Source organism: Hyla sarda, chromosome 2 (genome assembly GCF_029499605.1).
Source record: "Hyla sarda isolate aHylSar1 chromosome 2, aHylSar1.hap1, whole genome shotgun sequence".
NCBI lineage: Eukaryota > Metazoa > Chordata > Amphibia > Anura > Hylidae > Hyla > Hyla sarda.
In genome coordinates, this window is record NC_079190.1 from 86,661,173 (window position 1) to 86,783,068 (window position 121,896).

General features: G+C 44.5%; 2 protein-coding genes and 1 pseudogene across 51 annotated transcripts; all 3 read right to left on the reverse strand.

The window, feature by feature from the left end:
- Positions 1–31,715: 31,715 nt before the first annotated feature.
- Positions 31,716–72,455, reverse strand: NACA (nascent polypeptide associated complex subunit alpha). 50 transcript variants are annotated; one of them, XM_056562444.1, is made up of 34 exons: positions 68,904–68,941; positions 68,518–68,586; positions 66,725–66,775; positions 66,485–66,550; positions 66,345–66,407; positions 65,767–65,829; positions 65,474–65,536; positions 64,330–64,401; positions 63,754–63,825; positions 63,043–63,105; positions 62,500–62,556; positions 61,041–61,100; positions 60,376–60,441; positions 60,221–60,283; positions 59,445–59,510; positions 59,086–59,178; positions 58,701–58,766; positions 58,015–58,077; positions 57,493–57,552; positions 56,272–56,337; positions 56,116–56,178; positions 54,191–54,256; positions 53,803–53,925; positions 53,510–53,575; positions 52,820–52,885; positions 52,387–52,449; positions 50,641–50,703; positions 47,572–49,269; positions 45,152–45,231; positions 44,960–45,037; positions 35,180–35,326; positions 34,959–35,087; positions 33,335–33,457; positions 31,716–31,839 (listed from the first exon to the last, which is right to left on the reverse strand). In XM_056562444.1, the coding sequence occupies exons 27-34, from the start codon at positions 50,690–50,692 to the stop codon at positions 31,825–31,827; spliced, it is 2,322 nt and encodes a 773-aa protein (XP_056418419.1). In that variant the 5' UTR covers positions 50,693–50,703; positions 52,387–52,449; positions 52,820–52,885; positions 53,510–53,575; positions 53,803–53,925; positions 54,191–54,256; positions 56,116–56,178; positions 56,272–56,337; positions 57,493–57,552; positions 58,015–58,077; positions 58,701–58,766; positions 59,086–59,178; positions 59,445–59,510; positions 60,221–60,283; positions 60,376–60,441; positions 61,041–61,100; positions 62,500–62,556; positions 63,043–63,105; positions 63,754–63,825; positions 64,330–64,401; positions 65,474–65,536; positions 65,767–65,829; positions 66,345–66,407; positions 66,485–66,550; positions 66,725–66,775; positions 68,518–68,586; positions 68,904–68,941; the 3' UTR covers positions 31,716–31,824. The 50 variants fall into 50 exon arrangements, with proteins under 50 accessions (XP_056418419.1, XP_056418421.1, XP_056418424.1 ...); XM_056562446.1 differs by lacking the exon at positions 65,474–65,536; XM_056562449.1 differs by lacking the exons at positions 66,345–66,407; positions 66,485–66,550.
- Positions 72,456–81,681: 9,226 nt separating this feature from the next.
- On the reverse strand, positions 81,682–82,379 carry LOC130358744 (40S ribosomal protein S8-like; annotated as a pseudogene).
- Positions 82,380–83,312: 933 nt separating this feature from the next.
- Positions 83,313–114,553, reverse strand: PRIM1 (DNA primase subunit 1). The gene is made up of 13 exons (XM_056562470.1): positions 114,356–114,553; positions 112,398–112,555; positions 109,479–109,585; positions 106,806–106,879; positions 104,197–104,333; positions 102,012–102,070; positions 101,313–101,422; positions 99,562–99,650; positions 89,311–89,440; positions 88,510–88,579; positions 86,666–86,760; positions 84,778–84,876; positions 83,313–83,698 (listed from the first exon to the last, which is right to left on the reverse strand). The coding sequence occupies exons 1-13, from the start codon at positions 114,462–114,464 to the stop codon at positions 83,679–83,681; spliced, it is 1,257 nt and encodes a 418-aa protein (XP_056418445.1). The 5' UTR covers positions 114,465–114,553; the 3' UTR covers positions 83,313–83,678.
- Between the last annotated feature and the right edge of the window lie 7,343 nt (positions 114,554–121,896).

Sequence of the window (121,896 nt, forward strand, 5' to 3'; positions counted from 1 at the left end):
GTATCTCTCAAATACGTGGGGATGTGTTTCAACAGGGGAGCGATGAGCCATTCAATGTAGCAGATATTCTGTTGGAGGGGGGGGGGGGGGCAAAATAAGGGGTGTCAGTATTTTTATTAATTTTTGTGGTTTGCATAGTGGAGAAGAATTTTTTCAGATTGATCTTCCTGATCGATTTATATAAGTCCTCTTCGAATGAGACATAGGCGAAGGATTCGTTAGGTCCATAGTTCAGACCTTTATTCAAGGCTGAAATACAGTCTTTGCTCAATTCCACATCAGTTAAATTCACCACCAAATTCTCTATCACCACGTTACTTTCTTCCTTTTGGGGGTAGCTCTCCTGGTATTACCCCTAAAGGGCGGTGGTTGTCATTGGCAACGGTTGAGTTCAGTTCGGGGAAATCCGGATCATCTGAAGGGCTTGATTCAGACTCTGTGGTCAGATAGTCTGTCAATTTTATATTCTTTTTCTTTGCATTACCTTTCTTTTTTGGAGTATAAGGATTTTGTTTTCTTTGGGAACGTTCTCTCGCCCATGTAAAGACTTGATTACTTTCAAAGTCTCTCTTGTCCCGCAAAAATTTGTCTCTTAACATCCTTTATTGTGGTTTGTAAAACAGTCAGTTTTTTCTCAAGGTTCGAATTAAATATGGCATATTGCTGTTCTGTAAGAGGTGATCTTAGCTCGATACGGGCTTTGCATAGGTTCGTAGTGATTTTCTCGTACTCCGATCTGTTAGTTTCTAATATTAATTTCTGCAAATTAAAAGAATGTTGTAGATGTAATTCATCCCATGCATTGACAAATGCAGGATTATCTGTAAACAGAGACGGGCTTTTATAGAATCTCAGACCTCGGGGGGTCCGGTTCTTATCATTATAGGCTTCTAGTGAATTGATTGTCCAATAAAATCTCATTTCTTTTTCTGCAGGATTCTGGATTTTAAATTATAAATTTTTAGTGCTAAGCACTTGGAGGTCCTCCTGTTGCTCACACGCCTTTACCAAAAGTTCATAATGGTATTTCCCCCCCCCCCCCCCCCAGGGAGACCGATCATAGCCGGTATAGGATCTCCAACAGAATATCTGTCCAGCTACATTGAATGGCTCATCTCTCCCCTGTTGTAACACATTTCCACGTATGTGAGAGATACTGGGGATGTGATCTCAACGCTCGAACAATTTGTTTGGCAACCAGGTTTTTCCCTGGCATCCTTTGATGTGGAGAGCCTGTATACCCGCATCCCCCAGGATGCGGGTATACAGGCTCTCGGAGAGTTCCTAAGGAGTACCAATAAATCTGAGAAGTTCATAGAGGTCGTTACAGAGTCCACAAGATTTGTCTTGTCCCACAACAATTTCCAGTTTGATTTACAGTGGTTTAATAAAAAATCAAGAACTGCGATGGGAACTCCGGTCTCCTGTTCTTTCGCAAATATTTTTTTTTATCTATTTTTGAGAGAAACTATATTTTTACGCCACTTAATCCATTCAACCGACATATCAAACTACTACTGTGTTTTGTTGACGATTTATTAGTCGTCTGGGATGGCTCTGACAGAGTTCCAGGAATTCATATCATACCTGAATTATGTCAATGACGTCAATATTAAATTTACATATACATTCGGTGGTGACTCCCTGGAATTCCTCGATATCAGAGTCGATATAGTGGAGGGACAAATAGTCACGTCAGGTTTCCGTAAGTCCATTTCTAAAAATTCCTTACTCCATTACGGATCTTATCCCCCTAAAGTTAGGGACAGTATCCTTTACAGACAATTGGTCCTGTTAAAACAAATAAATAATACAGAGAATAAATTTGAAGAACAAGCTAGCGAATTAATGGCTAGACTTCATAAAAGAAGGTACCCGAAAACCATCTGTGATTAGGCTAAGAAGAAGATTGACAAAATATCTAGAACTGATCTGCTAAAGGGAGTGAATAGGAGAAGGGAAGAAAATAAGGAGAGAGAGCAGTTTTTTCCTTTAACCACTTAAGGACCTAGGGCGTATGGATACGCCTTGACGTCCTGGTACTTAAGGACCCAGGGCGTATCCATACGCCCGTGGGAATTTCGGTCCCCGCCGCGCGCCGGGTGGGGACCGGACCAGGGTGACTGCTGATATCAATCAGCAGACACCCAGCGCAAATGCCCAGAGGGGTCATCGGACTAACCCCCCCCCCCCCCCCCGTCGGCGATCGGCACAAATCGCAAGTGAATTCACACTTGCGATTTGCGCCGATTCCGGGTCATATGGGTCTATGGTGACCCGGTGACCCGGAATATAAGGGGGATCGTGGTTGTCTAAGACACCCACGATCCCCCTGAAGGCATAGGAGTGAGGTGGCAGAGGTGCCACCCCTCCTATCCCTGCTATTGCTCTGCTATTGATCGTCAGAGGCGACGATCAATAGCAGATCGGGGGCGGGGGGGGGTTAACTTTCGTTTTCCCCGTCCTGCCCACCCACAATAGGCGGGGCAGAACGGGGAACCGAAGAGGAACGAGCGCCGACGTCCACTTACCGATCCGGAGGCTGCGGTGACGGTGATCGGCGGGCGGCGTGACGTGCGTCAGAAGAGGACGGCTCCGGGGATCCTACGGAAGCAGGTAAGTTGATCTGGAGGGCCACAGTCTGAGACTGTGGTCTCTAAACTCTAGCCCTCCAGATGTTGCAAAACTACAACTCCCAGCATGCTCAGATAGCTGTTTAGGCATGCTGTAATATGTAGTTTTGCAACAGCTGGAGGGCTGCAGTTTGAAACCACTATACAGTGGTCTCTAAACTATATCCCTCCAGATATTGCAAAACTACAACTCCCAGCATGCCCACATAGCTGTTTGCTGTCTGGGCATGCTGGGATTTGTAGTTTTGCAACATCTGCAGGGTCACAGTTTGGAGATCACAGTGCAGTGGTCTCTATCTGTAGCCCTCCAGATGTTGCAAAACTGCAAATCCCAGCATGCCCAGACAGCAAACAGCTGTCTCGGCATGCTGGGAGTTGTAGTTGGGTACCTCCAGCTGTTGCATAACTACATCTCCCAGCATTCCCTTCGGTGATTAGTACATGCTGGGAGTTGCAGTTTTGCAACAGCTGGAGGCACACTGGTTGGAAAATACTGAGTTAGGTAACAGAGCCTAACTAAAGGTTTTCCAACCAGTGTGCCTCCAGCTGTTGCAAAAGTACAACTCCCAGCATGCACGGTCTGTCAGTGCATGCTGGGAGTTGTAGTTTTGAAACAGCTGGAGGTTTGCCCCCCCATGTGAATGTACAGGGTACATTCACACGGACAGGTTTACAGTAAATTTCCTGCTTCAAGTTTGGGCTGTGGCAAATTTTTCGCCGCAGCGCAAACTTCTAGCGGGAAACTCACAGTAACCCGACAGTGCGAAGGTACCCTAAAAACACTACACTACACTAACACATAATAAAGGGTGAAACACAACATATACACCCCTGTACACTGTCCCCCCCAATAAAAATTAAAAACGTCTTGTAGGGCAGTGTTTCCAAAACGGAGCCTCCAGCTGCTGCAAAACAACAACTCCCAGCATTTCTGGACAGCCACTGACTGTCCAGGCATGCTGGGAGTTTAGCAACAGCTGGAGGCACCCTGTTTGGGAATCACTGGCGTAGAATACCCCTATGTCCACCCCTATGCAATCCCTAATTTAGTCCTCAAATGCGCATGGCGCTCTCTTACTTCAGAGCCCTGTAGTATTTCAAGGAAACAGTTTAGGGTCACATATGGGGTATTACCGTACTCGGGAGAAATTACACTACAAATTTTGTGGGGGGCTACACCAGCCTGTTAGTGTAAAAAAAATAAAAAAATTTACACTAACATGCTGGTGTTGCCCCATACTTTTTATTTTCACAAGCAGTAAAAGGAAAAAAAGACCCACAAAATCTCTAACGCATTTTCTCCTGAGTACGGAAATACCCCATATGTAAGCGTAAAATGCTCTGTGGGCAAACAACAAGGCTCAGGAGGAGAGCGCACCATGTACATTTGAGGCCTAAATTGGTGATTTGCACAGGGGTGGCTGATTTTACAGCAGTTCTGACATAAACGCAAAAAATAAATACCCACATGTGACCCACTTTTGGAAGCTACACCCCTCACGGAACGTGACACGGGGTATAATGAGCTTTAACACCCCACAGGTGTTTGACGAATTTTCATTAAAGTTGGATGGGAAAATGAAAAAAAAAATGTTTTCACTAAAATGCTGGTTTTACCCTAAATTGTTCATTTTCACAAGGGAAAATAGGAAAAAAGCCCCCCAAAATTTGTAACCCCATCACTTCTGAGTAAGAACATACCCCATATGTGAATGTAAAGTGCTCTGCGGCGAACTACAATGCTCAGGAGAGAAGGAGGGCCATTGGGATTTTGAAGATAAAATTTGTCCAGAATTGAAGGCCATGTGTGTTTACAAAGCCCCCATAGTGCCAGAACAATGGACCCCCAACACATGTGACCCCATTTTGGAAACTACACCCCTCGTGTAATGTAATAAGGGGTACAGTGAGAATTTACGTCCCACAGGTGTCTGACAGATTTTTGGAACAGTGGTCCGTAAAAATGAAAAATTTTATTTTTCATTTGCACACCCCACTGTTCCAAAGATCTGTCAAACGTCAGTGGGGTGCAAGTACTCACTGCACCCCTTATTAAATTCTGTGAGGGGTGTAGTTTCCAAAATGGGGTCACATGTGGGGGGGGGTCCACAGTTCTGGCACCACGGGTGGCTTTGTAAACGCACATTGCCCCTGACTACCATTCCAAACGAATTCTCTTTCCAAAAGCTCAATGGCGCTCCTGCTCTTCTGAGCATTGTAGTTCGCCAGCAAAGCACTTGACGTCCACACATGGGGTATTTCCATACTCAGAAGATATGGGGTTACAAATTTTGGGGGTCATTTTCTCCAATTACCCCTTTTAAAAATGTTAAATTTTGGGGAAAAAATGCATTTTTGTAAAAAAAAAATTTTTTTTTTCATTTACACATCCAAATTTAACAAAAAGTCGTCAAACACTTGTGGATAGTTAAGGCTCACTGTATGCCTTGTTACGTTCCTTGAGGGGTGTAGTTTCCAAAATAGTATGCCATGTGTGTATTTTTTGCTGTTCTGGCACCACAGGGGCTTCCTAAATGCGACATGCCCCCAAAAAACCATTTCAGCAAAAGTTGCTTTCAAAAAGCCAAATGTGGCTCCTTCTCTTCTGAGCATTGTAGTTCGCCAGCAGAGCATTTTACGTCCTAACATGGGGTATTTCCATACTCAGAAGAGATGGGGTTACAGATTTGGGGGGGCATTTTCTCCCATTACCCTTTGTAAAAATGGTAAATTTTGGAAAAAAAACTGCACTTTAATTTAAAACATTTTTTTTTTCATTTACACATCCGATTTTAAAGCAAAGTTGTCAAACACCTGTGGAGTGTTTAGGCTAACTGGACCCCTTGTTACGTGCCTTGTGGGGTGTAGTTTCCAAAATGGTATGCCCTGTGGGGTTTTCTGCTGTTCTGGCATTGTTGCTCCTTCCCTTCTGAGCCCTCTACTGCGCCCGCCGAATACTTGACATACACATATGAGGTATTTCCTTACTCGAGAGAAATTGGGTTACAAATTTTGGGGGCTTTTTCTCCTATTACCACTTGTAAAAATTCAAAACTGGGTCTACAAGAACATGCGAGTGTAAAAAATGAAGATTTAGAATTTTCTCCTTCACTTTGCTGCTATTCCTGTGAAACACCTAAAGGGTTAACACACTTACTGAATGTGATTTTGGATACTTTGAGGGGTGCAGTTTTTATAATTGGGTCATTTGTGGGGTATTTCTAATATAAAGGCCCTTCAAATCCACTTCAAAACTGTACTGGTCCCTGAAAAATTCTGATTTTGAAAATTTTGAGAAAAATTGGAAAATTGCTACTGAACTTTGAAGCCCTCTGATATCTTCCAAAAGTAAAAACTGTCAGGATTCGGCAGGCTGGAGGTGGATCCTCTGTGTAAGAGAGGGATTGGCGTGGACCGTGTCAGTGAACCGGTTCTAAGTTGCTACTGGTTTTCACCAGAGCCCGCCGCAAAGCGGGATGGACTTGCAGCGGCGGTAGCAACCAGGTCGTATCCACCGGCAACGGCTCAACCTCTCTGACTGCTGAGATAGGCACGGTACAAGGGATTAGACAAGAGCAGGGTCGGACGTAGCAGAAGGTCAGGGCAGGCAGCAAGGATCGTAGTCAGGGGCAACGGCAACAGGTCTGGAACACAGGCTAGGAACACACAAGGAACGCTTTCACTGGCACAATGGCAACAAGATCCGGCAAGAAAGTGCAGGGGAAGTGAGGTAATATAGGTGAAGACACTAATTAAAACCCATGCGCCAATCAGTGGCACACCGGCCCTTTAAATCGCAAAGACCCGGCGCGCGCGCGCCCTAGGGAGCGGGGCCGCACACGCCGGGGCAGCACAGACGGGGAGCGAGTCTGGTAAGCGGGTCGGGATGCGCACCGCGAGCGGGCGCGTCCCGCATCGTGAATCGCATCCCGGCTAGAGACATTATCGCAGCACACCCGGTCAGCGGGTCTGACCGGGGCGCTGCGAACAGGAGAACACTGTGAGCGCTCCGGGGAGGAGCGGGGACCCGGAGCGCTCGGCGTAACAGTACCCCCCCCCCCACCTTGGGTCTCCCCCTCTTTTTAGAACCTGAGAATTTGTGGATAAGGTCCTTTTCAAGGATGTTGTCCTCGGGTTCCCATGACCTCTCCTCCGGGCTGCAATTCTCCCAATCTACAAGAATTTTTTTTTTACCTCTGACCGTCTTGGATGCCAGTATTTCTTTAACCGAGAAGATGTCAGAGGACCCGGAGACAAGAGTAGGAGCAACAACCTTAGGAGAGAAGCAGTTAAGGATGAGTGGTTTAAGGAGAGAGACATGAAAAGCATTAGGAATACGGAGAGAAGGAGGAAGAAGGAGTTTGTAGGAGACAGGGTTGATTTGGCATTTGATTTTAAAAGGACCAAGATAACGTGGTCCCAGTTTATAACTGGGGACACGAAAGCGGACATACTTGGCGGAGAGCCACACTTTGTCTCCAGGAGAAAAGACAGGAACAGATTGCAGCGGACCAGAGAAGAGAGGAGCCGGGGAGAGAAACCGCCTCGTGCGAACAAAGTCCATATCCTGGCGGAGCTCCTGACGCCTTTCGGAAAAACGCATGTCAATGCGGGTGGTCAGATGAATAAGTTCATGCAGGTTAGCAGGGATTTCTCGTGCGGCCAGGACATCTTTGATGTTACTGGATAGGCCTTTTTTGAAGGTCGCGCAGAGGGCCTCGTTATTCCAGGACAATTCGGAGGCGAGAGTACGGAATTGGATGGCGTACTCGCCAACGGAAGAATTACCCTGGACCAGGTTCAGCAGGGCAGTCTCGGCAGAAGAGGCTCGGACTGGTTCCTCGAAGACACTTCGAATCTCCGCAAAGAAAGAGTGTACAGAGGCAGTGACAGGATCATTGCGGTCCCAGAGCGGTGTGGCCCATGACAGGGCTTTCCCAGACAGAAGGCTGACCACGAAAGCCACCTTTGACCTTTCAGTTGGAAATTGGTCCGACATCATCTCCAAATGCAGGGAACATTGCGAGAGAAAACCACGGCAAAGTTTAGAGTCCCCATCAAACTTGTCCGGCAATGATAAACGGAGGCTGGATGCGGCCACTCGCTGCGGAGGAGGTGCAGGAGCTGGCGAAGGAGATGGTTGCTGAAGCTGTGGTAGAAGCTGTTGTAGCATCACAGTCAGTTGAGACAGCTGGTGGCCTTGTTGCGCTATCTGTTGCGACTGCTGGGCGACCACCGTGGTAACGTCAGCGACAACTGGCAGCGGGACCTCAGCGGGATCCATGGCCGGATCTACTGTCAGGATTCGGCAGGCTGGAGGTGGATCCTCTGTGTCAGAGAGGGATTGGCGTGGACCGTGTCGGTGGACCGGTTCTAAGTTGCTACTGGTTTTCACCAGAGCCCGCCGCAAAGCGGGATGGACTTGCAGCGGCGGTAGCAACCAGGTCCTATCCACCTGCAACGGCTCAACCTCTCTGACTGCTGAGATAGGCGCGGTAAAAGGGATTAGACAAGAGCAGGGTCGGACGTAGCAGAAGGTCAGGGCAGGCAGCAAGGATCGTAGTCAGGGGCAACGGCAAGAGGTCTGGAACACAGGCTAGGAACACACAAGGAAGGCTTTCACTGGCACAATGGCAACAAGATCCGGCAAGGAAGTGCAGGGGAAGTGAGGTAATATAGGGAAGTGCACAGGTGAAGACACTAATTAAAACCATGCGCCAATCAGTGGCGCACCGGCCCTTTAAATCGCAAAGACCCGGCGCACGCGTGCCCTAGGGAGCAGGGCCGCGCACGCCGGGGCAGCACAGACGGGGAGCGAGTCTGGTAAGCGGGTCGGGATGCGCACCGTGAGCGGGCGCGTCCCGCATCGCGAATCGCATCCTGGCTAGAGACATTATCGCAGCGCACTCGGTCAGCGGGCCTGACCGGGGCGCTGCGAACAGGAGAACGCTGTGAGCGCTCCGGGGAGGAGCGGTGACCCGGAGCGCTCAGCGTAACAAAAACATTTCAACTTTATGATGCAGTCATAAAGTAGACATATTGTATATGTGAATCAATGTATAATTTATTTGGAATATCCATTTTCCTTATAAGCAGTGAGCTTCAATTTTTTCATCAAATTTTGGAATTTTTCACCAAGAAATGATACAAGTATCGACAAAATTTTACCACTAACATAAAGTAGAATATGTCATGAAAAAACAATCTCGGAATCAGAATGATAGGTAAAAGCATCCCAGAGTTATTAATGCTTGAAGTGACAGTGGTCAGATGTTAAAAAAATGGCCGGGTCCTTAAGGTATATTTGGGCTGGGTCCTTAAGGGGTTAAAAACACTAACATGAATGACACAATTAAAAATGCCATACACAGGGGGGGCGTGGCTTGGCGCCGACGGTGATGGCCGCACATTAGAAGGGCTCCTGCTCTGCTGGCCGTAAAGGAGCTTTAATTCCACAAAGGTGACCCTGCTTTCAGATGGGGAAGAATTCCCGACGTGCATGAAACCCCTCCGCACCCGCCCGACTGACTTTATCTACCTCCGGAGGCATACCACGCTACTTTCAGCCGTCCCCGGCCTCAGCTTCTTCCTCACTCTCCGCCATTATGGGACCTGCGCTGGGCCTGCGCTACCGTTCCGGCGCTCACCCAGTGCTACCCACGGAGGATCTCTCTGCTTACCGCCTGCTGAAGACACCAGGGACGCCTGCGCTCCTACTGCCGGTGACTGCAGCTGCTGTGACAGTGCCTGTGACCTCGCCTCAGCCGTCGGTGAGCAGCGCTACTGACCCTGCTCCGGATCTCTTGCCTGCTGCTGCGCCCCTGTTGTGGGCTCTTCTCCTGCTCCGGAACTGTTGCCTGTGTTAACGGCAGATTCCCCCCCTAACCCCGCTCTGCAGCTGTCCCTGGTGGGCTCCTCTCCCTTATCGTTGGGTGGACCTGCTGGGGCTCCATCTTGGGCCTCCTTGGTGGGGGGCCGGCCTTCTCCAGCAAGTTCTCTGCCGTACTCAGCTACTCACTACTGCTCGGCCTCCCACTCCCCTACATCCCCGGTTAAGGGTTCTGTGCCTTCCACTGCTGGACAGCTTCTACAAGTGGGACCTGCCTCTGTTCCCCCAGCTCATTCTCATACTGCCCCTCTGGACCCTCTAGCTGCCTGCTATACCCCCTCTCGTTCCCCTAAGCCACAGAGGTACAGGCAGGCTGCCATGCAGACCTCCATACCAGCTTCTGGGGCACTCCATATGTCTCCTAAGGGGACTCCTCGCTCTCAACCTGGGCCGATAGCACCACCGGGGCCGGCCCCAGCCCTCCTGTCCTGGGACTTGGCATCTGAATCTTATTTACCCTGCTCGGGCCTGTCTGTGCATTCTTCTGCTCTCCCTGATTTGAGCCAGCTCCTTTCCCAAATTCCTACTAAGGAGGACTTCCGCTCTCTTATTGCCGATGTTAAGGAAGCCTGTCGAGCGGAGATCTCCTCTATGCGACAGGACCTCCAGCATGTCTCTGACCGAGTGGATGGATTGGAAGATGCTCATGATCACACCAGAGAGTATATTGCCCAGCTCCACTCTACCATTGCTTCCCAGAAGGACTTCCTTGGGGATCTCCATGCCCATGTTGAGGATCTGGACAATAGAGGGAGGCGTAACAACATTAGGGTGCGAGGGCTGCCGGAGGCTGCACGTGAGGAGGACCTTTTTGCCACCCTGGAAACCATTTTTAACCTGATACTTGGCGAACCCCCCTCCCATAAGATCAAACTGGACAGAGCTCACAGGGCGCTTCGTCCTAAATCTGCCACGGGCGCTCCACGGGATGTTATTTGCTGTGTGCATGATTTCCAAGTTAAAGAAGCTATAATGGCTAAGGCTAGGTCCCTGAGACATTTTGACTTTGATGGGGCTCCTCTTCAACTTTTTCAGGACTTGTCCTGGTTAACCCTCAGGAAGCGACGACTGCTTCAACCCCTCCTGGAGGTCCTACGCTCTCATCGGGTGCCGTATAGGTGGAATTTTCCATTTGGGCTCCATGCCCGCAGAGATGGACGCTCCGCTGTTTTACGCTCCTTTTCTGGCCTTCTGCTCCACCTTGGAATTGCCCGTGCCTCAGTTGGAAGATTGGGACCTGATGTCTCCCCCTCCACCTTTGCCTCCTGTGTGGCAACCAGTCCGGGCTCGCCGGTCTGGTTCACAGCGGAAGTCTTCGCCACCCGCCCTGGGGGCCCCGACTCGAGCTCCACCCTGAGTTTCTGACTGGGACGTTGTATTTTTTCCTCAATACTTTTTGCTCGGGGGTTCTTGCTGGACTCTGACTGTTCCCTGATTGGCAGAGATTATCTCCTCCGAGCGGTTGACATTTGTTCTAGTTTTATATTGTCCCCATCATTATAGTACAGTCGCATTTTTTGGTCACCTGTGGTTCTTATTCATATGTGTTTTTTTTTTTGCAATGGCCTCAGAGTTGGGTTCCTGCCTTTTTGGTGGTGGTTTTCCAGTTGGCTCCTTCCATTTCCCCTCCTGAGGCCATAGTTATGGACCGCCCATGCTTTGGTTCATGGTCCACATTGATGGTCCTGGTCCCCGCATTGGCTTCCTGGTCAATGGTTTATTTTACTACTGTTTGTTGTACTTTATTTGTTTGTTTATCTGGTATCTGTTTGGTCTTTCGTCTGTTTGTTTGTCTTTGTGTTTTCTCTTGATTTGGTGTTGTTTTCTGTTGGTCTTCTGTTGTCTTGTGTGTCCTTTTCCCTTTTTTTTCTCCCGCCTTAGGTTGCCTTCTCCTGTCAGTACAGTTGCTGGTCCCTGCTCTTTCCCAGTCCCCATTGAGGGTTTGGTGCTGCCCGGTGTATCCTACCAGGTTGTTCTTGTGAGTATGCTTCTTCTTGGCTGTTTCTTTTTCTTCACTCACCCGCCATGGTCAGGTGTGTCTCCCTGAATGTTAAGGGGCTTAATTCCCCCACTAAGCGACGCCTACTTCAAAGGGAGTTGGTTGGTTTACATGCTGATATAATTTTCCTTCAGGAGACGCACTTCGACCATTCTGGGTCCTTCCAATTTCTTCAACACCTGTTCCCCCAGTCTTACTCAGCTACCACGAGTAGGAAAACAGCGGGGGTGGCTATCCTGCTCGCTTCAAGTTTCTTCCTCTCTCTCTGACCCTATGGGACGATACGTAATCTTAGAAGGTACTCTGGGAGGGGTCCCCCTTTTGCTCTGTAATGTCTATGTGCCTAACACTTCGCAAATCCCTTTCCTGCGTAGGGTTTTTGCTAAACTCCAGAGGTATCCCCCATCTGCATGGTTAGTGGGCGGTGACTTCAACCTCATTTTTTCCCCGTCCTTGGACCGCCATTCTGTTACTAGTGCTCCCCCTGCACCTGCGCAGCTGCGTCTGGCTTCGCTTTTTCGACGTCTCATACGTAACTCCTCGCTCTAGGATTTGTGGCGGATTGGCCATCCGACGGAGCGCTCTTTTAGTTTTTACTCACATCCCCACAATTTGCATACACGTATTGATTATTTTTTTGGGAATCTCCCAATGGTGCGCATGCTCTCTGATACTTCTCTAGATCCTATCTCCTGGTCTGACCACTGTCCAGTTCTCTCTTTTTCTTCTACCCCTTCCTCTCTGAGATCCTGTCATTGGAGGATGAACGACACTCTTCTTAAAACTTTACCTTCCCGTGAATCGATTCAGCAGTGTATTTCCGACTACTTTACCACTAATGAAGGCTCTGTGTCCTCTCAGGCTATCCTTTGGGAAGCTCACAAATCGGTGATCCGGGCCATTGCATTGCTCTGGGCGCCGGTCTCAAGCGGAACGCTCTGAGTCGATCTCGGGAACTTCGTATGGAGATTGCTCGACTGGAGGCTCTCTTGTTGTGTTCTCCTTCTGTTTCGACTCTGAGGGACTTGGTGGCGGCTCGGGCACGCTTAAGCGACCTGGCTCTCCATAAAGTTGAGAGGCAATTGCTTTATGCTAGGCAGCGTTTCTATGAGAAGGGGAACAAGGCCCACACTATGCTGGCGAGACGTTTGCGTGACCGGGCTGCTGCTCAATCCCCCTCTGCTTTGAAGGACCCTGCTGGGGGGCTTCATTACCACCCTGCTGATATCTCTCGTATGTTTGTTGACTATTACACTAATCTTTACTCACTTCCTTCCCAGTTGCCGTCCAACCCGGGGGAGAGAGTGGCAGCCTTAGATGCCTATCTTTCTCGGTGTGGATTGCCCTCTCTTTCGGGGGCAGACTGGGATGCTCTTAATGCTCCTATTACTGGAGAGGAGATCTCTGAGGTGCTTAAATCTCTCCCCTCTGGTCGCTTCCCTGGGCCGGATGGCTTCCCTTACCTGTACTATAAAACATTCTCGTCTTTGTTGGTGCCTAAACTTGTCCCTCTTTTCAATTGCTTTCTGGACGGGGAAACGATCCCGCAGTCTTTCTTGCATTCCCTTATCACCCTCATACCCAAGCCTGGTAAGGATCCTCATGATTGTTCCAGTTACCGGCCCATTGCCCTCCTTAACTCTGACCTTAAGCTTTTTTCTAAGGTTTTGGCAGTTAGACTATGCTCCTTCCTCCCGGGCCTTGTTCATAAGGACCAGGTTGGATTTATCCCTTGTCGCCAGGGTGGAGACAACACTAGGAGGGTAGTGGACCTGATTGATTTGATCAATCGGAGATCTGAACAGGCATTAATTCTTAGTCTTGATGCTGAGAAGGCTTTTGATAGGCTTGGGTGGCCGTTCCTTTTTGCTACCTTACAGAAATTTGGGATTTCGGGGAAGTTTTTGACTGCACTGCGGGGTCTCTACTCCTCCCCTACAGCTTCACTTAAACTTCCTCACTCGCCATCTCCTACTTTTTCTTTGTTTAATGGGACTCGTCAGGGTTGCCCGTCATCCCCGCTGATCTTTGCACTCTGTATTGAACCCTTGGCTGCCATGATCAGGGGTGATCCGGACATAACTGGTATTTCCTTACATGATAGGGAGTTCAAGGTTTGTTTATTTGCTGATGATGTTCTTCTTACGCTTTCTCGACCTCTACTGTCTCTTCCTTCTCTCTATAGGGTCCTGCATGACTATGGGGTGGTTTCTGGCTACAAGGTAAATCTTTCTAAGTCAGAGGCCCTTCCTCTTAACCTTCCCCCTCATCTTTCTACTCTTTTACGCTCTAACTTTTCTTTTCGGTGGTCTCCCTCTGCTATTAAATACCTTGGGGTCTGGATCTCCTCTCACTATTCCTCACTATACTCCACCAACTATCTCCCTCTATTCAGGGATCTCCGTGCCCTTATGGAAAAATGGCGCTCGCAATATATTTCTTTTTTTGGTCGCATTGCCGCGGTGAAAATGACTGTCCTTCCTACTTTTTTGAAACCCTGCCGGTTCGGGTCCCGCTGTCGGCCCTACAGGTGGCTATTTTTCGGTTCATTTGGGACGGGAAAAGACATCGGCTACCGATGTCCGTGATGTTGGCTGGGCGGGCGTTTGGGGGTCTGGCGGTCCTGGATGTGGTGAAGTATTACTGGGCTGCCCATTTGCGCCATCTCGCGGCGTGGTCCACCTATCATGCCTACAGCCGCTGGATGGAAATAGAGAAGTTGTGGTTAGCGCCTGTCCACCCTAACGCTCTCCTTTGGACTCTTCCTGCCTCTGCTCCTACTCTCTCCCCTCTCCTGGGTCCTATGGCATTTTCTAAATATGTGTGGAATTACTGTTCTGTCAAATTTAAACAGCTGTCTCCCTCTTCCCCTCTTCAATCTTTCCTTTATCATCCTTGCTTTCCCCCTGGCCGGACCTCTCTTATGGTGAGGGAATGGGGGTCTAGAGGCCTTTTTTGCTGGGCGGATGTAGTTGACTCTTTGTCGCGTACCCTCTTGCCTTTCTCTCAGTTACAGTCTCGTTGGGATCTCCCCTCGTCTGAGCGTTTTCATTATTCACAGCTACAACACTTTATGTCCTCCATGCTAGGTGCGCTAGTGGTGTCTTCCCCTACGGGCTTTGAACGGCTGTGTCGTGGTGGACCTCAGGCGAGGGGGCTTCTCTCCTATATTTATTCCTTGCTAATCCAACCTCAGGAGGGAGTCCAGGTATCTCATCGCTATATGTCTCGCTGGGAGGAGGCGCTTAATGCTACTATCACTCTCCCTCAATGGAAGATAATATGGGAGCGGGCCTCTAGGGCATCTATATGTACGGCTTATAAGGAGACTCAATATAAGCTACTTATTGTTACGCCTAGCGCTCCGGGTCCCCGCTCCTCCCCGGAGCGCTCACGGCGTCTTTCTCCCTGCAGCTCCCCGGTCAGTCCCGCTGACCGGGAGCGCTGCACTGTCATGGCCGTTGGGGATGCGATTCGCACAGCGGGACGCGCCCGCTCGCGAATCGCATCCCAGGTCACTTACCCGTTCCCGTCCCCTGCTGTCATGTGCTGGCGCGCGCGGCTCCGCTCTCTAGGGCGCGCGCGCGCCAGCTCCCTGAGACTTAAAGGGCCAGTGCACCAATGATTGGTGCCTGGCCCAATTAGTTTAATTGGCTTCCACCTGGTCCCTGACTATATCTGACCTCCTCCCATGCACTCCCTTGCCGGATCTTGTTGCCCTTGTGCCTAGTGAAAGCGTTTTGTGTGTCTAAAGCCTGTGTACCAGAACTTCTGCTATCCACCCTGACTACGAACCTTGCCGCCTGCCCCCGACCTTCTGCTACGTCCGACCTTGCTTCTGTCTACTCCCTTGTACCTCGCCTATCATCAGCAGTCAGAGAGGTGAGCCGTTGCTAGTGGATACGACCTGGTCACTACCGCCGCAGCAAGACCATCCCGCTTTGCGGCGGGCTCTGGTGAAAACCAGTAGTGACTTAGAACCGGTCCACTAGCGCGGTCCTCGCCAATCCCTCTCTGGCACAGAGGATCCACTACCTGCCAGCCGGCATCGTGACAGTAGATCCGGCCATGGATCCCGCTGAGGTCCCTCTGCCTTATATCTCTGATATCACCACGGTGGTCGCCCAGCAATCCCGACAGATCGCCCATCTAACCCACCAGCTGTCGGAAATGTCCACCATTGTGCACCAACTTCAGTCGCAACTTCAGCAGCAATCATCTCCTCCGCCAGCTCCTGCACCCCTTCCGCAGCGAGTGGCCACTCCTAGCCTCCGCCTGTCCTTGCCGGACAAATTTAATGGGGACTCTAAGTTTTGCCGTGGCTTCCTTTCGCAATGTTCCCTGCACATGGAGATGATGTCGGACCAGTTTCCTACTGAAAGGTCTAAGGTGGCTTTCGTAGTCAGCCTTCTGTCTGGAAAAGCCCTGTCATGGGCCACACCGCTCTGGGACCGCAATGACCCCGTCACTGCCTCTGTACACTCCTTCTTCTCGGAAATTCAAAGTGTCTTTGAGGAACCTGCCCGAGCCTCTTCTGCTGAAACTGCCCTGCTGAACCTGGTCCAGGGTAATTCTTCCGTTGGCGAGTACGCCATACAATTCCGTACTCTTGCTTCTGAACTATCCTGGAATAATGAGGCCCTCTGCGCGACCTTTAAAAAAGGCCTATCCAGCAACATTAAAGATGTTCTGGCCGCACGAGAAACTCCTGCTAACCTGCATGAACTCATTCATCTAGCCACTCGCATTGACATGCGTTTTTCTGAGAGACATCAAGAGCTCCGCCAGGAAAAAGACTTAGATCTCTGGACACCTCTCCCACAGTCTCCACTGCAATCTGCGCCTAGGCCTCCCGCCGAGGAAGCCATGCAAGTGGATCGGTCTCGCCTGACCCTGGAAGAGAGGAATCGCCCTAAGGAAGAGAATCTTTGTCTGTACTGTGCCAGTACCGAACATTTTTTGGTGGATTGCCCTATCCGTCCTCCACGTCTGGGAAACGCACGCTCGCACCCAGCTCTCGTGGGTGTGGCGTCTCTGGATGCTAAGTCGGCTTCTCCACGTCTCACGGTGCCTGTACGGATTTCTACTTCAGCCAGCTCTTCCCTCTCAGCCGTGGCCTGCCTGGACTCTGGTGCTTCTGGGAATTTTATTCGGGAGTCCTTGGTGAATAAATTCCGCATTCCGATGACCCGTCTTGTCAAGCCACTCCACATTTCCGCGGTCAACGGAGCCAGGTTGGATTGCACCGTGCGTTACCGCACGGAGCCCCTCCTAATGTGCATCGGACCTCATCACGAGAAAATTGAATTTTTGGTCCTTCCCAATTGCACTTCCGAAATTCTCCTTGGACTACCCTGGCTTCTACACCATTCCCCAACCCTGGACTGGTCCACTGGGGAGATCAAGAGTTGGGGTCCCTCTTGTTCCAAGGACTGCCTTAAACCGGTTCCCAATACTCCCTGCCGTGACCCTGTGGTTCCTCCTGTATCCGGTCCCCCTAAGGTCGTTAGGGACTCTGCCTGCCACAGAAAATGCCTCTCCCCCCCTCCCAGTCCCTTCAGGCAAGCCTCTGTGTCCCCTCATGGCTCCCGTCCTTGTGTCTCCCTGCCCCGTGCCAAGCTTCACCCTCTGCCCTCCCTCCCCATTCCTACTCCTGCTGTACTGCCTGCCATTGAGGAAACCATCCATTCCTTCCCGGTGTCCTCATCCCAGGGGAGGCAGTCACCGGACAAAAAAAAGGGGAGACCTAAGGGGGGGGGTACTGTTACGCCTAGCGCTCCGGGTCCCCGCTCCTCCCCGGAGCGCTCACGGCGTCTTTCTCCCTGCAGCTCCCCGGTCAGTCCCGCTGACCGGGAGCGCTGCACTGTCATGGCCGTTGGGGATGCGATTCGCACAGCGGGACGCGCCCGCTCGCGAATCGCATCCCAGGTCACTTACCCGTTCCCGTCCCCTGCTGTCATGTGCTGGCGCGCGCGGCTCCGCTCTCTAGGGCGCGCGCGCGCCAGCTCCCTGAGACTTAAAGGGCCAGTGCACCAATGATTGGTGCCTGGCCCAATTAGTTTAATTGGCTTCCACCTGGTCCCTGACTATATCTGACCTCCTCCCATGCACTCCCTTGCCGGATCTTGTTGCCCTTGTGCCTAGTGAAAGCGTTTTGTGTGTCTAAAGCCTGTGTACCAGAACTTCTGCTATCCACCCTGACTACGAACCTTGCCGCCTGCCCCCGACCTTCTGCTACGTCCGACCTTGCTTCTGTCTACTCCCTTGTACCTCGCCTATCATCAGCAGTCAGAGAGGTGAGCCGTTGCTAGTGGATACGACCTGGTCACTACCGCCGCAGCAAGACCATCCCGCTTTGCGGCGGGCTCTGGTGAAAACCAGTAGTGACTTAGAACCGGTCCACTAGCGCGGTCCTCGCCAATCCCTCTCTGGCACAGAGGATCCACTACCTGCCAGCCGGCATCGTGACACTTATGGATTGGTACCATACTCCAGAGTTATTGAATAGGCTGAATCCTGATATCCCCCCCCCAGTGCTGGCGTTGTGGGGTGGGTTTGGGTACACTTTCATGTTTTCTGGTCCTGCCCTCTTATCACGGGGTATTGGGAGTTAGTGAGTCATTTGGTATCAGATGTTCTTGGAGTATCGGTCCCTCCTGACCCTCAGGTCTACCTCTTGCACCTCTCACACTCTGCTCTGCCCAAGAAACTGTTTAAGCTAGCTATGCATATGTTCTTGGCAGCTAAGACACTTGTTGCTAAATGCTGGAAGAGGACTCTTCCTCCCTCTGAATCAGACCTGCTCTCCCGAATACGTGATATGCGCTCTTTAGAATATCTCACTGCCTCTTTGAATAATAATATCCCTGCCTTTCTCTTAGTTTGGGAACCATGGGACCGTTTCTCTGACAGGCAACCTCCCTGAGGCGGTACTGACATCTTCCTCCCCCCTTGTTCCCCCTTCCCCCCCTTTTGTTGTTTGTTTGTTTGTTTTTGTTTGTTGTTTGTTCGAGGTTTTGTTGTCCTTGTCTCTTTTTTGTCTTTGTTTATGTCTCCTCTCTTTGTCTTTGTGTTGAAGAGTTTTAGTTCTCTCTTTGAATATTTGGCTATATAACTATGTTCATTTACTACAGTCTTTATGGTTTATCTGAGGTTGGGGCTAGTTGTTTTGGACTACAACTGTTTCTGAATGCTCTGGTCTCTATCTTAGCTTGTCATTTGCCCTGATGCGATCGCACTGAGCACTGTCCCGGATTATGCTTTGATTGCGTTTTACTAACTTTCTGTTTTTTATGTGAAAATCTTTAATAAAAACTACAGTTAAAAAAAAAAAAAAAAATGCCATACACAGGCATTGGCTGCAATCTGATATATACTTAGTTTCTATTGTAGACAAACCACCCATAGTCTCGTACAGAAAAAACCATACTATCCACGATTACATTAAAAGATTTGCTAGAACTAATGCCCCCAGAAAAGATTGGTTAACAGACATAAGACCATTGGGCAACCACAAATGTGGAACATGTCCTTACTGTAGTCACAATATGGAAGCAAAAACCATGAACTTAGGTGGTTACACTATAGAAGTAAGACAATTGATTACTTGTAGAACCGATCATGTTGTTTATGCTTTAATCTGCGACTGTGGTCTGTTTTATATAGGCAAAACGATTCGTCCACTTTTTCACAGAGTTAGGGAACATCTTTATTCGTTTAAAACTAAAAAAGGATCCACTAAATTCATAGAACATGTATTAACTGTTTATAGTGGAGACCCCAAATCTGTGAAATTTGCAGGTTTAGAGAGAGTGGAACGAACGCATGCGGGAAGAAGCAAAGCTCAAATCTTATTGAATAAAGAAGCAAGGTGGATCATACGTTGTAATGCGACAGGTCCCCTCGGTCTGAATGACTCTAATGAATTAAACGCGATGCTATAAATATATTGTTCCTGCATGCATTGAGCTCTACCCTCTCATCATCATTTTTTGATTTTCTGGTTAAATTGATGTGGAATCTGTGAAGTCCTGTTGAACCATGTTCAGATTGGTTTTAAAGTCACTGATGATGTTTTTCTTTAGTTAGGCACTTATAGGGTTAAAATGTTCACTGGAGTCTCTGTCTTTGGTGTTTGACCCCTCCCTATGTTTTGTGTATAAACCTACCTGACACACACCTGCCGGAAGGGGCCTGACGAAGCGCAAGAGCGCGATAACGGACCGTCGCCCACCGGCTGAGCCCACCCGCTCCTGTACCATCTTGCCACCTCCCTGCTATGCACTTGTTCTCGTACTATGAATAAAGAAAAATTCGCAACATAACCAGTGTCCGAGGTGAGTGCTCCGAAAATACTTTTCTTGTCTTATAAGAATATCGTTTGCATACCTTATCTGGAGTAGAGTAGCACGACACTGAGACACGCACCGAGATACAAGCTGCCTGCTCCCTGTCTGCCGACAGGTGGGCATTCCATAATTGGACATTGTTCTGACTAGTGCCAGGTCATATTTCCTATGTGATATACATAATTTACAAATCTGTTTAACTTTCTGGAGCCAGTTGATTTAAAAAAAAAATAATCCCCACTGGAGTTCCTCTTTAACCCTTTAAGGACCCAGACAATTTTCACTGTAGGACCCGGCCATTTTTTGCACATCTGACCACTGTCACTTTAAGCATTAATAACTCTGGGATGCTTTTAACCTTTCATTCTGAGATTGTTTTTCCGTGACATATTCTACTTTAACATAGTGGTAAAATTTTGTGGTAACTTGCATCCTTTCTTGGTGAAAAATCCCAAAATTTGATGAAAAATGTGAAAATTTTGTATTTTTCTAACTTTGAAGCTCTCTGCTTGTAAGGAAAATGGATATTCCAAATAAAAAATTTTTTTGATACACATATACAATATGTGTACTTTATGTTTGCATCATAAAATTGATGTGTTTTTACTTTTGGAAGACACCAGAAGACTTCAAAGTTCAGCAGCAATTTTCCAATTTTTCACAAAATTTTCAAACTCACTATTTTTCAGGGACCAGTTCAGGTTTGAAGTGGATTTGAAGGGTCTTCATATTAGAAATACCCCACAAATTACCCCATTATAAAAACTGCACCCCCTAAAGTATTCATAATGACATTCAGTCAGCATTTTAACCCTTTAGGTATTTCACAGGAATAGCAGCAAAGTGAATGAGAAAATTCACAATCTTAATTTTTTACACTCGCATGTTCTTGTAGTCCCAATTTTTGAATTTTTACAAGGGGTAAAAGGAGAAAATTTATACTTATGTTTGTAGCCCAATTTCTCTCGAGTAAGCCCATACCTAATATGTCTATGTAAATTGTTCGGTGGGCGCAGTAGAGGGCTCAGAAGCGAAGGAGCGACAAGGGGATTTTGGAGAGTACGTTTTTCTGAAATGGTTTTTGGGGGGCATGTTGCATTTAGGAAGCCCCTATGGTGCCAGAACAGCAAAATAAAACCACATGCCATACCATTTTGGAAACTAGACCCCTTGAGGAACGTAACAAGCAATTAAGTGAGCCTTAATACCCCACAGGTGTTTCACGACTTTTGCATATGTAAAAAAAATAATTTTTTCACAAAAATGTGTGTTTCCCCCCAAATTTCACATTTTTGCAAGGGTTAATAGCAGAAAATACCCTCCAAAATTTGTAACCCCATCTCTTCTGAGTATGGAGGTACCCCATAAGTTGACCTGAAGTGCAATACGGGCGAACTACAATGCTCAGAAGAGGAGTCATATTTGGCTTTTTGAGAGCAAATTTTGCTCGGGGGGTATGTCGCATTTAGGAAGCCCCTATGGTGCCAGAACAGCAAAAAAAAAAAAACATGGCATACCATTTTGGAAACTAGACCCCCTGAGGAACGTAACAAGGAATAAAGTGAGCCTTAATACCCCACAGGGGTTTCACGACTTTTGCATATGTAAAAAAAATAAAATAAATTCACTAAAATGTGTGCTTCCCCCCAAATTTCACATTTTTGCAAGGGTTAATGGCAGAAAAGACCCCCCAAAATTTGTAACCCCATCTCTTCTGAGTATGAAAATACCCCATGTGTGGTCGTCAAGTGTTCTGCTGGTGCACTACAATGCTCAGAAGAGAAGGAGCGCCATTGAGCTTTTGGAAAAAAAATTGTTTGGAATGGAAGTTAGGGGCCATGTGCGTTTACAAAGCTCCCCGTGGTGCCTGAACAGTGGACCCCCCCACATGTGACCCTATTTTGGAAACTACACCCCTCACAGAATTTAATAAGGGGTGCAGTGAGTATTTACACCCCACTGGCGTTTGACAGAACTTTGGAACAGTGGGCTGTGCAAATGAAAAATTAAATTAAGTTCTATCTATGCAAAAATGCTACCACTATAAACTTCAGATCACGGTGCAAAAAATGAGCCCTCATACCGCCCCATATGTGGAAAAATAAAAAAGTTATAGAGGTCAGAAGATGACAATTTTAAACGTATAAATTTTCCTGCATGTAGTTTTGATTTTTTCCAGAAGTACGACAATATCCAACCTATATAAGTAGGGAATCATTTTAACCGTATGGACCTACAGAATAAAGCGGTATAATTTTTACAGAAAAATGTACTGTGTAGAAACTGAAGCCCCCAAAATTTACAAAATGGCGTTTTGTTTTCAATTTTGTCTCACAATGATTTTTTTTCCGTTTCACCGTAGATTTTTGGGTAAAATGACTGACGTCATTACAAAGTAGAATTGGTGGCGCAAAAAATAAGTCATTGTATGGATTTTTAGGTGAAAAATTTATGATTTTTTAAAGGTAAGAAGGAAAAAACAAAAATGCAAAAACGGAAAAACCCCGGGTCCTTAAGGGGTTAAAAGGGTACTCCGGCCCTGAGACATCTTATACCCTTTCCAAAGGATAGGGGATAAGATGTCTCACAGCGGGGGTCCCACCGCTGAGGACCGCAATCTTGTATTCGCCACCTGTTTGAGCTGCACGCCGCATAGCGGGGGGGGGGGGGGGAGGATGGTGACATCACGACTCCGCCCCATGTGATGTCACCCCCCGTCCCCGCTATGCAAGTCTATGGGAGGGGGCGTGATGGCTGTACTCAAGAAAAATTGTGTTACAAATTTTGGGGATTTTTTTTTTCCTTTTAGTGTAAGCCTATCTGGTTGTGTTTGTGCAAGGGGCTGGAGTATTCCACCCCCAGACTAATAGGTGGGGCTTATAGGCTTTGTTTGTCGCGGCAGGTGTATATAAACCCCTCCTCCCACTACCAGGGTGTGCGTGACGTTTTGCAGATGGACGTTTTAATCTCCTGCCGGCAATCCTGCGGCGTTTGTGTAGCTGCTCGTTGCAGGTCCAGCTCAGCTGCTGTGTAATTGCCTGTTCCCCGCTCGGTGTCTACAGCGATCAGAGAAGCTGCGGTTCCCAAGCAAGGTCGTGCTTTGTTACCCGCCGGTTCTGCCTGCAGCGCTGCAGGAGCCGGGCGGATGTGCGAAGGGGGCACAAGAAATAGGTGACCGAGCCGCAGTGCAGTGAGTTATTGGCACTGTAACACGCCCGTTTTTAAAGAGTGACGTGCGGCAGGCTCGGATATCGGTTTCCGAGCGGACCGGTGTCACACTGGCCGTCCCGGCTGTTTTCCACTCCTCTGACCATAGGAGGTTAGCTCCGCGGTTCGTTGGGGGTCACGGCATTGGCAGGTGAGATATTGGGTAGTGGGGGATATGTGGCGCAGAGGTTCAGCATTATTACTTCTACCCTTGTATAGGTTTGAGTTCTTACAGTGGTCAGGTGGGTATATGCTCTTAGCTTCATTAATAGGTTACACGCACTTGTGGTTATTCTTCAGGCGCTTATTTGGTGCATGCGCTAATAGTAATTATGCTATACATAAGCTGCAAATCATTGTACCAGTTATTTGCTAAGAATGGTTTTCCTGTGCATTTGCAAGTAGTTGTTACACTGGCCATACTTTAGTAGTTTCATAGATATATATATATATATATACACGTTGGTATCATTCATACGTCAATAGATATTACACTGTTATACGCTGTTAATCAGCATGCGCTCGTAGTCGCTGTACACAAGTTCATATATTCTGGTTCTTTCGGTTGTAGTCTTATCAGGGCACATATGCTTGTATCTTATCTCACATTCTATAGGTTAGGGCATACATTTATAGTTCATACACTTATAGCATTTCGTTTAGTTTCTCACATAGTATTTTAGTACAATCAGTTTGGCAGATACGTTGTAGGGTCTGCAGGGCATATATATTTATAACATTTGGGTATATACATTAGCAATCTTACGGCTGTTGCAGTAGAGGCGGTCAAGTTTCATAGCTTTGTTGATAGCGCTTGCAGTGGCTACACGTGTTGCCTACAATCCTGGTGCAAATGTGCTCGTTTCGCAGGTGGTCACAGTATTCTGTTGTTGCATTCAGGTCAATGCGGTTAAGGGCATTTGTTACTCCTGATACACTCATGGCATGCATATCATGCATACGCTTATGGCCTTATTCTGGTTCTGGGATGCTCACGATATTCATACTGTTTACACCCCCACAATGTTCATGTTAATTGGTTTTCACACCGTTCCTCGCCTGTGGTGTTGTTTATTTTCACATCTCATGGCACTCATAATTTTACATGCTCTGGGTAGGTGTACGTTATACTTTTTATAGCAGATACACTATATACACGCGCATAGTGTGTTCTGTTCTCACGATTATGGCATACGTGGTTATACGCTCATGGTATGGATACTATGCATGGGTTTCAGTACGTTTACACTGGTTATGCTCATAGTGTTGATTCTATGCATTCGCGCATCGCCTATATTGTTCATGCGCTTGTGGTTGGTTTATACTATTCTTAGGTCATGGCATTTATACTTTAATACGCTTATGGCGTGTTATACTTTCATATGCTCATAGTGTCATACTGTACATTAGACCACGGTAGTTACATTGTTTACCAGCTTAGGGCAGGGGTAATTTCATGCTCGTGACCTTGATGATGATTGGCCCATGGCTTTTTAGGTTATTCTGGTACTCATGGTACTGACACGAGTCATACACTTTTGATAGGCAGTTCATATGCCCATAATATTTATTCTGTTTCACACGTTTTCAAATTTCCACGGTCCATACGCTCAATGTATTTTACTGCCCTTGTGCTCTCGGCAGTTAGGCTGAGGGTACGCTCACGGCACCCATAATGTCATACGCTCACGGCATGCCTGTCGTTCACAAGATTGGGGCATCTGTACTGGTCATACACTCCTAGATTTAGATTGGTCACTCTCTGTACTCCCTGTATTGGTACCAGTTACGTTCATGGCAGTCAGGGTGCTTTCACTGTCCATACGCTCCCGTTGTTCATACTTTCATACGGTATGGGTACTTGTGGTGTTTTGTGTGGCACATACGCTTGGGTGTAAGGTGCAGGTACTCAGGGCATTCATATTGTGCATGACATTATGCAGTTGATATGTTAATAGTTTTGCAACGGTTTCCCATCATACCTGCCACATCTGCAGGTAGTTGTTATTGCTGGTACGTATTCAGAGCAACCGTTTTACGACTCATATGTGGGGGATGCCCTGCATATCTGCCACATCTGCAGGGAGATACATGGAACAGTTGTTGTTACTGACTCATCTTTAGATCAACAATAAGACTCACAGGCGGTGTATACCCGTTATACCAGCCACGTTTTGCAGGGGGTGCATTGCATAGCATGGATCGACCGATATCGTTTTTTAGGGCCGATAGCCGATAACTTGTACCGATATTCCGGTATAAGTTATCGGCTATTTATCCCCCCCGCGACACCGCTGCACATCATTGATTTAAAGCGGGCACTTTAAAACAATGAACTGCAGTGGCTCTTGTGGTGCCATAGACCGCCGCCGGCACCCGCTTCTCTCTCCCTGCCTGTCCGGGGGTCCCAAGTCCTATCACCGCCACCGCCCCCTTACCGCCGCACCGCGACCGCTCCCCCCCGACCCGCCGCTTCGCACCCCCCACCGCACCGCCCCGGCCCCATTGTCTCCCCCATCCCCAGTTTTATAATTAACTGTTCCCAGGGCCCGGGGTCCACTCTACATCTGGCTCCGGTGGCGTCCTCCTGAGCTGTCACTGTGCGCACTGACGGTGACGTCACGTGTCATTGCGCACAGCGTAACGCAGGATGCAGCAGGAGCCAGAAGTAGCGTGGACCCCGGGAACAGGTAATTATAAAACCGGGGATGGGGGAGGCAATGGGGCCGGGGTGGTGCGTGGGGGGGGGGGTGACGCGGTGCAGTGCGGCGGGCCGGGGGGGTGGGTGTGGTGATTGGCGGTCAAAGTGCGGGCAGTGCGGGGCATTATCGGCTTATTGGCAAGGTAATTGCCGATACCGATTATGCCCAAAATCGTGGTTATCAGCCAAACCGATAATCGGTCGATCCCTATTGCATAGTTCTTACGTCTTCAGAACAACAATAACACGACACATAGGTGGGGTATACCCATTATACCTGCCACCTCTGCAGGGGGATACATTGCATAGCTGTTGTTACTGACACGTTTTCAGAACAACAATAACATGACACATAGGTGGTGTATACCCATTATATCTGCCACGTCTGCAGGGGGATACATTGCATAGTTGTTGTTACTGACACGTTTTCAGAACAACAATAACAAGACACATAGGCGGTGTATACCCAATATACCTGCCACGTCTGCAGGGGGGTACATTGCATAGTGGTTGTTACTGACACGATTTTCAGAACAACTACACTACGACACATAGGCAGTGGATACCAGTTTTTACCTGCCATGTCTGCAGGGGGATGCATTGCATAGTTGTTGTTACTGACACGTTTTCAGAGCGACAATAACGACACAGGAGGTTGTATCCTTCATACCTGCCATGTCTGCAAGGGGATACATTGCATAGTTGTTGTTACTGACACGTTCTTTCAGAGCAGCAACATCACGACACATAGGCGGTTGTACACCCATTATACCTGCCACGTATACATGGGGATACATTGAATAGTTGTTGTTACTGACACGTCTTTCAGACCAACAACATCACGACACATAGGCGGTTGTATACCCATTATACCTGCCACGTCTGCGGGGGGATACATTGCATAGTTGTTGTTACTGACACGTTTTTCAGAGCAACAACATCACGACACATAGGCGGTTGTATGCACATTATGCCTGCCACGTCTGCAGGGGTTGCACTGCGCAGTTGTTGTTACTGACACGTCTTCAGAGCAACAACATCACGGCACATGGGCAGTGGTAAACCCATTATACCTTCCACGTCTGCAGGGGGTTACATTGCGCAGTTGTTGTTACGGACACGTTTTCAGAGCAACAACATCACGACACATAGGCGGTGCATGCACATTATACCTGCCACGTCTGCAGGGGGATGCACTGTGCAGTTGTTACTGACACGTTTCAGAGCAACAACATCACGTCACACTGTCGGTGGTATGCTCACTATACCTGTCGTGTCTACAGGGGGATACATGGCATTAGTTGTCATTATTGTTATGACAACATCAACGCACATAGGCTGTGGTATACCGACCTTATGCAGCATGTCTGAAGGAAATACTGCACAACTGTTGTTACGGTCCAGTTTTCAGAACAATAACAAAATTTTTCATGACACAGACGGTGGGATACCCAGCATACCTGCCACGTGTGCAGGGTAGTATGCTGGGCAGTTGTCACTGACACGCCTTCAGGGCAACAACTTGTTACACAGGTAGCTGTACACTCTTTATACCCAACACAGATGCAGGAAGAGGCACTGGGGACTTGGTGTTACTGACACGACTTCAAAGCAACAACAGCATGGCTTATAGGGGTCGTACTCCTTTCATACCTGCCACACCTGAAGTGGCATGCACGGCGTAGTTATTATTACTGATACGTTTTTTGCAGTTATAGTATATAATAAAAAAAAAAAATATATATATATATATGGTTATGCCAGACCTGTCACGTGTACAGGCACGAGGAGACCTGTCACCTCTTCTAGGCACGAGGCTCACAAAAAGACTTGGTGGAGCTGCAGTCATAACTATTCTGAAATAGGGTCACGAAAGGGACGTTTTTACAGGCACAGTGGCAATGAAGTTACCTGTCACTTACGGCAGGATGTCACCCAGGAGTTTCGTTTGAAGCATGTTCGGCAGTTTTAAGGTTGGGTCGTGTCCAGGAAGGGGTTGTTTCAAGTGTAGGCGTTGGTACATAGTACTTCTCAGGTGGATAGGCACAGTGTGTACGCTTACTCCTGGTCTGTCTGCAGGCATGACGGTTATGCAAGAATCAATCTCCCTAAACAGGCAATTTCTTCAAAGTACAGTTGGCAGGTAATTCACGCTTTCGCGGTCGGTATAATTTGGAAAGTCTTCAGGTAAGTTTTCCGAGCTTAGTCCGGGATACGGGTGAATAGGCAGATTAGGGTCAAGGGGTCAGGTTTCTTGTGGCTGGCAGTTTAGTGTTTTTCTTTTTGGCCTCTAATAAATAGGGATTGGATAGTACAGCTATCAGTTTATCTTGGCTGGATAACACTGGTCAGCATGTTTTATCTTGTATACTATCATGGTCTTGGGTCAGTGCTGGCTTATTCCGCAGGGTAGGCATAGTGGCTATAGCTATCCACTACCAGGTAAGACATTGTTTCACAACTAGTTGGTTTATCCCACTGTCAGAGGGTCTGTATCATGTAATTAGGGTGCACTATGGTTTTATGAGGTTTATACATTCTATTACTAACCTACTGGTTAATGTGTTTTGCCCTCTTAAGGCCTGCCCTCAGTCGCTGTTTATGGGCACACTTCAACTGCTGTTGTCAGGTTTAATATTTCACATACAGGTACGTAAACGTTGGTGATGCAGGTACGGTAAATGTTCGTGACACGAATACGAGTGGAAGCGCTGAGCACAAGTGTAAGCCTATCTGGTCACGATTTATGGGCACACTTCAACCGCTGTTGTCAGGTTTAATATTTCACATACAGGTACGTAAACGTTGGTGATGCAGGTACGGTAAATGTTCGTGACACAAATACGAGTGGAAGCCCTGAGCACCTCTTTTGAAGATGCTGATCAGTTTGATGCTTACTGTGCCCGGATCTGCCAGGCCGATATTTTTGTTCTCTATATGCTAATGAAGTGGTAAGTGGCTCAGGTGGTGTTAACTGGCACTGATGTTACCGCCGCCAGCCGCAGCACCGCCCAAGCTCATCAATATTCCTCCCCTCTTCATTACAGAGCGGGGAGAGGCGGAGGCATATTGATGAGCTGGGCAGCACTGCCGCCAGTTAACACTTCATTGGCATATAGGGAAAACAAGTATTGGCAGGGAGGATCCGGGAACAGTAAGCAAACTGATCAGCCAGTACCGCTGGTTAGTTCGGGGGGGGGGGGGGGGAAGGGAAGCAAGCTGAGTTTTCCTTTAAGAATGTCAAGGCAAATTTAGTAGGTGCCTGCCTTTTCTATCAAGCTCCATGTTTGATCAATATTCCCTGCAATACACACTTTAGTATCTCCTATTTCAGTTGAGGAGGGATCAGATGCATTACCTGTCAGATGCAGACTTTAAGCAATCTGTCATTTTCAAAGAGAAGACTTATTTCCCCAAATGAAGCTGGGCTTAGGCAGGGCGATACAAAAGACGGGCAAAATGGACACGACCCCAATATGTAATCAATCCTATTGTACAGCTTGTGTGTATAGACAGAACATTAGTCATGGTCCTGGTGGATGAAGAATGCAGCATGTATTTTTTATTTTAGCCAAGACCTCAAGCTTGTCTTTCTCCATTTTCCTTTATTTAGGCGTATGTACCCTAAATACCACTTCTAGAGCAGTGGTAATTTTGTTCTCCTCTCCTCACATTGGTGAAAGCTGGCTAATACACTGCAGTGAGGAAAGGGAAGCCAGCAGAAGAGAGAGAACCACAACCCCCTCATAAGTTTGGTCTAAATCGGTGAGTACCAAAGAGCCTTGAATACTAAGGATCATTTTCAAAATTAAAGAGACAGAGACCCCTAGTGGGCATATTTAAACATTTATTTCACATCTTTAGCAACATATTTTTTTTTTTAGTTAAGTATATTAAAAAATGCTTAGTATTTACGAAAGTATTAAATTAAAAAAGTTGTTTCTAACGACACTAACTTTCAATCATTATTGCATTCTACTATTATTCCTATGTAAAGTTTTATAAGCACTTGTAAATGAAAGGATGGGCCATCATTGTTGTTTCTGGAACATGTGCAGGTTGTATATTAGGAAAGTTTTTTTTTTTCTTACTAATCAGACATAGTATGGGAAAAATCTTCAGAGAAACTTAGTGTTTGTCAATTGGACATGTTTCCCTGTATTTATCGTTTAGAAGTGATAGCACTTGTGAGATTTAGACAAAGTAACTCAGTAAATCCTTTTATAACGTTTGACCTTGGAAACTTACCATTACTTCTAAAAGCATACAGGTTAAAGTGTTATTTACTAATGAGAATGCTGAAGTCCATTACTGAAGCATACCAAGATCCACAAATCTTGCTAATCTGCATTGCACAATGCTTATAAAGCCCTGCTAAGGCACTGTATTTCAGATATGTGTAATTACATTGGTTAAGCCATTACTGTACCAGAACTAAAAGGTCTTCATACAAAGCAGATGGGATGTTCACTTATAAATGGTCTCCACTTTCCAACTATAAGTGTTGATTCCCAACGTGCTTTGACTGAGCTAGGTGATCCTGGAATTATTTTAAACCAGCCACAGGTTGGATATGACTTTTCTAGATCACCTGACGTTTTTTATCCCATGTAGCTAATTTTTTTGGATCCAACTTTTCAGAATAGATCCTCAGAACAAAATCTTGAGCCTTATAAATACCTTTCAGTAATGTGTCGCATACACCTTCCTCTTCTGCTGCGTCACGCTCTCACAGTAAACTGCGCTGCATACTATACACTCTTCATCTGCTGTGGAAGGCTATGTTCACAGTGTAAATTTTGAGGAATAATCCATATATTGCAAGCAACGACTTTTCTGTGCTAGGATCATTCGGAAATGCACCGTTGTCTTAGACGCCAATGCATTTCCAAGTGGATTCAGCGGAAAGAACCGACATGTCAATTCTTTCTGTGGAGGCTGGAAATCGGAATTTCCACGGCAGATGTTCAGCAGAATTCTAGTGAGAACAATGGGCCTTTACTGCAATGGAATTTCTGAGCTGATTTTTTTTCTGCCAAATCCCAGTTGGAAATTTTGCCATGTGAAGGAGGCCTAAGGCTGGGTTCACACTGCAGAATTTCTGCCAGAGATCAAGCTGGCAGCGCTAGGACTGAGCAGATTTCATTGCTGCCCCCATAGATTGGAATGCATTTCTGGGTGGATCTTTTGGGAGATCTGCTCAGAAATGCATTGCCATCTATGGGGATCCTAGTGACGCCAGCGTGATCTCCAGCAGAAATTCTGCCCAGAAATTCCAGTGTGAACCTAGCCTAAGATTTACTTCTACACTGAGGCAGCCTAACAATGTCCACATTGTACTGTAAGGGTTCCTCCGTTCTCCTTGGCAATGAAAGTTTTCAGTCACTTCAACCTTCTGCATGACCAGAGGATGCAGGCCAAGATCCCTACATGGCTCATTACAGACAGAGGGCAAGAACACTGAAATAGCCGTCTACAGACCAGGAACTGTTCCTTTTAGAGAAAGTTTTAGTTTGGTTTATAATCCAGAGTCATGTTTTCAAGTTCTTTGTGTGTTAAACATTGGCTCACAGGGTAACTTGGCACTAGAGGAGTTTTATCCCTTATGGAGGACAGCATACAGGTTATACTACACATGCACTGAAAGTCTATAAAGATGTAAACAAATTTCAGTCTCAGGTTTGCATGAGTCATGTGTAATGTTCATGTAAGGCATGTATAACCATGAAATGTCCCTTATAAAGTATTTCTATACATGATACTGTGACACCTATTAAAAAGCTGCTGTTAGTACTCAAATGACTAAAGTAGATATTACAGCATGTTTTCTACTTACACAATTATTAATAAAATAAAGTGTTTGTGACCTGACTCTTAACTTGTCCAAGTTTTTTATATGCATAATCTAATTAAGGGAAATAAATACATTTCAAGTAAGTCACCAACAATAAGCCACAACTTTATTAAATCAATAGAAATAGTATAAATCTCAATTTCAGCTGCACCGACCCAAGAGCAAGACCAAATGAGTTCACTCTGAGGGACACTCACATCGTCAACTCCTACAAGGAAGAAAGGGGAAAATAGAATGGATGAGAGGACATAGCATATTAAGTAGGCAAAGCAATGTCTGTTCAGTATTTAGGTTTGCAATAATGCAAGACTGAAAGTGGTTTAAACAACATGCATTTTATTAGTGTCTAATAAGCTAAACAAAGGGCATCTGTTACATAAAATAGTAATAATACTCCAGCCATACAGTTTATGATAAATTAGGGTGCAGTAAAGCAATTACTTTATTTTTAACTTAACCCATTGGGCATTGTCCCAAATGGTTGGGAGGCAAGGTCTGGGGTCCACGATTATAAAACAATGTGCAGTGTGAGATGATGCCTGAATGGCTGAGGCACACTCCTCCCTCATCTACATGCACTGATCACTCACTGAAGGCTGCCCCTCCCTGCCGCTTACACAGGAAACAAGCGCAGAAGCTCATTGTTTGCGTGGTTTTTTTGCCATATATATCAAGTTTTTATTTTTAACACTTTTGGCTAGATATCTCCTTTGATGGTTCAGACAAGAAATTATCAGAAATTGTTTATAGTCAACTGCACTATGTTACATGACAAATTGAGTAATTGGGATCCGGCACTTGCAGGACTAGGGAAGTGTATAGAAGCGGAGACATGTGTGAATGCAGATAAGGCACAATGTGGACATCGGCGGTGCACCTCAGCATAAAGCAACGTAACAGGACAGAAAAGAATCCAAAACGAGATTGCTGAATACATTTTGTGGATGGTGAGTGCAATCTCGTTTTGGATTCTCTTCTGTTCTGCACTGTTACATATTACTACATCTATAGTACAAAAAAATAAAAATGAACAAGACTGAGTTCAAGTTAGGTCAGCAACTAGAAGACCCCCTTTTAGAATGAAGCCATCCTAGCAACATAACATTGTGGAGAAAACTGGGCTACCAGACATTACTGTTGCACGGAAATCTAGTGAGATCTATGGTTACCCAGCTCACCTGCTTAGCCAGACTCCTGTCGCACGGCACCGTGTGAACCAACACCAGAATAGCAATGAAGAAATTGAAGGTCCAGCGCAGGATAGCGTGCAATAAAAGCCAATATTTATTGTAGATTCAAGCCATAGGACAGCAGGACACAATGCAACGCTTTTCAGCTGGAAAAAAACAGCCTTACTCGTACTTACTCATGAGTAAGGCTGGTTTTTCTGGCTGAAACGCGTTACATTGTGTCCTGCTGTCCTATGGCTTGAATCTACAATAAATATTGGCTTTTATTGCACGTTATCCTGCACTGGACATTCAATTTCTTCAGGGAAATGTAGTAGTACATGACAGCTGTGAAAATGTTTAGGATCTATTCACATCTGTCCAAGGTTCCACAGTTCTCAATGTGAAAAATAACACTGCATGCAGTTAAAATGTGAACCGACTTATGTAAAATTACTACAACTTATTGGCTAAACCAATATGAAATCCCTAATGAAAACATCTGTAAACAAAGCTGTCTTGTTAGAAACTTACCATGATGGCGTTTACAATGTCGTTGCTGTTGTTCTTGAGAGCACGCACAGCCTTCGCCCTGGACACATTAGCTTGTGACATTACGAGTTCAATGTCCTTCACTTCTACTCCAGTCTCATCAACCTGAAAAAAAAAAAAAAGGAATAAAACGTTTAATTCTTCATGTAACACCTCACTATTTTTAAAAGTGCAAGACTTAGAGGTATTCCAGGATTTTTTTTATTTGACTATGCTACAGGGGCTGTAAAGTTAGTGTAGTTCATAATATAGTGTATGTACCTGTGTATACGGTTTTCTCACAATTCTTATGTGATTTTCCCCCCACTTTATTGATTTTTTATCACCATACAAAATGACGGTTGTCTCAGATTTTTCCCAGGATGCAAAGTGGCAGAGACCTGACTCACTAGTCAGCTGATGACAGGGAGCCTGTCTGCTTCAATGGGTGGAGCGATCACTTGGTGGGAGAGCGATCAATCTGCAACTAATGCAACAACTGTAGGCACCCTGATTGAAAACCACAGGTCTTTTGAATGGATGCAGCTCATTTATGTTTCAATGGGTGGGGTGGCTGATGTGTGGGAGGGAGGAAAATGGAATTATGGGATTTGTAGGCAAAAAAGGAAACACCAGTTCACAAAAAGCTAGCCACAGTGTTCTGGTATCTCACAATACAGCCATTTAGCGCCAAGACAAGCGCAGATCCTTCCTAAGCATGTCCATTACTGTCTGCCAGGTACGTACTAAAATCACTTTATGGTGGATAACCCCTTTACGTCAGTGTTCCCATAGGATATTGTCATGTCACAACACAGCATACTGTCTTGATCCTGCCATGCACTTTGCTATGTAATTTTTTTGCCACATATTAGCACTAGAGATGAGCGAAGTCACAGTAATTCGATTCGTCACAAACTTCTCGGCTCGGCAGTTGCTGATTTTAGCCTAAATAAATTAGTTCAGCTTTCAGGTGCTCCGGCGGCCTGGAAAAGGCGGATACAGTCCTAAGAGAGTATTCAGCCCACCGGAAAGCTGAACTAATTTATCCAGGCTAAAGTCAGCAACCGCCAAGCCGAGAAGTTTGTGACGAATCAAATCACTGTAACTTTGCTCATCTCTAATTAGCACCATTCACATATTGCACATGGTTTGCTATGCTATTTTGGTGCATAACTGGTGCAAAAATAAAAATTCCAGGAAAACTAAAAACATTTACATGGACGTGGGAATAGACAAAAAAAAAATATTGTAGAAAATTTGATGTTTCAATGAAGGTAATTAAAACCAAAAATAAATTGACTTTCCTTCTGCCGGCCCCCGATGCAGCTGGAATCTGTATCCTAATTGCTTCCGGCTTTTGGGGCCCAACATGTCACCGCACTCAGGTGATCACAGGCTGCAATGATGTCCTGTCTTGGCCAGTGATAGGCAGAGTGGCAGTGGGTTGTAACGGGACCAGGCCCAGCCTCCTTCCTGGTGCCCGGGCCTGTTATATCACACTGCTGATAAGCACATAACCACTGAGGCGGGACATAGCTGCAGCTAGGGATTAGTTAAGCACAGTGAAATATTGGGCCCCAAAAAACAGAAGACTAAGGCCTACTGGCTACTAAAATGCATTTACCTCTTCCTCTTCGCTTTCCTCCTGTACTGTGGGAGTCTGTGTGTTTTCCTGTATGTTTGAGACTGCTTCTCCTTGTACCTTGAACTTTTCTGCAGCAGCCAATTGGGCTTGTTGTGAGAGATCTTCAATCTAGAATGCAAAAAATGATATAATAAAATTACCTCACAATCACCAACAGGTAGTAGATTAGGATATAGTACAAAAATCCAAGGCTAGCATACCTTAGCTTCTCCAAAGACAATATAGGTATCTGATGCTGGGCTCTTGTATACGTCTGGCTTTGTTATGACAAACAAAATGTTCTTAGATTTTCGGATAGTGACTCGTGTAACTCCGGTGACCTGGCGAAGCCCCAACTTTGACATAGCCTGTTAAATACAAAAAAATATAACTATGAAAATGTAGTCCACACAATAGGTATTTAGGGAAATGGCACTGCTGCATAGGAGCGTCCGGCAGCACATTAAACCTTGCAGCTTGTATGATCTTTCGGTGGTGCTAAATCAGGCATACAATACTGTTCAAAGAATAAGGAACTCTGAGGCACTCACTAAATGACCAATTTTCTTTTGTTACCAAACCATTGGTCACAGAAGACAGAGTGGGGGCCCACACCGTCTCCGTTTTGGAAGAAAAAATAAATAAATTCCCTAAATTCTTTGTAAATTATGAAGATGCACAAACTGTATAAAATGTGAAAGTAAAACATTCTAATAAGCATCCTTTACATGAATTTACACCCCTTTGCGTCATCACATTAATGTAAACAGAAATGGCAGAAATCATTCTCAAATATACTTTGGGCCCCAAGTGTAATTAACCTTTCGAGGACCAAGGGATGTATTTGTCCAAGGTTTTTAATTGCCTGATATAAACATGGGACAAATACGCCCCTTGGTCCTCAAAGAAATTAAGGGTTTTCCAGGACTTTAACCCCTTAAGGACCGGAGGTTTTTCCGTTTTTGCATTTTCGTTTTTTGCTCCTTGCCTTTAAAAAATCATAACTCTTTCAAATTTACACCTAAAAATCCATATGATGGCTTATTTTTTGCGCCACCAATTCTACTTTGTAATGACGTCAGTCATTTTGCCCAAAAATCTATGGTGAAGCGGGAAAAAAAATCATTGTGCGACAAAATTGAAAAAAAAAACGCTGTTTTGTAACTTTTGGGGGCTTCCGTTTCTACGTAGTACATTTTTCGGTAAAAATGACACCTGATATGTATTCTGTAGGTCCATATGATTAAAATGATCCCCTACTTATATAGGTTTGATTTTGTCGCACTTCTGGAAAAAATCATAACTACATGCAGGAAAATTAATACGTTTAAAATTGTCATCTTCTGACCCCTATAACTTTTTTATTTTTCCGTGTATGGGGCGGTATGAGGGCTCATTTTTTGCGCCGTGATCTGAAGTTTTTAACGGTACCATTTTTGCATTGATAGGACTTATTGATCACTTTTTATTCATTTTTAAATGATATAAAAAGTGACCAAAAATGCACTATTTTGGACTTTGGAATTTTTTTGCGCGCACGCCATTGACCGAGCGGTTTAATTAATGATATATTTTTATAATTCGGACATTTCCGCACGCGGTGATACCACATATGTTTATTTTTATTTTTATTTACACTGTGTTTTTTTTTTTATTGGAAAAGGGGGGTGATTCAAACTTTTAATAGGGGAGGAGTTAAATGATGTTTATTCACTTTTTTTTTTCTCACTTTTTTTTTGCAGTGTTATAGGTCCCATAGGGACCTATAACACTGCACACACTGATCTTTCACATTGATCACTGGTTTCTCATAAGAAACCAGTGATCGATGATTCTGCCGCATGACTGCTCATGCCTGGATCTCAGGCACTGAGCAGTCATTCGGCGATCGGACAGCGAGGAGGCAGGTAGGGGCCCTCCCGCTGTCCTGTCAGCTGTTCGGGATGCCGCGATTTCACCGCGGCTATCCCGAACAGCCCACTGAGCTAGCCGGGATGCTTTCGGTTTCACTTTAGACGCGGCGTTCAACTTTGAACGCCGCGTCTAAAGGGTTAATAGCGCGCGGCACAGCGATCAATGCCGCGCGCTATTAGCCACGGGTCCCGGCCGTTGTTAGAGGCCGGGCCCGACCCGCTATGACGCGGGGCCACGCCGTGGCCCCGCGTTATAGATCGGGAGTGGACACATGACGTTCCAGTACGTCATGTGTCCTTAAGGGGTTAAATGTTGATCTATCCTGGCAATCCCAGCATCAACCCATTAACCCGTACAGGACCTAGGGCATATGGACACGTCTTCTGTACCTGGGTCTTAAGGACCCAGGGCGTACCTGTATGCCAGTGGGAATTTCGGTCCCCGCCGGGCGGGGACCGGACTGGGGTGACTGCTGATATCGATCATCAGACCCCCCCATGTTGGCGATCGGCGCAAATCGCAAGTGAATTCACACTTGCGATTTGCGCCGATTCCGGGTCATACGGGTCTATGGTGACCTGGAATATAAGGGGGATCGCAGATGTCTAAGACACCCACGATCCCCCTGTAGCGACAGGAGTGAGTCTAGACGCGACCACCAATAGCAGATCGGGGGCAGGGGGGTTACTTTCGTTTTCCCCGTTCTGCCCATGGGCTCCCTGGATCCGACGGAAGCCGGTAAGTTGCCTAGCAACATCTAGAGGGCTACAGTCCGAGACTGTAGCGTTCCAGATGTTGCAAAACTACAACTCCCAGCATGCCCAGACAACTGTTTGGGCATGCTGGGATTTGCAGTTTTGCAACAGCTGGAGGTCTACAGTTTAGAGACCACTGCACAGTGATCTCTATACTGTAGCACTCTAGATCTTGCAAAACTACAACTCCTAGCATGCCCACACAGCAGTTTGCTGTTTGTGCATGCTGGGATATGTAGTTTTGCAACATCTGGAGGTCCACAGTTTGGAGATCACAGTGCAGTGGTCTCTATCTGTAGCCCTCCAGATGTTGCAAAACTGTAAATCCCAGCATGCCCAAACAGCTGTCTCGGCATGCTGGGAGTTGTAGTTGTGTACCTCTAGCTGTTGCATAACTACATCTCTCAGCATGCCCTTCAGTACATGCTGGAAGTTGTTTTGCAACAGCTATAGGCACACTGGTTGGAAAATACCGAGTTAGGTAACAGAGCCTTACCGAAGGTTTTCCAACCAGTGTGCCTCCAGCTGTTGCAAAACTACAACTCCCAGCATGCACGGTCTGTCAGTACATGCTGGGAGTTTTAGTTTTGAAACAGCTGGAGGTTTGCCCTCCATGTGAACGTACAGGGTACATTCACACGGGCAGGTTTACAGTAAGTTTCCTGCTTCAAGTATGAGCTGCGGCAAATTTTTCGCCGCAGCGCATATTTCTAGCGGGAAGCTCACTGTAAACCTCTGCCCGTGTTAATGTACTCTAAAAACACTACACTACCACATAATAAAAGGTAAAACACTACATAAACACCCCCTTACACTGTCTCCCCCCCCCCCCCAATAAAAATGAAAAAGGTATTGTACAGCAGTGTTTCCAAAACTGAAATGCGCATGGCGCTCTCTCACTTCAGAGCCCTGTTGTACTTCAAGGAAACAGTTTAGGGCCACATAGGGGGTATCTCCGTACTCGGGAGAAATTGTGTTACAAATTTTGGGGGGCTTTTTCTCCTTTTACCCCTTATGAAAAGGAAAAGTTGGGGGCTACACCAGCCTGTTAATGTAAAAAAATAAAACATCTTACACTGACATGCTGGTGTTGCCCCATACTTTTTATTTTCAAAAGTGTTAAAAGGAATAAAAGACCCCCAAAATTTGTAACGCAATTTCTCCTGAGTACGGAAATACCCCATATGTGGGCGTAAAATGCTCTGCGGGCACACAAGGCTCAGGAGTGAGGGCGCACTATATACATTTGAAGCCTAAATTGGTGATTTGCACAGGGGTGGCTGATTTTACAGCGGTTCTGCCATGAACGCAAAAAAAGAAATACCCACACGTGACCCCATTTTGGAAACTACACCCCTCACTTAACATAACAAGGGGTATAGGGAGCCTTAACACCCCACAGGTGTTTGACGAATTTTCATTAAAGTTGGATGGGAAAATGGAAAAAAATAATTTTCATTAAAATGCTGGTGTTACCCAAAATTTCTCATTTTCACAGGGAAAAATAGGAAAAAAGCCCCCCAAAATTTGTAACCCCATTTCTTCTGAGTAAGAACATACCCCATATGTGGATGTAAAGTGCTCTGCTGGCGCACTACAATGCTCAGAAGAGAAGGAGCACCATTGGGATTTTTAAGAGAAAATTTGTCCAAATTGCAGGCTACGCGTGTTTACAAAGCCCCCATAGAGCCAGAACAATGGACCCCCCCCCACATATGATCTCATTTTGGAAACTACACCCCTCACGTGATGTAATAAGGGGTACAGTGGGCATTTACCCCCCACAGGTGTGTGGAACAGTGGACTGTGCAAATGAAAAATCTGTCAAACGCCAGTGGGGTGTAAATACTCACTGCACCCCTTATTAAATTCTGTGAGGGGTGTAGTTTCCAAAATGGGGTAACGTGGGGGCTTGGTAAACGCACATGGCCCCCGACTTCTATTCCAACCAAATTCTGTCTTCAAAAGCTCAATGGCGCTCCTCCTCTTCTGAGTATTGTAGTGCGCCAGCAGAGCACTTGAAGTCCACACATTGGGTATTTCCATACTCCGAAGAAATGGGTTTACAAAATTTGGGAGTCATTTTCTCCTATTACCCCTTGTAAAAATGTAAAATTTGTGGGAAAACCAGCATTTTAGTGAAATTTTTTTTTTCTTCATTTACACATCCGACTTTAGCAAAAAGTCATAAAACACCTGTGAGGTGTTAAGGCTCACTGTACCCCTTGTGTTCCTTGAGGGGTGTAGTTTCCAAAATAGTATGCCATCTGTTTTTTTTGCTGTTCTGGCACCATAGGGGCTTCCTAAATGCGACATGCCCTCCAAAAACCATTTCAGAAAAATGTGCTTTTCAAAAGCTAAATGCGACTACTCCTCCTCTGAGCATTGTAGTGCGCCAGCAGAGCACTTGACGTCCACACTTGGGGTATTTCCATACTCAGCCGAAGAAATGGGTTTACAAAATTTGGGAGTCATTTTCTCCTATTACCCCTTGTAAAAATGTAAAATTTGTGGGAAAACCAGCATTTTAGTGAAATTTTTTTTTTCTTCATTTACACATCCGACTTTAGCAAAAAGTCATAAAACACCTGTGAGGTGTTAAGGCTCACTGTACCCCTTGTGTTCCTTGAGGGGTGTAGTTTCCAAAATAGTATGCCATCTGTTTTTTTTGCTGTTCTGGCACCATAGGGGCTTCCTAAATGCGACATGCCCTCCAAAAACCATTTCAGAAAAATGTGCTTTTCAAAAGCTAAATGCGACTACTCCTCCTCTGAGCATTGTAGTGCGCCAGCAGAGCACTTGACGTCCACACTTGGGGTATTTCCATACTCAGAAGAAGAGATGGGGTTACAAATTTTGGGGGGCATTTTGTCCTATTATCCCTTGTAAAAATTTAAAATTTTGGGGAAAACTAGCATTTTAGTGGAAAAAAAAAATCAATCATTTACACATCCAACTTTAACAAAAAGTCGTGAAACACCTGTGGGGTGTTAAGGCTCACTAGACCCCTTGTTAAGTGCCTTGAGGGGTGTAGTTTCCAAAATAGTATGCCATAGCATGTTTTTTTGCTATTCTGGCACCATATGGGCTTCCTAAACGCAACATGCCCCACAAAAACCATTTCAGAAAAACTCACTCTCCAAAATCCCACTGTCTCTCCTTCTCTACTGCGCCCGCCAAACCCTTAACATACACATATGAGGTATTTCTTACTCGAGAGAAATTGGGTTACACATTTTAGGAAGATTTCTCTCCTATTACCCCTTGTAAAATTTCAAAAACTAGGTCTACAAGAACATGCCAGTGTACAAAATGAAGATTGTGAATTTTCTCCTTCAATTTGCTGCTATTCCTGTGAAACACCTAAAGGGTTAACAAACCTTTTGAATGTCCCTTTGAATACTTTGAGGGGTGCAGTTTTTATAATGGGGTCATTTATGGGTATTTCTAATATGAAGGCCCTTCAAATCCACTTAAAAACAGAACTGGTCCCTGTAAAAACATGTCAACTTTATGATGCAAACAAAGTAGACATATTGTATATCAATATATCATTTATTTGGAATATTCATTTTCCTTATTATGAGAGAGTTTCAAAGTAAAAAATAAAAAAAAATAAAAAAAAAAATGCTAATTTTTTTTTTCTCATCAAATTTTGGAATTTTTCACCAAGAAATTATGCAAGTATCGACAAAATTTTACCACTAACATAAAGTAGAATATGTCACGAAAAAACTCTCGAAATCAGAATGAAAGGTAAAAGCATCCCAGAGTTATTAATGCTTAAAGTGACAGTGGTCAGATGTTCAAAAAATGGCCGGGTCCCACAATGAAAATTGGCTGGGTCCTTAAAGGGTTAAAAGGACCGCAGCACTCTGAGCGTTGCAGCCTCTACATCAGTAGTCTCAAACTGTGGCCCTCCAGATGTTGCAAAACTTCAACTCCTAGCATGCCGGGACAGCCTTTGGCTGTCCGGGCATGCGGGGAGTTGAAGTTTTGCAACATCTGGAGGGCCACAGTTTGAGACAACTGCTCCACATAGTCACTTGCTTGACAATTTGTAGCAGTTGAGCCTGATACTGGACGTATCTTAGTCCTATTAACGTGAATAAAGATGAATACTACAGCCACTGAAAAACATACAGGGCTCTGTCTGGCAAACAGTGAAGAGACCACAGTGCTGTAGAGTCTTCATGCAGCTGATTATATAGATACTTGGGGCAGGAACCCCACTGGTTATACAGATTTCCTATCCTAAGTATTGGCCATCAACAGAGAGTTATGTTCAAACGTTCAGGTTTCCAATTACAATCAATACAAAGCTAGGAACAGGTCATAAATTGAGGACACATATAGAAGAAAGGATTTCTTGAATTCCACTCCTGGCTTTGTAGCCAATATTTGTAATAAAAAATAAAAAAAATGTGTGACCTCCACCCTAAGGTCTCTGAAATATGTTTAATGAAAATCAAAATGCAAAACAAAGCCTGTAGTAGGGAAGGAAGGGGTGGTAGGCAAATCTATTTGTATGAGCACCACAAAAATCAACTATTGATGGCCTACAATGTGGAAAGGCCATCAATAGTTTTAGGCCAGAAACTGGCTAATAGTGCCCGGCAGTGATTGCGGTGCCGCGTGCCATTGACCCTTTAGAAGTGGCGTTCAAAGTTGAACGCCACATCTAAAGTGAAAGTAAATGTTGCCGGTTAGTTCAGGGGGCTGTTGGGGATCGCCGCGGCTAAATCGTAGCATCCCGAACAGCTGCAGGCCAGCCGGAGGGTCCCTTACCTTGCCTCCAGTTGTCAGATCGCCGAATGACTGCTCAGTGCCTAAGATCCAGGCATCAGCAGTCAAGCGGCAGAATCATCGATCAATGCTTTCCTATGAGAAACCATTGATCAATGTAAAAGATCAGTGTGTGCAGTGTTATAGGCAGGGCTGTGGAGTCCGAGTCAGACGGAATTTTTGAGTCGGAGTCGGCAAACAATGCACCGACGCCAACTAAATTTAGATTGGAATAAAAGATAAAAAAAAGCTTAAAAGTTTAAATGTCCCAATTCACAAAAAGTTATAATTAATGACTTCTCTACTATAAGAATAAAGACCAATGCATGCAGTGCCTCACGTAACCGCAAAACGAACACGTTAAGTGACTGAAGAAGCATGCTTTTCATGTGCTTTACTATTTGGCACACAACACACAATTAGGAGCGGCAATACTTATACTTTCCATAGTGTTGTGTTCTGCTGTTACAGGGAACCCATGGGTAACCTAGCCTCTCACTGATAAGGGATTAAGGAAATATGTTTTTTTCAGGACTAGAGACACTTGAATAAGTGAAGGGAATGGAGGGTCAATAGTTCAAGACTGAAGCTGTAAACCATTGGAAAAACTGATGCCATTCAGCTAAGGCCATAAAAACTTGTAAACTCGATTCTTAGCTTAAAGGGGTACTTCGCCCCTAGACATCACGAGGGGCGGAGCCGTGATGACCCGGCCCCTGTATCGCCCGTCATTACGCACAAAGCGAACTCGCTCTGTGCAGTAATGATAGCGCAGTGCCGCGTCGGCGATCCCGGAGGTCCCCAGCAGCGGGACCCCGGCAATCTGACATCTTATTCCCTATCCTTGGGAAAAGGGATAAGATGTCATATCGTCGGGGTCCCACTGCATTACTGCACAGAGCGAGCGAGTAATGACGGGCGATACAGGGGCCGGAGCAATGTTACATCACGGCTCCGCCCCTCATGATTTCACGCCCCGCCCCCTCAATACAAGTCAATGGGAAGGGGCGTGGGGGTCATCGCGCCCCTGCCATAGACTTGCATTAAGGAGGCGGGCTGTGATTTCACGAGGGGCGGAGCCATGATGTCACGCTGCTCCATCCCCTGTATAGCCCATCATTCCGCACAGAACAAACTCTCTGCGTAGTAATGAAAGCGCGGTGCCGCAGTGGCGATCCCGGGGGTCCCCAGCAGCAGGACCCCGGCGATCTGACATCGTATCCCCTATCCTTTGGATAGGGGATAAGATGTCTAGGGGCGGAGTACCCCTTTAAACTTGACTATGGGATTCTACTAGGGAAATCATGTTTTATAATAAATGCCCCTTCCTTGATCCTCCCACTGCCCTATCTTCAGCAGCAGATCAGCACACAAACTGTTCAATACAGTAGACTGTTGGCTTCCCAGCCAGTAGTCCTGTCGTAATGACATGTATGTTGCCTTTCTGTCCTTCAAGGAATGAGTCGGAGTCGGGGAGTTGGAAGCACAGAAAACTCCTGAGTCGGAGTTGGAACATTTATCTACCGACTCCACAGCCCTGGTTATAGGTCCCTTTGCGAGCTATAACGCTGCAAAGAAAAATATTTAAAGTGGAAAAATAAAAATAAAGTGAATAAAGATCATTTAACCCCTTCCCTAATAGTTTGAAACAGCCCCCTTTTCCCCATTAAAAAAAACAACACAGTATAAATAAAAATACATATGTGGTATCGCCGTGTGCGGAAATTGTCCGAATTATAAAAATATATTGTTAATTAAACTGCATGGTCAATGGAGTGCGGGCAAAAAAATTCCTGAGGCTAAGTTTCCTTTTTTTTTTTTCTGGCAGTTTTTGGAAAGCTGCCACTGCAATTCTTAAGCCAAAGCCAGAAATGTATCCAAAAGGAATAGGACATCTAAAGGAAGAACTTACACTTCTCTTCCCTTATGGATCCACTTCAGACTCTGGCTCAAAAACTGCAGTGGCAGCTATCCAAAAACTGCCAGAAAAAAACCCAAGTGGAAACTTAGCTTAAGTCCAAAATAGTGTATTTTTTGTCACATTTTTAGGTGTAAAATTGAAAGGGTTATGATTTTTTTTTAAAAAGGAGGAAAAAAAACGAAGTGCAAAAACTGAAAAACGCTCAGTCCTTAAGGGGTTAAAGGGGGTATTCCAGGATTTTCTTTTTTTATATCAACTGGCTCCAGAATGTTTAACAGATTTGTAAATTACTTCTATAAAAAAATCTTAATCCTTACAATATTTATCAGCTGCTGAAGTTGAGTTGTTTTTTCTGTCTGGCAACAGTGCTCTCTGCTGACATCTCTGCTTGTCTCAGGAACTGCACAGAGTAGAAGAGGTTTGTTATGGGGATTGACTTCTACTCTGGATAGTTCTTGAGACAGGTGTCATCAGAGAGCACTTAGAAAAGAACAGCTCAACGTCAGCAGCTCATAAGTACTGAAAGGATTAAAAAAAATTTATAGAAGTAATTTACAAATCTGGTTAACTTTCTGGAGCCAGTTGATTGATAGAATATATATAAACTTCTTAAAAGGATGCAATACCTTTCTTGCTTTCTTTTCACTCCTGCTCTGTTTTGCTTTGCTGACAGGTTCCTCGTCTATTTCTGCTGCTGCTGCCAGCTGTGGACAAAACATTTAAGGTGTTAGTATATAGTTCATAAAACACTATACATTCATATTCAAAGATCATGTAAATAGATAAGAGAATAGAAATGTAGAGCACTGTAAGCTTACCTGTGCCTGCTGTGTAGAGGTTTGTGTGTCCTGTTCCAGCTCTGGAGGAGAATCATCACTGTCGGATTCTGTCCCAGACCCTGCCAAATAAATATACATATTTAGGTTTATGACAATATCTGGAAATGGGCTCTATGGAAGCCAGGTCTCTGTGCCGGAAACAACCTACATAGCAAAGTAAAGAGAGCAAGTTCTAACAAACTGAGCAAACTACATGCGGTCATAAAACAAACCAATACAGGACACATGTATAGCGTGGTATAGGGCACACACAAGCCATTAACCCCTTATGTAACCACTATATATTATAGTAGCAATTCTACAGCCTTTAGAAGCAAGTTAAAACCCATCCCACTACTGAACATGAAGGTCTCACCTTGCTCATCCCCTCCATGATCATCTCTCAAGCCTACACATCTGACAGGGGAGGGGAAGCGCTGCAGCGTTCACAAATGTGTACAATATGGCTACTTGTAAACTACTTTGTAACATATATTATATAGAAAAATCTCAAGTATGGCCAATCACAATCATCTTCAAATTGTGAAGGTCTACTCTTAGGGTGCGTTCACACAACCGTCTGCCCCCGTTTTTTTCCCCCACCCCCGTTTAGGTTCCGTTGTTGCAGCTTGTAAACGGATTACAAACGGTTGTAAAATAATCCCATTGATGTCAATGGGATTTTTTTTTTTAACCCTTTCACATCCGTTTACGCTCATTTCTGTTTTTTATTTGACAGGAGAAAAGACTGTGCATGCAGTATTTTTTTTCTCCAGTCACAAAAAACGGAAGAAAAAAAAAAAAACAGATACAGTAAATTTAAACATTGAAGTCTATGGGAAACGGATGAGCCTTTAACATCATCCGCTTTTTTCAATTCGTTTTTACTTCTGCGCATGCTCAGAACAAAAAATAAATAAATTATACATATATTTTTTTTTTGGGGGGGGGGGGGGGGGTTTATTAACTGAACAATAACGGATCCAAACTGATAACATCAGTTATTGTCCTTTTTTTTTTTTTTTTTGACAGGAGAAGAACGGGACTGGTCTAGACGGCCGCATGGACGCAGCCTTAGAACACACAATACTTTGCAAGATTTCAATTGGACATTTTTTCTAGTCATTGTGTGTGTAGATCAGCGTTTCCCCAACCAGTGCGCTTCCAGCTGTTGCAAAACTACAACTCCCCGCATGCCCGGACAGCCAAAGGCTGTACGGGCATGCTGGGAATTGAAGTTTTTAAACAGCTGGAGGCACCCTGGTTGGGGAAACACTGGTCTAGATATTGCCATTCTGGTGACCCCTGGTGGTCAGTCATGCTCATTAGTGCAATACTATTATCCAAATCTTGTAGGTGGATGGCAGAAGGACTCCAACCCATAAGAATGAGTTCACTAGGAGAGGGTTCTTCTCACTGGTACTGGACACATTTGGACATTGAGAAGGAATCAAAAATCAACCAGGGGGCACCATAATAAATAAGTAACAAATATCCAAACATTTAAAAAAGAATTCCAATTTAAAATTTTTTTTTAAAAATGTAACTGAGAAAAAAAGAAAAATTCCTTTGGGTTAATTCCACATGGTTCAAGACTGCTAATAGTTTTCGGCACCGTGTATAAGGGCGAGATACAAGGTGAATCTGCAACAGCGTAACAGATCAGCATGAAAAAAATGCCTATACTTTTACAAATCCCCCTAATGGGTGCGTATATAGGGAGTTCCTAGGGCAGCACAAGCTGTTAATACGGCCCTGGGAACAAATCTTATAAGCACAAACACTGGGATGAAACAAACAAAGACTCCAATAAACATTCATTGTGGTTTAATAGTTAGGCATCTATATGTTTAGCATATCTACCAAAACAAGTTGTTTTCCTTCCAGTAGAGACAAGACGATCCAGCTTATGAGAACAGCCTTAATTTATAATTCATTCAAACTAAAAAATGTGCAATTTGATGACGTAAGAGTGTGAGAATCACTTACCCCCAGCCAACTGTTATCACCACAAAGCATGTGGTAGGCTTAAAGGGGTACTACCATGCCCCAGCATTCTGGAAATCCTGTTCAGAACGCTTGGAGCGAGCTGATATGGTAGTGATGTCACGGCCATGCCCCCTCGTGACGTCACACCACGCCCCCTCTATTCATGTCTATGGGAAGTAGACATGAATGGAGGGGGCGTGGTGTGACACCACAAGGGGGCATGGCCATAATGTCATCACCACGGCCGCCCCCTTCAAGCGATCTGAACAGGATGTCCAGAACGCTGGGGCATGGTAGTACTCTTTTAATGGAAAGAAAACCACCCGTATTTCTAAACACATCACACCCCCCCTCAATGTGCACATCTTAAGGTTAGTAATATTAAAGCCAAACTCTGAACACCATGCACTGAAAAGATAAACACAAGATACCCTTGTCGTTCTTCAGAATTGGCTCCTTCACAGGAGCAGCTACAGGTGGTTTAGGGGAGGCAAGGTCCACCGTGACCGGCTGAAACACCACTTCCTTAGTGGGAACCTCTGCTGGAATCAGAGGGGGCAATTCCTCCTCTTCAACAACAACAGGGGCAGGTGGCGAGGCAGGCGTTTTTGAGACAAGAGGTGAAGAAACAGAAGCAAGAGGTACAGAAGGCACAGCAGGAGGAGGGGTTAGCTCTTTTGCAGGACTTTGGATATCTAGCTCTGGAGCAGAACCCTGAGACACTTTCTCAACTTTATTAGCTAGAAGAATAGGAGAAGAACAGAGATTAGAAGCAGCAGAGAATGAAAGGTCTTTAGAAGGGGTCAGGTCACTACTGTTATCTGGGGTAGCGGAAGCAGACATAAGAAGGGAAGTGGCACAAATCATCATAAGAGAGGCCGGCCGGGCAGATTCCTCCACAGAAAATGACCCAACACTTTCAGGCACAGAAACTGGAGAGCCAGCGTGCTTTGGCTCATTGGATATATTTTCATTTACAGAGTCTGTAGAAAGAGATTGATTTAAATCCTCATACCCCTCATTCAAGGTTACCTCAGGGGATAACATCACATCCTTTCCTAGCCCCTCAGAATAGGCCTCAGATTTCTGACCAGATTCATTAATAGGTTTTATCATATCTAATGTTTCACCAAAAGCCATTTCCGTGGTTTTTATCTCAGTATCTTGTACAGACTGGGAACAAGGAAGCAATTTCTCAGTGACTGCAGCCGTACCCTCCACAGGCCCAATGGTAGGGGCCTCCTCCTTTGCTGGGACTTCAAGGACTAGAGGAGTTGCACTGTCTAATGGAGGGGTCTCCTCAGAAACAGCAGCGTCTTCTGTTGGAATCACCTCAAGTAGAGATGACTGAACAACATCTTCAAAGGAAATAGCTGGAGCCACATTATGGAACACTACAGAAGAGTCGTCCACTGGTTGAGCAGCTAGGGTCTCTATTAGTAAATGGCCCTCTATTACCGGGGCCTCCGCCTCCTCAGAGGGGGCTGCCGGGGCCTCCGCCTCCTCAGAGGGGGCTGCCGGGGCCTCCGCCTCCTCAGAGGGGGCTGCCGGGGCCTCCGCCTCCTCAGAGGGGGCTGCCGGGGCCTCCGCCTCCTCAGAGGGGGCTGCCGGGGCCTCCGCCTCCTCAGAGGGGGCTGCCGGGGCCTCCGCCTCCTCAGAGGGGGCTGCCGGGGCCAAGATCACTGATTCTGTATCAAATGCTTCCTGTAAGGGCAGCACACAGATTGGTAGCATATGCTTTGAATCAAATATCCCTGGAAATGGAGCAAAATATTCCTCTGCTGGGTAAAACTCATCAGTAGGAGTTTCACAAGTGCCTGGCAATATATTTTCAGGTGTGAATTCTACCTCTACAGATGACACCTCAAATGGTGAACAATTTTTGTGCACCGTTTCCTGTAGTGCCCAGTCATTTGGAGAAACCGCACCATGGAATCTCAAATCCTGAACTACAGTCCCTTCAGAAACACCAATGGGAGCATCTACTACATCTACAGCACATAACTTATCAGGCACTAAACACTGAATGTTAGTAGCAAGCATTGCGGAGCCACTTTCTATATCAGGCTGGCTCAGAGCTCTATCAACTACAGCATCAGCTTGTACAACCAGTGAGCCAGAAAGAAAAGCTAAAGAGGTAGATTTATAGCCACATGTAGGGAAAAATGGGAAAGGAAACATTATATATACACACACATGCAAATATGGCAAAACAAGTTCAACAAATTTAACCTATAACAAGAATAGTGAATGTCCATACCAGTGGTTTAAATGGGAATCTAGCAGCAGGTTAGAGTAGCCAATAAAGCATGCCCTTAAGTTACCTTTAGATATGACGATTAACACTCACATTAAGGGTATGTTCACACATACGTATTTTCTGCTGCATATTTGCTACCAATTGAAGAAAACTGGTTAAAAAACCTGCAGCAGCAAATGTGCAGCAGATCTGCAGCAAAATACGCATGTGTGAACGTACAATATACTTGTATGCTGACAGTGTGCAAAAAAACATGGTATGAAATAAGCCTTATACTAGGGATCGACCGATATCTGTTTTTTAGGGCCGATACCGATAATCGGTGGAGGTTAGGGCCGATAGCTTCTACTGATATTCCGGTATAAGTTATCGGCTATTTACCCCCCGCGACACCAGAGGCGGTCGCGGTGCGGGCATTATCGGCAAGGTAATTGCCGATACCAATAATGCCCAAAATCGTGATTATCGGACGATAATATCGGCCAAACCGATATCTTTCGATCCCTACCTTATACACTACTATTGGCCAGTAAGTGGAAGATATAATTACACACTGTCATGGGATACAACACAAAGAGAAACAAAGCCGCACATCAACCATTTGTATTTTTATCTACTTGCTTCTCAGCATAAACTAAAAAACTAAGAGGTTGTTAATATACATTTTGATCAAAAGTACAAGCCCACTCGCCACGTCAAGGCCACTTAGAGTGGGTCCTTAACCTGACACTGGCTTAGCGCCCGTCATTGGATACCTTAAAGGGGTACTCTGGTGCTTAGACATCTTATCCCCTATCCAAAGGGGCGAACATGCTCCGGGGACTGATTACAAATCGGGTGCCGCGTGCAAGATCCCGGGGGTCCCCAGCGACGGGACTCCCGTGATCAGGCATCTTATCCCCTATACTTTGGATAGGGGATAAGATGTCTAAGCACCGGAGTACCCCTTTAAGTGTCAACATCAGCAATGGGGACATCAGGTGCTGCAATTGAAGCTTTTGAATTGATACCCAGATTACATTTCAGTAAAATGAAAAGCTGAAAGTGAATTATGTTTAATGGGTCCTTCAACTTACTACAATCACTCAAGGAAAAAGTCACTAATCCAACATCACTTCATTTCACACCAATCTTTATAACAATGAGGACTTCAATTTCTAGACTGGCATGTACATCTACAGATTGGAATATATTCTGGCAGAGATAAAATGTTATTTTTTCACCACACTGCACACAGTACCTGGAGCTTTCGACTCCACAACAGGCACTGCAGGCCTTTTAGAATCAGTCATCTTTTCTGGAGCTAAGGCAAAAACAAATGTGCTTACTCAGTAAAAAAGATGAAGTCCCAAGTTATACACCCCCGCAATACAGTCAACCCTTATGTCCAGAATTTTGTGCTAACCAACTAAATGTTAGCAAGAAATGGGGTACAGAAGAAAGGAACCATCTGATAGCAGGATCAGACTACAGTGTTCGTTTGTAGTCTGTAACCATGGAGACGCAGCATTTACACTCCCAGCAATAAATAAATGAATTGCTTGCAAGGACAGACAATTTAACTATGTGTACAACACACTTGGCGCAACTTTTCCTCTACACAGGTTTTGATAAATTTCCCTCAAAGTCTCAAAACTATTGATGCACCAAATTTGCATTTTTTACACGAAAATACGTGTAAAAAAGTTTGATAAATTCCCCCCATAGTGGATGAGGAATACTATGCCATTTCATTATTATTTTATGTTTAAGACGTTCAAAAGTGGAACTGACAGCTGGTTATCCACTAAAGACAACAGAGTTATAGTGCAGGTGAATCGGATTAAGATGAGATAACTTACTCTGATCAGTGCAAGTAGTATTAGGGCCTGTCACGCTAATGCCATTCTTTGCACAATGGAGGCGAGAGCCGGCATACACAGCTTCCCTGCTTCTGTCCCCACTGCTCCGATATGCCTGCCCACAGAGCGCTCGCATGGGTAAGGGTCCCCCAAAAATATTTATGAGCTGGGGTATATGGGATCAGAGGGGAAGGAGGCCACCTCCATTACGTACAGAACGGGATTAGCATATTAGCAATGGACCCTAATCCTTCTTGTATCTCCTGAATGGCCGCACCGATGGGAGTTATATCATTTTAATCTGGTTCACAAGCACTATAACCCTGTTTATTGGGTTTAATGCAGGTTAACCAGCTGACCGTTACCCTTTAAACCATATCCACGGGTCTGCAAAAGTCTAAGGAATAAATCTGAAGCTGAAACCAAATCCTGCCACAGATTGGTCATCAGGCCGATAAGCTCCATTCTAATTCAGTAAAGGAAATCCACAGCCTCTTTCCAGGTCATGTGAATAGAATACCCCGTACTACTGCAGAAAGTCAGACTCCGCCAGGATTCAGGCATGCTGTAGCTTCACATAAAAGCTCGAACGTTTGAGCGCACACTGAAACATCAGCAGTGTTTATCCTCTACTGAAACGGGTACGAGAAAATTAAGAACCCAAATTTAAAGGACCCATTCCATTAATGCTAGGACACGCAAAGTCTCCATAGATGGCAATGCATGTCAGTATTTTTTTTATTTTTTAGCAAAGTTCAGGATTTGAATTTCCTCGCAAAAATTTGTGTGTGCATGGTGCAGCAGAATCCAGATGAAAACAATGGCAGACTGCCCGAATCAGAATTTCCAAGCAGAATAGTCAGCTGGATCCCGCTTTGAAATGTGAATGGGCCCTAACTGCTCTCCCAACACTTTCTTACTCACGCTTAAAGAAGGTGGGAGGGTTGACACTAAGGATAGTGCTACAAAGGGATACTTAAAAATATATGTTAATCTGTGACCAGAAACTATCGTAGAAGTGTCACTGTCCGAAGCATTACACACGTGACTTTCATGCACAAGTCATTGGGCAAATATCAAGGTAAGTTGCTAAAAGTGACATAGGACTGAATGGAACACAAGTCTTCTCACACTGAACATGATACCTGAAGGTTTGGACTCTGCTATGGGCGCTGCAGGAGTTTCAGATGTAGTTTTATTTTCTGGTGCTAAGGAAAAAGAAACACATAGCTAACGCCCAAGATATTTAAGACAACTATTAAAGACAGAACCCAGATTTCCTCAAACATCCAGGCTTGGACATAGATAATATATATCTTTATATGCAATATGCTACTGATGTCTCTTGCTGTTCACTACTCAGGGGGAAAAAAAAGGAGCTATGAAGCCGGGGAGACTATATCAAACTGAAAGAGAAAGTACTACACAACTTCCGGTCAGGCATAACTCAAGCATACGGAAGCCGACAATTATTGTTAACACAATATTAGTAGCTTTTATATCTTGGGGGTGTTTGTTTCATTTAATTATACTTTTTTTTTTTTTAAATAAAGAAATACAAGTTCAGAAAAGAAATACCTGGAGCCTTAGCATCAGCAGAAGGCGCTACTGGAGCCACAGGGGCGGGCAGCTCTGTTTTTTGAGCTAAACAAGAAAGATTTAGGAGCATTAAGAGTGGAAAACTTTAAAGAAATCAACTGGGACTGCAGCAAGTTACCACTAGTAGCAGGGAAGGTCTCGGGCTCCAATCTTAGGCAATTTTTAAAGTAATTTGTAAACCCTACATTATTTACAGAAGGAGAACACTACTCAATAGTGATTGTTTAAAGCTAAGGCCCCTATGACGTTTTGCAGATCCATTCGTAACATGTAGGTTGGGTAATTGGAAGAAATATACACCACAATGTACTTGTGAAGGGCCCATTGTGATTAATGGACTAAAAATAGTTTGTCATTATTGAAGGTTCATTTTAAAACTGTATACTTTTTGTGCAGGACCCAAATGTTGCAGATATTCCGACATAAGCAAAAAGTGATGTGAATGGGGTCTAAACCACATGTTATATTACTTCTCAATGCTTTCTCCACAAGCCGCTAGATTCTGGAAGTCATTTTTAGATCCTTAGGCAAAAGCAGCATGTTTTACTTTCCATTAGAAGAGTAAAATAAGTAATCATTGGTCTATAGCTCCAAAATCTGTGATCTTGCTTCATGACAAGCCTGTTTACCACCTCATGCAGAAAATTGTACTACACACAATACTAATACCTGATTCTTTGCCAGTAGCCACAGGCACCGGAGGAGCATCAGTCTGAGGCAGATGTGTCTTTGAAGCTAAACCAATGGGGGAAAAAATGCTGTTATACCAAAAGTGGGGCGCGTGACATTATAAAGGGGGTGCTATACAAGGACACGAAGTGGCGATGAACTGTAGCTTAAGATTTAGTGTCCACAGGATTACACAGTGTTGTGTGACTTTCATGCATAAGTGAACAAGTCATTAGGGGGCCATTTTGTGAATAGTTAGATGAATGATGCAGGTTATTTCTTCCACACTATACCTGGAGTTTTGGACTCTACTACGGGCGCTGCAGGAGTTTTGGACTCTACTACGGGCGCTGCAGGAGTTTTGGACTGTACTACGGGCGCTGCAGGAGTTTCAGATGTAGTTTTGTCTTCTGGGGCTAAAGGAAAAGAAATATCCTCATTCACAGACAAAGACTGATGAAACCCCAGGTTATGGACTCCTTAATAAACTACATATATAAACTACAGATCTATCCTAGAGGCTACAAGACAGACATAACTACACTAGTTAGGAATACATGGACAGGTGGCATGTGGGTTAAAATGGTTGTACCCAATATGGTTCAACTAAAGAGTCCTGTAGAATAACTTCATAAAATAAATGTATCCTGTTATGGAACCCAACAATGCTATAACATGTACCTGGTGCTTTTGATTCAGCAATGGGCTCAGCAGGGACCACAGTGGGAACAGTCTCTAGTTTAGGAGCTAAACAAACATAAAGGCTATTTAGAGAATGTAGTATAGACGCTCAGTGGTATCAGACAAAATAGTCAGATGACATTCATGTGAAAAACCTTCAAAAACATGAAAACATTAACGCCAAGTACATGCTGAAGCCGACGCAGGCAGGGAAAGGAGCAGGGAACGGTGCATGGGTGAGAAAAGCCAATCTCCACATGGCTGATCACACCAACCCTCTACATGTACAAGAGATGCCAAATGCCATAGAACACTAGGACAATATCAGAAAAGTCTACAACCTACAATAACCCAGCTGCCCCTATACTACCATACGGGCAGCTTCTACCCTCACTTACCGTCTCCTCTCTGTTCCCTTGTAAATAATATAAGTGCCATGAAGAGGAGGCTGGAGAGACTGTAGGACTGGAGCTATGTAGGTACTTTACAGAGAATCAATGGTGTGGAATGATATCAACCTCTTAAGGATGCAGGGCGTACCTGTACGTCCTGTGCCCGGTGTTTAAAAACGGGGTCAAACCGGGTCGCTCCCAGCTGCTATTGATAGCCGGGACCCCGGGCTAATAGATCTTGTGCCGCGTGCTATTAACCCTTCAGATGCATCGAAAATGAAAGTAAAAGCTTCCCAGCAGCTCAGTCGGGCTGATCGGGACTATCGCGATAAAATCGGGATGTTCTGATCAGCTAGGATGCGAGCGGAGGCCCCCTTACCTTGCTCAGTCGTGTCCGATCAGCGTTTGATTGCTCCAAGCCTGAGCTACAGGCTTGAGCAATCAACCCCCTTTTACGCTGATCCATTCAAAGCTATGGCTTTGCAGGGATCAGGGTAAAAGATCAGTGCGTGCAGTGTTCTAGCCCTCTATGGGAGCTATAGCACTGCAAAAAAAAAAAAAATTGTTAATCAAGGTCATTTAACCCCTTCCCTAATAAGTTTGAATCACCCCCTTTTCCCATAAAAAACAAATCTGTGTAAATAAAAATAACATGTGGTATCGCTGCGTGCGTAAATGTCCAAACTATAAAAATATATAATTAAACCGCATGGTCAATAGCGTATTTTTGGTCACTTTTTATGTAAAAAAAATAAGCGATCAAAAAGTCTGATCAATGCAATTGTACAGATAAAAACTTCAGATCATACTGGCCCATACGCGGAAAAATAAAGTTATAAGGGACAGAAAGTGACAATTTTAAATGTATAAATTTTCCTGCATGCAGTTATGATTTTTTTCAGAAGTACGACAAAATCAAACGTATATAAGTAGGAGATCATTTTAACCGTATAGACCTACAGAAGATAAGGTGTCATTTTTACCAAAAAATGAACTGCGTAGAAACGGAAGCCCTAAAAGTTACAAAATGAAATTTTCTCTTTAATTTTGTCGCACAATGAATTTTTATTCCGTTTTGCTGTGGATTTTTGGTAAAATGATTAATGTCACTGCAAAGTAGAACTGGTGGTGCAAAAAATAAGCCATAATATGGAATTTTGTGTGCAAAATTGAAAGTGTTATGATTTTTAGAAGGTGATGAGGAAAAAATTAAAATGCAAAAACGGAAAAATGCTGAGTCCTTAAGGGGTTAAAACATTTCACAATTCTGTATGCTACTGAACATTTCTTGCAGCCCGCATGAAGACCTGGGGTAACACCGCCAAGCAGCCTATTTTTTCTTAATATAAAAGAAATCTGTTTTCTTACCAATAAGAATGCCATATAGCATCAACAATAAACAAGTCAATTCCGCATGCAGCCAACAGTAAGTATATAGTACAGGTTCTGTATTCGCTCACATACACATAACTGGATCATTACTTATTTACATCCCTATAAGAGATGGCATGCAAAACCGTGCAGCCACGATACCTGATGCTTTAGAGTCCGCAACAGGGACTTTAGGGCCAGCAGACTTGGACTTTTTCTTTTGTGCTAAAAACAGATAAATATCCTTAGTGCAAGGTTCTTAAGGAAGGGCTCCAAAAAGTTACACCTTTGCTTCTAAGCTATTTGGTTTCTCAGTACCTTCAGTTTTGGACTCTTTAGTGGCAGCTTTAGGGGTCTCAGGGGGTGGAAGCTTGGTTTTTGAGACTAAATGAAATATACACACAGACTGATTACTGAGAGCTTTAGGACAGGTCTTCTCTGTACAACAATAGCCAAATGGAAGTAACTAGAGATGAGTGAAGTTACAGCTGACTGCTGGAGCACCTGAAAGCTGAACTCATTTATTCAGGCTAAAGTCAGCAACCGCCAAGCCGAGAAGTTTGTGACGAATCGAACCACTGTAACTTCGCTCATCTTTAAAAGTGACTTTACATAGCATGCAACCACAATACCCAGGGTTTTGGAAACACTTATGGGGGCATTTGGTGTTTGAAGGTTGTGACGCTGGAGTTACATGAAGAGGACGGAGATGCACTGTACAGAAATGCAAGGCGGGAACACAAGAAGATCCCTGGAGTTTTAGAACCAGCAGCAGGACTTGCAGACACTTCAGATGGGGTAGCTGATTTTGGAGTTAAACAAGATACCTACATTTACATTATGTACACTGCGTATAGAAGCCCTTTATTAATAAATAGGACTATAATAAATAGGTTGTATTTGATTGGAAGAAGTTTTTTTTCTCTAGAGAGACTAGACTTTTGTCTAAATGTGCGAATAGCTTAGCCGGATTCATGACAGTGCCCATGGGCAAGAGTGCAAAAAACCTTTCAAAAAAACTATAACACTGGTGTCATCATAGTAACATAGTTCATATGGTTGAAAAAAGACCAGAGTCCATCAAGTTCAACCTATAACCAGAATCAGTCCCTACTGAGTTGATCCAGAGGAAGGCCCCAAAAAAAAAAAAAAAAAAAAAAAAATCATACTAGGGGTAAAAATTGCTTCCAGACTCCAAATATGGTATCAGAATAAATCCCTGGATCAATGTTCTGTCCCTATAAATATAGTATCCATAACCTGTAATGTTGTTATTCTCCAAAAATGCCTCATCATCCGAGGCAACAAAATCAAGCGTAATTTGTCAATGTAGATTTAGCTCTAGTCAATGAAGTATTTTTGTGCAGTCCGGGCAGATCTTCAATACTCAATATAAAAGAATGACAAGATGAGCAAATGTCAGAAAAAGCTTGTGTGGGATTATGTCAATGATAAAATCTATTCTGCCAGATAAAAGAACATAAATACACCCAATATTTTGTTTCTGAACAAAACATGAAAACACTCAGATCAGGATACCTGGCGCCTTGGCATCAGAAGCAGGCAACGCAGGAAGTTCAGCTGGTGGAGCCTGTGTTTCTGAGGAGAGAGTTCACGGGCTTAGATATGGCAATGACCCTAGAACACCGTTTCCCAACCGGGGTGCCTCCAGCTGTTGCAAACGACAACTCCCAGCATGCCCGGACAGCCAAAGGCTGTCCGGGCTTGCTGGGAGTTGTCGTTTTGCAACAGCTGGAGGCACCCTGGTTGGGAAACACTGCCCTAGATGCATTTACTACAAATACACAACCAAACTGTTAAGCAGCCAGAGTGAATGAGGGAGGGCTAAAGTGTCCACTACTATAAATGTGTAGACCTGTGGCATTAATAAAAGATACTAAACCTTAAAACTCATCACACACAGCCTTTTCTCAGTGCAAAATTACGGACAGGAAGAGATATATATATATATATATATATATATATATATATATAAATAAATTCTTACAATCTACTGGGAAATGTTAGGCAACACTGCAAACTGTTAGGCACGCCAAATACCTGGAGCTTTAGCATCAGCAGAAGGCTCTACTGGGGCCACAGGGGCGGGCAGCTCTGTTTGAGCTAAACAAGAAAGATTCATGAATATTAAGAGTGGAAAACATTAAAGAAATCAACTGGGACTGCAGAAAGTTACCACTAGTAGCAGGGAAGGTCTCGGGCTCCAATCTCAGACATTTTTTTAAAGTAATTTGTAAACCCTACATTATTTACAGAAGGAGAACACTACTCAATAGTGATTGTTTCAGGCTAAGGCCCCTATCACGTTTTGCAGATCCATCCGTAACGTGTAGGTTGGGTTATATACACACCACAAAGTACTGGCGAGAGGCCCATTGTGATTAATGGACTGAATATAGATTATCTGGCATTATCAAAGGTTCATTTTAAAACTTTATACTTTTTGTGCAGGACTCAAAAAAGTTGCAGATATTCCGACACATAGGCAAAAAGTAATGTGAATGGGGTCCAAACCACATGTTATATTACTTCTCAATGTTTTCTCCACAAGCTGCTAGATTCTGAAAATAATTTTTAGACCCTTAGGCAAAAGCAGCATGTTTTACTTTCCATTAGAAGTGTAAAATAAGTAATCATTGGTCTATAGCTCCAAAATCTGATCTTGCTTCATGACAAGCCTGTTTACCACCTCATGCAGAAAATTGTACTTCACACAATACTAATACCTGATTCTTTGCCAGTAGCCACAGGCACCGGAGGAGCATCAGTCTGAGGCAGATGTGTCTTTGAAGCTAAACCAATGGGGGAAAAAATGCTATTGTGACATCAAAAGTGGGGTGGGTGACATTATAAAGGGGGTGCTATACAAGGACACGAAGTGGTGACAAACTGTCTAGAGGAAAAGATGCAGAGTTGCTTCTTTCATTTTTGTAAAGGCCTCTGAAAAATTAAAGAAGCAATCTGATTGGTTGCTATGGGCAACTCAGCAACTTTAGTGTCCACAGGATTACACAGTGTTGTGTGACTATCATGCATAAGTGAACAAGTCATTAGGGGGCCATTTTGTGAATAGTTAGATGAATGATGCAGGTCATTTCTTCCACACTATACCTGGAGTTTTGGACTCTACTACGGGTGCTGCAGGAGTTTTGGACTGTACTACGGGCGCTGCAGGAGTTTCAGATGTAGTTTTGTCTTCTGGGGCTAAAGGAAAAGAAATATCCTCATTCACTGAGACAAAGACTGATGAAACCCCAGGTTATGGACTCCTTAATAAACTACATATATAAACTACAGATCTATCCTAGAAGCTACAAGACAGACATAACTACACTAGTTAGGAATACATGGACAGGTGCCATGTGGGTTACAATGGTTGTACCCAATATGGTTCAACATAGAGTCCTGTAGAATAACTTCATAAAATAAATGTATCCTGTTATGGAACCCAACAATGCTATAAAATGTACCTGGTGCTTTTGATTCAGCAATGGGCTCAGCAGGGACCACAGTGGGAAAAGTCTCTAGTTTAGGAGCTAAACAAACATAAGGCTATTTAGAGAAGGTAGTATAGACGCTCAGAGGTCTCAGACGAAAATAGATGACATTCATGTGAAAAACCTTCAAAAACATGAACATTAACGCCAAGTACATGCTGAAGCCAACTCAGGCAGGGAAAGGAGCAGGGAACGGTGCATGGGTGGGAAAAGCCAATCTCCACATGGCTGATCACACCAACCCTCTACATGTACAAGAGATGCCAAATGCCATAGAACACTAGGACAATCTATAACCCAGCTGCCCCTATACTACCATACAGGCAGCTTCTACCCTCACTTACCGCCTCCTCTCTGTTCCCTTGTAAATAATATAAGAACCATGAAGAGGAGGCTGGAGAGAGAGAGACTGTAGGACTGGGGCTATGTAGGTACTTTACAGAGAATCAATGGTGCGGAATGATATTAAAACATTTCACAATCTTGCATGCTATTGAACATTTCTTGCAGCCCGCATGAAGACCTGGGGTAACCCCGCCAAGCAGCCTATTTTTTCTTAATATGAAAGAAATCTGTTTTCTTACCAATAAGAATGCCATATAGCATCAACAATAAACAAGTCAATTCCGCATGCAGCCAACAGTAAGTATATAGTACAGGTTCTGTATTCGCTCACATACACATAACTGGATCATTACTTATTTACATCCCTATAAGAGATGGCATGCAAAACCGTGCAGCCACGATACCTGATGCTTTAGAGTCAGCAACAGGGACTTTAGGGCCAGCAGACTTGGACTTTTTCTTTTGTGCTAAAATAGATAAATATCCTTAGTGCAAGGTTCTTAAGGAAGGGCTCCAAAAAATTACACCTTTGCTTCTATGCCATTTGGTTTCTCAGTACCTTCAGGTTTGGACTCTTTAGTGGCAGCTTTAGGGGTCTCAGGGGGTGGAAGCTTGGTTTTTGAGGCTAAATGAAATACACAGACTTATTACTGAGAGCTAGAGATGAGCAAAGTTACAGTGATTTGATTAGTCACAAACTTCTCGGCTCGGCGTTTGCTGACTTTATCCTGTATAAATGAGTTCAGCTTTCAGGTGCTTCGGTGGGCTGGAGACTCTCCTCGGACTGTATCCACCTTTTCTAGAGCACCTGAAAGCTGAACACTTCTTCCAGAGACTACACTTATCTACATGTGTAAATAGCTTAGCCGGATTCAAGACTGATTGCCCATGGGCAAGAGTGCAGGATCTCTGGCAAGCGTGTCATAAAAACCTTTAAAAAAAAAAAATGTAAATAAAAACTAACACTGGTGTCATCCTCCACGGCAACAAAATCAAGTGTAATTGTCAATGTAGATGTAGCTCTAGTCAATGAAGTATTTTTGTGCAGGCCGGGCAGATCTTCAATACTCAATATAAAAGAATGACAAGATTAGCAAATGTCAGAAACAGCGAGAGCTTGTGTGGGATTATGTCAATGATAAAATCTATTCTGCCAGATAAAAACATAAATACAGCCAATATTTTGTTCCTGAACAAAACATGAAAACACTCAGATCATGATACCTGGCGCCTTGGCATCAGAAGCAGGCAACGCAGGAAGTTCAGCTGGTGGAGCCTGTGTTTCTGAGGAGAGAGTTCACGGGCTTAGGCTGCATTCACACCTAGTTTTTACATTACGGGTGCCGGATCCGGCTGGGGGGAGGGGCAAACTGGGCGCTCCCATACCCCAGCCGGACCAGCGCTGAAATCCATTTACTTTAGTGAGCCGACCGGAGTCAAACGGTGACTCCTGTCAGCTCATTTTTGACCCATATCTGGTTTTGTGACCGGACCTAAAACCATAGTATACTACGGTTTTAGGTCTGGTCAAGAAGCCACATAAGGGTCAAAAATGAGCCGACTGGAGTCACCTTTTGACTCCGGGCGGCTCATTAAAGTAAATGGATTTCAGCGCTGGTCCGGGAGCGCCCGTTTGCCCCTCCCCGCACCCGTTACGTAACAACAAGGCGTGAATGCAGCCTTAGGTATGGCAATGACCCTAAAACACCGTTTACCAACTGGGGTGCCTCCAGCCGTTGCAAAAGTACAACTCCCAGCATGCCTGGACAGCCTTTGGCTGGGCCTGCTGGGAGTTGTAGTTTTGCAACAGCTTGAGGCACCCTGGTTGGGAAACTATGCCCCAGAAGCATGTACTACAAATACACAACCAAACTGTAAAGCAGTCAGAGTGAACGAGGGAGGGCTAAAGTGTCCACTACTATAAATGTGTAGACCTGTGGCATTAAATTAACTAAATGATACTAAAACCTTATAACTCGTCACCCACAGCCTTTTTTTTTAATGCAGAATTACTGACAGGAAGGCAAGTTATTCATCTAGTTCTACATATACATTTATATATAAAAATGTTTACTATATACGGGGAAATGTTAGGCAACACTGCAAACTGTATTAAGCACGCCAAATACCTGGAGCCTTAGCATCAGCAGGCGCTACTAGAGCCACAGGGGCAGGCGCTACTAGAGCCACAGGGGCAGGCGGCTGGGTTTTTGGAACTAAACAAAAAAAAAACTAATAAAACAACCGATGCCGACGGTTTGGTATCCACAGGATTATTTTGCATTGTGTGACTTTCATGCACAAGTCGTGAGGTAAATATATCTCGACAGATAGAATGTCAAAATGTTAGAGGGGTACTCCGGTGGAATATTTTCTTTTTTTTTTTTTTAAATCAACTGGTGCTATGGGGATTTTCTCCTGCTCTGGACAGTTCCTTACATGGACAGAGGTGTCAGCAGAGAGCACTGTGATCAGACAAATAAATTCAAAAAGAAAAATAATTTCCTTTGTAGTATACAGCTGCTAAAAAGTACTGGAAGGGTAAAGATTTTTTAATAAAAGTAATTTACAAATCTGTTTTTTTTTTTTTTATCAACTGGTGCGAGAAAAAAAGTTTTCCACCGGAGTACTCCTTTAAGACACTGAACAGTGCATGATATTTTGTCCACACTAAAAAGGATACCTGAAGGTTTGGACTCCACTACAGGCACTGCAGGACTTTCAGGTTTATTTTTGTTTTCTGGAGCAGAAACAAAATGAAATACTCACTCTGTGAGACAAAAAAATCTCTCCAATTCTAGGTCATAGACATTTTAAAAAGGGAACCTGTCATCACTGTCATGCTGCCTGAACCTTGAGCCATAGAGGAGGCTTCGACCTGTCCCGCCAGCCTTGGCCAAAACATCTCTCCTTATACCCAAACAGGGAAGGATCTATTAAATCAAGGCTGATGGGGCAGAAAGAAACCATTGGGTAAGCATGAAAGAGACGACACGTCCCCTTTTACAGCTGTACTACCTGAAGTGTTATATCCCAGCAAAAGGAAAACACCGGCCACTGCAATGTTGGCAGGTATGGTTACACGAGATGAAGTTAGGAAACTTTACTGTCATATAAACAGGATTTTTCCAGCTCTACATATGCATTTCACAAATTCATAAAATATTCTTACTATCTACTGTGACATGTTAGGCAACACTGCAAACTATTAGACAAGCCAAAATACCTGGATCCTCAGTAGAAGCAGGCTCTACTGGAGCCACAGGGGTGGGCGGCCCTGTTTTTGGAACTAAACAAGAAAGATTCATAAATAATCAAAAGTAAACCTATAAAACGCTACATGTGACAAATGGCTGTCTGGGCATGCTGAAAGTTGTAGTTTTGCAATATCTGGAGGTTTGAGACCACTGGTCTAGATAGACCCTCCAATGTTAGTTACTCTAAAACAAGTTAGCAACAGGGGTAATGGTTGAATCAGCACAACATGCACATGGAGGAGAGCAAACCCCCACAGTAAACCAGGGTGGGGATCATTCGTCCGTCCGCTCCTCTGAACGTGAGCGATAAACATAAAGGGGGAGCTTTATCAAAACCTGTGCAGAGGAAAAGTCCACTAGTTGCCCATAGCAACCAGATAGTTTCATTTTTAAAAAGGCCTCAAAAAAAATGAAAGAAGCGATCTGATTGGTTGCTATGGGCAACATTTCCTCTACACAGGTTTTGATAAATCTCCCACAAAGTCTCATCTGCAGCTATTTTGTGTTTAGGAGAGAAGGGATCAATAGAATTACTGACAGGAAGTCCAGTCAAGTTACTCCTCATTCATTCATTTATATAATTGTTTTATTTTTTCATACATTTATACAAGTAAAATATTTTTACTATCTCCTGGGAAATGTTAGGCAACACTACAAACTGTGTTAGGCACGCCAAATACCTGGAGCCTTAGAATCATCAGCAGCAGCAGGCTCTACTGGGGCCACAGGGGCGGGGAGCGCAGTTTTTGGAACTAAACAAGAAAGATTCATAAATATCAAGTGTGTAAAACTATAAAGTGGAGCTGGTGGAGGCCGTGTCTGAAGAGAAAGTTCATTCATTTAAACATGGCAATGACTAGCACCATGCACCGCAGTATTGAGACCACTGATCTAGACAGACCCGCCAATGTTAGTTACTCTAAAAGAAAAGTTAGCAACAGGGGTAATGGTTGAACCAGCATCAACCAGCACAACATGCAGATGGAGGAGAGCAAACCCCCACAGTAAACCAGAGTGGGGATCATCGGTACGTCTGCTCCTCTGAATGCGAGCGATACTAAACATAAAGTCTCTCATTTGCAGCTATTTTGTGTTTAGGAGAGAAGGGATCAACAGAATTACTGACAGGAAGTCCAGTCAAGTTACTCATCATTTATCCAAAAATATATTTTGTACGTTTATACATATAAAATATTCTTACTATCTACTGGGAAATGTTAGGCAACACTACAAACTGTGTTAGGCACGCCAAATACCTGGAGCCTTAGTAGCAGCAGCAGCAGCAGGCTCTACTGGAGCCACAGGGGCGGGGAACTCAGTTTTTGGAACTAAAACAAGAAAGATTCATAAATATCAAGAGTGTAAAACTATTCAGTGCTACATGCGACAAACTGCCTGTGTTACCAGAAATAAGATTACCATTGGAAGGTACAGAAATAGTTTTTAAGGGGGAAGCCCATAACATTGTGTAGCCTGTATACCCTAATAAGATTATTTCACCAAGGAACAATGGGGCTAGTTTAAAGCCAGAAGTAGTATGGCACATTCGGGCACTAAATGTTATGCCAACATGCTACTGGATTCAGGCCAATTTTGAGATTTTATCCAAAATTAGCCAAAAAAAAAAAAAAAAAGGAGAAAAGTTTATTACTAATCGCAGAAGGAGTAAAGAAATATACATAATATAAATGTACATATTAATGAACATCAAGTTAAACCTGCAATACAGGTTGCATCTATTAAGCTAAAGAAAAAATAAGAAAAAAAAAAAAAAAAAAAAAAAAAAAACAAATACAATGCTGCTGTGACTGCTTGGAAAGTGAATCTGTGTCTACCTCATTAGTTAACTGACCCCTTCTGTGATATGTAAAATTAGGCTTCGGGGCCCACTGGACATTCTCCTTGGCCGCTATACTATGAGGTAAAGGTGAAGATTACATTACAGCCTAGTGTGACCAGCGTACAAAGGGGAGCAACTAACTGGTGAAGGTGCCAAAACTGTGCTGGGCTATAGCAGCCAAGTGTTTTAAAGAGGTATTCTGCTTAATACATCTCATCCCCTAACCAAAGGATGGGGTATAAGATGAATGACTGCAGGAGCCCGGCCACTGGGGACCACCACAATCATACATCTTATCCCCTATCCTTTAGATAGGGGATAAGATGTATAAAGCCAAAATATCCCTTTAACCCCCACATCTCAGCGCCAATAAACTAATGATAGGTAAGGATTTGGAATCAACAGCCCTATAAAGCCATGCCCTTGCACAAAAACTACATACAAAGGCACTTTTAAACACAAAATGGTGATAAGCGACTGATAAGCATCTGTTGTGTGAAGTTCATGCACAAAAAAGAAACTTGTGTTAGATGAACAGTGAATGTTTTTCCACACGATACCTGGAGCTATGGACTCCACTACAGGCGCTGCAGGACTTTCAGGTGTAGTTTTGTTTTCTGGAGCTGAGACGAAAAGAAATATCCTCACTCACTAGTAAAAAGGGGGCTAGTCCACATCCAAAACTGTGACCGAACATTAGGCAAAAACCCAAGGCTACAAATCAGAATTTCTGCTATGTATTTCCTGGTGTATTTGTCAAATGGATAAAATACATTGAACATAACCTAGGAACAACTTGGCAAATTAATAAATGTTATGTGAGAAACTCCCCCTCCGCGCCACAGAAAGGTACCTGGTGATTTTGATTCAATGGCTCCAGCAGCACCGACAGTGGGAGGGGTCTCTACTTTAGGAACTAAAAAAACATAAGTATATTTAGATTAAAGTAGCATATAACCAATGTGCATTGAGCGTGGCTTCCTCCTATTGTCAGTTGATAACCGGTTACCATTTACCTGCACAACTTCTCTATGAACACAAGCGTTTACTGTGGGCAATGCAAGTCAAAATAAGGGGCAAAGAACGGTCCACAAAGCTGCCAGCACCACCCCGCTAGGGATGCCAAATGGCACAAAAACTAGGAGATTTCAAGCAATATCAGAAAAGCCTAAAAACTATAACTCTGGACATTATACTATCATACGAGCAGCTGTTACAACACAACAAAACAACCTATTCCTCATTAAAAGACATGTTTCCTTACCAACATAAATGGCATACAGCATCGACGACAAACAAGTAAATTCTGCATGCAGTGAACAGTAACTAAGTATATTGTACAGGTTCTGTATTCACTCATATATACATAACAGGATCATTACATGTAGATCCCTATAAGAGATGGCATGCAAAACCGTGCAGCCACGATACCTGATGCTTTAGAGTCCGCAACAGGGACTTTAGGGCCAGCAGACTTGGACTTTTTCTTTCGTGCTAAAACAGATAAATATCCTTATTTATAGGAGCACTTTTATACACCTTTGCTTCTAAGCTACTTGGTTTCTCAATACCTTCAGCTTTGGACTCTTTAGTGGCAGCTTTAGGGGTCTCAGGGGGTGGAAGCTTGGTTTTTGAGGCTAAATCAAATATACACACAGACCGATTACTGAGAGCTTTAGGGCAGGTCTTCTCTGTACAAAAATAACCAAATGGAAGTCACATAGCATGCAACCACAATACCTGCAGCTTTAGAATCACTTATGGGGGCATTTGGTGGAACACAGGAAGATTTATACTCATGAAATGAATACCTGGGGTTTTAGAAACAGCAGCAGGGCTTGGAGCCACTTCAGATGGGGTAGCTGGGGTTGGAAATAAACAAGATACTCACATGTACACTGTGTATAGAGAATCTCTAATACTGAATGGCATCATGCTGAAAAGGAGCTACAAGAATAGACTAAGCCATATAAATAGTTCAGTCGCATTCAGGAAAATAGGTTGAGCTGCAAAACTATTTTGTCTATGGACAAGAGTGCAGGATCTCTGGAAAGTGTTTCTAAAGTCATAAAACCCCATCAAAACTGTACAGTGATGTCCAAAGTAACCATAACACAATCAAGCCAACAATCTGGGTAGGTATTAAAGGGATACGCCGTCCTAGACATCTTATCCCCTATCCAAAGCTTGGAGCTTCCATGTTCGTGACGTCACGCCATGCCCCATTCATTCATGTCTATGGGAGGTGGCATGACTCGTCTTCTCCCATAGACATGAATGGAGGAGGCGTGACGGCCGTTGTCACCCGTCAGGAAGCAGAGTTCGCTCTGTGCACCGGATGATTAGGGTGTTGTGCGCTGCCCTGCCTTTCGGAGCTCAGCTCGCAGCGTCCGGAAGTTCATTACTCCAAACGCTGTGTGCGGGCTTCCGTGTTCGCGCCCGCCCCCTCGTGACATCACGCCCGCCCCCTCAACGAAAGTCTATGGGAAGGGGGTGCGACCACTGTCATGCCCCCTTCCCATAGACTTTGGTTGAGGGGGCGGGCGCGAACACGGAAGCCCGCACACAGCGTTCGAAGTAATGAACTTCCGGACACTGCGAGCTGAGCTCCGAAAGGCAGGGCAGCGCACAACCCCTTTAAACATGGCAATGACTAGCACATGCACTGCAAATATACAGCTAAACCATAGAGGGTATCTGTCTAGATCAGTGGTCACAAAAGGTGGCACTCCAGATGTTGCAAAACATCAACTCCCAGCATGCCCGGACAACTGTTGGCTGTCCGGGCATGCTGGGAGTTGTAGTTTTGCAACATCCAGAGAGCCACAGTATTGAGACCACTGAAATGGGATTGGCTGTCCGGACATGCTGGGAGTTGTAGTTTTTAACATCTGGAGGGTCACAGTTTGAGACCACTGATCTAGACAGACCCGCCAATGTTAGTTACTCTAAAAGACAAGTTCGCAACAGGGGTAATGGTTGAACCAGCATCAACCAGCACAACATGCAGATGGAGGAGAGCAAACCCCCACAGTAAACAAGGGTGGGGATCATTGGTCCGTCTGCTCCTCTGAATGTGAGCAATAAACATAAAGGGGGACATGTATCAAAGATTTTACCCCCTGTTTTGTGTTAAAATTTTGTGCAAGCAGTTTTTTTGCCTACATTCTGGTGGAGCATTTCCTCCAGATGTGTAGGTTTCGGTGTACCTTGGAGGGACATATTAAGTACGCAAAAATGTATTAACTGCGTACATTTCATTTACCTGCAGAAACTCATTGCGCTTGATTGATAAATCTAGCGCATCTGCGCATAATGTAAAATTCGGCAAAAGGGGTAAACTGCTTCTACCATACACAAATAATGATACATGTCCCCCAAAGTCTCATTTGCAGCTATTGTGTGTTTAGGAGAGAAAGGATCAACAGAATTACTGACAGGAAATCCAGTGACGTTACTCATCATTTATCCGCATATATATATATATATATATATATATATATATATATATATATATATATATATTTCATACAAATAAAATATTCTTACTATCTCCTGGGAAATGTTAGGCAACACTACAAACTGTGTTAGGCACGCCAAATACCTGGAGCCTTAGAATCAGCAGCAGCAGGCTCTACTGGGGCCACAGGGGCGGGGAGCGCAGTTTTTGGAACTAAACAAGAAAGATTCATAAATATCATAAAGTGTGTAAACATGTGACAAATAAACTGGGGATTCTCTCTCAGAATATGCATTTTAGAATGGTTCCTTAATCGTGCACAAAGGACATGCCATCTAACCAATTCAATACCTAATGCACTTCATGTCTAGAAGACAAGTCTGGATTTTCAGTAACCAAGCATGGAGGAGCGACCATCCCCACAAGTTTATTAGACACTGGTCGGCACTACTATTACAAACAACTACACTGGGCAATGTTAGTTTCCAGCTGGACACTGCACACTATTAGCACCATTACTACCATCATACCTGGGGTTTCAGTGGGTGCAGGAGCACCAGAGGGTGGGGAGATGCCATCTGCGACTAAATAGATTGACAAGAAATTACAAAACCATGCTTATAATTTACCATTTTACAGTCAGTAGTCACTGTACTCATACTGAAGAGCCCTTTAAGTGAGATAGGCCTCAAAACAGTTAATGCAAGGTAACTGGTGACATGTAAATGGGCACTTCTATTAGAAGTCTACGGAACATTAATAAATGGTGCTACAATGCTTCTGTAACTCCCATTACTTTCTATGGGAATTATAAATCATTTACCAAAAGAGGAAACTGGTATGTCCCTCCCTCGATGTGACCAAGACTAATACGCCCTAGGAGACTTGTAATTCAATATACAGACCAAAGTAATCCTCCAATGAGGCTGAGATATAGATGATGTTCATCAAAAAATCCATCCACACAGAGACTGAATTAAATAAAATATAACTTTTACTGATATCCATATATAATTCATTACTATTATATGGATATCAGTAAAAGTTATAATTTTATTTGGTGGATGAATTTTTTGATTAATATCATCATCTATATCTCAGCCTCATTGGAGGATTAATTTGGCCTGTATATGGGAATTATAGGCAAAGAATAAAACCGCCCACTGGTTTGTCATTAACCCAGCCATGGAAACCAGGCCCGGAAGACCTTCATCGCATATCCTGTGAACAGGACAAATTGAAAGCCGGGGGAAAACTTTTCTTTTTTAAATCAACTGGTGCCAGAAAGATAAACCGATTTGTAAATTATTGTATTAATAAATCTTTACCCTTCCAGTACATTTTAGCAGCTGTATGCTACCAATGAAATTCTTTTCTTTTTTAATGTATTTCTTGTCTTGTCCACAGTGCTCTCTGCGGACAAGACAAAAAAATTAAAAGAGAAAACAATTTCCTTGGTAGCATAAAGCTGCTAAAAAGTAATGGAAGGATAAAGATTTTTTAAACAGAAGTGTTTTACAAATCTGTAACTTTCTGCTGGCACCAGATAAAAAAAAAAAAAAAAAATTAAAAAAAAGTTTTCTACCGGAGTACCCCTTTAACGTAATTAAAAACAACAACCTTTGGCATGTCGATCATCAGTTATCAGGCAGAGTGGCATTGAGCAGGTGAACAGATAGCTGGGGTAGTGGGCAGCATTGCTAATAACTCACGATCTCTGCAGGTCTCGGGGTGAGATCCAACTTTACACATGTCAAAAGTTGTTTTTAATGACAGCAATGCTTAAAAACACAAACTACAAGACAATAGGTATTGCAAGGACAAATACCATGCCACGGGCACTTGAGGCAAAAAGGGCGAACACAACACACAGTGTAAAGCCACTGACTAAAAGGTTTTGGTCAGCAGACCGTGCACTAAAGGAAAGGCTCTTGTTGTACTCACTCAGCACTTTCCCACAAAGGAGATTAGCACACAAGGGTGGAGTGTGCGCTGCTTTAAAAAAAAAAAAAAAATTTACATTTTTTTTTTTTTTTTAAACATAAGAAAGTAAACTGTCTCAGGATAAGACTGGGATGACAGGATAAACACCAAACAAAAATGCCTAAAGTGGAGCCATAAGTAAGTAAGGTTCCTTGCATAAAAACACCCTCTTATTTCTGTAGAGCAAAACTACTGGAGGAATCCAGTGCTTTTATGTGGGGACATAAGATATCTGTATCTGCGATTCCTGCATGTCTCAAAAAATATCGTTTAAATCAGTGATTCCCAACCTTATTACTTATTCTGCAGAACCTCTATCCAGAGCTTAAAGGGTTGCTGTGGACTAGAGATGAGCGAACTTACAGTAAATTCGATTCGTCACGAACTTCTCGGCTCGGCAGTTGATGACTTATCCTGCATAAATTAGTTCAGGTTTCAGGTGCTCCGGAGGGCTGGAAAAGGTGGATACAGTCCTGGAAAAGATTCTCCTAGGACTGTATACACCTTTTCCAGCCCACGGGAGCACCTGAAACCTGAACTAATTTATGCAGGATAAGTCATCAACTGCCGAGCCGAGAAGTTCGCGACAAATCGAATTTACTGTAAGTTCTCTCATCTCTACTGTGGACCCTAGCTGGGTAACAGTGGTTTATGCAAAATGCTACAATGGAAGTTACAGCAAACTTTCTTCCACTTCTAGATACCTACCTGAGGCCTCAGGAGGGGCTTTAGCTTGTGTCTGGCTAGCCTCCTTGGTGTCCTGAGAGACAGGATTTTTCTCCTGAGCTACTACAGCCGCTTCAGAGGGTGCAGCAGCCTCACCCGTAGTTGGGGGAGAAGTTACTGTAATATCCGCATCAGGTGACAATTATTTCTATTTATTGTCCCCACAACCACATGCTTGGAAACACAGGTGAAAACCAAAACTGCACGCATTAAAAGTAGAGTGAGCCCAAGCATGACCCCCAAGCTGCAAACCAGAACCATTCACTCCTGTAAGATTCTCACTGCAGTGAGACTGAAGTACACAGAACTTTATATATGGCTACAGATCATTTGATGCTTTCTATCCAAACATTAGCATTAGAGATGAGCGAACTTACAGTAAATTCGATTCGTCACAAACTTCTCGGCTCAGCAGTTGATGACTTATCCTGCGTAAATTAGTTCAGCCTTCAGGTGCTCCGGTGGGCTGGAAAAGGTGGATACAGTCCTAGGAAAGAGTCTCCTAGGACTGTATCCACCTTTTCCAGCCCACAGGAGCACCTGAAAGCTGAACTAATTTATGCAGGAAAAGACAACTGCCGAGCCGAGAAGTTCGTATCGAATTTACTGTAAGTTCGCTCATCTCTAATTAGCATCAATCTCAATCAAGTAAGTATTGGCGTATGCTGAAATTTTAACAGTGAATTAAGCACTCACTATCATACATCAGAGGAAAGATTACAACGTGTGTAGAGAAAAATCTATAAATAAAGGACACTTGTGAGAAGCTTTCATAGACCATTCAGGGTTTTAGAAAAGATTGCTATGTGATATACCTGCAAAAGCATGTTAGTATAGGGCAGTGGTCTTCAACCTGCGGACCTCCAGATGTTGCAAAACTACAACTCCCAGCATGCCCGGACAGCCGTTGGCTGTCCGGGCATGCTGGGAGTTGTAGTTTTGCAACATCTGGAGGTTCGCAGGTTGAAGACCACTGGTATAGGCCAAGTTGAGAAACAAAGTATACAAGCCCCAAAAAAAAGAAAAAAAAAAAAAAAAAACACGTTTTGGTCAATGTGCAGTGTGACCAAACCAGTGCAGGTGACAGGCAAGCAAAGTTAGTCCGAGTACATCACTAGGTCACCCCTGCAGATTCTACTCATTCTTCAGCAGCTCTCAACCTCCAAGTGTCACAAATATAGTCAAATGAATACATAAAATACTGAGGCGCCCATAAAGGAGTCAGATTATAGATTATCCATGGGAGCGGCTGTCTGAAGAAGGAAATGAGCTACAAGGTGAGGCAATGTGCATGCACCTACCCGTCTCAGCTTGAGGCTGGTGGAGTTCTTGCTCCGCAACAGGGACGGTTTCTGTGGCTTCACCAGGCATTTCTAAAATGGATATAAAAAAAAAAGCCTTTAGTCTTAGGATCACACGAAGGACAATGTCAACGTGCTGCTATTCTTTCAGGAACTTTAGAACGGATTCCTTAAAACACACACAACAGCTGCTGAGTAAGTCTAGATAAACTGGACTAAATCTGACTATAGATATAAAATACCACTAACCAAGAGTTATCCAACCTAGTGAACAGTAGGTCCGGCTTCTGGAACAAGTCTCAGATATAACAGAACATATAAAAGGAAACTTGTCACCATGAAAATGCAATTGTTATTTCCTCCGATAGTTGCTGTGTGGAGTTAGAATCGGGTTGAACTTGCTGTAAACTTACTGTTCAACTCCGGTCAGTTTACTTCTAACTTATAGACTGAGATCCCTGCCATCTCTAAGAGCCAGCGGGCTGGGGGAAAGGATTTCCAATTGGCATGTTCAGAAGCCTGGATGGTGAGGCCCTTGAAATCCATTATTATCTGTTGCACATCCACGGTTTACATAGAGCAGCATTCTGCTGCTGATATTTTTTAGACTGCACAAACTATGGGATAAGCAAGGAGGCCTAATTTGCCCAATAACTGGCCAAGTAAAGGCATTTAGTGGCCGGCCTTCACACAGATGTATACTACGGTGTGCCAGATCTATAGCAGTGTCTAAATATGATTATTTTTTGTATCTAAAAAGCTTTGTCAACCACCATGGTCTCCATCCAGGCTGCCAGAAGATTGATGTGCATGTAAAGTGGGACATGTCCCCTTTAAGGCCTGCACTATTAGGGTGAGATAAGGTAAGGCCCAACACCAATTATAGAACTTCTCCTAAAAACACATTTAAAGGGGTACTCCGGCCCTAATACCTCTTCCAAAGGATAGGGGATAACATGTCTGACTGTGGGGGTTCCGCTGCTGGGGACCCCCGCAATCTGTCATTGCCGTCACGCCCCCTCCCATAGACTTGCATTGAGGGGGCTGGGCGTGACATCACACGGGGAGGAATTGTGATGTCACTATGCTCCGACCCCATGGTAGTCATGCTACACATTTGGAGCCTCCAGGTGGGTGCGCAATGACAGATTGCGGGGGTCCCCAGTGATTAGACAACTTATCCCCTATCCTTTGGATAGGAGATAAGCTGTATTAGGGCCAGAGTACCCCTTTAATTCCCCCTAAACCCTGTGGAGATGGATGTTTGGTTCAGAACAACCACATGAAGTCCAGGTGCTGAAATTCCTAATTCAGAACTATTTCCACTACTAACGCATGGCACTGGCAATTCACTTATCTGCTTGATGCACCTGGACTTTCCACTGTTTAAAGCAAAATCTAGATCAGTGGTAAAACTGTGGTCCTCCAGATGTTGCAAAACTTCAACTCCCAGCATGCCCGGACAGCCAACGGCTGTCCGGGCATGCTGGGAGTTGAAGTTTTGCAACATCTGGAGGGCCAAGGTTTGAGACCACTGATCTAGATCAGTGATTGTTTATAGATTCCAAACCATACATTATCCAAACTTCAGGGACAAATTGGCCAATTTTTCCCTAGGGAAGTTATGTCCTGCAACCCCATTAGGGCTGCCTCTGTGTGCTACAAAAGGTTAGGGACGCACAACAGATTAATGACCGTCTGAAAAGTCAGGATCACTCCTTATTTGAGGCAGTGCTTTCCAACACAGATCCGCCATATACGAGTGTCAGCACCCAGGTCACTCAATGAGGATAATCCTTACCTTACATCCGTCGAGCTAAACTGTGGACCTTCAGCTGTTGCCAAACATCCACTCCCAACAGCTGACCGGGCATGCTGGGAGTTGCAGTTTTGCACCATCTGGAGGTCCACAGTATGAGAACTCAAGCCTAACTCTAGTATTCACCAGAAATTAATTGTAGGGCCTTGTCTCCAACAGATATCAGCCACAGACGTGAGCAGGGTTACGGAAAACCCATTTACACACTGGAGATGGGACTGTGTTCAGATGTGATGTAATTCCGGTACTGAATTCAGTGTCAAAGCAGAACTGTGTAGACAAGGCCCTACAACTCATCTAGGAAGTAAAAGTCCTGGGATAGGCAGCACCAGGATTACCGTGCAGGTCTATGGGGAGAAACTATTGCCTTATATGTATGAACAGACTAGGGAACACAATCTACAGGGGGCACAGTGTAAGCCCTGCTGCCCACCCTACAGGGCATAGAGCAGTGTTTTCCAACCAGGGTGACTCCTGCTGTTTAAAAACTACAACTCCCAGCATGCCCGGACAGCAGGAGTCACCCTGGTTGGGAAACAGTGGCATAGAGTGTAAGCTCTGCTGCCCACATCCCAGAGATATAGAGCGGACTGTACACACAACTCCTCCAGTCTCAGCTCACGCGTTCCGGTCGGACTCCCGGTAGTCACGGCCTCTCGTACTGAATTACTTGAGAAACGTGACCGAGGCCTGAACTCCGCATAGACCCCCACAGCCCGGTATGGAGGGGGCCACGGCCGGACGGTCACACCACTCCATAGACCCCCTCCCCTCGGTCTTCTATCCCCCCCTCACCAGCACCGGACCAGCGCTCCACCTCTCTCCCCATGTTACTTCCCCGGTACCGACACGGTCCCAGGTACTTCCACAGTCAGCCTGAGCCCGCGGCGCGGCCATACACCGCACACTCACCCCACTACACCCTCCGCAGACCCCGGATACTTTCTACACGAGGATTTACTTAGAGAACGTGAAGGATGGAATTGGATGTAAAAGAGACACTTACTGTGTGAGGAGTTCAGGTCCAAGATGGCTGAAGAAAGAACGCCCAGAGCGAACTGCTTCCGGGATATCGCGGCGCAGGAAGGGTGTACTTCCGGGGGTCACACCTGCCGCTAGGAGACACGTGGGGAGGGGTCACAGCTGTTGTTGTCCCTCACAGGTGGTTCACATGGGGAGGGATAATAAAGTGTGATGTCTTATATGTATATACACTGAATAAGTCACACTTCTTCTAAGCCTCCAGCTGTTGCAAAACTACAACTCCAGCATGCCCAGACAGCACAACAGCTGGAGGCGCCCTAGTTGGGTAACACTGTTCTAAGGAGATGTTACAACGTTATTTGGGTCTCTGAATATGCTTAGACCAGTGTTTTCCAACCAGCATGTCTCCAGCTGTTGCAAAACTACAAGTCCCCGCATGTCTGGACAGTTAAAGGCACATTGGTTTGGAAATACTGGCCTAGAACCTTAGGGTATGTTCAATCGGTAGGAAAAGGTGCATAATGTCCACCAGGGCAGATATTCAGCACATTTGAGAGTCTCGGCAGGCACAAGGACCGTCTCAGGCTGGGTCCACACTACGTTTTGTCCCATACGGGAGCGCATACGGCAGGGGGGAGCTAAAAGCTTGCGCTCCCGTATGTTACCGTATGCGCTCCCGTATGTCATTCATTTCAATGAGCCGACCGGAGTGAAACGTTCGGTCCGGTCGGCTCATTTTTGCGCCGTATGCGCTTTTACAACCGGACCTAAAACTGTGGTCAACCACGGTTTTAGGTCCGGTTGTAAAAGCGCATACGGCGCAAAAATGAGCCGACCGGACCGAACGTTTCACTCCGGCCGGCTCATTGAAATGAATGACATACGGGAGCGCATACGGGAGCGCGAGCTTTTAGCTCCCCCCTGCCGTATGCGCTCCCGTATGGGACAAAACGTAGTGTGGACCCAGCCTCAGATGGGAATGCTATTCCGAGTGAAATCCGCAGATAGAATAGACATCTGTTCTTTCTGCGGATGCAGGAATTGGGATTTCCACAATAGAAATTCCACCGCGTGCACAGAGCAGCAGAATTGGAATGTCCGTGTGAACATAGTCTTAGGCTATGTTGCAGAATTTCTGCAATTGCGATGTAAAAAGCAGACTGCGGATTTTTCCAGTATTGGGGAACTTAGAAAACCGCATTCGGGGCAAAAATGAGCCGACTGGAGTCAGCGTTTCACTCTGGTCGACTCATTGAAATACATTACATACAGCCCGCATACGGCAGGGATACGGGAGTGCAGTCCTGTACTGCCTAAAACGTGATATGAACCCAACCTTAAAGGGGTACTCCGGTGAAAAACATTATTATTTTTTTTTTAATCAACTGGTTCCAGAAAGTTAAACAGATTTGTAAATTACTTCTATTTAACTTGTTGGGGACAGAGGGCGTATGGATACACCCTCACGTCTTATCACTTAAGGATGGAGGGCGTACCTATATACACTCCGCATTTCCAATCACCGCAGCTCGCCGGGCAGTGATCGGAACGGGATGCCTGCTGAAATCATTCAGCAGGCATCCCGTGCCAATGCCCCCCCCCCCCATGTCGGCAATCACTGGTAAATTCACACCGGCGATTTCGGGTCATACCGGTCTCCAGTGACCTGGAAAATAAGGGGGATCGGGGATTTCCAAGACACCCCCAGTCCCCCTGAAGGGATAGGAGTTAGGTGGCAGGGGTGGCACCCCCTCCTATCCCTGCTACTGGTGGGTCAGACGCAACCAACCAATAGCCGATTGGAGGCGGGGGTTAAAGTTCAGTTCCCCCGCTCTGCGCACCCACGGTAATCTGGGCAGAGCAGGGGAACCGTAGGTGACCGGTGCCAGAGGTCAATTACCATCGGCGGTGGCAGAGTGCGGCTTACTCCCTGGTGCAGACGACGGAAGCCGGTAAGTTTCCTAGCAACAACTGGAGGGCTACAGTTTAAGACCACTATACAGTGGTCTCTAAACTGTAGCCCTCCAGATGTTGCAAAACTACAACTCCCAGCATGCCCTGACAGCGGTTTGCGGTCTGGGCATGCTGGGATTTGTAGTTTTGCAACATCTGAAGGGCCAGTTTGGAGATCACTGCACTGCAGCCCTCCAGTTGTTGCAAAACTACAAATTCCAGCATGCCCAATCAGCAAACAGCTATCTTGGCATGCTGGGAGTTGTAGTTGCGTACCTCCAGCTGTTGCATAACTACATCTCCTAGCATGCCCTTCGGCGATCATTACATGCTGGGATTTGTAGTTTTGCAACAGCTGGAGGCACACTGGTTGGAAAATACTGAGTTAGGCAACAGAACCTAACTGAAGGTTTTCCAACCAGTGTGCCTCCACCTTTTGCAAAAGTACAACTCCCAGCATGCACGGTCTGTCAGTACATGCTGGGAGTTGTAGTTTTGAAACAGCTGGAGGTTCCCCCCCCAATGTGAATGTACAGGGTTCATTCACACGGGCAGGCTTACAGTGAGTTTCATGCTTCAAGTTTGAGCTGCGGCAAATTTTCTGCCGCGGCGCAAACTCCTAGCGGGAAACTCGCCGTAAACCGCCGCCAGTGCAAATGTATCCTAAAAACACTACACTAACACATAATAAAGGGTAAAACCCTACATATACACCCCCTTACAATGTCCCCCCCCCCCCGCCCCAATAAAAATCATATCGTAAGGCAGGGTTTCCAAAGCGGAGCCTCCAGCTGTTGCAAAACAACTCCCAGCTTTTTCTCCTTTTACCCCTTATGAAAAGGAAAAGTTGGGGTCTACACCAGCCTGTTAAAGTAATTTTTTTTTAATTTTTTTACACTAACATGCTGGTCTTGCCCCATACTTTTTATTTTCACAAGAGGTAGAAGGAAAAAAAAAAGACCCCCAAAATGAGTAACGCAATTTCTCCTGAGTACAGAAATACCCCATATGTGGGCGTAAAATGCTCTGCGGGTGCACAACAAGGCTCAGGAGTGAGAGCGCACTATGTACATTTGAGGCCTAAGTTGGTGATTTGTAGAGATGAGCGAACTTACAGTAAATTCTTTTCGTCACGAACTTCTCCGCTCAGCCGTTGATTACTTTTCCTGCATAAATTAGTTCAGCTTTCCGGTGCTCCAGAAAAGATGGATACAGTCCTAGGAGACTCTTTCCTAGGACTGTATCCACCTTTTCCAGCCCACCGGAGCACCTGAAGGCTGAACTAATTTACGCAGGAAAAGTCATCAACTGCCGAGCGGAGAAGTTCGTGACTAATCGAATTTACTGCAAGTTCGCTCATCTCTAGTGATTTGCACAGGAGTGGCTGATTTTACAGCGGGTCTGACAAACACAAAAAATAAATACCCACATGTGACCCCATTTTGGAAACTACACCCCTCATGGAATGTAACAAGGGGTATAGTAAGCCTTAACACCCCACAGTTTGACAAATTTTCGTTAAAAATGGATGAGAAAATGAAGAAAACATTTTTATTTCACTAAAATGCTGGCGTTACCCTAAATTTTCCATTTTCACAAGGGAAAATAGGAAAAAAGCCCCTCAAAAATTTTAACCACATTTCTTCTGAGTAAGAACATACCCCATGTGTGGACGTAAAGTGCTCTGCGGGTGAACTACAATGCTCAGAATAGAGGGAGCGCCATCGGAATTTTGGAGAGAAAATTTGTACGGAATTGAAGGCCACGTGTGTTTACAAAGCCCCCATAGTGCCAGAACAATGGACCCCCCACACGTGACCCATTTTGGAAACTACACTCCTCACGGAATGTCATAAGGGGTACAGTGAGCATTTATGCTCCACAGGTGTCTGACAGATTTTTGGAACTGTTGTCCGTGAAAATAAAAAATTTAATTTTTCATTTACACAGCCCACTGTTCCAAAGATCTGTCAAACGCCAGTGGGGGTCACAAGTGGGGGGGGTGTGATTCCACTGTTCTGGCACCACTGGGGGCTTTGTAAACACTCATGGCCCCTGACTTCCATTCCAAACAAATTCTCTCTCTAAAAGCTCAATGGCGCTCCTCTGCTTCTGAGCATTGCAGTGCCCCAGCAGAGCACTTGACGTCCACATATGGGGTATTTAGATACTCAGAAGAAATGGGGGTACACATTTTTGAGAGCATTTTCTCCTATTACCTCTTGTAAAAATGTAAAATTTGGGGGAAAAAATAGCATTTTAGTGAAGAAAAATAAAAATCATTTACACATCCAACTTTAACGAAAAGTCGGCAAAAGTCAGGGGGTGTTAAGGCTCACTGTATGCTGTTATGGCACCATAGGGGCTAAAAGCCAAATGTGCCTCCTTCTCTTCTGAGCATTGTAGTTCGCCTCCTGAGAATTTTACGTCCTAACATAGGGTATTTCCATACTCAGAAGAGATGGGGTTACAAATTTTGGGGGACATTTTTTCCCCATTACCCTTTGTAAAAATGGTAAATTTGGGGAAAAAAACCTACACTGCAGTTAAATTTTTTTTTTCTTGATTTACACATCCAAATTTAACGAAAAGTCGTCAAACACCTGTGGGGTGTTAAGGCTTACTGTACCTCTTGTTACGTGCCTTGAGGGGTGTAGTTTCCATAGTAGTAGGCCATGTGGTTATTTTTTTTTTTTTTTGCTGTTCTGGCACCATAGGGGCTTCCTAAATGGGACATGCCACTCATAAACCATTTCAGCAAAATTTGCTTTCCAAAAGCCAAATGTGACTCCTCTTCTGAGCATTGTAGTGCGCCCGCAGTGTACTTGATGTCCAAACATGGGTATTTCCATACTCAGAAGAGGGGGTTACAAATTTTGGGGGGCATTTTTTCCTATTTCCCCTTGTAAAAAATGTAAAATTTGGGGGAAAACCAGCATTTTAGTGAAAAAAATGAAAATTAATTTACACATCCAACTTTAACGAAAAGTCGTCAAACACCTGTGGAGTGTTAAGGCTCACTGGACCCCTTGTTACGGTCCTTGAGGGGTGTCGTTTCCAAAATAGTATGCCATGTGTTTTTTTTTTTTTTGCTGTTCTGGCACCATAGTGGCTTCCTAAATGTGACATGACCCACAAAAACAATTTCAGAAAAACTCACTCTCCAAAATCCCATTGCCGCTCCTTCCCTTCTGAGCCTTCTACTGCACCCACCGAACACATTACATACACGAGGTATTTCCTTACTCGAGAGAAATTGGGTTACAAATGTTATCAAGATTTCTCTCCTTTTACCCCTTGTAAAAATTCAAAAACTGGGTCTACAAGAACATGCGAGTGTAAAAAATGAAGATTTTGAATTTTCTCCTTCCCTTTGCTGCTATTCCTGTGAAACACCGAAAGGGTTAACACTTACTGAATGTCATTTTGAATACTTTGAGGGGTGCAGTTTTTATAATTGGGTCATTTGTGGGGTATTTCTAATATGAAGGCCCTTCAAATCTGAACTGGTCCCTGAAAAATTCTGATTTTGAAAAATTGGAAAATTGCTGCTGAACTTTGAAGCCCTCTGATGTCTTCCAAATGTAAAAACATGTTAACTTTATGATGCAAACATAAAGTAGACATATTGTATTTGTGAATCAAAATATAATTTGGAATGTCTATTTTCCTTACAAGCAGAGAGCTTCAAAGTCAGCAAAATGCAACATTTTCAATTTTTTCATCAAATTTTGGAATTTTTCACCAAGAAATGATGCAAGTATCAACAAAATGTTGCCACTAACATAAAGTAGAATATGTCACGAAAAAAATCTCGGAATCAGAATGAAAGGTAAAAGCATCCCAGAGTTATTAATGCTTAAAGTGACAGCGGTCAGATGTGCAAAAAACGCTCTGGTCCTACAGTGAAAATTGGCCTGGTCCTTAAGCGGTTAAGTCTCCAAACTGTGGCTGTTCAGCAGTTGCAAAACTACAATTCCCAGCATGCCCAGACAGCCCATACTGGGAATTGTAGTTTTGCAACAGCTGTCATAGATCTTCATATATATGCCATTAGCTATAATTATTGCTTTACAGGATAGGAGATAAATGTATGATGATCAGGGGTCAGACCACTGGGACCCTAAAACCCGAGACCCTACCCTCCAAAACGCTGGTCAGAATTAAGCTATGGTCACACACACGTATCGTTGCTCTATTCTACATCTACTAGAGATACGATGATAGTCAAAGATAGAAAAATATTCAGACGCCACCCTTTAATGTGGCGGAGGGTAACATTTATTTCCATTGGTCGAACGTGGTCAACTTTTGGGCTGCATGCACCATTTCCAAATGACTCAAACGCGTGGTCTGCTTCGTTATCCTGTCTGCTTAAAATAGTGCATACAGCCCGAACATTGACTCCGTTCAGTCCATGGAAATGAATGGGGATGGCTGCTATCCTTTACAGTGTCTGTCGCCATCCTGTTATAAGCAGGATACATCTATCAGAGCGCCCTCACACTGAGCTACAATGGAGCGGAGGAAGGAGAGTTACAGTTTTTTTTTTTTTAAATAAATTTCTGTTTATTTGGAACAAAGTGTTTAGGGACAAGATTATTTGCCTTTTTTAGCCTTGATTTTGCTCAGGTAGAACTCCAACTCCTTACCCTCGAGGACGTATCCGTCGGCTCTGCCACACTGGCCTGGTCTGGAGGCTATGCAAGCCAGCAGTTTTCCCTGTTGGAACTGCTCCTCGAGCAGCGTACTGATCTTTGCGGTCTTTTTGCGCTCTATTTCTTCTGAGTTTTCTTGGATCGCTTCTTGTTCAGGATTTCCTCTTCTTCTGGAGTCAGCTTGGCTCCCTTCTTGCACCCGAGCAGTGTGGTGTAGTGTGCTTCATACCACTGTCTGTAGGGGGTGCTGTCCACCAGGACGATGCAGTTCTTCACCAGAGTCTTGGTTCTGACCAGCTCGTCGTTGGAGGCGTTGTAGACGACATCGATGATCCTGGTCTTGCGGGTGCAGCACTCGGAGCGCCAGGAGAAGTTGCCAGTGTCCAGCCTCAGAGCGCGGTATTTCTTGTATCCACCACAGACTATCACGGTGTGGATGCGGCGAGGACCGATCTTTGTGTTGGCGGCCGGGCGGCCCAGCTCATACTTCCTCTTCTTGTGGTAGGACTTCCTTTTGCCTCTGGTCTTGTGGCGCTTGTGCCAGTTGTCCCTTGAGATACCCATTCTCAGGCACTGACAGGAAAGAGGCCAGTTTTTATTATTTTATCAGGCAGGCTGGGCACTATACTGTAAAAATAAAAATTTACACCGGAAAATCTTTTTAAAATAGGAAAAATTTAGCATTGACCTAAGTATTCAGACCCTTTATTCAGTACTTAGTTGAAGCACCTTTGGCAGCGATTACAGCTTCTAGTCTTCGCAGGTAGGATACCACAAGGTTTACACCTCTAGATTTCTTCTCTGCAGATCCTCACAAACAGTTATGTTGAATGGAAATCATCTGTGGAAGACATTTTCAGGTCTCTCTCGAGATGGTCATCTTGGCTCAAGTCAGTGCTCCGGCTGGACCATTCAAGACATTCATACAGTTTTCCCTAAGCCGCTCCTGTGTTGTCTTGGATTTGTGTTCTTGATCATATGTGTTCTATATTTGTCGCAGGCACATTTTGCGCCAACACATTGTGACTTTATTTTGGGCAAAACTGAAAGTGCTCTAGTTTAGAACACATTCAGTTTTGCCCTTTGCAATGGGCATGACATTACAACGTAGGCTTTTAAGTTAGTTGCCTATTTGTAGCACAAGGAGGTCTGCCATAGGACAAACCCAAACCCATGTTTCTTTTTTTGAAACATTTCTAGACTTCTTTTTTCTCATTGTAGGTATAGATTAGAGATGAGCGAAATTCCAGTAATTCGATTCATCACGAACTTCTCGGCTCGGCAGCTGCTGATTTTAGCATGCATGAATTAGTTCAGCTTTCAGGTTCTCCAGTGGGCTGGAAAAGGTGAATACAGTCCTAGGAGAGTCTCCAACCACCGGAGCACCTGAAAGCTGAACTCATTTATGCAGGCTAAAGTCAGCAACCGCCGAGCCGAGAAGTTTGTGACAAATCGAATTACCATCTCTAGTATAGATCAGTGTATCAGTGTATGTATATTATTGTAAGAAGAATTTATAGGCTAGAAAACATGTTGTACACCATGGTTTTGTTTGGTTATTTAAAACAATGGTAATGAACATCTTTTGCTGCTTTATAGTCAGTTTAGGGCATTTCGGATTCTGGTATTGCATTCTGTAAGTACACAGCCTAGAATGGAACGTACAAGAATAAACCACACGTGAGAACAGAAATTGTATAAAACTATAATACAGTTTAGTAAGACCAGTCTTTTCATTGGCCAGTAAGAGGATCTTCATAAACATATGGTAAGTTGTTCTCTGTAGTAAGTGAAGGAAGCCAGAGTTCTTAGAGACACATGAATCCTTAGAATACAACCATCAAGCAGAGTGTGCCAAGGATACTGACACTTTCACAAACTTCAAAACTCTTTCTTTATATCTAAAGTAAAGAAAAAAAAACAATAAGACATAACATTCAGTATAATGCAATGGCAGAGCTAATTCAAGCTCAGTGTAATGTATGAACAAACACACAGTATGTTACTGCAACCAGCAAAGCCTTTTTTGTGTCATTTCATAAATAAGACAAGGGTCTGGTAGAGTGTTAGCCAGTTGAAAAAATATAACTGCTGAGAAAGAGAAAGAGGGGGAAAAAAAAAAAAAAAAAGATGGAAAAGAAAGCGATCAAATATGATACCTTATACTGACTAACTAAAAAAACAATAAATCAAGTGATGTTACATGGTGAGCTTTCAAACCTACTTAGAGTTCTCCTTCTGGCAAACACATTTGAAAGCTCCCGATGTAACGTTATTTGATCTATTTTTGTTAGCTATTAAGAAAGTATAACTGCAAGACTGCAATTTTTCACTTTCAGAGAAATCAAATGATACACTTTCAAAATGTATGATACCTGTAAAAAGTGATTTTAATTTTAGTATATTTTCATTCAAGATGTTGCAGGGGTAGCTGGCACTTGCAGTTCATTTCCATGGTTGGTGACATAAAATAGCAACTTGTGGCTGAAATATACTCCAAGGGGGGGGGATTCATCAATCTATATAGAGTAATTTTAGGTGTATTTTCTAGCGCAAAATCTTGCGCAAGGATATTTCCTGCGCTCTTTTTGTGCATCTTTTTTGGTGGAACTTTTTCTAAAGATGTCACTGTTCAGGTGTACCATATAGCAATTTTTCCTGTAGACATGAATTTACTGACTGCGGTTTTTTTTTTGCGCACAAAAAGAACGCAAGTGTAATTTTTTTCCGCAAATATACACCAGCTCCGAGCACACGTACAAGTCTGCCTTACATTTTTTTTCAAAAGCTGAGATGGGCTGGATTCTATTACTGCACATGATTCACAGTGCCATGACCCATGCGCAAGTTTAGTAAATTTTGCGCAGCTAAATGACAAATACATGCAGCAGAAAGGGGTGTAAAAAAAAAAAAAAAAAAAAAAAAAAGCTCTACCATACACTGATGTTGATGAATCCCCCCCCCAAATGTTTATACTTACCACTTTTCAAGAGCATCTCTCCTTTTCGAGACTTGTCAAGTTGATCAAGAAATTGTTCAAATATTTTTACATATGGGGCCAAGCTGGTTCTTTTATAATCTAAAAGATACACAAAAATTATGTAATCTATTAAGAATTTGAAATAAACAGAAACAAAACAAATAGACTTTTTTAGAGCCGGGATTCTTTAACCCCTTGAGGACAGGCCTATTTTTGCATTTGGACTTTCGGAGAGAGCAATAACTTATTTTTCAATTGATATTTTTTGCAGGGCGATTTGTATTTTTCAAGAGATACTATTTTAAGGTATACCTTATTGATTAGGTTTTTCTGGGAGGAATGGAAAAACAACAACAATTTCAGAATAGTTTTCTTTCCATTTAAAATTTTGTGGCTTATATAACCATATGAATACGGCAATACGGAATACGGCATTTTTCTCTATTTTTTTTTTTTACTAGTTTTACACAATAATAGCACATTTCATGAAGAAAGTAATTTGTTAAATGCCAAGAGCAAATACCTTTTGACTTTCTGCCCCTGTAGAACTATGGGGGCTTGTAATTTCCATGACTATTTATATTTTTGTATAACTATTTAGTCTTCTAATACAGTGATCCCTCAACATACGATGGTAATCCGTTCCAAATGAACCGTTTGTTGAAACCATCATTGAGGGATCTGTGCAATATAAAGTTATACTCACCTGTCCCCGCCGCTCCGGACCGTCACCGCTGCCCTGGATGTCGCCCTCCATCGCTGTTGCCTCGACCTCCGACGCTCCGGCTGTCTCTGCTTCCCCGGGATCCTCGCTTTCCGTCGCCGCCATCACGTCACTACGCACGCCGCTCCTATTGGATGACGGGACGGTGTGCGCAACGACGTGATGACGACGAAGGAGAGCGCCGGCGATGCGGGGGATCCCGAAGAGGACGCTCCAGAGCCCCGAAGACAGGTAAGTGATAGTCACCGCAGCACACGGGGCACCGTAAACGGCTATCCGGTGGCAGCTGAAGCAGTCTGCGCTGCCGGATAGCAGTTTATGCGATGGCCCCGACATACAAAAGCATCGTATGTTGATGCTGCCTTCAACATGCGATGGCTTCCGAGAGGTCATCACATATTGAAATTATCATATGTCTGAGCCATCGTAGGTCGGGGGGTCACTGTACTGATGGCCTCTCCTCTGGCATGGGTGACAGGATTTGAACCTCCACTGATCTAATATTTATTGATGATGTAGGACAGGCCATCAATAATAAAAGCCCAGATTTGCAGGGAGATTGGAAAAGAAGAGAAATTCTGCCTTTTTTGGCACTGCTAATCTCAGTATAAACAACATACTAATTTGCCAACTTTCTCATACGGGTTGTGGTGATTGGGATGCAAGACCTCATTTATCCAGCATTTGCCAACAGGTCTGTAGGGGCCAGATCAAAAAACACTGTACAATTGGTTTCTTGATGTGGCGAATACACGCTGGATGGCAAATATGCCAGATGATCCATAGGCCCGCTGGCAAGCCCCATTTCTACCTATTGGGCAACAGATGGGACATCAGATGTAAATATTCTATAACTTGTGGCATTCAATATTTCCATCCATTCCCACCAGGGACAGTGCCGGATAGCCGGACAAACGTGAACCCAGCCGCCTAACAATGTTATATGAATGTATTATGATGGTTGACAAATGATTGTTAAAAGGAAACTTACACAGATGAATAGGACTATAAAAAGATTTTCATTCTTTAATTGACTACTTCAATTGATATTTCTTCTAAATAGTACTGTGACCGAACACCAAATCAGTTTGTTTGTGTGTCTGGATTTTCTTTTCAATAATAAAGCATTCACAACTGGCAGATCTATTTCACTATTAAATATACCTCTGATTTTTTTTTTGGTTTCTGTCTCTCCTTTATTAGGACTTCCTTGCTCTTCATCTTTTGTGTTTACATTGTCCAGCTCGCTACATATCAAGCTAAAGTAAAGGAGGAAAGTATCATGTTAAATTGTGTAATAAATGGAAAGCGAATTGTTCATGACAACTTTAGCACAGATTCATCAGTAGTGTCACATGTAAAAATGGTCAATAATTTAAGTTACTGTTTAAAAAGATTATCCCTTGTTTTCATTAACCCCTTAAGGACATAGCGTTTTTCCACTTTCATTTTTTCCTCCTTACCTTTTAAAAATAATAACCCTTTCAATTTTGCACCTAAAAATCCATATTATGGCTTATTTTTTGCGCCACCAATTCTACTTTGTAGTCACATCAGTCATTTTACCCAAAAATCTATGGTGATACCAAAAACAAAAAATCATTGTGCGACAAGATTCAAGAAAAAATTCCATTTTGTAACTTTTGGGGGCTTCTGTTTTTACACAGTACATTTTTCGGTCCATACAATTAAAATGATACCCTATTTATATAGGTTTGATTTTGTCGTACTTCTGTAAAAAATCATAACTTCATGCATGAAAATGTATACGTTTAAAATGGTCATCTTCTGACCCCTATAACTTATTTTTCCGCATTCAGGGCATAAGAGGGCTAATTTTTTGCGCCGTGATCTGAAGTTTTAATCCGTACCATTTTGGTTTTGATCTGACTTTATAGTATAAAAAGTGACCAAAATAAGCTATTTTGGACTTTTTTGCATGTATGCCATTGACCGTGCGGTTTAATTAACAATATATTGTTATAGTCCAGACATTTACGCACACGGTGATACCACATGTTTATTTACAGTTTTAATTTTTTTGGGAAAAGGAGGGTGATTCAGACTTATTAGGGAAGGGGTTAAATCATCTTTATTAAACTTTCCTTTTCATTTTATTTTTGCAATGTTATAGCCCCCATAAGGGACTATAACATGCAGTACATTGATTCAATACACTGATCAATGCCATTGCATTAATCAGTATTAAGCCTGGAGCAATCAATCGCCGATCATACGCGCAGGAGGCAGGTAAGGCACCCCCCTGATGCATCGTTGCTGATTGGGACATTTTGTTTTCACCGCGATGGTTCCGATCAGCCTGACTGAGCTGCCAGGAAGCTTTTACTTTAGACGTGGCGATCAACTTTAATCGCCACTTCTAATGAGTTAATGCCAGACATCTGCTGAACGACGATGTCCGGCATTAGTCACGGGTCCTGTTTGCTGATAGCAGCCGGGACCATGCGGGTAAGATGAGAGCTCAGCTACTGAGCTCACGTCATAACCCTGGCATGCCACAGCACTGTTTAAACACTGTTTTGTGGCAAGGGGTTATACAAAAAAGGTTTCCTTTCAGAATGGTGTAGTATTGCAGGTCAGGTGATGGGTGGGATCAGGTGACGGATGGCTAAAGTCTGGAGGTATGTATTAGGCATACACGCCTTTCAATGTAAAATACACACACCCTAACTATATATCCTGGCCATCACCTGAAATTTAATCCCATTATAAAAATTAAATTTATCCCCATCTGACTCCCTGAATAGTCAAACTATAAACCCTTATATCTGGCTATAAACCTTTATATCTGGCCTTGAACACCTGCATAATGATTTATATAAAACTTCTCCCCCACTTGTTGCCCGGTGAACAAACAATTCTTGTCACTGATCATATCTTTTACGTGGTCATGAAGTAGCTCCAGCCAACCTGATATATAGTTGATTAGCATTATTAAAAAGGACCCTTAGGGAGTAGTCACCCTGGACATTTCTGGTTGGGGTTACCTTATTGTTGGAACTTCAAATGGATCAAAACTATCCAACTTCTTTAAATCAATTGGAACTGAAATTCTACCTAAAAAGACAAAAAGGAAATTAATTCAAGATAAATGTACAGTGTTTCGGTTAAAAAATTGTAAACATACAATGGCCATTTCTTTACCATTGTAACTTGAAACCATAAAGGGGTTTTGCCATTTACGAATAACATGGCTTCCAGGAAGTACAGCTGGAAAGATCCAAGCATGAGCAGATCGCTGGAATAACACACGTATTACTGAAGAATATCTAGTAACGCCTACAGTACAGCACATTTTGTACACATTTTTCTACATGTAGTGTACTGCTCTTTTAGAAAATACAAACAAACAATCAAGCACTTAAATAAAAGCAGCTTTATTCCAAGTTATCAGAAGGTACACAAAATCCCACCAGCACAGACCACCCTTCGAAACTAGTCAAGATGTGAACGGGTGGTCTGTGCAGATATGATTTTGTGTCCTTCTGCTAACTTGGAATAAAGCTGCTTTTATTGAGATGGATTGAGAGACGCACCGAGCCAGTTGTGAATCTGTGCACTTAGTTGTGAGGAGGGGAGATGGGTTTTCTCTGCTCTCTACAAGTGTACTGCTCTTTACCTGCTCCTGGATGAGCTGCTTCTATGGTGAAAGCAATTCTATTTTTCATTCTAAAAATCCCAGACATCAGACCCCCACCAATCATATCCTTTATGTGACAAACACATAAGATTAGAAAACTTCTTAAAAAGATCATAACCAGATAGACCTGGAAACTCACTGTACTTACCTGTTTTAGGGTGGACACTGAAGGGACTTTTTAGCAAGTGATTAACTCCTTTGCTGACATTCACATCCAAGCGGGGATAGCAATATTGTAACATGATTTCCTTTGCTGAATTTGATCCTTTTTTGTATTCCTAAATCGGGATACAACACATGAAAAGAAAGTCACATGACTTCATCCTGAATGAGGTAAGAAGACAAATAACACAGGGCAGAATATTCTAAGAATAACCTCTTTTCTGTATGTGAGAAGGATTACAGAGATAACCAATTTGTATAGCTTTTGATTTATTTTACTACTTAAAAAAAAAAAAAAAAAAAGTCTTATATTATTTCACCTATGGAACTGTGTAAGAGCTAATTTTTGTGCTGTGATCTGTAGTTTTTATATGTACCATTTTGGTACAGACAATCACTGGCCTCAGGCTGGGAGGGAAACACCACAGTGGTGAAGGTTCTAAGGCAGTGGGGGTTTTATTTTTTTTAATTTACGCTCTGTCCCATTTACTTAGTGTTAGGTGTCTTTAACCCCTTAATGACCAAGCCCATTTTCACCTTAACCCCTTCAGGACGGAGCCCATTTTGGCCTTAAGGACCGGAGCGTTTTTTGCACATCTGACCACTGTCACTTTAAACATTAATAACTCTGGAATGCTTTTAGTTATTCTGATTCAGAGATTGTTTTTTCGTGACATATTCTACTTTAACATAGTGGTAAATTTTTGTCGATACTTGCATCCTTTCTTGGTGAAAAATCCGTAAATTTGATGAAAAATTTGTAAATTTTGCATTTTTCTAACTTTGAAGCTTTCTGCTTGTAAGGAAAATGGATATTACGAATACATTTTTTTTTGGTTCACATATACAATATGTCTACTTTATGTTTGCATCATAAAATTGACGTGTTTTTACTTTTGGAAGACACCAGAGGGCTTCAACGGTCAGCAGCAATTTTCCGATTTTTCACAAAATTTTCAAACTCAGTATTTTTCAGGGACCAGTTCAGGTTTGAAGTGTCTTCATATTAGAAATACCCCATAAATGACCCCATTATAAAAACTACACCCCCCAAAGTATTCAAAATGACATTCAGTCAGCGTTTTAACCCTTTAGGTGTTTCACACGAATAGCAGCAAAGTGAAGGAGAAAATTCACAATCTTCATTTTTTACACTCACATGTTCTTGTAGACCCAATTTTTGAATTTTTACAAGGGGTAAAAGGACAAAATTTTTACTTGTATTTGTAGCCCAATTTCTCTCGAGTAAGCACATACCTCATATGTCTATGTAAAGTGTTCGGCGGGCGCAGTAGAGGGCTCAGAAGGGAAGGAGCGACAAGGGGATTTTGGAGAGTACGTTTTTCTGAAATGGTTTTTGGGGGGCATGTTACCTTTAGGAAGCCCTTATGGTGCCAGAACAGCAAAAAAAAAACCACATGGCATACCATTTTGGAAACTAGACCCCTCGGGGAATGTAACATGGGATAAAGTGAACCTTAATACCCCACAGGTGTTTCACGACTTTTGCAAAATGTAAAAAAAAAAAAAAAAAAATTTTTACCTAAAATGCTTGTTTTCCCAAAAAAATTTTATTTTTAGAAAGGGTAATAGCAGAAAATACCCCTAAAAATTTGAAGCCCAATTTCTTCCGATTCAGAAAACACCCCATATGGGGGTGAAAAGTGCTCTGCTGGCGCACTATAGGTCTCAGAAGAGAAGGAGTCACATTTGGCTTTTTGAACGCAAATTTTGCTCTGGGGGCATGCCGCATTTAGGAAGCCCCTATGGTGCCAGGACAGCAAAAAAAAAAACCCACATGGCATACCATTTTGGAAACTAGACCCCTCGGGGAACGTAACAAGGGGTTAAGTGAACCTTTATACCCCACAGGTGTTTCACGACTTTTGCATATGTAAAAAAAATTTTTTTTTTTACCTAAAATGCTTGTTTTCCCAAAAATTTTACATTTTTAAAAAGGGTAAAAGCAGAAAATACCCCCCAAAATTTGTAACACAAATTCTCCCGAGTACGGCGATACCCCATATGTGACCCTAAACTGTTGCCTTGAAATACGACAGGGCTCCAAAGTGAGAGCGCCATGCGCATTTGAGGCCTAAATTAGGGATTGCATAGGGGTGGACATAGGGGTATTCTACACCAGTGATTCCCAAACAGGGTGCCTCCAGCTGTTGCAAAACTCCCAGCATGCCTGGACAGTCAACGGCTGTCCGACAATACTGGGAGTTGTTTTGCAACAGCTGGAGGCTCCGTTCTGGAAACGGTGGCGTACCAGACGTTTTTCATTTTTATTGGGGAGGGGAGGGGGGCTGTGTAGGGGTATGTGTTTATGTAGTGTTTTTTACTTTTTATTTTATTTTTTGTGTTAGTGTAGTGTAGTGTTTTTAGGGTACAGTCGCACGGGCGGGGGTTCACAGTAGTTTCTCGCTGGCAATTTGAGCTGCAGCAGAAAGTTTGCGGCAGCTCAAATTTGCAGTCAGATACTTACTGTAATCCTCCGCCCATGTGAGTGTACCCTGTACGTTCACATTGGGGGGGGGGGGGGACATCCAGCTGTTGCATAACTACAACTCCCAGCATGCCCGTTGGCTGTCGGTGACTGCTGAGAGTTGCAGTTTTGCAACAACTGTAGGCACACTGGTTATGTATCACTGAGTTTGTGACCTAACTCAATGTTTCACAACCAGTGTGCCTCCAGCTGTTGCAAAACTACAACTCCCAGCATGTACGGTGCATGGTGTACGGTGACTGCTGAGTGTTGTAGTTTGCAACAGCTGGAGGCACACCGGTCGTGAAACACTGAGTTAGGTAAAAAAAAACTCAGTTTCACAACCAGTGTGCCTTCAGCTGTTGCAAAACTACAACTCTCAGCAGTCACCGACAGCCAACGGGCATGCTGGGAGTTGTAGTTATGCAACCAGCAGATGCACCACTACAACTCCCAGCATGCACTTTAGCTGTTTGTGCAAGCTGGGAGTTGTAGTTAGACAACAGCTGAAGGTACACTTTTCCATAGAAAGAATGTGCCTCCAGCTGTTGCAAAACCATAAGTCCCAGCATGCCCATAAGGGAATGCTGGGAGTTGTGGTGGTCTGCCTCCTGCTGTTGCATAACTACAGCTCCCAGCATGCCCTTTTTGCATGCTCGGAGCTGTTGCTAAGCAACAGCAGGAGGCTGTCACTCACCTCCAACGATCCAGACGCTGCAGGTCAGTCCCACCGCCGCAGCTGCTCCTGGGGCCCCGATCCCAACAGGGGCGCCGGGGATCGGGGTCCCCAGCACCGGGGGTCGTCTTCCCGCACCCGCTTACGTCCTCCAGAAGAGGGGCGGAGCGGGTGCGGGAGTGACACCCGCAGCAGGCGCCCTGATTGGTCGGCCGGTAATCCGGCCGACGAATCAGGGCGATCGTGAGGTGGCACCAGTACCACCTCACCCCTGCAGGCTCCGGCTGTTCGGGGCCGTCAGAGACGGCCCCGAACAGCCAGTAATTCCGGGTCACCGGAGACCCGATTGACCCGGAATCGCCGCAGATCGCTGGACTGAATTGTCCAGCGATCTGCGGCGACGCCGACATGGGGGGGCATAATGACCCCCCTGGGCGATATGCCGGGATGCCTGCTGAACGATTTCAGCAGGCATCCGGCTCCGGTCCCCAACCGGCTAGCGGTGGGGGCCGGAATTCCCACGGGCGTATGGATACGCCCTCGGTCCTTAAGGACTCGGGATTCAGGGCGTATCCATACGCCCTATGTCCTGAAGAGGTTAAGGACCAGGCCAATTTTATTTTTGCGTTTTCGTTTTTTCCTCCTCGCCTTCTAAAATCCATAACTCTTTTATATTTCCATCTACAGACCCATATAAAGGGCTTGTTTTTTGCGTGACCAGTTGTACTTTGTAATGAAACCTCTCATGTTACCATAAAATGTACGGCGAACCCCCTCAAAAATTTTTTTTTTTAGGGAGGAAATTTTAATGAAAACCAAAATTTTGCACATTTTGGAGGGTTTTGTTTTCACACTGTACAATTTACGGTAAAAATGATATGTGTTCTTTATTCTGTGAGTCAATACGATTAAAATTATACCCATGGCTAGATACTTTTATATTTTTGTAACGCTTAAAAAAAAATCTAAAACTTTTTGTACAAAATCAGTAATCTAAAATCGCCCTATTTTGACCACCTATAACTTTTTCATTTTTCCGTATATAGGGTGGTATGAGAGCTCATTTTTTGCGCCGTCATCTGTACTTTTTTTTTTAGATACCACATTTGCATATATAAAACTTTTAGATCATTTTTTATAAAAAAAATTTCGAATAAAATGTGACAAAAAAAAGGAGATTTTTTTGTACTCACCGTAAAATCTCTCTCGTAGTCTTCATTAGGGGACACCTTACTGATGGGTATATGCTCTTGCCACTAGGATGCGCTGACACTAGGAAAAAAAGTCGTCTCCTTCCTGGCAGGATATACCCGCCCTCCTGCAGTGAGGTAACCAGTTTTGTCACAAAGCAGGAGAAGCCAACAAGGAAATACGTCCAAAGGACCCTAGAAAGGAATCCCGGATAACAACCCAAAAACCGGAAAAAACAGACCGGAAAAGATAAAGAAATGGGCGGGTGCGGTGTCCCCCCAATGAAGACTATGAGAAAGATTTTACGGTGAGTACAAAAAAAAAAATCTCCTTTTCTCGGTCGCTCTTCATTGGGGGACACCTTACCGATGGGACGTACCAAAGCAGTCCCCAAGGGTGGGAAAAAAACAACCACCAGAGAAACGGAATCAGTTCTGAGTCTGAACATACGATTCCACAAGGCCTGCGGATGCGCCCCCAAGGCGGAGACCAACTAGGCCCAGAAACTGAGCTCCCGGAAAATCCCCAGGTCAAGGAGATGGACCAGGATGCCAAGGAAGGGTCGTCCTCCGGAGAGACCCAAGACCCCTGGGTCATACAGAGAGACAAGAACCCCAGGAAAAAAGGAAGATGTACTTCAGCAATGGAGAGGTCCGGAGCATGAGAGCAAGGACCAGAACAGCTGAAGGGGCCTTCCATGAGCACCGGGTGGAATGCGGAGAACCTGAACGACCTTAAACCCGGGAGGACATGGACTACGAAGGAAGAAGGAGCAGCCAACACCCTGAAAAAAAGGCCCATCTCGGATATCAGAGAAACCGACAATGGAACTGAAGATGTAGAGTTTGCTTGGAAGACGAAGCACCTAAGGAAAACAGACGTCCGTAAGAGTCCCCGGGCGACAACTTCCAAGAAGTGAAGGGAGTGGAACAGAAAAAGCCCACCCTGACAAGGGGATCGTGGATGAGCCGTGGCCGGATCACCACCAAAGCCCAAGACCTGAACCATCACCAAGGCCCAGGGGACCGGGGAGCCTCCGAAAAGGAAGGCATGCCACAGCTTCCTAGAACCGAGTCCCAACCAAGGGGACCAATAGTCATAGACCCCAGGCATTCGAGCGGACCAGAGCCCTCTGAAGAAACAGGCCCCCAGAACGGGAGCGGATGGAAAAAGAAAGGAGAACCCAGCTGGGAGCCTCAGAACCTGGGCACAGGAAGGATGACTCTAGAAGACTATGGAGTCAGTGAAGTACAACTGACAGACAAAGGGGAAGGAAGAGCACACTCCTCCCAGGTAGAAGGGACAAGGGGAGAGACCTAAGGCTGCGTGAGCAGCAGTAGACAACCAAAAGCAGAGCGAGAGAGCCAGGCTGCGAAGGTGGACAGCGAGCACACAAGCCTAGACAGGAAAAAGGCTCTGTTGAATGCTCCCAGCAAAAGCAAAGGCCCCACCAGATACTTCAGCTATATAGTCGGCACAGCGAGATGGCATCATCCAGGTGACAGGAAAAAACTCAAGACAATAGTCCCTCCAGAGTAGGGAAAACAAGGGCGGTTAAGAGGAAAAGTCAAGCACCCACCCATGTCAAGCACCCAGATTCCCACACCCCCGTGGAAGGGGGAATCGGGAAAAACATGCCAGGCGCAGTAGGAACAGGGAAGTGCTGCCCCACAGCCACGGAACAAGTACTGGGCAAACGGGGCCCCCAGAGGCGACATCGCTGCCTGGAAGAGCCACCCCGAGTCCCAGGAGGGATCAGAATCCTGTACGCAGGAACCGGGCAAAAAATAGCAGACGTGTTGAGAGCCCCTCCAGACCGAGCCAGAGGGAAGCCTGAGTCGCCCCGGACAGAAAAACCCTGGAAGGAACACCTGGAGGTACAGGGAGGGCTGAACCGACTGGCTCCCCAGCAGGCCCCATAGTCAGAACAGAAGTGCTCAACCTCCGCAGAGCTGCGGAAACAAATTCACTGGAAGCTCCGAGGCTTACCCCGCCGAACAAACGGGAAGGTGGGCACTACACCTACATAGCGGTCAGAGCACCTATAGGAACACAGACCAGGGTACCCCACGACAGCTGTGGGGTACCAAGACTGCATACACGAACGAAAACTGCAGAAAACAAGGGACGATCAGGAAGGGAGGTATGCCTCCCGCAGACCAACAGGGCAATCCAAGAGGAGAACAGTGTGACGCCGCTGATGCTGAAGAGACTTACAGATAGAAAAAAATCCCAAGAACTCACAGGTACATGTTCTATAGAACTGCACCGGAAGGAGAGACACCGGACTGCAGACACGGCAGCAACGGGGAGGCAACCAGGTGGAGCGGAACACCATGCAGACACAGTCCGACTATGTGGGAAAGGGACCGTGGCTACACCGGGACCTGCATACGGAAACACATAGTGGAGGGAGATATCAGTCCGTAGACAGAGTAGAAGGGTGGAGAGAGAGAGCAGCCTGTAGACAGAGTAGCAGGCATGCAGAGAGGGACCTGGCCAAGTAGGCAACCCTGAAAAACCAGCACGTGGAGCATTGCAGAGGGTTCACGGGGCAACCTGGGGTGACTCACGAGAAACTACATCATGGCAGAGAGAACCTGAACCACCGTCCACGGGGACAAGGCATGGTAGGGAACCTGAAGAAGCAGTCCGATTGAACAAGACCACCACCAGGCGGTTGGTGAAAAGGGAGCAGTAATGGGATAACTGTGCTTCCTTGTCAAAGGTGGAAGGGCGGGGAGGCTGTGAAACCCCGCCCCCTACGAGAAAGAGGGAAGCAGAGAAACCGTGGAATGCAACCCTGCATTCCGTGTAGTGTCCGTGGGACCTAATGGGTCAGGTCTAAGGATACCGCACTACAACAGTAGGGAATTGGAACGCCAGTTGCAAAAGCAGCCGTGCGACATGTGACAGACGGCAGAAGAAAACATGTCTGGCTCACTTTATGGGTCCACGTCGGACAGCAGGGCATTCCATCGGAAAACTCGCACAGTAGGGAGGAAACGGAAGTCCAGTCGCAGATACACCAGCAATGCGATGTGAGACAGGCCTACTGGTATGGGTCCATGCAAGCAACGAGTCATTTCGTCGTCACCTCGCCAGAAGTGAGGTATCGGAACTCAAGCCGCAGATACATCAGAAGTGTGAGTAGGTAACCATGCAGACTACTGTCTGGCATACTGACATGGGTCCACCGAAGACAACAATGCATCCCGTCAGCACCCTGCACAGCAGTGGGGCACATGAAATCCAGTCGCCCATACATCAGCTGTGTGAAGTGACAGGCGAAGTAGGGAACCAAGCAGACCACCGTCTGGCTTACTGGAATGGGGAACCAAGCAGACCACCGTCTGTTTTACTGGTATGGGTCCGAAGGACACATGGGTCAGTTCTCCAAATACCGCACTCAGCAGTGGGGCATCGTAACTGCAGCCACAGAGACATCAGCCACGTGACAGGCGGCAGAGGAAACCATGCAGACCACTGTCTGTCTTACTGGGATGGGTCCAGAGCATACCACAAGTCATTCCATCAGACACCTCGCACCGTAGTGAGGTAGCGGAACTCCAGCCGCAGATACATCAACCGGGTGATGTGGGACAGGCGGTGTAGGAAACCATGTAGACCACCGTCTGGCATACTGGTATGGGTCCATAGTTGACAACAAGTCATGGGGTCCATAGGACACATGGGTCAGTTCACCATATACCACACTAGGCAGTGGGGTATCGGAACTGCAGCCACAGAGGCATCAGCTGTGTGACTGACTGCAGAGGAAACCATGCAGACCACTGCCTGACTAACTGGTTTGAGTCCCTAGTAGACAACGAGGCACTCCTTGGGACACTGTGCACCAGCAGTGAGGTACCAGGATGCCAGTCGCTGCCACGCAGCTGAGGGATGAGTGAAAGGCGAGGCTACTGTGTGTCACAGTGATATCCGGCCAAGACAGGGACATTCCCATGGGTACCTTGCGCTGGATGTGAGGATCCGGAGCATTAGATGCCTAACCTACAGAGAAGGGGTCATATAACATGACATGCCAAGAACACCCCAGGATGGGCGGCCAGCAGACATGACAGATGAGGGACCTCCAAGGAGACCTGAGTGACTGTCAGGAATGCAAAAGAGCTTGCACCAGGTTAGGAGTAACAATGCAGAAGTAAGGACGCCAGAGGGATACCCATGAATAGCGTATGGCATTCAGGGTGACCCTAAAGCTGCTCACCTCAACCGCCACATACTCACCCTCGAAGTCTTCGACCAGCTAGAGCCACCTGCCTTTTGCAGACATGGCGAACAGGGGCGAATGGGGGACCCGGGGTACACCGCCAGGCACTGGTTGTTGGCGAGGAGGGGGTTAACGGGTCATTCTCATCCAATGTGCCGTGCCCCTAGCTCGCATGTGGGGTATCAGGCAGCGCCATGCTCCTGTCACCCCACGCTAGAAAAAATAAGGAGAGAAAAACTGTTATTTTCCTAGTTTTAGGCTAAAGTTTAAAGAGAAAAAAGACAAGATCCGGGGAGCTCCCCAAAACCATGTCTGGCCTCCTATGACACTAGAAAAAACTGGTTACCTCACTGCAGGAGGGCGGGTATATCCTGCCAGGGAGGAGCAGACTTTTTTCCTAGTGTCAGCGCCTCCTAGTGGCAAGAGCATATACCCATCGGTAAGGTGTCCCTCAATGAAGAGCGACCAAGAAAGCAGCATTTTCAGACTTTTTTTTATTTTTTAAGTTTACGCCATTCACCGTACGGGATCATTAACGTTATATTTTGATAGTTCGGACATTTACGCCACATATACCACATATGTTTATTAAAAGAAAAATGTTACACTTTTTGGGGGTAAAATGGGAAAAACGGACAATTTTCATTTTTATTGGGGAGGGGATTTTTTACTTTTTTTATTTACTTTTTATTTTTACATTTTAAAACTTTTTTGTAATTTTTTATTTTTTTACACTTTTTATGTCCCCATAGGAGACTATCTATAGCAATCCTTTGATTGATTATCGGTGATCATCTGCTCTGGTCTGCTCGATCTCAGACCAGAGCAGAAGACCCCGGGAGACGGCTGGAGCCAGGTGAGGGGACCTCCGGCCGCCATGTTGGATGATCGGATCGCCGTGGCAGCGCTGCGGGCAATCAGATCATCCAATCAAAGTACCGCAATGACGCAATCTGTATTGATCACGGCATCTGGGAGGTCAATGGCGGATATCTGCGTGATCGCGGATGTCGGCCATTACGGGCGGGTCCCTGGCTGCTGCTAGAAGCCGGAACCTGCCGTGTATGACACGAGCACCGTTCCGATGCTCGCGGTCATACACAGGACGTAAATGTACGTCCTGGTGCGGGAAGTCCCGCCAAGCAAGGACGTACATTTACGTCCGTGGTCGTGAAGGGGTTAAAAGGGGTACTTCTGTGGGAAAAAAAGTTTAAGTCAACTGGTGCCAGAAAGTAAAACAGATTTGCAAATAATTTCTATTTAAAAATCTCCATCCTTCAGCTGCTGTATACTACAGAGAAAGTTATGTAGTTCTTTCCAGTCTGACCTGACCACAGTGCTTTCTGCTGACACCTCTGTCTCTGTCAGGAGCAGGAAAGGCTTTCTATGGGGAATTTGCTTATACGCTGGACAGGCCCTGACATGGACAGAGGTGTCAGCAGAGAGCACTGTGGTAAGACTGGAAAGGTCTACACAACTTTCTCTGTAGTAAATAGCAGCTGATAAGTACTGGAAGGAATAAGATTTTTGAATAGAATTTACAAATCTGTAACTTTCTGGTAATGGTTTTGATTTAAAATAAAAGGTTAAAAACAGACCATGGGCAAAAACAAAGACCATGCACTATATAGGGTCAAGATTTACCCACCAGACCAGCTACACCACTCTTTAACTTTTCCCAGCGATCTACCGAGGACCGAGCTTTCTGGAAGTCACGCAGCAGATTCTCTCGCAATGGTGGTTATATACATTAAGGAAACAATATTAGCTTTAAATACCTACAACAAATATATATAATTTAATGAAATAGCATAAAATTCATAGAGTGCTAGAAATCTATGCGAGTAGATGAAAACTTACAGGAAACGTTAAAAATAATTTTTATCAGCAAACTGCCACCTAAATCAATCACAATAGATAATTATTTAGGCAGCAGAGATCTTGTACAGTGGTCCCTCAAGTTACAATATTAATTGGTTCCAGGATGACCACTGTATGTTGAAACCATCGTATGTTGAAACCATAACTCTATGGAAACCTGGTAATTGGTTCTGAAGCCACCAAAATGTCATCCAAAAATAGGAAAAAAAGTGAGAATTAAACAAAAATAAGTAGATAACTAATATAGATAAAACAAATCCTTACATATAAAAGTAATACAGATCTGCTGGGAGCTGTAATCACTGTCTATGTCAGTGTTTCTCAACCAGGGTGCCTCCAGCTGTTGCAAAACTACAACTCCCAGCATGCCCTGACAGCCTTCGGCTGTCCGGGCATGCTGGGAGTTGTAGTTTTGCAAACAGCTGGAGGCACCCTCTTTGGGAAACACTGGTCTATGTAGAGGACAGAAGCTTCTTCAAAGTTTTGTACAGAACACGCAATGTCCTAAAAAAAGTAAAATGGAGCCGCCCTCACCTGATGCCCAAAAGGAGCAGCTAACCCTGGCCCAGGTAAAGAGTACAGAACATGTAATACCTCCCTGTACTGTAGGGGGCGCTACCAGAAACCAGTCAGTGCGTGCACTTTAGGACTACAGGGGTTTTACCAGTAAATGTCCATTCTGATTGGTTGGTTCCTCCAGCCATTGACACGTTTTGCAGATTCCATAGCAATCTATGTTGAGTCTGGTTTCAAGTTACAATGGTCCAGAAAAGACCATTGTATGTTGAAACTATTGTATGTTGAGGCCATTGTAAGTTGAGGGATCACTGTATTTGTACAAGAAATTTGTTCTACACTGTGCCTTCCTATAATAAATCAATTTCTCCATTGTGTCACTGTATCAGCTCCCCCCAAGTCCAACATCCAAGTGTCTCACAAACACACACACACACACACACACACACACACACACACACACACACACACACACACACCAGTGTTTGGCTGTATCTGGGGTCTGCAATCTTGAGAAAAGGGCATTACCCCCTGTGACCAGCGCTATCCTATAGACAAAGGGATAATTTTACAAGATGGCACAACCCCTTTAAGGAACATGCCCCAATATTAGTGATGAGAAACCCTTCGTGGTATTTTAGTTTTACCGTATTTCTTTCTATGCAAGTGTGGTCAGGGCAGAATTGAATGAAAGAAACCACCTATACCTGCCTCTCAGTCCCTCAGCACTTCATAGCATCAGTCCTTGCTGCCAAGCTCAGCCAATCAGTGGCTAAGGCTGGACAGTGACGGCCACTGATTAGCTGAGAGGAAAAGGCCCTTGTGCTGACAAAGAAATGTTACACAGCAACGACTGACAATGTAACATCATTGGTGGGGGAACGAGAAAGTGAAGCACAAAATACACAGAAAAAAAAATCTCTGGAAAATTCCTTTAACTTGAATAAACAAACACATTAATAGAGGCTTGCTTATAGAATTTTCAGAGGGAATAAAGGATATTTTCCGGAACAAGCGCCAACACTTTGTCCCAGCACTGCTTATTCTCCAGAATGTCCTGACCCACCAACGCATATTGTTCAAAGTATCTCTCTACAACTGTGATAGATTTCCTGTAAAAGACCGAACAATGACATTACTGCCAGGATAACATGTTATAAGAGACTAATTTATTTGGGGAAGGGGAACACAGCTTATATGCAGTGTATTTCATACTAAGTAAGATCCATTGTGCAGCAGGAAATACGCTGCATATTCTTCAATAAGCAGACACACAGGGATATCTGGCAGCTGCCGTGTGTACAGTGACGTTTGGAGAAGGGTCTGTGCATCAGTCACGTCAGCGCTCTGGACCCACCTTTAAAGCTCACAGCGCACACAGGGCTGCCTTGAATAGCTCTGTGTGTCTGTTAATAGGACAATACACAGTGTATTACCTGTAGAATGAAGTATATGCTGTGTGTGAACGTTTCCTTAAAGTTCAGAAAAATAAATAATCAGCCATTAAACTATTGCACAGTATCTTTCAGCAGGTAGTTAACATATGTATAAACAGCACTTGAAACAAACTACCAGCCATGCAGAAAGACTTTGGATATGCCCCTATAAGAAAACAACAATAGAACTGACTGCAAACACCACTGGAGTGTCAGGGACAATAGACCTTATAACAGCAGTGATATTAAGAAATAATGGACATACTTTATGAATGGATGAATAGGATCAATCAGTTGTACTTTCTTTATGTTTTCTTCTCCTCCCTGCAAGGAAAACATATCTGAATTTATGAGAGAAGTCATCAGGGAAGTTTTACAGTTCCTTCATATTATTTTCTACAGCAACTAAATAAAAATTAAAATATGCATTATCTGCTCTTGGTATAAAAACAGTAGCCTCCCGAGTATGGCCGGGATTGTAAGAACTATCCATCCAAGGAGTTCAGTTCCTTCGATTGTTGTGGCCCAGTGTGTTTCCCAGTGACCAGTCTGAACACTGGAGAAATGCTCTGCAGCTTGTGTCCAACAGGATAATGTATTATCATACAGGAGTATGTTAATACACAAGCATTAACCCCTTAAGGGTTTTTCAGTTTTTTAACTTTTTCACCTTTTTAAAAATCATAACCCTTTCAATTTTGCACCTACAGACTCATATGGTGGCTTTTTTTTTGCACCACCAATTCTACTTTGTAATGATATAAGTAATTTTTCCCCAAAAAGGGAAAAAAAAAAAAAAAAAAGCCATTTTGTAACTTTTGGGGGCATCTGATTCTACGCAGTACATTTTTCAGTAAAAATTACACCATTATTCTGTAGATCCATACAATAAAAATGATACCCTACTTATTTAGGTTCGATTTTGTTGTACTTCTGGAAAAAATCATAACTACATGCAGGAAAATGTATATGTTTAACAAATGTCCTCTTCTGACTCCTATAACTTTTATTTTTCTGCATATGGGGATGTATGAGGGCTAAATTTTTGCGCCGTGATCTGAAGTTTTTATCGGTACCATTTTTATATTGATCGGACTTTTGGATCACTTTTTATAAATTTTTTTATGGTATAAAAATAGACCAAAAATATGCTATTTTGGACTTTGGATTTTTTTTTTTTTTTTTTAAGTGTACGCCATTGACCGTGCTGTTTAACAATAGTTTTATAGTTCAGACATTTACGCAAGCGGCGATACCACATGTTTATTTTTATTTTATTTTTTAAATGGGAAGGGAAATTTAAACTTATTGGGGAAGCGAACTTTTTTTTTACGACACTTTTTTGCAACATTATAGCCCCCATAGGGGACTATCCCATGCAGTACATCGATCTCATACTGTTCAATGCTATGTCATAGCATAGCATTAACCAGTGTTTCTGCAGCTTGGCTGCTCCTGCCTGGATCTCACGCACGGAGCAGTCATTCAACGATCGGACGCTGAGGAGGCAGGTAGGGACGCTGTGGTCCCGAACAGCACCACTGAGTTAACCGGCAAGGTTTACTTTCGTTTTAGACGCGGCGATCAAGTTTGATCTCTGCATCTAAAGGGTTAATGCCGGACATCAACCAGATCGGCGATGTACGGCATTAGCCGTGGGTCCTGGTTGCTTATAGCAACCGGGACCCACCGGGTATGATGCGCGCTCACCTGCTGAGTGCAAGTCATACCTTGGGAGCCGCAAATGGATGTGAATGTACGGTAGGGGTTAAAGATGGATGTGAAAAAGATGAAAGGTAAAAATGCAAATCCCTAAGTAAAAAAATAAATAAATAAAAAGTACATAAATAAAAAAAAATAAAGAAAAAAAATGACAAAAAATAAATAAACAACTTACAGAACCTGTAAGCATGTAATAAAGAATTAGTTTAAAGGGGTACTCCAGGGAACTAAACTTAACCCCTATCCTCAGGAAAGTGGACAAGTGTCTGATTGCAGGGGGTCTCAACTTTTGTATGGGGCCCAGCTATTCACCCATCATCTCAGTGGCTCCCACCTTCCCAGACGAGCAAGCGTGAAGGCCCGCACAGCCCACTAGTCCCCAGTGGTAGAAACATATATAAATGCCAAACTGCTTAAAAAAAAAAACATATATAAAATAAATAAAATTAAATAAATAAATATATATATACACACACACACACACACACACCATATAATACACATTGAAAGTAGCCATGCTTCTTTAATACTGGACAATTTTCTAAAAATATGTTTAGACCGCTTCTGACCTGATCCAACATAAGCCGTCAGACAATGCAGAAGACTTATGAATGTGTGATATACCATCCTCTATGAAATAGATTTATTTTTTTGGGAAAAAAAATAATAATGATCTTGTTCCGGTGCATTTCTTTCCTAATAAAGAAAACTTTAAAACATTACAGTACCTTCACTACAGTTAAATATTCTGCCACCGCTGATCTTTCTGCTTGAGAGAGTTTCCTTGCAGACTCATCACATACCCAGCAGTGAACTCCTCTCCTACCAGAGTAAACCCATAGTCTGTGTTGAAAGCCAAAGTCCTCTGAGAAAAGAAGATTGGATAAAATGACTACTTGTAGACTGTTGGATTTGGGTACACATTCAGTCAACAGCCATCTGTGTTGGCTTATTACCCAAGTATAAAAGGATCCGGCACTTGAAATACAACATGCCTAATCTTTCTCTCTCAATAGGTGAGGTTGTGGAGGAGAGAGAGTTGTAAAGCCCCATTTGTATGAGTCTTAGGGTGGGTTCACACTACGTTTTGTCCCATACGGGAGCGCATACGGCAGGAGGGAGCTAAAAGCTCGCGCTCCCGTATGTAACCGTATGCGCTCCCGTATGCCATTCACTTCAATGAGCAGACCACGGTTTTAGGTCCGGTTGTAAAAGCGCATACGGCGCAAAAATGAGCCGACCGGACCGAACGTTTCACTCCGGTCGGCTCATTGAAGTGAATGGCATACGGGAGCGCATACGGTAACATACGGGAGCGCGAGGTTTTAGCTCCCTCCTGCCGTATGCGCTCCCGTATGGGACAAAACGTAGTGTGAACACAGCCTTAAAAGGGATTGCCCAGGAATAGAAAACCAGAGCTAATTAATTCCAAAAATAGTGCCAACCCTGTCCTCGGGTTGCATGTGGTATTGCAGCCCAGTTCCATTGCAGTGAATGGCGACAAGTTGTAATACCACACACAGCCCGAGGACAGGGGTGGTGTTGTTTTTGTAAGAAATTAGCTCTGGTTTTCTATTCCAGGACAACCTTTTAAAGGCTCTCCAGAGCTTCCATCTGCAGATTTGATAGAAAGAATAATACTCCATGCAGTACTGCTCTTTAAATGGGCACTATCATTAAAATTTTTTTTGCTATTGCACTCCTAATGGTAAATAAAAACTCATACACAGACTTTGGACCGAAGCCAAAACACAGGAAGTGCAGCCTGGAGTGCTGAGGGGGGGGGGGGGGGGGTCCAACCAACAGCATATGTCAGTTAAGTGTGAGAGGAGCTATGATTGGATGAGGCTGGACACACCCCCCTCAGCACTCCAGGCTGCACTTCCTGTGTTTGGGCTTTGGTCCAAAGTCTGTGTATGAGATGGAGGAAAATGTGCTCTTGAGCTTTGCACAAATAAAACATAGAAAACTTCCTTTTTTTTTTTAAGCAAAGTATATTAGAAATATTATTTACCATAAGGAGTGCAATAGCAAAATTTGTTTTAAACGACATCTATAGTGCAAAATAACTTATCCCCTATCAGTCGGATAGGGGATAAGTTATAGATCACGGGGGGTCCGAGCGCTGGGGCCCACCCCGAGATCTTCGATACGGGGCCGCGGCAATATACAGGAAAGGGGGCGTTCCGTCCCCGCATGACACAGCGGCCGACACGCCCCCTCCATGAATCCCATAGAGATACATGGAGGGGGAGTGTCTGCCGTGGCTTTCTGCTGGGGACGAAACTTTACTTCCGGCAGACTGCCGCAGCCCTGTCCAGGAGATCCCGGGGGGCCCCAGCGCTTGGACCCCCCGCGATCTATAACTTATCCCCTATCTTTTGCATAGGGGATAAGTTATTTTGCACTGGAGCACTCCTTTAATGAGAGTTACCCTTTAAAGGGAACCTGTCATCACTTTCATGCTGCCTGAACCATGAGTCCTTTAGCTAGTGCCCTGTGGCTTCTTCACTCCCCACAAGCTTTGATCGATAGATCTGTCCCTTTTGGGATATAAAGGCTGGCAGGGTAGACTTGAGCCAACAGGGAATGCCCTGATAATAGGTTCCCTTTCAGTCAACTGCCTTGATTAAAGGAGTTCTCTAAGCTTAAACCTTTAACCCCCGCTGTACCCGGGCTGTAAAACTATACATAATAAACTTTCACTTACCTGCCTACGATCCCCCGTTGTTCCGATATCGCCGTCCCGTTCTCCGGTCCCGGTCTCTTCCACTTCCTGCGGGTCGGTGACTTCACTCTGCGCTCAGCATATCAGCGGCCGCAGCAGTGTCCCGTCGCGGCCGCTGATAGGCTGAGCGAAGAGTGAAGTCACCGACCCGCAGGAAGTGGAAGAGAACAGGACGGCGATATCGGAACAACGGGGGATCGTAGGCATGTAAGTGAAAGTTTATTATGTATAGTTTTACAGCCCGGGCACAGCGGGGGTTAAAAGTTTTAGCTTAGAGAACTCCTTTAAGCTCATAAGTAAATAAGGGAGTTCAGTATTGTGATATCCATCATACGAAGAATCTTGCATAGTCATATGCAGTAAGGTGGATCCTCTTCTAGAACTATTTAGGAATAATATTAGAAAGTTACATAAGGTGCTGCTGACATTCTGGGCTATGCTGTCAAAAGAAGAAAAGATATGAAAAGCTCTACAAACAGTGAACTATCAGCATCAGCTGTCTTACCCTGTAATGTACATTCATTTACCAGTTAAATAATGTAGGTGCATCAGCATTTTTAGACTTTATATTTAATATAATATTTAACTTTATCAGCACAAGGTGCCTACCATAGAGGGCTCGATCCAGGATACGAATGGCAATAGTCATCAAGGTCCAGCATTTATTGCATATATCTGCAGAACTAGACACAAATTCAGAAGAGACATCAAGATTACACATTCCAACATGTTCCTTTAACCCCTTCCCGCTATAGGACGTATGCATATTTCCAATCATCCGACACGTTTGCGCAATTGGACGTATGCATACGTCTTAGCGATCTCGTGCACTGCCGCGGGCAGCGCAGAAGATCGGCAACGGGATCAGCTGTCAATCACAGCCGGAGTCTCCCCGGAGCTGCTGCAGCGGCAATCGCGCAGGTCCCGGCAGCATTAACCCCCTAGATGCCATGAGCTATCCTGATCATGGCATCTATGGTGTTGACGGGGAGCGCTCTCCCCTGTTCTCCAACGTCAGTGCCGCGATACGATCCGGGGCACCATTGATTGCTATGGCAGCAGCAGGTCAGATCATGACCTCCAGTATGCCTGCTATGGAAGCCTGTGAGATCCAGCCAGAGGCTGGATCGCACAGGCTGCAGTGTCTGCAGTTCATCAGGTTATGCTGTGCTGCAGTACAAATGTATTACTGCATAGTATAACCTGTAAAAAGTGTAAAAAAATAAAATAAAAAAAGTTCTTCAATAAAAGTATGAAGCGTAAAAAATTAATAAAAAAATCCCTTTCCCAATAAAAGCCCTGTATTATCACCAAAAAAGATCAAAAACACAAATTATATACATAATAGATATTGCCACGTCCGTAATGACGTGTACTATAAAACTACAATGTAAATGTACAATGTAAATTACGGTGAACGCCGTAAAAACAAAAAGCGCAAAATTAGCCAATTTTGGTACAAATAGCGGAATAAAGAAAAGATCAAAAAGGTAGCATGTAGCACAAAAATGATACCAATAAAAAGTACAGCTCATCCCGCAAAAAATAAGCCCTTACTCAATGGCGTCGGACAAAAAATAAAGTTACGGCTGTTGGAAAATGAATGGCAGAAAAAGAATTTTGCTCAGAAAAGGAAAAAACATAGAAAGCTATATAAAATGGGTATCACCATAATCATACTGACCCACAGAATAAATATAACATCACTTTTACCGCACAGTGTACTATAAAAAAAATTTAAAAAACCCAGACATTTTCCAGTTTTTCACAATGTTTTGAAGTTTTTCACAATAAATGCTGCATGTGTCAACAAAAATGCACCAGTTATATAAAGTACAATATGTTATGAAAAAAACTCTCAGAATGCTCAGAAAAAGCGTTCTAAAGTTATTACTATTTAAAGAGATATATGTCAAAAAAAATAAAAAAAGAGAACCTGGTCATTGAGGTAAAAAATTGGTCCGTCCTTAAGGGGTTAAAAGGAAAACTGTCAGCTTGCTCCCCCCGCACTAACCAGCGGTACTGACTGGTAGTGCGGGGGATGCTGATCAGTTTGATCCTTACCGTGCCCGAATCCGCCGTGCGGCCGTGATCTTCTATTTTTGGTATATGCAAATTAGGTGCTAACTGGCACTCTGACGTCAGTGCCGCTGGCCGCATTGCCGCCCAGCTCATCAATATTCCTCCCCTCCCTCTTCTCCCTGCTCTGTAATGATGAGAGAGGGGAGAAATATTGATGAGCTGGGTGGCGCTGCGGCCAGCGGCACTGACGTCAGAGTGCCAGTTAGCCCGGCATTTGCATATACAGAAAATAGAAGATTACGGCCGAACGGCACAGTAAGGACCAAACTGATCAACGTCCCCCGCACTTCCGGCCGATATCGCCGATTAGTGCGGGGGGAGAAATCTGACAGTTTTCCTTTAAAGGGGTATTACCGTGCTGACAACTTATCCCCTATCTAAAAAATAGGGGATAAGTTGCCTGATCCCACATGGAACACCGCGATCTCGCACGCAGCACCCCGCTCTCATCAGGCCCCGGAGCGAACATCCGCTCCGGGTCTGACGACGGGGCCGGTGATCGTGACGTCACAGCTCTGCTCCGTGTGACGTCACAGCTCCGCCCCTCAATGCAAGTCTATGGCATAGACTTACATTAAGGGTGCGGAGCGTGACGTCACGATACTCCGGCCCCGTGATCGGCAGTCATCAGACCGGGAGTGATGGTCGCTTCGGGGCCTGATGAGAGCGGGGTGCTGCGTGCGAGATCGCGGGGGTCCCCAGTGGTGGGACCCCGTGCAATCAGGCAACTTATCCCCTATCCTTTAGATAGGGGATAAGTTGTCAGCACGGTAGTACCCCTTTAAGTGAAAACTAAAGATTCAAACACTATTACAGACAGTATCAACCTGAATAAAAAGTGATTTTGAAGCACAGTACCCAGGAATACACATTGTCATCCAGTGATATGGTGATTTGCATTCTGGGAAGTGTTGGCTCTACCATAGGGACTACTTATAGCAGTGTTTCCCAACCAGGGTGCCTCCAGGTGTTGCAAAACTACAACTTTCAGCATGCCTGGACAGCCTTCGGCTGTCCAGGCATGCTGGGGATTGTAGTTTTACAACATCTGTAGGCACCCTGGTTGGGAAACACTGACTTATAGGGAGTTAAAGGGCCTTTACGGTTTCATGTTAATAAAACTTCACTATAAATGAAATATTTTTTATAACCTAATATATTTTTCACCATTTTAACATATCCTTTTAAAATCCTTTTTACCTGCAGCATCTCCGAACATCATCATAATCTGTCATATCGATATCAAACACCAGTTCCTTCTCCTGAGCTTGAAAGGTTCCTGATTTCACAGAGTTGTGCATGCTGGGCTGCAGAAAGGATTTCCAACAATAAAGATTATCAACATATTAACTAATAATAGTGAAGAAAAAATAATGCATAATACACTGCTGCTTCTCCTGTGTGGGGAACAGAAGAAAGACAAAAAAATAGGGGCGCTCTCCCGTATGTTGTCGTGCAATAAAATGATGGGACCCACCACCTCACCTAATGTGCTGTACCGACCTGCTGGTAGAATGCAATAGTGTAGGTCCTAACACTGTGGAAGGTGTGGGTGGAGGTTGGTCGGTGCAGTATGCAGCTCTATCTTCCCTTTCCGTGTCCCTTAGGGTACGGAAAAATTGACGGAGAATGGGTAGATGAAAGGTGGGGAATTTTGGTAGAGCGCTCCTGCTGTCAAGGACGGACTCAGAATGCCACGGTTGCACACATTTATTGAAATATTTTAGGACAACGCGTTTCGGCACTCATGCACCTTCATCAGGTCAATGCTAGCCAAACTCAGAATGACTATAAAAGGACAAATGGACAGATTGTAGGTTTCTGGCACAATTTTCAGCTAAATTAAATATATGCCTCGCATTACATTTGTGTGTTTTAGACACTATTGCCCCTCAGTCAACTTGAGGCATAGTTTAGCGCACATTTGTAGACTTTTTAGAAGAGGGGTTTCTAATCCTGGATAGCCCCTTTAGGGGCTATCCAGGAAAAAACTTTTTTATATATCAACTGGCTCCAGAAAGTTAAACAGATTTGTAAATTATCCAAATAGAAACACTATCCGGCACTGCTGTACAGGGAGTGAACGTAAGTCCGCAATTAAGGTGCAAGTGTGGATATAGTCCTAAGGGTGGTGCTCAATCTTGCAGAAAATAGAAGGATTCTTAAAACATGGAAAAAAAGCTGGCAAGGACGCCGGGGGACCCAGCTTGCAGGTTACAGCTGTCTCGCACCTCCGTGCTTCATAAGACCATCACCATGGTCTTATGAAGCACGGATGTGCGAGACAGCTGTAACCTGCACCCTGGGTCTCCCGGCGTCCTTGCCAGCTTTTACCTGCCTGAACGCTGCTATGCACATGCACTTTGGTTGACAAGCACGTAATAAAAGTCATCCATGCAAGTCCATTTATTGGTGAGTGCCATCATTTCTTCTACATTGCCATGTTGTAAGATTTGTAAATTACTTCTATTATTTTTTTTTAATCCTTTCAGCACTCTGATGACACGTGCTCTCTGATGACACGTGTCTCGGGAACCGCCCAGTTTAGAAGCAAATCCCCATAGAAAACCTCTTCTACTCCCGAGACAAGCAGAGATGTCAGCAGAGAGCACTGTTGCCAGACAGAAAACAACTCAACTTCAGCAGCTGATAATTATTGAAAGGATTAAGATTTTTTAATAGAAGTAATTACAAATCTGTTTAACTTTCTGGAGCCAGTTGATATAAAAAAAAAAAAAAAGTTTTTTTTCCTGGAATACCCCTTTAAGTGTACACTCCCATTTAGCAGCCTCAGTGACAAGTGTCAGAACACACATCACATATATAGAGCTTTGTACATGCAGGCTGGTCAGAGTCTCCATACTGACCCTTCTTAAAACCACCTACAATAATAGGCACGAGCATCGGAACTGGACCATAAAGCAAAGGAAGGTGGTGGCCTGGTTTGATGCAATATGTTATCATTTACATGAGGAGAGCCAGGTGCATGCGCATTACTAAAGATGAGATGTCGGGTGTACTGTCAGAAGAAAAGCTGGTGGAGGCAATATGATGCAAAACCCTGGCATTCACGTGTATATGACTTTAAAACATATAATCCACCATTGTTGAAGACCAAATACTCCCCTTTTATGGCAATGGCCTCTCTGCCCTATTGCAAAAAAATGTTCAGTAGGTTTGGGGAACAAGGTAGAGAAATCAAGAAATAGACATAGCCCCTAAATTCCTAAGGTCTCAATATGGTCTATACCAGTGGTCTTCAACCTGCGGACCTCCAGATGTTGCAAAATTACAACTCCCAGAATGCTGGGAGTTGTAGTTTTGCAACATCTGGAGGTCCGCAGGTTGAAGACCACTGGTCTATAGGATATTCTGAAGAAGTGCGCTCCATCAAGACTCCACTTTTAATTTACTGGACTTGAAGGATCTGCTGCTATTGCCTTGTTGCCAAAAGTAACCTTCTGAGGTCTTGTGGAATTAAAGGACAACTGCAGCGTAAATACACTTATCCCCTATCCACAGGCTAGGGGATAAGTGTTTGATCTCGGGGGGGGGGGGGGGGGGTCTGAACGCTGGGAGCCCCCGCAATCTCCTGCACAAGGCCACAGCTCTCCTGTGCAGGAGGCGTGCCGGCCGCAGCATGATGCCACAGCTGACACGCCTCCTCCATGAAGTCCTATGGGAGAGGAGTGTATGCAGCGTTTGTGCCTCCCCCATAGAACTGTATGGGGAGGGGGCGTACCGTTGACCTCAGTGAGGTTGACGCTATCTGCATTAGTCGGAGCATAGTGTGGCAATGCCATGGCCCCCGGGGGTGTCGCCGGGGTGTCCCAGGGGACGGAACCCCCCGCGATCAAACACTTATCCCCTATCCTGTGTATAGGGGATAAGTGTATTTATGCTGCAGATATCCTTTAATATCTTGATTGTTTAGAGCTGTTTGGGTAGCATGAGGGACCTACACAATGTTAGGCAGATGGATTTAATGTTATAATCTGGTTTTAGTTGTACATAGAGATGCGTCCGGGAACATACAATGTTATGGTTAATATGGACCATGTGACTTTTGCACTGGTCTCTAATGAAACCTAAAAATAGTAAGGAAGATATAATACTGACCCTGTGTGAATATACTGCGCCGACATCTATTTTATAGGGGTTCATCTTTTGCATCTCCTTCTCAAGCTCATTCATGTTGTTGAAGGACTGGTATCGCACATATATGTCGTCTTTCAAGGTGAAGCTGAATTCTCTGTTTGAGAAGTAATTCTTTACAACTGAAATGCATGCAAAAGCAGAATTATTACCTACACAACGATAAAGGAATACACAAGACATTCTGATGCCATTATAAAAGGCAAACATTCCTACATTTATATTGTCAGCAACTTTGTGTAACTGACACTTACACCAGACAGACACCTAAGTATAGAAAGGACCAATAGAAGAAATGGAAGACGGCACTCCGGTATTGGTGTCCAAATTCAAAGAAGGTGGTTTATTGATCCCAATACATACAGAATGATGCAACGTTTCGACCTAACAATAAGGTCTTTATCAGGCACGCTTGATAAAAACCTTATTGTTAGGTCGAAACGTTGCATCATTCTGTATGTATTGGGATCAATAAACCACCTTCTTTGAATTTGGACACCAATACCGGAGTGCCGTCTTCCATTTCTTCTATTGGTACGTTTGCCTTGGTCAAGCTTGAAGATGGGCCCCCACTAACCCTTGTAAGGGTTTGAACATTGTGCATCTCCCATCTTTTGTATAAGTATAGAAAGGAGTCTCAGCAGGGGACCAGCTCAATTGTGGTGACAGTGTATGGTCAGGGCTGGAACAGCAAACACCGTCCATCCAAGGAAGACACCACACACCCCCTCCCATAGGCTTGCATTGAGGGGGCGGAGCGTGACATCACAGGGGCGGAGCCATGACGTCACAATACTCCAGCCCCGTGATCGGCAGTCATCAGACTAGGAGCGAATATGCTCCGGGGGCTGATGGTAACGGGGTGCTGCGTGAAAGATCACGGGGGTCCCCAGCGGCGGGACCCCCGTGATCAGGCATCTTATCCCCTATCCCACTGATCACGAGAAGAGCGCCTCCTGACGAGAGGGGACCCCCACTGATCACGAGAAGAGCGCCTCCTGACGGGAGGGGACCCCCACTGATCACGAGAAGAGCGCCTCCTGACGAGAGGGGACCCCCACTGATCACAGGAAGAGCGCCTCCTGACGAGAGGGGACCCCCACTGATCACAGGAAGAGCGCCTCCTGACGAGAGGGGACCCCCACTGATCACGAGAAGAGCACCTCCTGACGAGAGGGGACCCCCACTGATCACGAGAAGAGCACCTCCTGACGAGAGGGGACCCCCACTGATCACGAGAAGAGCACCTCCTGACGAGAGGGGACCCCCACTGATCACGAGAAGAGCGTCTCCTGACGAGAGGGGACCCCCACTGATCACAGGAAGAGCGTCTCCTGACGAGAGGGGACCCCCACTGATCACAGGAAGAGCGTCTCCTGACGAGAGGGGACCCCCACTGATCACAGGAAGAGCGTCTCCTGACGAGAGGGGACCCCCACTGATCACAGGAAGAGCGCCTCCTGACGAGAGGGGGACCCCCACTGATCACGAGAAGAGCGTCTCCTGACGAGAGAGGACCCCCACTGATCACGAGAAGAGCGGCTCCCAAGTCTCCATTGTGAAGAGCAGTAGTAACAGAGATGACAACTATAGGAACCACTGCCCTGTGACCGGTGACATCCTATTACAGATACCTATCACCTCCTTCATAGCGGATAGATTACACATGTTTTGAGTGGGAAACCTCTGTGTTATTTCAAATGTAAAATGCATCAGCCATCTACAGGATAAAGCAGGGTCTCCCAAATAGGGTGCCTCCAGCTGTTGCAAAACTACAACTTCCAGCATGCCCGGATAGCCGAAGGCATGCTGGGAGTTGTAGGCACACTGGTTAGTAAACACTGGGATAGAGATTAACAGCTAGTTATCCCCTATGCCATATAAAGAAGCAGTAAGTCACAGTGTCATGGCGCTCCACTCACCGCCCCCGTAGTTGAGCCATCTGTAGTACTGGTAGAAGGGGAAGATCCTCCGGTAGTAGAGGGGCAGCAGGTCGGGCAGGCTGGCCGGGTCATACACTGACAGGTCCATGCTGTATCACAGGATCTCCACCATACACTGACAGCCACAGCACAAACTACGCGGGAAACAACGGGCCACGCCCACTTCTTCAACCAACTGTACGTCACTTCCCGTTCCTGCCAAGAGCATCACGGGAGATGTAGTTAATATCGCTGTACGCGGGGAGTACTGTAACCAAGCATTGGTCACGTTATTGTTTGAGGTAATATATTCATGTTTATTCTTCGTCCCGTCCACTACAAGTCTCAAAGACAGACAGGCGGCCTTATGGGAAGGAGTAGGGTTCTCTTCTTGGTTTATCAATGCTTTACCAGTAGTGACCACATGATGGCGCTAAACAGGGTGGAATGAGTACGAAAATCCGTAAGATGGCGGTGTAGTTCTGTCATGGGATCAAGAACTTTACATATTAGAAGTAAATGGGGGAGATTTATCTAGGGATTTATTAGAGCTGTGTTTTTTGCTTACAAAAGTCGCGCCTGCGCCTAAGCAAATTTTTGTGCGACTTTTGGCTGTAAGCAAAAATGAACAAAAGAGCGTACTAAAGTAAATTTCAGTTTTCAATTTGCAGTGGTCAGGGATTTATCAAGTGCGAAAGACGCACAAAAAGTCGCAACCACCTCCAAAGCAGCATAAATGTAAGCCAGTCAAAAACTTGCTTAGGATAGCAGTATTTCATATTACCTGCTGGGAGCCGAGACCACGTCTCCAGCGCGAAATATGAAAGCACAGCTGTACAAAGGAGCCCGGGCTCCGTCTTACCCCCCCCCACCCCACGGTCATCTGCCGCCGACTCACTCCCCCCCCCCTATTCATCTCTCCCCCCCCCCCTATTCATCTCTCCCCCCCCCCTATTCATCTCCCAACCCCCCCCCCCCACTTATCTTTCCTCCGCCGCCGGTCCCCCCAGCTCGTCTCCCCCACTGCCCCGTCATCTCCCGCAACCCCCCGCTTATCTTTCCTCCGCCGCCGGTCCCCCCAGCTCGTCTCCCCCACTGCCCGGTCGTCTCCCGCCACCCCCCCGCTGGTCAGCTTCATCTTGCCACCTGTACATCTCCCACCCTGCTGCTTGCTGTTACCGGACTACTACAACTCCCAGCATGTCCTTTCAGTGAGGACATGCTGGGAGTTGTAGTTTCAGCGGTAAGCAAGCTGGTGGTAGATGCAGGCCGGCCGGCTCCCCAGAATATGAAACTACAGTGTAATCTCGTACTTCCCGGTCTGCGCTGTGATTGTCCGAGACCGACCAGCCAATCACAGAGCAGACCCGGATGTATCAGATTACAGTGTAGTTTCACATTCCGGGGAGCCGGCCGGCCTGCATCTACCATTGGCTTGCTTACTGCTAAATCTACAACTCCCAGCATGTCCTCACTGAAAGGACATGCTGGGAGTTGTAGTAGTCCTGTAACAGCAGGCCCCGATTATTACCCCTGCACCCATCGCCACAGGGGTTCTGGGAAGAGCCTGTACGAACAAGTCTGGAGCGTCAAAAATGGCCCTCCTGTGCCTAGGTGGTAACAGGCTGGCGTTATTTAGGCTCGGGAGGGCCAGTAACAATGGTCCTCGCCCACCCTGGTACCGTCAGGCTGTTGCTGCTTGGTTTGTATCTGGCTGATACTGAATATACAGGGAACCCATGCATTTTTTTTAAAAAATAAAATAATTAAAAAAAAAACGCATAGGGTTCCCTGTATATTCAATATCAGCCAGATCCGAACCAAGCAGCTACAGCCTGATGGTACCAGGGTGGGCGAGGACCATTGTTACTGGCCCTCCCCAGCCTAAATAATGCCAGCCTGTTACCACCTAGGCCCAGGAGCGCCATTTTTGACGCTCCGGGCCTGTTGTTACCGGCTCTTCCCGGCACCCCTGTGGCAGTGGGTACCGGGGTAATATTTGGGGGTTAGTGCTGTTTTTGGGGGCTAACACTAAGCCTCGGCTTAGTAATGGATTCCGTCTATAAGACAGCTTCCACTACTAAGCCTGTAAAGTAAATTAAAAAAACAACACAACAGGTTTAAAAAACTCCCCTACAAGCCCTCGTTAAACATTTTATTAAAAAAAACGTGGTTCATCGTAGTCCACCGAAAGTAGTTCACAGGATACATGGATCTGATGGGTTTGTACATTCAGGGGGAAAAAAGTTGTAAAAAAAAATGTAATAAACATATATAATATAAGAAAAGGATTGTCCAGCGCTGGGCTTGCGGATAAAAGCTTGTTCTTTATTGGAAAATTCACAGAAATCACTTGACAGAGGACAACGTCTGACGAGTTTCACACATAAGTGCTTAATCGTAGACTAACATATTGTACGAATCACACAAAATACAAGAACGCCAGATCACATGACCTAATGCGTCATCAATTGGTTAAAATTACAAGAATTCATAGAAAACATGAAAGAACCTTGGAAGAACGTACTCGTTGCAATCAGGTGGGTGGCTTAGAATCACTGGCAACCGGATTAAATTGAATTGAAGATGTGGCCTGGAGTATTTTTAAGGATCAAATTTGTATCTTCCGCATAAGCGTTATTTATACATGCGTGCATTTAATCTCATTGTGATACCATTCCTAAAGATGTATTGTTGGAGATGCATCTTTCAATTCATATTCATTTGGTCAGCTCCTAAATCTTGATTCTTTCTTTCCACTTCTATTATTGCTGTCTCCGTTGCCAATGGTTACCACCCCTCTGATGCAACGTCTTGCAGAGTTATCATAAACATTTGTCCCGATTCACAGAGGTGCTTCTTGAATTTCTAAGGGAACATGGAAACAAAGGAACATGTATAAATTCAATGCAGATACAATATAGTGTTAACAAACAACATTTTTTTGTTTATAATATTTGTTTACTTATTGTTGTTATTTCTTATAATCTTATTTTTGTTTATATATTCTTTTCATTTGTATGTATTTTGTTGCCCCGTAGAAGGTAAAGTGGTCAAATAATTTAATTTAAAACCATGTCATAACCTATATTGCTTGTTCCCCAATATTAAGTCCTATCGATTACCATATTGTATCTCTTGTGGTTAAAACACCAGTGCATTATACTACATAAATTTGGGGGTACTCTAGGGACATGTCATGATCATGTCTAGTCTTTTATTCATCCCCCTCGGGTATCTGGTGTCTAAGACAAAGATCCAATACGTCTCTCGATTATAGAGCTTCGTTTTCAAATCACCACCTCTGGGGCCCAATTTAACTCTCTCCAACCCTGTCAGTTTAAGTGAGCTAGTGTTGCCTGCATGTACCTCCCAAAAATGCCTAGATAACATAGATATATTAATACCATTATCACTAGCGTCTGATACATGCGCTGACCGGAGTGAAACACTGACTCCGGTCTGCTCATTTTTGCCCTGTATGCGGTTTTCCCACCGCACCTAAAATCGTGGTCGACTACGATTTTAGGTCCGGTGGAAAACCGCGTACGGGGCAAAAATGAGCCAACCGGAGTCAGCGTTTCACGCCGGTCAGCTCATTGAAATGAATTACATACGGGACCTCATGCAAAGGCATACGGGAGCGCAAGTTTTCAGTTCCCCCTGCCGTATGCGGTCCCGTATGGGACAAAACGTAGTGTGAACCCAGCCTAAACCGCGTTTTTAGTGGATTGCTCGTGCAGCCTACATATTGCAGGCTGCACTGAATACAGGTTGCTACATAAACCACATTTTGTGTGTTTCAGTTTATGTAACTCTGGATAGTGTGACTACCCCCTGTATAGCATGATGTGACATTTTTAGTAATATCCATATAGTTGCACGTAAGACATTTACTGTGGCCACACCTGTAATTACCTATGGACTTAAAGGGGTACTCCGGTGAAAACCTTTTTTCTTTTAAATCAACTGGTGGCAGAAAGTTAAACATATTTGTAAATTACTTCTATTAGAAAATCTTAATCCTTCCTGTACTTATTAGCTGATGAATACTACAGAGAAAATTCTTTTCTTTTTGGAATGCTCTCTGATGACATCACAAGCACAGTTCTCTCTGCTGACGTTATTATAATAATAACTGTTAGGATTCGGCTAGCTGGATGTGGATCCTCTGTGTCAGCGAGGGATTGGCGTGGACCGGTTATAGGTTGCTACTGGTTTTCACCAGAGCCCGCTGCAAAGCGGGATGGTCTTGCTGTGGCGGTAGCAACCAGGTCGTATCCACCGACAACGGCTCAACCTCGCTGACTGCTGAGAAGGCGTGGGACAGAAGGACTAGGCAGAGGCAAGGTCAGATGTAGCAGAAGGTCGGGGCAGGCGGCAAGGTTCGTAGTCAAGATGGATAGCAGGAGTTCAGGTAACACAGGCTTTGGACAACACTAAACGCTTTCACTGGCACAAGGCAACAAGATCCGGCAAGGGAGTGCAGGGGAAGTGAGGTAATATAGCCAGGGAGCAGGTGGAAGCTAATTAGACTGATTGGGCCAGGCCCCAATCACTGGTGCACTGGCCTTTTAAATCTTAGAGAGCTGGCACGCGCGCGCCCGAGAGAGCGGAGCCGCGCGCGCCAGAACATGACAGCCGGGGACCGGGACGGGTAAGTGGCTTGGGATGCGATTCGCGAGCGGGCGCATCCCACTATGCGAATTGCATCCCCATCGTGAATGTCAGTGCAGCGCTCCCGGTCAGCGGGTCTGACCGGGGCGCTGCAGAGAGGAGAACGTTGCGAGCGCTCCGGGGAGGAGCAGGGACCCGGAGCGCTCGGCGTAACAATAACGCTTTATTTATTGTTGACCTTAGTGGGATTTGAACCCACGTCCCCAGCACAGCAAGGCAGAAGTGCTAACCATTGAGCCACCATGCTGCCCTTATCATACATCTGCTATGCATGGTTGCTAAAATGGACAAAGATGTCAGCAGAGAGCACTGTGCTCGTGATGTCATCAGTGTTCCAAAAAGAAAGGAATTTCCTCTGTAGCATTCAGCAGCTAATAAGTACTGGAAGGATTAAGATTTTTTAATAGAAGTAATTTACAAATATGTTTAACTTTCTGCCACCAGTTGATTTAAAAGAAAAAAGGTTTTCACCGGAGTACCCCTTTAACCCCTTAAGGACGCAGGACGTAAATGTACGTCCTGGTGAGGTGGTACTTAACGCACCAGGACGTACATTTACCTCCTGTGCATAACCGCGGGCATCGGAGCGATGCCCGTGTCATGCGCGGCTGATCCCGGCTGCTGATCGCAGCCAGGGATCCGCCGGCAATGGCCGACGCCCGCGATCTCGCGGGCGTCCGCCATTAACCCCTCAGGTGCCGGGATCAATACAGATCCCGGCATCTGCGGCAGTGCGCGATTTGAATGAATGATCGGATCGCCCGCAGCGCTGCTGCGGGGATCCGATCATTCATAATGCCGCACGGAGGTCCCCTCTCCTTCCTCCGTGCGGCTCCCGGCGTCTCCTGCTCTGGTCTGTGATCGAGCAGACCAGAGCAGAAGATGACCGAAAACACTGATCTGTTCTATGTCCTATACATAGAACAGATCAGTATTAGCAATCATGGTATTGCTATGAATAGTCCCCTATGGGGACTATTCAAGTGTAAAAAAAAATGTAAAAGTAAAAGTAAAAAAAATTTGAAAAATCCCCTCCCCCAATAAAAAAGTAAAACGTCCGTTTTTTCCTATTTTACCCCCAAAAAGCGTAAATTTTTTTTTTTACAGACATATTTGGTATCGCCGCGTGCGTAAATGTCCGAACTATTAAAATAAAATGTTAATGATCCCATACGGTGAACGGCGTGAACGTAAAAAAAAAAAAAGTCCAAAATTCCTACTTTTTTAATACATTTTATTTAAAAAAAATTATAAAAAATGTATTTAAAGTTTTTTATATGCAAATGTGGTATCAAAAAAAAATACAGATCATGGTGCAAAAAATGAGCCCCCATACCGCCGCTTATACGGAAAAATAAAAAAGTTAGAGGTCATCAAAATAAAGGGATTATAAACGTACTAATTTGGTTAAAAAAATTGTGATTTTTTTTTAAGCGCAACAATAATAGAAAAGTATATAATAATGAGTACCATTTTAATCGTATTGACCCTCAGAATAAAGAACACACGTCATTTTTACCATAAATTTTACGGCGTGAAAACGAAACCTTCCAAAATTAGCAAAATTGCGTTTTTCGTTTTAATTTCCCCACAAAAATAGTGTTTTTTGGTTGCACCATACATTTTATGATATAATGAGTGATGTCATTACAAAGGAAAACTGGTCGCGCAAAAAACAAGCCCTCATACTAGTCTGTGGATGAAAATATAAAAGAGTTATGATTTTTAGAAGGCGAGGAGGAAAAAATGAAAACGTAAAAATTAAATTGTCTGAGTCCTTAAGGCCAAAATGGGCTGAGTCCTTAAGGGGTTAAGCCATGTCTGTTGTTGATTTTTTTTTATTTTTTCCTTCTCCTTCGTTTTTGCTCATACTAGAAAAAAGGCTAGGTGATAAAGCCGCTCCAAGTGAAGGGCCTTTCCTAGACACTACAGCTATGCCATCTGATACAATTTCTTTCAGTATAGGATCTGTTTCTAATACTGGGATGTATTTCTTAATGATATGTTTATCTTATCTTTAATCTTACCAAATTGTACGCTATAAGGGGTAACAAAAAAAAAGGTTTTCTTGTGTTTTTGTTTTTATTTTTATTCTTGTTTTTGTTATCACTCTGCATATCCATTATCATTGTTTGGGGATTGTTGTCTTCTGTACTAGTTGTGTTTCTCCTGGAATATTTTACCAGCTCCGTCCTGCTAATTTTATCCACCCTGCTACATGCTTTTTCAAGAACCGGAGTTGAATATCCCCGATCCTTGAATCTATCCATTAACTCTTCATTAACTGTTTTTAAGATGTTATCATTAGAGCAATTTCTTTTTAGATGGCACATTTCCCCATAAGGAATATTTTGTAATACATGCTTGGGGTGGCAGGAGGATGCCAGCAGGACGGAGTTAGTAGCTGTCTCCTTTCTATAAGGAATGATTTCAATCCGCGACTCCACTCCAATAACCGTGATATCCAAGAAATTAACTTTGTCACCACCAAAATGGTATGTGAATCGCAGATTAAGATCATTAGAACTGATTTAATGTACAAAATCTTTAAATCTGTCTTCTGAGCCCTTCCATATTAGTAGCAGACCGTCAATGAATCTGCCAACCCAATGTATTTCATTAAAGAATGGGTTACTGGAATTAAACAAAAAAATCTGCTCCCAATAAAACATGAATACATTGGCAAAAGAAGGGAAGTATTTAGCCCCCATGGAAGCTCCCCTGGTCTGAAGGAAAAACACGCCATCAAACATAAAATAATTATGTTTTAGCAAAAATTCAGTGGCCATAATGATGAATTCCTTCAGACCAGGGGAGTATGTGCTGTACCTATCTAGATGTACAGAAAGGGCCTCCAATCCCCA

Coding starts and splice junctions, on each gene's coding strand:
- NACA (XM_056562418.1), bottom strand. CDS start 72,453: ATGCCTGGTGAAGCCACAGAAACCGTCCCTGTTGCGGAGCAAGAACTC. Junction 63,106..63,753: donor TGATGATTCTAAGGCTCCAG/GTATTTGGCGTG, acceptor TTTCTTGTTTAG/TTCCAAAAACAGGGCCGCCC. Junction 59,179..59,444: donor TGCTGAATCAAAAGCACCAG/GTACATTTTATA, acceptor CTTTTCCTTTAG/CCCCAGAAGACAAAACTACA.
- PRIM1 (XM_056562470.1), bottom strand. CDS start 114,464: ATGGACCTGTCAGTGTATGACCCGGCCAGCCTGCCCGACCTGCTGCCC. Junction 104,334..106,805: donor CCTGGATCGAGCCCTCTATG/GTAGGCACCTTG, acceptor TTCTTTTCTCAG/AGGACTTTGGCTTTCAACAC. Junction 88,580..89,310: donor CAGTGTCCACCCTAAAACAG/GTAAGTACAGTG, acceptor TTGTCTTTTTAG/GTAGAATTTCAGTTCCAATT.